Here is a 144179-nt window from a genome sequence, read left to right as displayed (position 1 = left end):
ACGTGGCTGTGGCTGTGCAATTTTTTTTAATCAACGTATTTGCAGTATTTTAGAAGCCACAAAAAATAAGTATCATATTTTTTGTCCATTTCTAGTATTGAGCGTGTGCCTTCGATGACCCACGACTTTGATTAGCCTGGGTGGTTGTTTCTAACCTTAGAAGCCGGCAAGTGACGAGGGAGAAGAGAGTGAGCGCGACTCAAACCAGCCTGTTCTCAATCGGCTGCTTTCGGGCTGAAAGAAAACTAGTTTCGGTCCGCATATTGTGTCCTGCGTAGTTGGGCACTTGTATGTCAAGTGCAAATGAAAACCTTGACAAGCATAAATACCCTGTTAGTGTTAGCTTTAAGTCATCTGCTAACACACCAAAAATAGAAAGCAAATTATGTTCTATGAACCAAATGCCGCGGTGAATTTAAACCGGACGCAGGCTGCAACTATTGTTTGGAATTTGACATTGGAAGCGATCGCCAAACCTGTGGGTCCTTATAGCCGCGTCCCACTAGAGCAACAGACAGCAACAAACGACAGCGACGCACGACAACGAGCGACAGACGACACCGACCGAGAGCCTGTTTGTCGGAGTCCGCCGTCCCACTTGGCGGACACGACGCAGAACACTAAGACAAGGAAACCTGTTTTCTAGTGGGACTGTAGTTGTCAACAAAACACTTCAAAATACACAGACAAACTGAGTCTGGCATTTTTCGTGTTTTGCTCTTTGAGCATAAAGCGCGCCGACAAACACCGTGAAAGTGGAGCCGATTACTTTATTTCTTGATTAAAGATTCCGCTTCTCTTCATTTGCCGTTCGCGACTTTCCACAAGCAGTCATGACAATCGACATCAAACTTTTTCTGAACTAGAATACCCGAATAGTTCCTTTCTTGGGTCGTTCGAGAAATTCTAGGTCAGCGCCACGGAATTTTACGCCGATTTTGAGGATGTTTGTAACTTCACATCCGAATGATCGAGGGCAGCCGTTATTTGGAGGACAGTACGGCATCTCGATTATCACAAAACGTGATAACAAGTCTCTCTCAGCCGGAATGGTTTGCTGCGGAACGTCGTGTCCCACTTCGTGGTGAGCGGTCTTACTTTGGTCAGTCCTTGAACATGAGTGTATCCATCCTGATGCAGGAGCGTAGACCTCAGCGTCTTAAAGCACCACCTTGCACACCAAGCTCTCGCGAGCAAAACCAGCCACAGAAATTTCCCTTTCGCAACACGACCGCCCTGCGCCAGCAAGCAAGCCGCGCCCGCGACCACTACGAGCAATCGAGAACCGGAACTGCAGAAACAAGGAGTGGCTGCCAAGCGCTTCTCTGAAGGTCGAGCGGCGGAGCGGGCCACGGGAAAAACGGGAGGAAGGGAAGAAGGGTGGGAAGGGATGGAAGGCACAAGCGGGCGGGGAGGATAAGTTTGTCTTTGAGGCATGTTTCTCAGTGGGACCGCTTGCTGCACTTCAAGTCTAACGGCAGACAAGAACTCGTCCGTCGTCGATCGTTTGTCGGCAATTGTCGGCGATTGTCGCGGGTGTTGGTTGTAGCAGTGGGACAGCATCGGCGACACGAAACATTGTGGTGTCGTCGGACAAAAATCGGTGTTTGTCGCTCTAGTGGGACGAGGCTATTAGCAAATCTCAAATTGTTTTGCTGCCATACAAATCCTAATATTGACCGGTAGATGAAGGACGATTTGGGTCAGGCACATCAGAAGCCCCAAGACCTCGCTTCTCATTTGTGTGTAGGCAAAACGTTGTCACCGAAATATTGCCCGGCCGTAGACTGGGAAACAGATCTAATTTTATTCTGTTAGTCGATAATGAACTTCCGTTAGTCGATAATGAACGGTAACGGTCCCAGATCTATTCAACAGCCAAGAGAAATCTCGCTCTCACCCATGACCAAAATAGTACCCCCGGGGTTAATTCTGGCAACCGACAAGTTGACCTCAAGTTAGCTAGCTCGTCTGCACTCCCAATAAAGCCCGGTATGTACAAAAATCAAATAAAAAGCGAGTGTCAGACGCTATTATTTTTAGGCGCGGATGGCTCCAGTACATGAGGTAAATCTTGACGCGAAAGAAATCAAGTGAGCTGGAGAACACTTCCTCCGCCCATAGAATTACATGGGGCAAACGTCTGTCAACATGGTATCCAGCTTAGCGTGTAGGAGGAATCAAGATGCTTCCCTTCCTAACAACACTCGGACATGCTAAGCATGTTTGTCTTCCACAATGTCCTTGACCTTCATTTTACTGTACCACAAGACCCTGTAGAAGAAAGCTGGTGATCCCAAATCGGATCTAGATTTTCATACCATGTAAGCAAACTTACCTCTAGGGCTCACGCCTGATTTTTTTACGTCTGCTGCCGCTGCAGAAGTGGACGCCACCCCCCTGGCAACAGGGAGCAATTTGGTGCTGATAGAAGAGAGTAAAAATGTGTTAAACTCAGATTCGAGATCAACTGTGCGTGTTCTTGGCAGTCAGTAATGTAGAATATTACCGTCAGTGTTCAATCTGGCCCTTAAGGAAGGCCAGATACTTGAATAGGTGCCATGTTGGCACGGGAACATCATCGCAGCCAGCACCGCTCCGGCCACTTTGTTTCTTCGAATCTCTCGCACACTTGGCCCTCATGGCCCGCCAAGCCTGACAGCAGGCATTAGAGTCGCTGCCTGAAGTGAAAGAAGTAAATGTGGCAAGAATAGTTAAGGTGTCACTTATGAAGACAAGTTTTAGAACAGAAATCAAGATCGAACTGAATTTCTTATATAACTTCAAATAAAAAAGCCAATACGTGCAACAGGCATGCATCAGGTTCGCTTGCCAGTATTCAGCCAAAACTTTACAAACCTTCTTCAACTTTTTGAAATGTAGGATTCACACTTGTTATGTTCTACCAGTTTGAACTCTTCATTACATATCACTCGATCAATAATCGCTTCCCCTTTCGTACCATAATTTTGGCACACGGTTATGCGAGGTATGCAAACGAGGTGCGAGCAGTAGGTTGTGGGTGGGTGTGCGCTGCCCCCTCGGAAATCTTATACAATCTTGTGCGCAACAAAGACGAGGACGAAAGCAGAGGGGAGGACACAACAAAGCGCACACTTTTGTCTTTCTCTGCTTTTGTCCTCGTCTTTGTTGAGCACAAGATTGTACAAGATGTCAAACCAACTTGCCCAAACAACCACTCCCCTCGAAAATGTTTGGTCACAGATAGCCGCAGGGAGGCCGCATCAGTGGCGCCGAGGCAAACCGCCAGCACAAAGAATCAGATCCCCAGTCGGCGGGTTGAAATCCTAGCTGAGGAGCCCGCAATCTGACCGAGGTTTATTGGAGAGAAGGCGCCGTGTAACCGAGATTTCAGTTTCACTTCCAAGGAATTCCAGTTGGTGTAAATTAATCGCTGAGGTATGCGATTGCCTTCCTTGGTTTGGCATGCAAAACAATCCAAAATTTTCTTTGCGAACGGCAGGGAAGTCTATTGGCAGTCCCGCCTCTGGCGTGAACCAAAACAAACCTTTGATAACACTTTGGCGGTTTGCGAGCTTCGAGTGGGACGGCCCAGACGCGTGCAGCTGCGCATGAACGCGAGCGTGCACGCGCAGCGGAAGCTTGGCAGAAGGCAACGAGCGCGCGAGGAAAGCAGGACATTCAGAAAGACGCCCTAGGTCGAGGCGCAAATTATATAGTTCTGTTAAGAAGTCAAACTCACCCAAAGCGATTCCAATTGCTTTCCAGGAATTCTCGCGCTTTGCCGTGTCCCTGTATTCCATTCTGCTGGCATTCCGCAACCACGGATGCCGCTCACTCAACTTCCTAAATTATAGCTTCTTCCGAGCAAGGAGCCACCGGAGGAGTCGCCATGTTGTCAACAGAGAACAGACTCACCATCGGCATACAACGCGAGCGGCTGCGCGCACCCCGACTCGTGATTGGTCTGTTGTTCCTGTCGTTCCCGAGAGCGAGGAGAAAGTTGAGGTCCGTTCCACTGCTTGCATTGCGAACGAACACGAACGAAGCGACCGTTTGGTGCCACGAAGTAGAGGGGCTTAGAGCGATAAACCGGGGTTCCGGTCTGCACTCGAAAGTGAACCCCATAAGGAGGCTGCCATTTTGGTTTTGGCCATGTGACTACTCGTCACATGGCCAAACCAAATACGTGATGTCATAGGAAAGATGGCAGCGCCCATGCAGTAGCTGGCCCCAGCTGGGCCGGAGCTTGTCAAATTCTTTGTTGGTTGTCGTTCGTCTCGACGAGTTGATTTCAGACGCGGAAGCCTTCATATGAGGCCGGTCAAAAGCGACTTCAGAGTTCAGCGTGCTGTCTGACGTAGGTATAACGTGAAAACACGGAGGAACGGTGTGCATTCCGCTGGTGACCGACGGGGGTATTGCCACGGAAGAATCTGCCCTATGTTGCTCGGACCTCTGATTGAATCGGATACCGCTAGGATAAAATTTAAGGCGACGTTTCTGTGCTTTGGTTGACCATCGGAATTTTCGAGGTCTGCGGTGTACCGTGTGCAATATATTTGGACACACAGTTTAGCGACTGAAAATGCGTAAGTCGTGCCTGGCACTGGGCAATCGTGGTGCCGCTTAGTTCAAATGACCGAAGGCTCACTTTGGTTGTGCGGCGCGCCGGAGAGCTGCCTTGAAGCTGGTAGTTGCCGTGCCGTGCTAAATGATGCTGTGCTGCTTCCCAAATTGTTCCGGCGTAGACGTGCACTTTCACGGAGCACAGGTGTGCGGCGTACCGAAGAGCTGCTTTCAAGCTGGTAGTTGCTGTGCCATGCTTTAAAGGGTAACTGCAAAGAAAAAAAGTGTTTTTTTTAAATAGCCTAATTGGGGCAAGCATGTCAAAAAACAATTTTTCCGCGAGAAAAAACCTTTTTACAGCAATATTTATTGCGTGAGACTCATTTTAGTTTGCGGCTATTTCGTCCGTTTTAAATCGCGCGCCACGAAGTTGTGATTACGTGACGTCAATCCCAATAGGTTCTCATTGGCTAAGAGTTTGATTGACAGCTTAGATCTTGGTTGTTAAACCTTTGTTATATGTTGCAATTTCCTTTTGAGCGGCATATGTTTACATTTAAAGAATAACCCATGTGATGAGAGCTATTATTCTTTACAAAAGGTTTACAAGACGGGCACTTTCGTTTGGATTCATACAAACAAAAGCTTCGCCATTCTTTCATGGCCGCCGAAGTCTCTGCTCCCGCCTGTCTTGCCTACCTCGACCAATCGTTTCTCCGAAGTGATCAGTGTTTCGTGCTGACCCAGGTGCTTGAGTGAGACTTCTTGAAGTGAAGTAGTGGGTGTTTAGCAGCTGTCGCAGGTGTTAGTGATAGGAAGCGACGCGGGGTTTTGGCTTTCATAGCGAGGTTCTTTCGTTTTCCTCTTTGCTTGCTTAGCGTGCTTTTTTTGTGTTTGTTTTACTTGTTTGCGCGTGCAAATGCTGACTTTTCGGAGATGTCAGATGCGTGACCCCGACAGTGAGCCTTCCACAGCCATGTCGCCCCGAAAGGAATGCTATTTGGCTGGAGGCAGTCGGGCGTTCGCGTAGCAACAAACGTGTCCAGTTACGTTCTCGTCATATCGGTCCGGAGGCCATCGAGATTCGCACCGGGTGCACCTAACGTCCACAACTAGACACACAAAATAAAAAAAGCACCATGTTCACTACGTAAAAAGTGGTCTCAGTTCATGCATCTGTGCATCTGTAGACAGGTACGAAATCTTGCCCAAATTTATTCACACCGCACGACGAGCGCAACGCGTCGCTGTGCAAACGCAGTCCAACAACACGAAGCATAAAAACGGCAGATTTAGTAGAACAATACGGCGTCCATTGTTCAATTAAAACGACGTAATTTATTTGAAAACGCCCGCAGCTTTTTACTCACGGTATGCGTCCGGAATCTTCCACATTTTGTAACAGAACGAAGGAAGATTTACTTTTAAAAACGCTCGCTGCGTCCTCTCGGGCCAGTTTTACTGGATCAGCTGACGACAACGGGACTGGACACTTGGTACGGACTGGACACTTGGTACGTCAACCCCGCATAACACACATAGCACCGCATTACACACACCACGAACGTTTCAGCTCTGTCGCATCGCCGTGTTGCACCAGACAGAACGAGATCGCCGAAACCAACGCAGCGCTGTCGTGAACCTTGGCTTGTGGTTGCGCACTCGTGGATTCTGTGACTCCCTTCGCTTTCAAAGCGCGCACGACGATTACGAACGATACTTTCCGTCTTCCGGGAACATCACTGGGGCACTTCTCCGGTCACGTCTTCGCTACATGTGCTCGCAAACCGCGTCAAACCAAAACAATACCGCGGCCTGGCGTAGTTGCCAGATCTTGCCGGAAGTCGAGGCGCTGCGTCGTTCAACTCCGCAACGCAAGGAGAGTGAGGGGCGGGGCGTACTCCTCTTCCGCGGGGGTCGAAAGAGCGGGAGTTTCAAATGTGGAGAGGTTCTGACTCTACTAAATTACGTCCTGTGGCGTAAATATTGATAAAAAAAATCATATTTTTCGCGGAACATTTGTTTTGTGACATCCTTTTCCCAATTAGGCTGTTTAAAAAAAAACTTTTTTTTCTTTGCAGTGATGCTGTGCTGCTTCCCAAATTGTTCCGGCGTAAACGTGCACTTTCACGGAGCACAAGTACGAGGGGGGACCCAAAAGAAACCGAACTAATTCTTTTTTAAGCAGAGCTTTTGCAGTACCGCGTTTTCCCGCCAGGAGTTGATAGAGCGAACATTGCTGAGTCATTAGGCCTAATTCCGTCCTCGAAGAAGGTTAGGACTAGTTGCGGCGGGTTTATAGTGACAAGTGTTTCGTGTGGGCGTCGTTTTAGCAATGTCTGATTTCCGTGAACAGCGTGCGGCGGTTAAATTCTGTTTTTTGCTCGGAAAAAGTGGAACAGAAACTATTGAACTGTTAAAAACGGCATACAAGGACGATTCCATGCGGAAAACTCAAGTGTTTGAGTGGTTTTCCCGTTTCAAGAATGGCGACATGTCAATTGATGACAAACCTCGTTCCGGTCGTCCTTCCACGGCACGAACATATGAAAACGTTGAAAACATTCGTGCAATCATCAACGAAGATCGACGACGGACCATTGACGAAATTGTGGAGCTGTCGGGAGTGAGTTGGAGTTCATTGCAGCGAATTCTGACAGAAGATTTGGGAATGAAAAGGGTGGCTGCCAAATTCGTGCCACGACTGCTGACTGGTGAACAAAAGCAAGGTCGCGTGGAAGCATGCTGTGCTTTGAAAGAAGAGTCCCGAAGTGACCCAAACTTTTTTTCAAAAGTTATTACAGGTGACGAAACTTGGTGCTATGGTTACGATCCTGAATCCAAGCAACAATGAAGCCAGTGGAAGACTTCAGGTTCGCGTCGCCCCATGAAAGCTCGTCAGGTGAAATCAAACGTCAAAACAATGCTAATTAGTTTTTCCGATGTGAAAGGAGTCGTCCATTCAGAGTTTGTTCCGCAGGTTCAGACAGTTAACCAAGCTTTCTACTTGGAGGTTTTGAAAAGATTGCGCAACAGTGTGCGGCGGAAGCGGCCCGATTTGTGGAAGTCGGGTGACTGGTTTTCCATCACGACAACGCCCCGGCTCAAACTGCCTTGTCTGTACGACAATTCTTGACCAAAAATGGTATGACCCCTGTTCCTCACCACCCATACTCACCCGACCTTGCCCCGAGCGACTTTTTTTTTTGTTTCCTAGAATGAAAAGAGAAATGAAAGGAAAGCGTTTTGCTGACGTTGCTGAGGTGAATAAAAAAACGACGGAGGCGCTGTCAAGCATCACAAAAGATGAATTTAAACAATGTTTCGACACATGGATTAAAAGATTAGACAAGTGTATTAGTGCAAGTGGACAGTACTTTGAAGGAGATTGAACGTTTGTACTTGGAATGGGAATAAATAAGGGCAAAAAAATTTAGTTCGGTTTCTTTTGGGTCCCCCCTCGTATTGCAGTTGATATTGATTCCGCTGGTCTGTCGCACCCTTCGTCGACACAAAAGTTTCATCAACACTCGTTACGCGAATTGCAAGCCATATGGACATTTCATTGCGCGTGTTACCTGCCCAGTCCATCCGTTCACGTCGCTTTGCGACCACAGTCTGCAGCGGCTCATTACCAGAAAAGTGGTCCCACATCCATTTTAGTTCAGTTCACCCACGGCGGTCACCAAACCCCAAAGGAGAGAATTTATTCGGACAGAATGCCACTAAAGCAATGGAGCTTCTTTAGTGGTCAGGGTAGTCTCTCTTCTGTCAGTTTTGTTATATTGTCACGGGTGCGCTTTCTCCGTTCTATCTTTTATCAATATTTACTATTCTGCAAAGTCCCAGGCCATGCTCAGCTGTCATCGTTTGTTCTGTTGGAGGTGCTGGGTACTTTACCCATAGCCCTTCTCTCTGTGTGCACCTTGGCGGCTCCTCAGCCGAGTTGCCCGATAACGGGACACAGGTGGCGGACTATCCCGCGTCTTAAAGGGGCACTGACACATCAAAATCATTTTTTTATCATCCGAAACGATTGAAAACGATGCCGGGACATTACCAACCCCAAGATTCTCGGACAGGCGCGCGCCGCCACTACTTACGCCATCTATCGGCCGCCGTTGCGCCGGCGCCCGTAACTCAATGGACCAAAGCGATCTTTTTTTATACAATGAAAACTAATCGCTCAATTGCTTTGCACTTTTGTGTCACGTTTTACTACGTTGTCCTCAACCTGCACGAGACGTTTCGTGGTCGTGGGTTTATATTAAATCTGGCCAAAATGCAATCAAACTTTTACTCATTGGTTCCTATGGCGAACCGCAGAAAAATCATACGTCTTTTCAACATTCAATGCAGACCCTAAGAGAACCACACCATCAATTTAGTTGCATTTTGCTATATATATAGCCAATGTATCTAGCTCCATGGAAACACTTTTTATTTCCAAATTACTTTATTTTAAAGTGGTTCGCTAGGACTTTAAATACCTAAAAGAAGCCGCAGTTGGTGAGGAGACTCGAGGATTCAGTGACGTTGTTGCGTTCCTAAATACATTTTTTAGCAACATATGTAATGTATAACAAAACGGAAACTACACTGAATAATTTCTTAATTGATAAACACGAAGCCTGAATGCAGGTTTTTTGTTCTCATCGCGTAATTAGCTCAAATAAATTATACTTAAAGTGCTGAATATTTAAGGAGTCAAAACGTTTTTTTGATGCGAGCTGTCTTTTACAAAGAGTCAGCATTTCATTTCACCAGCTATTGCACTTCCAAGGATGGTATTAAAAATAACAATGCCAAAATGAGCGGGCGTGGTCCAGAAATTTTGGCAAACGCGACATGAAGAGTACAATTTATGGCGACGTTTAGCACGCTGTTACTTTTAATTAATCAATCTTATGTAGGTTTGCTACGCGTGCGCCCGAAAGCTTTTGAAACGGCCCAGTATCTCTTAAGTCATCACAACCTCAGACGTCTAAATCAGCCAAAAAGGGGGCGTGTCCCACAAATTTGGGCATACGCGCCGTCGATTGTACCATCATTGGCGACACTCAGCAGTCTATAATTAATTATAAGGAATTTCCTCTAGGTCTATGACGCATATGCCCCAGTGCTTTTGAAGCGGCCCAGAATTAATTTAGTTATCGCTCTCCAAAGGTTGCCTCAGACGCCAAAATCAACCAAAAAGGGGGCGTTTCTCACAAATATTGGCATAGGCGCCGCCAATTGTACCATCAATGGCGACACTCAGCAGTCTATAATTAATTATAAGGAATCTCCTCTAGGTCTATGACGCATATGCCCGAGTGCTTTTGAAGCGGCCCAGAATTTATTTAGTTATCGCTCTCCAAAGCTTGCCTCAAATGCCAAAATCAGCCAAAAAGGGGGCGTTTCCCACAAATTTTGGCATACGCGCCACCAATTGTACCATCAATGGCGACATTCAGCAGTCTATAATTAATTATAAGGAATCTCCTCTAGGTCTATGACGCATGTGCCCGAGTGCTTTTGAAGCGGCCCGGAATTTATTTAGTTATCGCTCTCCAAAGGTTGCCTCAGACGCCGAAATCAGCCAAAAAGGGGGCGTTTCCCACAAATTTTGGCATACGCGCCGCCAATTGTACCATCAATGGCGACACTCAGCAGTCTATAATTAATTATAAGGAATCTCCTCTAGGTCTATGACGCATATGCCCGAGTGCTTTTGAAGCGGCCAGAATTTATTTAGTTATCGCTCTCCAAAGGTTGCTTCAAACGCCAAAATCAGCCAAAAAGGGGGCGTTTCCCACAAATTTTGGCATACGCGCCGCCAATTGTACCATCAATGGCGACACTCAGCAGTCTATAATTAATTATAAGGAATCTCCTCTAGGTCTATAATGCATATGCCCGAGTGCTTTTGAAGCGGCCCGGAATTTATTTAGTTATCGGTTGCTTCAGACGCCAAAATCAGCCAAAAAGGGGGCGTGTCCCACAAACTTGGGCATACGCGCCGCCAATTGTACCATCAATGGCGACACTCAGCAGTCTATAATTAATTATAAGGAATCTCCTCTAGGTCTATGACGCATATGCCCGAGTGCTTTTGAAGCGGCCCAGAATTTATTTAGTTATCGCTCTCCAAAGCTTGCCTCAGACGCCAAAATCAGCCAAAAAGGGGGCGATTCCCACAAATTTTGGCATACGCGCCGCCAATTGTACCATCAATGGCGACATTCAGCAGTCTATAATTAATTATAAGGAATCTCCTCTAGGTCTATGACGCATATGCCCGAGTGCTTTTGAAGCGGCCCAGAATTTATTTAGTTATCGCTCTCCAAAGGTTGCTTCAAACGCCAAAATCAGCCAAAAAGGGGGCGTTTCCCACAAATTTTGGCATACGCGCCGCCAATTGTACCATCAATGGCGACACTCAGCAGTCTATAATTAATTATAAGGAATCTCCTCTAGGTCTATAATGCATATGCCCGAGTGCTTTTGAAGCGGCCCGGAATTTATTTAGTTATCGGTTGCTTCAGACGCCAAAATCAGCCAAAAAGGGGGCGTGTCCCACAAACTTGGGCATACGCGCCGCCAATTGTACCATCAATGGCGACACTCAGCAGTCTATAATTAATTATAAGGAATCTCCTCTAGGTCTATGACGCATATGCCCGAGTGCTTTTGAAGCGGCCCAGAATTTATTTAGTTATCGCTCTCCAAAGCTTGCCTCAGACGCCAAAATCAGCCAAAAAGGGGGCGATTCCCACAAATATTGGCATAGGCGCCGCCAATTGTACCATCAATGGCGACACTCAGCAGTCTATAATTAATTATAAGGAATCTCCTCTAGGTCTATGACGCATATGCCCGAGTGCTTTTGAAGCGGCCCAGAATTTATTTAGTTATCGCTCTCCAAAGGTTGCTTCAAACGCCAAAATCAGCCAAAAAGGGGGCGTTTCCCACAAATTTTGGCATACGCGCCGCCAATTGTACCATCAATGGCGACACTCAGCAGTCTATAATTAATTATAAGGAATCTCCTCTAGGTCTATGACGCATATGCCCGAGTGCTTTTGAAGCGGCCCAGAATTTATTTAGTTATCGCTCTCCAAAGGTTGCTTCAAACGCCAAAATCAGCCAAAAAGGGGGCGATTCCCACAAATTTTGGCATACGCGCCGCCAATTGTACCATCAATGGCGACACTCAGCAGTCTATAATTAATTATAAGGAATCTCCTCTAGGTCTATGACGCATATGCCCGAGTGCTTTTGAAGCGGCCCAGAATTTATTTAGTTATCGCTCTCCAAAGGTTGCTTCAAACGCCAAAATCAGCCAAAAAGGGGGCGTTTCCCACAAATTTTGGCATACGCGCCGCCAATTGTACCATCAATGGCGACACTCAGCGGTCTATAATTAATTATAAGGAATCTCCTCTAGGTCTATGACGCATATGCCCGAGTGCTTTTGAAGCGGCCCAGAATTTATTTAGTTATCGCTCTCCAAAGGTTGCTTCAAACGCCAAAATCAGCCAAAAAGGGGGCGTTTCCCACAAATTTTGGCATACGCGCCGCCAATTGTACCATCAATGGCGACACTCAGCAGTCTATAATTAATTATAAGGAATCTCCTCTAGGTCTATGACGCATATGCCCGAGTGCTTTTGAAGCGGCCCAGAATTTATTTAGTTATCGCTCTCCAAAGGTTGCTTCAAACGCCAAAATCAGCCAAAAAGGGGGCGATTCCCACAAATTTTGGCATACGCGCCGCCAATTGTACCATCAATGGCGACATTCAGCAGTCTATAATTAATTATAAGGAATCTCCTCTAGGTCTATGACGCATATGCCCGAGTGCTTTTGAAGCGGCCCAGAATTTATTTAGTTATCGCTCTCCAAAGGTTGCTTCAAACGCCAAAATCAGCCAAAAAGGGGGCGTTTCCCACAAATTTTGGCATACGCGCCGCCAATTGTACCATCAATGGCGACACTCAGCAGTCTATAATTAATTATAAGGAATCTCCTCTAGGTCTATGACGCATATGCCCGAGTGCTTTTGAAGCGGCCCAGAATTTATTTAGTTATCGCTCTCCAAAGCTTGCCTCAGACGCCAAAATCAGCCAAAAAGGGGGCGATTCCCACAAATTTTGGCATACGCGCCGCCAATTGTACCATCAATGGCGACACTCAGCAGTCTATAATTAATTATAAGGAATCTCCTCTAGGTCTATGACGCATATGCCCGAGTGCTTTTGAAGCGGCCCAGAATTTATTTAGTTATCGCTCTCCAAAGGTTGCTTCAAACGCCAAAATCAGCCAAAAAGGGGGCGTTTCCCACAAATTTTGGCATACGCGCCGCCAATTGTACCATCAATGGCGACACTCAGCAGTCTATAATTAATTATAAGGAATCTCCTCTAGGTCTATGACGCATATGCCCGAGTGCTTTTGAAGCGGCCCAGAATTTATTTAGTTATCGCTCTCCAAAGCTTGCCTCAGACGCCAAAATCAGCCAAAAAGGGGGCGATTCCCACAAATTTTGGCATACGCGCCGCCAATTGTACCATCAATGGCGACACTCAGCAGTCTATAATTAATTATAAGGAATCTCCTCTAGGTCTATGACGCATATGCCCGAGTGCTTTTGAAGCGGCCCAGAATTTATTTAGTTATCGCTCTCCAAAGGTTGCTTCAAACGCCAAAATCAGCCAAAAAGGGGGCGATTCCCACAAATTTTGGCATACGCGCCGCCAATTGTACCATCAATGGCGACATTCAGCAGTCTATAATTAATTATAAGGAATCTCCTCTAGGTCTATGACGCATATGCCCGAGTGCTTTTGAAGCGGCCCAGAATTTATTTAGTTATCGCTCTCCAAAGCTTGCCTCAGACGCCAAAATCAGCCAAAAAGGGGGCGATTCCCACAAATTTTGGCATACGCGCCGCCAATTGTACCATCAATGGCGACACTCAGCAGTCTATAATTAATTATAAGGAATCTCCTCTAGGTCTATGACGCATATGCCCGAGTGCTTTTGAAGCGGCCAGAATTTATTTAGTTATCGCTCTCCAAAGGTTGCTTCAAACGCCAAAATCAGCCAAAAAGGGGGCGATTCCCACAAATTTTGGCATACGCGCCGCCAATTGTACCATCAATGGCGACACTCAGCAGTCTATAATTAATTATAAGGAATCTCCTCTAGGTCTATGACGCATATGCCCGAGTGCTTTTGAAGCGGCCCAGAATTTATTTAGTTATCGCTCTCCAAAGCTTGCCTCAGACGCCAAAATCAGCCAAAAAGGGGGCGATTCCCACAAATTTTGGCATACGCGCCGCCAATTGTACCATCAATGGCGACACTCAGCAGTCTATAATTAATTATAAGGAATCTCCTCTAGGTCTATGACGCATATGCCCGAGTGCTTTTGAAGCGGCCAGAATTTATTTAGTTATCGCTCTCCAAAGGTTGCTTCAAACGCCAAAATCAGCCAAAAAGGGGGCGATTCCCACAAATTTTGGCATACGCGCCGCCAATTGTACCATCAATGGCGACACTCAGCAGTCTATAATTAATTATAAGGAATCTCCTCTAGGTCTATGACGCATATGCCCGAGTGCTTTTGAAGCGGCCCAGAATTTATTTAGTTATCGCTCTCCAAAGGTTGCTTCAAACGCCAAAATCAGCCAAAAAGGGGGCGTTTCCCACAAATTTTGGCATACGCGCCGCCAATTGTACCATCAATGGCGACACTCAGCAGTCTATAATTAATTATAAGGAATCTCCTCTAGGTCTATGACGCATATGCCCGAGTGCTTTTGAAGCGGCCCAGAATTTATTTAGTTATCGCTCTCCAAAGGTTGCTTCAAACGCCAAAATCAGCCAAAAAGGGGGCGTTTCCCACAAATTTTGGCATACGCGCCGCCAATTGTACCATCAATGGCGACACTCAGCAGTCTATAATGAATTATAAGGAATCTCCTCTAGGTCTATGACGCATATGCCCGAGTGCTTTTGAAGCGGCCCAGAATTTATTTAGTTATCGCTCTCCAAAGGTTGCTTCAAACGCCAAAATCAGCCAAAAAGGGGGCGTTTCCCACAAATTTTGGCATACGCGCCGCCAATTGTACCATCAATGGCGACACTCAGCAGTCTATAATGAATTATAAGGAATCTCCTCTAGGTCTATGACGCATATGCCCGAGTGCTTTTGAAGCGGCCCAGAATTTATTTAGTTATCGCTCTCCAAATGTTGCTTCAAACGCCAAAATCAGCCAAAAAGGGGGCGTTTCCCACAAATTTTGGCATACGCGCCGCCAATTGTACCATCAATGGCGACACTCAGCAGTCTATAATTAATTATAAGGAATCTCCTCTAGGTCTATGACGCATATGCCCGAGTGCTTTTGAAACAGCCCGGAATTTATTTAGTTATCGCTCTTCAAAGGTTGCCTCAGACGCCAAAATCAGCCAAAAAGGGGGCGTTTCCCACACATTTTGGCATACGCGCCGCCAATTGTACCATCAATGGCGACACTCAGCAGTCTATAATTAATTATAAGGAATCTCCTCTAGGTCTATGACGCATACGCCCGAGTGCTTTTGAAGCGGCCTAGAATTAATTTAGTTATAGCACTCCAAAGGTTGCCTCAGACGCCAAAATCAGCCAAAAAGGGGACGTTTCCCACAAATTTTGGCATACGCGCCGCCAATTGTACCATCAATGGCGACACTCAGCAGTCTATAATTAATTATAAGGAATCTCCTCTAGGTCTATGACGCATATGCCCGAGTGCTTTTGAAGCGGCCCAGAATTTATTTAGTTATCGCTCTCCAAAGGTTGCTTCAAACGCCAAAATCAGCCAAAAAGGGGGCGTTTCCCACAAATTTTGGCATACGCGCCGCCAATTGTACCATAAATGGCGACACTCAGCAGTCTATAATTAATTATAAGGAATCTCCTCTAGGTCTATGACGCATATGCCCGAGTGCTTTTGAAGCGGCCCAGAATTTATTTAGTTATCGCTCTCCAAAGGTTGCTTCAAACGCCAAAATCAGCCAAAAAGGGGGCGTTTCCCACAAATTTTGGCATACGCCCTACTTTAGACAAGCTTAGTAGCACTATTGTGACACAAATAGGCGGCGCACAACCAGTCACTGAGCCAAAAACTTTCTGGTTGTCGCGGGGTAGTCAGCACCGCATAGTGTACGCGCGCTTGTCCTCATGTGACTACCATTATATTGCCGGCGAAAAGCAGTTCTTTTCTTGGTCCTGACATTTCATTGAAAATATGACATAGAATATAGTTGTCCTTCGATGCAAAAGGAACTATTTCCGAAAACGAGAAACAATCTCCAAATACCATTCTAAAGCATGCAATTAAACGGCTTTGATGAAACGGAGTTTTATTCAATGGCGTTCGATGAAATGGCTTCGGTGAGACGGCGTTCGATGAAGTGTCCGGACCCAATCACCAGCATTAGTTTGAAATACGAGTTCATCTAACCTACCTTGTTCAGTGCACGGATAAAACCACCTCATTTGGTTGGTTGCTAATATCAATGACCTAACTTGATTATAAATGCCATCAGTGACGTTCTTGCGGTGGCCCGTGACCTGCTCTTTTGTTTCTGTTTATTATTAGTAATTATTTGTTACAGATGTACAGACTATTTCGGCAGTGTATTTACCTTCCGCTCTATAACGACTTCGGGCCACGAGAGCGCATTCGATAAACAAATACACAAAAGTAGTAATGATGGTCGCGTTGTCAACTCTATCCCTGGCTTAATAATGTATGCAATGCGTAGGAAGAAACGCGTTGATAGCAAGATAAGGGGAGAAGCTTGGAGAATTGTTAAGCGGGCGTTGATTTTCAAAGCCGGAGATCTTGAAGATGCGTGACAGAACGCGGGGGTTTGCGGCAGGAGTATGGAGACGGGGCTTTCGGATTTGGATTACTTCTTAAACTAATCATGGAATGGGGCAGAATCGTCAATGTCGGCGAGGAGCACTTTATTCTGTCTGGAAGACCCGGCTTGCTTTTGTAAGTAAACGACCGTTGAATCAGATAACAGACATACACTGGATTCTCCAGTAGCTTCGAAAAGCCAAGTTACGTTCTCCGCTCAAACCGTGACATTGGACTTTAAAAATATGTGGAACAGAAAAAACGATCAGATAGAAAATCTACACGGACTGAGTGTATCTCCGTTTCACCATAACTTGGTAAACGGCGAAAGCTACGATCTCGGTTGGCCAATTAGAGCAAGGGAGCGACGCACGAGACAGCTCTCCGTGGGAGGATCGTGTGGATCGTGTTTCAATGGTACATAGTCAAGTGCTTTGCTCCGATGCCCCGATTGGCTCACGAGGGTCGTAGCTTTATATCCTGCGTTCGGAGGACTGGCTCTCACAACGGTTGAACGAGCACTTAACGCCTCGCCTTGTCCTGTGCGGAAGGTACTCCGTGATAATGGTTTTGTCCGGTTCGACATTCTGACAATATACAATGACACTTTTGTGAGCTGCTTGGAGATGTCTTCGGGGTAATCCGCGAACTAAGACATACTGCTTTGGTTCAAGATTATGTTCTCTATACCCAGGGATGGACCACACCGGACGCTGCAAGTCGTTCGAACCAATGCAGCGCTGGGAGCGCTTCATTTGGGCTCGTGCTCTGTGTGTCCCCACACTCAGCGCATTTCACGTGTCACACACTCAGAACTGATTTACCTCCGATGACTCGTAGCGTCCGCTGCGGTCCATTTTGAGGTAGAACGGATCGTAACAGATTTCGCTGCTTTGTGTTTGCAAATAATGGATGGCTTAGAGTGGTTCATTGGTAAATCCTGCTTGAGTTCAGCCTGAGCTCGCAAACTCTGGATGCAATAAAACTATGTGGCGTAGAAATAAAAGCTGAAAACGTCGGTATCGTTTTTCTTTTTGTAGTGGTAACTTTTGTTATTGCTTGGGACCGAGTTCGGCCCTGGGAGCTGTTTGCCGCACTGTAAATTTGTCCATTTATTAGTTAGTGCAATGATTTTTATGTAGGTGACAGGCGTTCTTGGGAAGAACATATCAGAAATAGTTCAATGCTATATCCTGAAGACACTGCCAGATTACAACTCACAAATATTGGGTAAAGATGTCAAAGTTGCCTAGTTCGTGTATTTCAAAGCACTGCATTTTGCATGGAGACAAAATAATGCAACATATTAATGGAACACCACGCGATATAGAGTAAAAGATTTTCCTCAAAAAAAAAAAAGAAAAACGAAGTTGTTTTTTTTTAAATTTCACGCTGAAGTTGGGGAACTTGCTTCACATTGAAGCACGTTTGAAGTGTTGTACATATTTTTAGTTATAAACTCGAGTAAAAAAATATTTATAGATAATTTACAGTTCCGGGAAGAATATACGGAAAAAAATTTCAATGTATAACGAGAAAATATAACGAGATATGCACTCGCAAATATCAGATACAAATATCAAAGTTACACGCACGCACACACGCACGAAGGTACACAATAACCTGAAAACCGAATGCAGTGGCTGATGTATGAGTAGTGATCAAACTGTTTCTGCGGTTGACATCATGGGACGTCGCGTTCATGTGGGAGCTATAAAGGTTAGGTGATCAAAAATGCACAATCATGACAATCAGAGCACATTGTATCTCCAACATTTTTTACCCCCCCCGCTCTTTTCTCGCTCAGAAAAAAAAAGAAAAGAAAAAGAAGGGAGATCATTTAATGGTGCGACTTTTGCCGACCGTGCACGCGCGCAAAAGTACTTGTCCATCGCAGAAGTGTTATTTACAAGATAAAGCACACAGGAGAGTGATTGTCGCTTTAGATGTCATTATAATTGGTTTTAGTAGTGAACCCATACAGTAGCCTAACCACATAGTTTTAGCGCAACTACGTAAAAACGATCAGTTCTTTCGTTGACCCGTTCAAGACTGGCAGCTGTTGAAACATTTCAGCAAAGCGAAAACCGGGTATCGGCGCAGATCATAAACTATACGCAAACCCGAGCCCCTGAGACTTCAACAGTGCCTCCGGTATATGTGTGCGTGTGTTCACTTTGATTAGAGAAGTCATTCCAGATATAGTCACGGCAGTCCGGAAAGTCGAAGTGCTTCTGTCGCATTCAAATTAGTGCTCGGAGCCTTTATTCTTGGCTGTAGGTATAGGTTAGGTTAGCTCGCACCTCACGCGTGATTTTAAGAACAAACGATTCCGTCAAAGCATTTTATGCTGCACAGTTTACGCCACCTCAGTTTATCGGATATCAGTGATACATTTCGATAGACTTGAGTAGCTCTTGCTGTGTTACAACTTACAAGCGAAAGTAGAGAATTAAAAAAAAATGATTATCTTCTTCTCCTTCTTTAAAAACCAGCTTTGCGAGAGCACGGTTATGGTCTCATCTCATATGTTGCGCTGAAGTACAGCATGGCGACACCACTGATTCAGATACTTTGGAGTTCCTAGCGCATCGTAAAACCTCGTTGTCATCGGCGGCTTCCTGAACAAGGTCGCTTCATGACAGTAATATATTAAATTGCGCCTACATTGCACTGTTTGCAACAGCAGACTGATATTTCGTTATCGACAAGCAAACTGTACCTGCAAAAATTAAATGTAATACGAAGAGAATGCCCATAGTTTTAGTAATCAGTAATTTGTAATGTGATAAAATTAAATTTTAGCGATTTTTAAGAAAAGAATCACTTGGCAGCCGCGACGGCAGTCCACGCATCATTCTAAAACTGCGCTACTTTGCAGACTGCTTCAATCGCCTGTTCCGGTTGATAAGCGCTACCCTGCAATCGTCGACAGCCTACGATCCTGTGCCTGGCTGGATACGCTCCGTCACTGCTGCTGCCTTCCCCTCGGACGTCTACGATACCAACTGACCGCTGTATGAGGCCGCTGCTGTCGTCTGCACTATAAGAAGAGGATCCTTGCATCGCTCATCACTTGGCAGCCGCGACGGCAGTCCACGCATCATTCTAAAACTGCGCTACTTTGCAGACTGCTTCAATCGCCTGTTCCGGTTGATAAGCGCTACCCCTGCAATCGTCGACAGCCTACGATCCTGTGCCTGGCTGGATACGCTCCGTCACTGCTGCTGCCTTCCCCTCGGACGTCTACGATACCAACTGACCGCTGTATGAGGCCGCTGCTGTCGTCTGCACTATAAGAAGAGGATCCTTGCATCGCTCATCACTTGGCAGCCGCGACGGCAGTCCACGCATCATTCTAAAACTGCGCTACTTTGCAGGTTGGTGTTTTACTATATAATACTACCCGAACATTTAGAAAACTTGCCGTCGCTGCTGCCAATTGTGTTGTTGCTCACGATAAGGTGTAACCGACCCAATGGCGAAGGACCTTACGCGCCTTTTCGCAGAATTGCGGGATGAGATGAGGACCGAGTGGAAATCCTTGAGGGAAACGATAGAGAGGGACTTTCGCAATGAAATTCGTGACCTCCGTTCAGATATACGGGAAGTGAAGTCTAGTATGGATTTTATAAATGCTGAATTTGAGAACATGAAGAAGAAACTTGCAAGCGAAGTCGAGACAGTTTCTGCGTTAAAAAAAGAAAATGATGAGCTTCGAGCGAGGTATCACGCCCTCGAGGGGGATGTGAAAGCAAACCGGATGAGCGTTGTCCAATGCGAACAGCACTCTCGCGCCTACAACCTAGAGATAAAAGGAATGGCAGTTATTGAAAACGAGGATCTTCATGCAACTTTGTGCAAGCTTGGTGAACTAATTGGCGAACCGATTGATAAACAAGATGTTGAAATCTGTCACCGAGTCCGCACACGGGAACTAAACAAGCAAAATATTATCGTGCAGTTCGTGCGAAGAGAGAAACGCGAAAAGGTGCTTGCAAAAGCCAGGAAAAAGCGACTCACGAACAAAGACTTCGGATTATCGACTGACACCGCGGTCTTTGTAAACGAGCATTTGTGCCCGACCTTGAAGAAACTACTTGAAAAGGCCACTGCAAAAAAGCGAGACGCTGGATGGAAATACGTGTGGGTGCGAAACAGCAAGATTTGGGCCCGTAGATCTGAAACCGCAGATATCGTATCGATAGAACACGACGGTGATCTCGACAAGATTTGTTAAGCCAAAATTGTAGGATAAGCGTTTTCCTTTTTATTGTTTTTTTCTGCTAGGTAATGGCAGACAACGATCTGTTTCTTCCGCAAGATATTTGTAACGAAACAAATAAAACAAGTAAACTCTTGAAACTTTTTCACCTGAATGTTAGGTCAGCTAGATCTAAGATAGACGACCTTATGTTTCTTTTTGAGTCATGTAAATGCTCGTTCGATGTCATAATGTTCACGGAAACGTGGTACAGAGATGAAACAGATTTTTTTATTCTCCCCCAGTATAATCATTTTTATCAAAATCGTGTTTCCGGGCGGGGGGGGGGGGGGGGGGGGCGGGGGTGGTGTCGCTATGCTTGTCGCGAGTGATAATTTCGAAAATATTCCTGAATACACATCTGTTACGGATGACTATGAAATACTGTGTATAAAACGGGACTTTTATATTTTTGCTGTTATATATCGTCCGCCCAGCGGGAATGTGGCACGATTTTTGACATTTCTAGATAAACTGCTGTGTCACGCAAACGAAAGCAAATATGTTCTTTTTATTGGTGGCGATCTAAATATTAATTTGTTGGAAACTAGCCCCAACGCGGCCGACTTGTTATTATTGTTAACGGCGAACAATTTTGTTAATGTAATTACTCATCCCACACGCACTACACTTTCTACATCAACATTAATTGATCTTTTTATTACAAACCATGAGAAGGAAAAGATCAAAGCTGGCGTAATAAGCTCGGATATTAGCGACCATCTGCCCATATTTATGCTAGCTGACACAACACGAGAGGTACATAAGCGTGACACAAATTCTATGACTTTCCAAAACATTACACCACTTACACTAGATGCATTTAGGCAGAAATTATTGGCCACTGATTGGACCGATGTACTGAACTCAAAAGACGTGGATAGTGCATACAACGCGTTTTTGGAAAAATTTAAACAGGTTTATTTTTCTTGTTTTCCAAATAAAACTATTAAACTTGCTCGGAAAGGACGAAAGCCTTGGATGACCACTGCACTCCTTAAGAAGACGCGTATAAAATATAAACTTTATAAAACATTTCTTATGACACGTGAGGCAGTGGCATTAGTCAATTTCAAAGAATACAGAAACCAATTAACAGCGGAAATTAGAAAATCTAAAAGAATTTATTATTCTAGTCTGTTTGATGCTGAGTGTCTAAAAAAGGCCGATATATTATGGAAACGTATAAATAGTGTTTTTAATTCGTCTTACAAGCCAGAAAGTTTTGAAAATTTTAAACATAATGGAGAGGTCTTAAGTGCCTCAAACCTGGCAAACGTATTTAACAACCATTTTGTGAATATCGGGAACAACTCTTATTATCATGAAGCGTCACAAAATATTAAGCCTATCTCGGAATCGCTCTTTATGTACCCCACATATGAGACTGAAGTGTGTTCCTCTATTATGTGTCTGAGTAACAGTGGCAGTCGTGATGCGGATGATTTACAAATTAAACCTGTAAAATATGTAGCAGATATTATTGCCCCATATATAACATACATATACAACCTCGCAATATCTTCCGGTATCTTTCCTAAAAAAATGCAAATCGCGAAAATTGTAGCTTTATTCAAATCAGGAAACAAAAATGAGTTAGGAAATTACCGTCCTATATCCATTCTTCCAGTATTCTCAAAAGGGTTAGAAAAGATTATTCACTCCCGCATTATTAATTTCTGTGATAAGCACTCGCTCATTACTGACTGTCAATTTGGATTCCGAAAACATAGATCAACAGAAACAGCCTTATTAGTTCAAAAAGAACATATACTTAGAAATTTCGAAGACAAAATTTTGACGCTTGGGTTGTTTTTAGATTTCAGCAAAGCATTTGATTGCATAAATCATTTAATCCTGCTAGATAAATTATTTTCTTATGGCATTCGCGACCTTCCACTCACACTAATTAAGTCCTATTTACAGCATCGCTCCCAATTTGTGCAAATTAAAAATCAGAGATCAACACCTTTAAATATATTATCAGGAGTTCCCCAGGGAAGTATCCTCGGGCCACTTCTTTTTTTGCTGTATATAAATGACATAGTGAAACTCGATCCAAGTTGCAAATATATTATCTATGCAGACGACACCAGTGTATTTTTTTCAGATTCATCCGAGGAGGGTCTTGTAAATAAAGCAAATGCGTTTCTTATAAAATTAAAAACATGGGCTGAAGTAAATTGTTTAACTATTAATGCCTCAAAAACAAAAGCAATAATATTTCGCCCACGTGGTTCGAGCGATAGATTATACAATCCTCTCAAATTTGGATCCTTGCACATTGAATTTGTAAATAGTGTTAAAACACTTGGAGTTATTTTTTGTGATAATATGCTCTGGACTAACCATATAAGAAAGCTCTGCTCTAAACTGGGTAAATCTGTAGGAATTATGAACAAACATAGACATGTTCTACCGAAAAGCGTAAAAAGGGTTTTATATAACTCATTATTTTATTCCCATTTGTGTTATTGCAATCTCGTCTGGGGAAATACGTCTGATTCAAATTTAAATATGATACATTTATTGCAAAAAAAGGTGATACGAATAATAGCAGATGTTTCTTACATTCATCACACCGAATCATTGTTTCAATTATATAGGATCCTTAACATACAGCAAATTTATAACTACCGTTTAACAATAGCTTACAGAAATGCTACTTACGGCCGTTCCAGTACAATTCTTCAACTATCTGAACTAAAAGAAACAGAGAATCATTACCCGTCTAGACATCACCAACCTTGGAAAATTCCGAAATGCCGGACAAATTATGGAAAACAAACAATACGTTATGCTTTACCCTTTTTGTTGAATGAATATTGTGATCAAAATATAGATGTAGTGAATATGTCAAACAGCAGTATACTCAATTTGTACTTTAATACTTAAGAATGTATTCCTTATGTGCGCACTATATTTGCATTGTTTATTTCTGAACGCATTTTATTTGTTTTTGTGTTCCGTCATAGCTGCTGAGTGGGGGGTCCGGAGCTCGTCAAGCTGCATTTCTGCAGCTTTTTCTCCGGCCTCCCATTCACCACATGTATCTGTGGTGAGAATAAAGTTTGTATTGTATTGTATTGTAATGTAAAACTCTTAGTTTTGGATAATGCTTTTGCCATCTCTCACCTAAAACTCTCAAGAGGGCGACTGTACTAAAGTGATTAACCATTTCGAGAAGAGACATTGAGTTGAGAAAAATTAACGCAATATTGTAATTACGCTCTCAAAATTTGACGGGTGAACTAGCTTGTACTTTAAACTTTTGCTTACGGAAAGGTGGAGTTCTAGTCATCGGTGTGGCCACGTACAATATGACGTCTAAACGCGGCACTGGTCACTATGATCTCAAAACGCAATATAGAAATGCAAGGAACCGAGAAAAAAAAGGCTCTGCTTCGTATTATGGATTTTTGCAGATCTCAATATTTGGAGTTTCCGTCAAATTTCAGAACAAAAACAACAGTTTGACAGCCCCCAGCACTGTTTATTCCAACGCGTGTTGGGGTAAAAGCACCGGACATGCTCAAGTACGCACGCTGGCATGAGTTCCCGTAACGTAAACATTTTTTGTAAGGCTCGCCCCTTCCTCTTCAAGTAGCCAGGGTCACAATACACTCTGCAGTACCGTATTTTCCGGACTATTGTCCGCGGACTATACAAGTTTAAAAGTTGAAAATTCACGCGATGCGGACTATCTACAGGTGCGGACAATACAATGATTTATTTTCTCTAGATACTTTACTGTGACAATCGTGAAAGATTTTATGAGTAACGGACTATACTGATGCTGATTTACGTATGATAAAGCTTCATTGTGAGCTAATACAGTAGGCGTTTGTCAAGGTCTGCTGAGTATGATACTTTTTTACGTTCGGACTAGGTGCTAAGTGCAGGCTTCGCACTGGGTGCCGATTGTGTACCGGGTGCGGACTATCTAAGCAAATACTTTTATTTTTGACGCAAAATATTTCCCTGCGGACTATGCACCGGGTGCGGAGTCCGGAAAATCCGGTAGTTCCTTCGAACTCTAGGGTTCCTGGACGATGGCTCTTGTCTTATGGCCATCCTCACGGGATCCCCATCCTCACAAGGCCTTGGGTCACTGTACAGGGACGGCAGAAGCAGTCAAAATCTCGTAGGAGCCTATAGCAAAACAAAACAAAAATTCAGAGATAAAACCAGGAAGCTAGGCTCTGAAATGCTGCGGAAATAAGAGTTTGGTTTCGGGGCGCTTCCCTGGTATCGCCGGAAAAAAGGGGTCGCTGTGCCTCCCGCCGCAAATCGCCCATTATGCGCTGATCTTGGCTTATCTGGCCCCGAGATGCAGCAACAAAAGGAGTCCCCCCGCCGTCAAGTCAACACTAAGAGAGGAGGAAATGGGAAGTGTAGCGAGGGGAACTTTTTTTTTTTTTGTAAGGAAGAAGTGTTGTTCTGTCCGTCCCTATGTTTATTCTTTCTGTTTTTATTTAACTTTTTTTCTGGTTGAAAAATATTCTGCAGGTCGGTCTTTGAGCGCCGCGTGGTGGGAAGTTCTGAAACTAGCCCGAATGTCCCGGAATCTTGGCCTTGCCTCAAAATTCGAAAATCGGAAATTCAATATTTCTGAATTAAAAAAAAAAAAATTTCCCAATTTCGAATTTGAAGTTCCCGCGTGATCCGCGCCAGTGCAGCCAGTTAAATTTTGCGGTCTCCTGCGACTCGATTTTCTTTGGGACCTCCGCCGTTGCCACAGCAACCCGAAGCGAAGAGGAGGTGAGCAGGCAGGATAGAAGCCGGCGCGGGAAAAAAACCGGTTTGTTCCCTGACTCGCCGATCATCCTCTGCTCGAGCGCCGGCAAGTTTTTCGAGGGAGGATACAAATCCAGGAGGCGACATCACACCGAAATGTGGTTTTTGGTATTTCAAAAAAGAAGGGCCCTAGTGCGTTCGCAATTGCGTTAAAAAACATGTTTTACGATCGCCCTCATTAAATGTTTTAAAAATGTCACCTACAAAGCTTCTAAATTTCCTGATTTTTGACGTCACCGATCAAAAGAAGCAAGAAGGTGAGCGCGGGAAATATTAACACCAAAAATAAAAAGGCGCGCGCGCGTGAAAATTTTTTTTCGCCATGCGGTTTTGTTTGCGTGTCTATGACTATAACTTGCATTGTTTTAGACAATAAAAAATAATACGACCTTTGGGGTGTCAGTGCCCCTTTAAACCCTTGGCAAGCCGTGAGCCAATAACTATTCCAAGCCCAGCAGAAACATATTTCCATATGTTTCTAAATATAAACATATAAACATATTTCCGCTCGCCTTTGCACCTTCAGTTTCTACACAAAAAATTATGTTCAGTTAAGGTCACGTACTGGACCTTTTGAGGACACCCGCATCTCTGACCCTCAATATTAATTAATGGGACATACCAGACTGGCAGACTGGTTGATTTAAGCTGCACTCGTTCCACTTCTCCTGAACATGTGGCGCGTCCGAAAACCAACTCCAGTGATGTGAAAATGTTGTTTATTAATTTCTTCCTTCCAAGGGCCACTGTAGGCATTGCAGAGAGGATACTTAAAGCTACACACGTGGTAACATCAAAGCACACGGACATTAATGAGCACAAACCAGGCCTAGGTACAGAAAATAAATAATACACTAGTAAAAAATAATTATTGCTGCAACTTGTTGGGTGCAAAAACATACACACCCCTGAGCATCTAGTTAAATAGTATGGATGCATTGGTTGTATAGCAGGACACTTCCTATACGTATGACAAACTAGACCCTTTACAGAACCCCATCAAGCAACACAAGTGTCACCATTTTGTTTCTGCGTAAAGCACACGAATGGGCCCCAGTTTACGTCAAATGCTAATGCAGCATTCCAGTCTAATAGGCGCTGAGCCGAGTTCACAGTGATGGCGGACATAACACTCTAGTCGAACAAATGCCCAAAGTATGAAAACCTGGGGTAATTAGAGTAGTAGCTACTGTAATTCGTTTCATCACAATTTGGCAAATGTCAAAGGCTACAGTCTCGTTGAGCCAATTTGCACGTTGGAGAGAGGCACATGACAACATGCCATTCAGAGTGCTCGTCTGCACAGATTGGTCACACACCTTCGCTACGTCTCTCTGATTGGCTCTAGGGGGCTGTGGCGGTTGCCCCCTTCAATTTACAATGATACAAAGTATAGGCAGTCCACACTTTTCAAAAAGTCTATTGAAGAGACCGAAAGGAATGGTCAACATTTTTTAACAAGACTGGTCTTTAGGCAAGGGATGAACACAAATGTGAATTATCTTATCTAGATATTTAAAGCAAGTAAATAATTGACCGACTAATGCAATACACTCTTGATGAAAAAAAGTATTGCTGCAATAAATTTTACAAAAGCGATAAAGGTGCAGTTAACGTATGCATACACCAAAACAGTTGTTCTTATAGCAAGTCGAAAAGCTTTGGAGCAGGTGCCTGCAACGATTTATTCATCCCCACACTCAATAAAACGTCATCCTAGTAGCTGGGAATAAGTGTGCACTTTGCACTCAAGAAAAAAGGAAAAAAAAAAGCGATCGAATGTAGAATCGTCGATTAGCACAAAAGCTTAAAGATCGCAGGAGTTTTCTCGCTAACAGTTGCTATGGTTCTTCGGTGACGCAGGGCTGAAACAACTTCCCCTAGGCCCTAAAGCGACGTATACCTTTCGCTTCGATTCTCAGACAATCCAACGTTCAAGCGAAGCTAGAAAAATGTGAATATTTTATGCCTGAAGTTATATCGTAAAAGTGTTGATAAGTGCAAAACGTAGCGGTCGCAGGAGCTTCCTCGCTAAAAGTTGCTGTGATTCTGCAGTTACCTAGGGCTGAAACAACTTCCCCTAGGCCCTACATCCGACGCATACATTTCGCGTTGATTTTCAGACATTTCAACGTTCAAACAAAGCTAAGAGAATGGGAAAAGTTTATCCCGAATCCGAGCACCGGTACGGCGATACGGCTGATGCTGTCTCACAGGTGTTAATATCCAGATGATCCAGAGCGATTTTGCGCAAAAAGGGTATAAAGTCTCATTCCTTCATATTTTCACATTATACCTGCGTCAGCGAGCACGAAAAAGCACGAAGTCGTCGGAAAGCCGCTGCACATCACGGCTGGCGAGCACCAAACAAATTCGCATCCGCCAGCTCTGGGCGCTGCCATCTTACCTGTGACGTCACGGCTCTTGAAAGGTCACGTGACGAGTAGGAAGACTTGCGTAAAACATGGCGGCAAGCCGGGGGGGGCGGGGGGGGGGCACTTCCGAACTTCCGGTTTATCACTCTAAGCCAACTCCACCTCGTTGGTTTGGCGCTCCGTTGTCATGGCAACTCGTCCTTCCAACCGGTTGCACTCGTTCGTAAGTGTAGCGGTCGCTCCGAACGCAACTGTGTTAACGGGTCTTTACAATTTCTGATCAAGGAACGCCGTTAATTTGCAGACTCTTCAAACAAGCCCTGCAGGGCTGTAAAATTAAACACGCAATAGCATCCATATATCGCCACGCGCGTCGCTGAGCGAGCGCGTAAGTGGACGAATGGTTACCGTGCATGGCTGTCGCGCGGAAGATCCGGGATTGTTTCCAGGCAGCGGAATGTTCTTTTGTTTATTCTTTTTACTTAGCGTTCTCCCAAATTCACGAACTTTCTTGTCCGATGGAGTTACGAATGTTCTACGCGCCAAACGATGTAGGCCAAATGTTCCAGAGACCCGCACGACTACAGACGGTGCTCCCCGCAGCAAAGGGCCGCAGTCAGTCTCGCCCCAACGTTCGATCCGGCGGTTACGCCGCCATCAACGCCCGCGACGTTCTATTGTTACGTTCTGTTTACTTTTTATTTTTAGCACAAGTTCGCACCATTAAACGTTTAGTTTGTTTTCATTTTCGTCACCTCATCAATGGTCCTTCGTGACAATATCACTTCCAGACAAAGCGACTCGTGGAACGAACGAATCGCACCCAGCGATATATTTTAGGCCTATATGAATACATCCCACAGAAGCTGTAATGAATATGTCAGTACAGCTGCGTTGGCACATAACATTTTCCGCCAAGAAGCAACCTGCCAGGCGCGGTTTAAACTAGAGTATGGCAGATTTGCTACCCTTCCGCAAAAATCTACGATGGACGCAATCTGCACCAATTTGGGCCAAGAGTATGCCGACGGTTTCGCCCGACAAGTAAGAAAGGCCTAAACACATGCCCGCCTCAAATTGTTTTTCACGCAGTCGAAATTTTCTGCACATTTGATACCACCGTCACCGCACCGTTATTTCAACCTAGGCTACCTGGTACTAGTTCGAAGGCACATTGCTCGGACACACATGTCGATGAAGCTTCTCACGCGGTGCTGTGGACCCTTCTAGATCAATAAACATCTTGGACCTGTCAACAACCCTTCGGATGAACAGTCGGTACTTGCTCGACGAAAGCTAAACCAGTGTTTCGCACTCATGCCAGTCAGCTGAAGCCATACATCACCCTTGCTGTTCGAAACGAATAACTCTTTGGGGTGAGAGGAGTGTAAAGCGCTAAATGCTGAAGTAGGAAAAGAAGGATGAATACGAGTAAGCCTCGAGTAGTCTGCATGGGACAGGATCGATAAGCGGAAGCTAGAGGATCGAGGTTCTGCCACAATGTATAGTATGCACTTCGAATGCGACTTCTTGTTTCAGGCGCTTCCTCTTAAACCAGGAAAGTTAAAAACCTGAAAAAAAAACAAAAAAAAAATTTTGTACGAGAATGATATGAATAAGACATTGAATTGACCTAATGCTCAACTCGAGTAAAAGTAATGGACATATTCAACCCATTTACTACTTCGAGAATCCCAAAAAATCTATTAGAATAAAAAGCGCACGAACCATGCAGAAAAAGAAGGTTACGGTTACCCTATTGTCGTCCGATGACCTTAAGGCCTTATGCATGCCACCTCCAACCGCCCCCCCCCCCCCCCCCCCTTCCCCACCTTTCTTTTTAGCTTCTGTTATCTCTTCGAAGTTGGGTCGAAGCAAACAACTTTACGTCAACTTTATGTCAAGATGAAAATGCCGCTGGGAAAACATTCCTCGAAGCCAACTTCGTGCCAGACAGTACCATCGCGACCGCACTGGTTTTTAATTGCGCCTCGTTAGCCGCTTGCGCGCTCCTTCTACAAAGAAAGGCCATCTCCGTCGCCTCCGCTGGATCTTTTCTCCCCATATTTCCCCCATTATTGCTGCCGGGTGGCGTAATTTTTCTCTCAAAACAAAGGCCCGACTCCAAATTAAAAGAAAAAGGACTCAAGGACCCACATTCGGATCGTGAGAAGCGTCCCCACTGATTTCGGTCCTATTATTTATCCTAATCAGTGGAGTGGGAGGCGCCTCGACGCCCGAGTCGTCGGTGAGCACGCCGGTTAAAGTGACTCGGTAGAGCTGTGAGCGGCGCCGAAAAACGTGTTTGAACGCGACGGAGTGACACCCATACAACACGTTTCCTTCTTTTAGCCAGGCACCGCCAGAACCATTAATCATAATTAGAGGCAAGCAGAGAGGCCTTGAGCGGTTTCGAGTGCACGCGGACCCAGCTTGCGGATCGCGCGGTGCATTCTGTCGTGTGGCGCCTGGCGGGAACCGCCGAAAGCCAGAGTGGGGGAAAACTTTTGGAACAGAAGTTTGAGGATTCGTGCGATCAAGAGTCAGACCTTGCAGAATTAAGGGAACTGTTCGTGATACTCTTATTTCAGTGATCGCATCGTGAACAACTTCATTTAACTGAAGACACTGAATACCGGAATACCAGGTATTGCGAAAACGTTGTCAATCGCACCCGGCGAATTGCAAAGTAGAAAATCTAAAATATTTAATAGACGTGTTCCCTTTGTGACACATTGTGTTAGATCCAACATTTCTAGTATGGCATTAAATTTAGTATGAAGTGAGCTTCCCAAGCCATGGGACTTGCCATTCTCCCACACCAAATCGGGGAGATTAAAGTCTCCACCCAGAGGAACATATTTCTGAGAGGTCTCAAGGATTATATCTGTTAGTTTTTCTAAAACTTCGCTGCCCTCGTTTGGGGGCGATAAAAAGCACCTACTGAAATATGTTTCCCATTAACAGGCATTTGGAGCTACACTGTTTCTATGTTAACTTCCGGAATGAGTATCGGCGTGGTAGGAATATTCTTATCCACAAGAATAAAAACACCTCCACCATGTAGGTTTAATCTTTTCTGTGTACTATATAATTATCTGGAAACATTTCACTCAAACCACCAGTGGCATCCAACCAAGACTCTGTAGCTAGGACAATCACAGGTTTAACTGTCTGAAGTAAGCCCATGAATTCATTCACCTTATTTTTAATACTACGGCAATTTATAACCATTACTGTTCCAACGTCCAAGTGCCCGTTAGCAGTGTTATTTTTATTTTTTTTTATCTTCCATTTGAAGCGGAAAAGCAAAGTGCGCAGCGTGATTTGCAGAGACAATCTGTATGGTGCCATATTGCAAGAATGATAATATACTTGGGGATTTGGAGATCACGTATGGCTGTTCGACATGCTGACCTCGACACAAAAGAAGTGCGGATATATTTCATCAACCTTGTAAAACAAGTACAGAGTGTGTATTTGAACTGTGAACCTGAACCGGAGTTGACTAGTATAATGGAATCACTCCTCGAAATGCGTGATTTTTAATACGCTGTGCAAAAGAGCTGTACAGCGCTGTTAGAATGGCATGAATGTTGCTGTAACTACCATGCAATAAAGAAAAAACAAGGATCGCTGGCCGATTGGGCTAGCGCACATTGGCTCGGAGCACGTGGAGCGAAAGCTCGCGCTGCAGAACCCAGGGATCCTGGGTTCAATCCCCACCCCTGCCCGTTTCGATCGGGATGAGAACCGTACCGGCGTGTGGTCGTGTATCACTACTGCGTGATGCACGTTTAAGACCCCAGGCTAGCGGTTGTACTGGCTAAATTGGTCATCTACAGCTGGGAGACTCCTCGCCCATTGAGGCAGACCAAGTTCTAGGCTGTATAAACATTCACACAACCCAATAATATGCTTGATGCTAAGCAAACTTCCGTGTTTTTTTTTTATTGTTTTTGCTGTTATTTGGCGACCTCACAAATATTTTTACTCTCAAGGTCAAACATAAAGCTTCTGTAATCAATATATAGTCGGTCCATTCTCAGCTTGAATCGTCAGTTTTGGGTTTTTACGAATTCAACTAGCTTTCTTTTTGTCAACCTCCCCTAAACGGAAGCCAGTACTGAGTCTTTATGCTTGAAAAAGCAAAATTTCACTACGATCGGTCTTCTCTTATTTTCATTGTACGCGCCGATTTGATGCACCCTATCAATGGTTTGGGGATCTAGTTTTATTTTCATTTTGTCGGCGCAAAATTTTACGATAAGGAATCCTGATTCCGCCCACGTTTCTTTATCTTTCAGTCCTAAGAATGCGAGGTTTGATCTGCTTGAGCGGCTTTCTAGATCATTACAACGCTTCTCTAGAACAGAGAGCTCGGTGTCCGCAGCTTCCAGCTTATAATCGTTGTTTTGCGTCACTAGCGGATCGGCCCTAGAAACAGCGAGTTCTTTTTCTAGCGTGCGGACACGTCCTGTCAATTCTGATAATTCTTTTTTGGCATTTGTACGCTCCTCGCAAAGTTCGCTTACGTTCTGTCTCAGTACGTTATACCTTGTCTCAAACTGTTGAACAGTAGTTTGAAGGGTGGTTACTAACACAATCCATTCCGCATTAGTTGGGCTAGGGTTTTCATCGATATCACCGCAAAGCATTAACAGGTCTAGAGAACACTTCAAAGCTGCTCCCCAGGCACGGCATCACTACCAAAATAAAATCATAATTTTTTTTACAGAGTAACAGTCAACCGTACCAACCTGTTTAACAAAGTGGAGCGGCAGGTTAGATGACCTCATTGTGGCAGTGCAGCCGTGCCCAGAAGCCCAATGGAGCGGTGTCGAGTATTTTGTAGGTCAAAGCTCAGTTGATGTTGACGTTCGTGGCGCTTCGTTGCCACGCAGCTTGAGGGATGGAAAATTCGCCCAGACCGTGTCCTCTTCGCCGAAGCCCGCGTCATTTGTATTTATTTGCCATTTTGTTTCGCGGTGGCAGGGACAAAAGGTGTATTAAAACACCTGACTCAGGTCCCGTACCCCACACAGCTTTCAGAGTGGCGCAGCTTTTACAACGAACACACAGCATATATACAAATAAAACACAAGAACATAACAAAGATAACAAGAAATATGTACATTTCTAACGCAATGAAATGTCTGGCACAATTTTTTCACAAGACTTTATACATGCTTGAAAATATAATCCTTTATTCTTTTTTAATGTATTTGCAGATCTTGATTTAGTTGCTATATCAAGAATTTGTGGATGCATATTTAAACGTTGTGTTAATTGATGCTTCAATGTTTGTTTTCCATAATTAGTACGTATTTGGCCTCTATCATATGCCACACGTCTCAAGTTGTATTGGGTGTCTCCTAACGGAAATTGAGTAACAAAGGACTCCGTGTCGCTTTTAAGAGAATTGAAGATTACTTTCGCGAAGTTGAAAAATATAAGCTGTTGGATAGTGAATAAATTATACGTCTTAAAATAAATGAACGTGTGATCACCATAGCACAAGCATGCAATGGACCGAATCGCTTCTTTTTAGAGTACTAATAGTTTTTCAAGGTTGCTTTTGGGCCATTCCATGCCAAAGGAGACGGCGATTTTCGTCATATTTTAGATATGATTGGAAAAAATAATGTTAATAAAGACACGTTTGAACGCAAGGATGGCTAAGTTTGGAGGGCTGAACTAGGTTTATTTTTGCTGACGTCATGCTCCAAAGTGTGGGGAATCGGAGAAAACCTTCTGTATTTCGAAAAATTGCTGAAAAAAAGCTATTCTTACCACATAATTTTAAGTTTGCATTAAATCGAACACTAATATATTCTATCTTAGCGTGAAAGTAAAACACCTTACGCCGCCATTTTGGGTCCAGACAGGCACTCCAAACTTAAGCACATTTTTAAGATGTCTTGATTTTTTTAGTCAACTTAAAATTAAATTTTCACCAAGAAACTTTTTTCACTTATTTTTCTAAACCTTATATGCTAGACTAGGTTGCATTACAATTATAAAAAAAAATATTCGGACCATTTTTAATTAAATGGTGAATACGTCACATTTTTCCAAAACTGCCATATAGAGGGTAAGAAAAAACCATGTGGGCCACGGCGCTTCCATTTTCTGAAATAGCCGAAAGGTTAACCAACCCCTCCGTTCAACATATAAAAGAAATTGGAAAAGTACGTTTCGTTATTTTGGAGAAATTATTTTTTAAATATTAGGCAGCACAACATTGCCTCCAGGTGTCCACCTCGTCGGCGACGCACGCCATCGTCTGGTACGGTCGAGTGAAACACTACACGGGGAACTTAATTTCGTTAATTATATTTGTATAGCTAATGCTAAGAATCTTGACATTATGACATGTCTATTTATAGTAACTAGACAGTGCATTTGTTTTTCTCTAAACAATATTGTGGGTGAACTTGCAAGTTGAATAGCGACAACTCAAAATATTGTTTGGGATACTTTTTATCAAAGCCAAACCAAACCAAAATCGTAGCTCACCGACATTTCTTTTCCTTATGTACATGAATGTAATATATAGTCCAGAAATACTATATATAGATGTCACTCAGATAAGACCTCAACATACCAGAGAGGGCAAGCAACTACTCATATTTAGGGGTTTTCGATAGGAGCACATCACGGAACTTTTTTATATAGGGGGGACATATATTTTACCAGGGGTAAACACGTAACATGCCTCTGTTGTGTCATAACCTTCGAATGGCCGTTGGCCTGAATATCCACTTTTAATGTTCTGCTTCTTCCAATGTTTCACCCTCTGTTTTTCAGTTGCACTATGTATTTGCACCACAATACCTTTCCGTTGAAGACGAAGCCAAATCACAGTTATCGCTCAGCATCGTTGACGATCTCCCGCATCCATTATTTTATTTTTTACAAGCAAACGCAGTATGCCAAACAGTGAAGGTATAATTCTGACGAACCGTCTGCATTCACAAACTCGGTTAGCAGACAACGGCTTTGTCTCACATCACCTGAGCAGATGCAAAGTGGAATCAACGCCTTCAAATTAGCGTGCCAAAAGAATATTATTACTTGGTAGCTAAAATAACACCCACATTCTTCGTGCCGGAAGAGTTTTGCACGCGAATTTAAAGACATCGCAGCAGACGGATCACACCGGTGGCGTTCCAGACGTGCGCAGTGTTCTAGCCTATGACATGAACTGGAAGCTAAGGAAACACTGATATTCTAAATGTAATATAGTATTTCTGGACTATATTTTATATTTATTTATGTAAGAAGAAACAAAATGCCGGTGAGCTGCAAATGTGCTTTGCTTCGGCTTTGATAAAAAGTATCCCAAACAATATTTTGAGTTGTCGATATTGAACTTGCAAGCGCAACCGGACATATAGTTTAGAGCACAAAAAAATATATGCACTCTCTAGTCACTATAAATACATGTCATAATGTCAAGATCCTCAGCTTTAGCTATACAAATATAATTAACGAAATTAAGTACCCCATGCAGTGTTTCACTCGACCGTAGCAGACGACGGCGTGCGTTGCCGACGAGGTGGACGCATGGAGGTGATGCCGTTCTGCATCATATTTAAAGAAATAGTTTCTCCAAAATAACAAAAAGTACTTTTTTAATTTTTTGATATTTTGAAAAGATGGGTTCGGTTAAACTTTTGGCTATTTCAGAAAATGCGAGCACCGTTGCCCATATGGCTTTCTTTACCCTCTATCGGGCAGTTCTTGAGGAAAGTGACATATCGACCATTTAATTAAAAGCTGTCCGAACATTGTTTTACAATTGTAATGCAACCTAGTCGAGTATGAGGTTCATAAGAATAAGTAAAAAAAAGTTTCTTAGTAAAATTCCAATTTCAATTTGACAAAAAAATTGTAAGAAATCATAAATTTGATTTGGTTTGGAGTGCCTGTCTGGACCCAAAATGGCGGCGTAGGGTGTTTTCCTTTCAAGGTAAGATAGAATATATTAGTGCTCGATTGCATGCAAACGCAAAATTATGTGGTAAAAATGGATTTTTTTAGCAAGTTTTTCAAGTACAGGAGGTTTTCTCCGATTCCCCGCGCTTTAGAGCATAACGTCAGCAAAAATAAACATAATTCAGCCCTCAAACTTAGCCATCCTTACTTTCAGATGTGTCTTTATTCCTATTATTTTTTTCAAGCATATCGAAAATATGACGAAAATCGCCGTCTCCTTTGGCATGGAATGACCCTTTTTGATGTCGTTCCCCAAACCAATGAACAGTACTGTAGGTGAGAGTGCACAAGGTGCACTGTATAGTTGGCGCTTAGGCCATGTTGGTACCGCGGATCAAACGCTGATCCGCGATAGTAGCCAAAGCTCGGTGTTTCCTTGCTCGCTCTGATTACGTACGGCGAGCACGGTGGTTCCAACAATTCAGCAGGCAGCGTCAGCAACAGCAGCAGCTGTATAATAAAGTGTAGCGGCAGGTCAGATGACCTCATCGTGGCAGTGCAGCCGTGCCCACCAACGTGACCTGGCCCGCGGCTCAAGGCCAGCCGGTTGCAGGTACAGGCCACACCTGTACGCAAGATTCTTATCCTTCCCCCAGAAATATCAGCCTTTGCCAGCACTATCGACGACAGGTTAATATTTCTTTGTCGTGAAGGACCTCGAGTCCGAAAAGCTATCTCCCTCGTAGCCTCTCGCGCGAGTGTATAATTCCCCGCAGCACCACCATGATTTGTTGGAGGTTCAGCGACTGAAAAAGAACTTGGCCGTATTCCGACGTCGTTAACAGGGCTTATGCGAAAAATGGTTCATTGACATTGGTAAGAAACGTGACGAAGTTATTTCAACGGAAAAATTTGAACAAGCATCACTCACCTCTAAAATGATATCGTAGACGACATGCGGCAGTACTTAAAGGGCGAACCCGGCTTGTTGGTGGGGCAATCAATCACTTCCTCGACGGAGAATATGTGTAATTGAAGTTTCTTTATCTTCTCTCGATTTACTACGCCAAAGAAGTTTTTCACACTTTGTATTTATTTCTAAAACTCCATTGCGATGCGATGCGATGAGTCCGACGCAGCACGGCCATGTTCCACCTTGCTCATAAGGATTGATTTATTCCTTTCCCCTTTCATGCGGAAAACAGTACATAGGACAAACTGGAAGATGTATAAATGACAGATTAAGGGAACATAACAACAACACCCGAACTGCAAACTCAGGACTTTTGGGCATCGACTGCCGTGACTGTGGGTGCACTGCGGACTTCAGAAATAGCACTGTAATTGAAAAGAACCATGATGAATTAACACGTAAGATAATAGAGGAAGCTAACGTCATGAAAACGAGTGACATTTGTGTTAGTAGTTCATGCATAACGCTTACTGAAAAATAATTCTTATATCTTTACTCTCCAAGGTAATGTGTGATAGATAATGCTATTCGTTTTTTCCAGAAGAGAGCGAAGTGATATATAATTTTAATACGGGTAAAAGAAAAAAGAAGGACGAAAATACAAACTGAGTTGTAAGTCAGCGCGACGTGAGTGACCGCTTTTCTGGTGTGCGTGTATTTTTAGTGTGAGTGAATTTACTTTTGCGCTTCTCCTACAATATGAATATCCAACTCGCCCAAGCATCCATTCTAACATGTTTCGGTGCAGTGGCGCTAGCGTCGCATTATCGAAGCGCCCCCTGCTTGGGCGTTTCGATCCTATACCAGTAGCGGCCACTTGCGGAGCCGCGTTAACGGCCTACCAGCCTAGCGGGGCAACGGCTGTATACATATGTACGCCTGGCTCATCCAAACGAGACTTCTTTTAACGTTGACTCCGGAGCGGCTGCGGAGGAGCATTTCACGATTCCTTGAACAGAGAAGATTTTAGTTTATACAGCAATAAGATGTACTTAGTAAACATCACGAATCTAAGCTCATCAACCTGACCAAAAAGTACCCCAATTTCTTACGCAGGTCTGGAGACTCCTCTCTCAACAAGAATCCGCGCGGTTTCCGTTATGGCTTCCTTTCTTTTCAGAATCGGCGGTAAGAACTGTTAGCACCGTTAGTTCGGTAAAGGTGAGAGGCGACATTAACGCTGCTCCCCTTTCCAACACCTCATCGATAAGAAAGCCTAAGTGTTGAACTTTCCCGCTTCACCAAAGAAGTCCATTGGACACGACTACGGCGCCAGCGTTCGGAAAGGAGTCGTGTTCCCATTGATTGGACAGCACACCTGGTCGAACGCTGCGGCCGTTGTCGTGTCCAATCTGTGGCCTACGGTGGTCTCCTTGAGTGGTGCAGCAAAGCACTTAAGGGCGATTCACACACTTACGTCGAGTTCGACCAGCTGCAACTGCAAAGACTTGCGACGTACGGGTTGCTATGGCAACACCTGCGTCGGCTCCAGTCAAACTGTTTTTTACCCCGTTGTGTCGGAGCCGACGCAGCTGTTGCCATAGCAACCCATGCGTCGCAAGCCGTTGCGGTCGCACTCCGTCGGACTCACGCAATTGTGTGAACTAAACCCAAGGACTTCTGATCGAAGAGGTGTTGCCCCTTCCTCGTTTATGACTTTGTAGACAACAACTCAGAGGCGAGAGGTAGAGAGCTGACGCTTCAGCCTCCAATCAGACCGCACGCTCCGTATATATCCCGCACCCTAGCGGAGTATCGTAAAATCAGAGCTGTTTCGCGGGCTGCAGCGGCCGCGCGCCGTCAGAGAACGTGAAGCAGGTTGAAGTGTAGACGTGAGCGTTTTTTGGCGGATGCAGCGTAACCGGCGTGATACAGCCAACTTCAGCCAGCCCTCGCATACGCTCGGCAGACGTCGGATTATAACAGCGCCTTCGCCGATCGGAAACGACATTAACCGCTTCAAAATGTTTATGCCTCTCTTCTTCAATATCTTGGGGGATTAACATTTTTATAACGGTGGAGTGAAACCCAGTTATATGCGTGCCCTAAACTGTACCGTACTTGTTTGCTCGGATATTGTTATTTTATAAACTCTCTTTCTTTTCTCCCTCGCCTTCTGCTTTACGCGGTGCCACGTGTTGTCTAATGCCGATACTGAATATCGACATTTCAAAAGAAAAACGTCGCCGAGAAATTAGATTTAAAATCACTCGAACCCTGGCCGATATAGTATGAACCTTCTTTAATCAGTTTTTTTTATCGTAAAACCCGCCCGATGTGGCGGGATTAAATGAAATATGTTTATTTAACTCGGCTTCGCGATTTGTACTTCATTACTGATAAGAAACGTTTTAAGCAGTCATTGAACTTGTTTCGGTAATGTACGTTGCGTAAGAAATGGTGCATGATAAACAGGTAATATTTTGCGGCAGTAATTATAAAGAAGCATTGAAATCAGTTAGGTAATTAACCAATTTGATTATATTTAGAGAAGTTGGTGATTAACCAATTTGAATATTTTTAGTGAAGTTCCACATCAAGTACATCTACAAGTTCGTATTTACAAGTTCAATTTCAGTACTCTCTACAAGTACACATTTGGAACACTCATTGTGTTCCCAATGTTTCAGTAGACAGTCCTACTAAAAGTATACTTTTAGTTTATTTATTTTTATAAAGGGTAAGGGCCGTGTACAACTATCGTCCCCTCCCCCCCTTCCACCTCTCTAATGACAGAAGGTAGTAAATATTCTGATCATCTTCTCTGTACCGCCCGCAGTAACCTTTGCCACATTATGACAATATCCCGCTCGATAAGCCGCGAGCTTTGCTCCCTCCGTTCTCATGGCTAAACGATGTTAGCGATGTCGCAATCCAAGAAAATGCACTACTTTCGCGAGAGCGGACGTACTTAAAGGGTGACGTAACGCCTGTGGGCTCAGCATGTGCCTCATTCCTAACCAGCTCCTGACAATAGGTGAAAGACAAAGGAGTTGTTTTTGCTTGTTTTGGACGTAGTATTTTGATACCGAACCACGACTTGCGAAAAAGCCAAAATATATCAAAAACAATTCGCATAAATACGTTTTGTTTATAAGTGCGCCCTATTTCGACTTCTTTTATAGTAGTGCACAAAGCTCTCAATATATGCAGCTTCATTGCACCGCCCCCAAGGTACTATTGTGGACACTGTTAGCTATAACACCGCAGCGGCGGCCGTCCCGTACCCCCAGCGCCTCATAGCAGGCGCCGTCCGAAACTCCGCGCATGCGTCGTGTGGCGGACTCCCTCTTCCCGTTTGCGAGCACACCCTCGCTTTGTCGTCTGCTAGGCGCAGAGCAGGCGATGCCACAGTGCTCCTCGTCTGGTACCCTGGCCCTAGCGAACTGGTCTCAAACTGATTTTAAACCGTCGATTTTGATTGGGGGAGATTGCAGAGTCATTGAGGCATTAATCCTGTCTACGTTTTTTTTTTTTTTTTTTGCTTTTTTTTTTTTGCTTTTTTAGGAACAGGATCTCGCGATGCATCTTTCACAATATGCGCTCGCAAACCAGTATGAGCGCAGCAGGTGTGATACAGAAATAGACTTACACTCCGTTTCACCTAAAGTCCGAATGCAGCGAACGCTACAAAACGACATAGCCAATCAAATAGCGGCAAAGGTGCAATGTCACGGAATGCATCACCGGGGGACACAATAAGGTGCAAAAAGTGAGCTTTTGTCGCTTTTGGTTGGCCCTATCGTGTCGTAGCATCCGCTGCGCTTAGACCTAAAGTGAAACGGAGTATAACTGCAAGTTTGTCCCATAAAGAAAAAGAAAAAAAGTAATCTACCGTGATATTACAATTAGTGGCGATGATTATCCTTAGCCAGCGGAGTCAGGGAATCAACCGTGCACACCACTTACGCGGTGGTTTGCTGAACCGTGTTCAGGGAAAATTAGCAAGTGCTGTGGCGTCGTCTGCTCCGTGCCTAGCAGACGACAAAGCAAGGGTGTGCTCGCAGGCGGGAAGAGCGAGTCCGCCACACGGCGCATGCGCGGGGTTTCGGACGGCGCCTGCTATGAGGCGCTGGGGGTACGGGATGGCCGCCGCTGCCGTGTTATAGCAAACAGTGTCCACGATAGTACAGTAGAGGAACAGAGCTACTTTGAAATTTCGCTGGTGAATTTAAAGTAAAGGCAGGGCACTTTTTGTTTGTAAATTTATGCTCATGTTAATCTGAGCCGGCCTTTAGCGTTACAACGTTAAGAGCTCGTAGCATATTTTGGATTGATCCAAATCTTTCAACGAAGCTACGAAATCTGCGAGAGCGGGGTCTCAAGAAAGAACTGCACCTATTGTTCTGCGAACAACTTACATATATATATATTTTTCTAGAAACGTAATAAGATGGACTGCAACATTATAAAGTAGAAAAAGAGAAAAGGACAAGCGGCATCATTACCATAAAGAGCCGAACCTCAAACGTTAAGTGCATCGTCCATAGAAAGTTGCGCAATCAAGAAGTCGTTATCAACACAAGCCTAGCTGCATACGTTCTGGGTGCGCTATCCGAAATGTGAAAGAACAGACCCCAGAGCGTAGCGGAGCCACTTCCGCTAGGCGCCCGTTTTAAGTAGCACATCCACCAGATCACTTACAGGGTTCAGTCACATTAAACTTAGTGGCCGTTTTTCGCCGGCCATTAAGAACGCTAAAATTACTTGGGCCCCATGAAATCCTGCACAAAAACCGTCCGTTCGGACTAATGGCCTACCATCGCTGCGCAGAATGGCGGAATCCCCCGAAGTGATTAGTGCGAAAAAAAAAAAAAAAAAAGCGAACAGAAAAGAAGCATAAGTCATCAACATTCAACTTACGACACATATCCTCTTACGGAAGTTACCCACGGTGCTGCCGGCATCTCGCCTCTCCTCTCAAAGAGCAAACAAATATTCATACATCTTAATTAAAACGAAGCAACAGAAATTCAAGCGTGAATAATCACGAACCGCACCCAGAACGCAGCATCCGAAAGCGAACTTTCGCTGCTTGTATCGGGGAACCCTGGTGGCTTCGTTGCCGAGAGAGAAAAGCTTAATTCGTAAAGACACACAAAACTAAAAACTGGAAAAGGGACCTCGTGGGAGGGAATATGTAACGCGGGCGTCAAAAAAGAAAAATCGGGGCGCGTATAATTATTGAGATATGCAAATGAAGCCGGCCCATGCCGCTTAATGCTAATGAAGGCGATCTACCGTGGCTGCTAATGGAACTGAGTTTTAAAACGATTTGTGGCCACCCCTCCAGCTTCCGACTATCTTGGGTGCCATTTGTTACTATTTAAATTGCGCAAGGCTCTCAGGCTAGCACCGACGGAGGTTAGAGAAAACCAGGAGCTTAAGACTATACTCCCGATGAGATAAACGTTAGACACGTCGGCTGCAGGGGTGCCTTTAAGGACTACCTCAGTCCTTAGTTTACCTGGTTTAGCTACTGGTCGTCACGCTATGAGAAAGTATTTTTTGCTAGAGACAAATGCAATCCCCAGGGGCGCGCTACCGAGGTTAGCAGTCAGCAATCATGTCGCTCGGAGAGCCAAGCAAATGGAGGAGTATCTTAAGAAACTACCTTGGAGAAAGCCACTTGATGTGTTTACTGTTTCATAGAACCCCACGGACATAAAACTCGACCCATGTCGACGAGATGGCCGGTTGGTAGTGTCGTTTTTTGAAATAATGATTCTTAGGGAAACGCCTTCCTTATTGGGTTTCACCGTAAAAAAACACACTTAGATACTGCTTTGAAGTAGCCGCATAGCCACTTTAATATTTGGGAGGTTCAGGAAGATGCAAATTTACTTTGGTTCTGAGTGGAGAGATCATGAAGACCTAGTTTTAAGGGTATCAAATTATTTTTTAATGCCTGCTTCACCTTTTCTTCATCTCTTTGTCTACTTCACTTGCCGATTGGCCAGACGTTGATTGGATGCAAACCGAACTTTACATGAGCTGCGTGATGTTTTTTTTTTAGTATGGAGTGCAGTGAATATTACAGATGCAAGGTCACCATTTTGAGAGGTGCTGATCTAATTTGGTAGCACGTGCAGCGAAAGCAGCAACCGAACCTACGAGCCCGGACTCGTACTCTTGACAACGGTCCACGGTAACTATGGAATTTAGCGCGAAGTCAGTCCGCAGACTTGCCGCAGACCTTTAAAAAAAATATATATATAAGTTTCAATTGAACTTGTCGAAAATTCACTCGATACAGCGTTGAGTTTCAATAAAGACTCTTGACTTTTTTTCTCTATGTGTCATTATTGAGTTTCCAAAGAATATTCGCCACGTTGTTTCAATTAAATGTTTTAGGAAATTAATTTACATAGAATTTCGGTAACCGTGTTTCAATCGAATGTTAATATAATTTTAGTGGTTGTCTCAATAGAATTGCTTTGCCATAGAACATGGAGGAAACGAACACAAGTCTCATAAAGCCCTCACACCGATATAACCACACTCCACTTGACTACTACCAGGGTTCGGCAGAAATACTCAAAAATATATTTGGAGAAACCAGTTCTGGGAATCATTGAAATAGTAGCTAAAATACTGATACCTAAATATGTGTGTAGAAATGTATCGCGATACCTGTCGGAGATACATTTTAAATAAAGTCAAAAAGTTTTTGGAAATACAAATAAAGGAATACATTTTAGGGAGGCAGAAATACAAATACAGAAATACTTATAGTGCAATACATTTTTCACATTTGTTTGAGACGCCATATGAGAGGAAGTGTGATGTTTGAAGTGGAAGCTTTTTATTCCGAAATTATTTTCCCGTAGGCTTGGCATTTCGCCTTAAAGGTAGTGGTTTCGGACGAAGTGGAGCCTACATCGGGCTAAAAAAAAAACAAAAAAAACATTTTATCAAGGACTGACCACTGTTCCTTCCCTGACATCCTGTCTGTCTGACGAGGGATTTGAAAATACTTCGAGCTCTAAATAAACTTTGTGTCACCCTAAATCTTATCAAAACGTCAACACGTCCCTGTCCAATAAGGACGCCCCTGTCAAAATTGATCTCATTACCTCACGGTGGAATGGACTGGTATCCTTTATCTGTAAGCGTAGCTTTGAACATGAAACTTTACCACGCTACTGTATGAAAGGACAGTACGTCCTTTCGTTGTAGGTTACCTCGTTGAAGATTGTGCAGGCAGTGTCATTCGGAATTTTCAAGAATAGTGGACCGCCGGAATCATCTTGAAACACATGTCTTATCTTGTGTTACGGTTGAAAAAACGATACGGTGGCATCCCTGTTGTGAATATCCTTCCTGCCGACCCTCCGCCACCGACGCACGAATCGCAGTCCTCAAGTTTCGTCTAGCATCATCCAAACAGAGGCTTCGTAAATTTCAACCTGATATTGCCGGCAGAGGTGCGAGCAGCGCGCTCGAGACGAGTCGCAGGTGTACAAAGTCGGGGTCGGCACAGCGATGCCAGGTCTAGCCTCCTTCCTGGGTTTCGGATCACTAGAGCAGCGGGTAACGTTGACGCCGGCTGATGACATACCCTTGAGCAGTGCAATATTACGGGCGGAGCCGCAGACGCAATCGAATATCTGTTGACCTTCACGGCGTGTGTCATCCTACTATTTCAATTCAACCACCGCCAGGCACGTGATACACCGCACTGTGACTCGGCTCTGCCGGCTACGTGTACAGTGTACGTTAAGGCAAGAGAGACGTTTATAAGCGGACATTGGGTGCCAGTAAACAATGACTCAAGGAACCCCTCTAAGGACCTGCGGCAGAAGATCCTCTGACTCCACTCCTGGCACACCACCTGATTCGAGTCCTCGATTACGCAACACTTTTGAGAAGAGAGAAGAGGACGCATAGAAAAATAGTTCGGAGAATATGAAGGAACCTTGCTCAGCATAGTAACATTGCCTCAGCATTTCCTTGACCCTAATCCCCTGAGAAGTAAAAAAAACAAAAAAAGCAAATATGAGTTTAGACGTGTAGGGTTTTTTTTCTGTTTCTTTTGGGCGGGGGGGGGGGGGGGGGGGAGAGGGAGGGGGAGTATTTCTCAAGAAATGTAACGAAATACATTTCACCCCGGTTGTATCGCGATAAAAAGAAACATTTTAAATGCAGTTTGATACAGGAATACAGATACTGGTGAAAAAATTTATCATGATACAGAAATACAGATACAAATTGTATTTCTGAAGTAATATTGCGATACATTTAAACCGCGATACTTTGCAACCCTGACTACTACACTGCTTTACGTACCTTAAATATGAAAGGTATTAATATGGCCGGCGACAACCTCACATTTTATTAAGGTTCTCGTATTCTATCCCCTCCTCAGAATTTTGATAAATCATAAAGAGCGTTTTGACGTTCATTGTACTCTCTTCCTTAGTAAAAACAGTCTTACAAGATAGAATCTTTCGGTGCAGTCTGTATATCCAAAAAAGCGATTCCAAACGGAATATGATCGCTTTTCTGAATAGCACCGCTCAGGACAACACAAGTCACGGTAGTTGTTCGCTCTAAAATATTTTATCGTTGTTTATTTGTTTTTTTTATGACATGATTAGTGTTATAGGCTTAAAGGGGTAGGAAAGCGAAATCCCAGCGCTCATTTTCTAGCTGAAATGTGTTACATGTTGCACCCTAACCTCAAAAACACCAGTCTTCCGTTGAAAGGCACAAGAAAACTAATTTTAAAGCTAAATAAACGATATTTTAAGGTGCACCTGGTGAATGCATGCGGAGCCTATTCGGGAGGTGATCTAGCAACGTTGGGGAACATGCTACGTAGTCGTGACATGGCAGATTCCTTCGGAGCAGCGCCGCTCTTTGGAATTTCAACATTTTCCTTCTTAGCTTTCCTCCCAGCTCAACTCACAAATCGCGCATTGTATCCAACGCTCCAAGAAGACGGAAAGGAAGGGCTCCCGTCTTTCTCGGACCCTCGTTCGTGCAACCGGACAGAGCCACTTTCCTCCTCGAAGGTTAGCCCGTCGCTCAAAACTCGGACAAAAGTTGCTTTCCCCACCCCATTGAGCCCTAAGCTGACAGTGTTGTGGAAGCTACGTGCTCCTTGGGCCAGCCACACGCTCGTCACCCCACGGGTACTTTGAACGGCTCGGTTGTAACGCGCTGACGCTATATACCGTATTTACTCGCATATTGGTCGATACGTCGTATAGGTCGACCCCCTAACTTCGGGACCCCCGAAAAAAAAAAAAAGTTGAAAAATATAATACCGGGATTCGCGTATTGGTCGACCCCCCAGTTTTGATGAGGCGATTTTTGAAAAACAGGTCGACCTATACGCGAGTAAATACGGTACCTTTCCAAGAAACACTCGCCCCAGGGGCAGCAAACCGTTTTCAATCCCAGTCACTGGGTCTGAGGCTAGACTCACACCGGCGCCCCTGTTAACCCTAAGCGAGTGGACTGTGATTTCGATTGGCGCAGCCTGCGTAGGCGCAGTTTCAAACATTCCTGGTGGCTGAAGTCTCGCCTTTTCCCGCTGTATTTTGTGTTTCCTGGAGCATGTATTTTCTCGAGGTCATTGAAAAAGCATTGTACCAGATTTAAAGAAAGAAAGAAGCAATAAGATCCTATAAACTATTTTTGTTGGGTCAGCGCGCGACAGAACGAATGCGACTGGAGTGTATAGTTCTAGTTTTTTTTTATTTTAGTTTTTTACGATAAGTTTTGACGGCGCCGCGATTCGCTGCATGTTAAACGACAAAGCGCTTAGCTGTCGAAAATAATTTACAGTACAAAATAGCCGAAAGGCATGCATTTTTCACGCTCACAAATAACGTGTTTACCGATGGACAGGACACGGACATACAATTGAGGAAGTGTTAACATTCGAACAATACATCGTACGTACCACACGACGCAGCGTTAGTTGAAAAAAAAAAATTATTTGAAAAAGATCTCAGGCCGCCGCCATGTTGCTCCTAGGCCGCCGCCATGTTGCTGCTGCTGATGCGGCTGGTGCGACTCTCGCGCCCTCTATCAGCTAGAAATTTTCTGCCACTCTCTTGGACTGTGAAGACCCGCTCAGCGCGGTTCTCTACCTATGTTTTTGCGGTTTTGCATTCGACGTTTTCTCGCCCCTCTGGAAAGCTTTCACTTAATTTTTTTATGCATGCTGCGTACCCTTTCTGCGTTATCGTAAATTGTAGGAAATAATGCTGGTAAATACCCGCCATTCAAGTTTTTCTGCTTTAAATTCACGGGAAACAAAGGAGGTGAATGACGTCGAACGACCCTCGACGAGATTTTGCGAACATTGTTCTCCCTTCCATTATAGTGCAATTAAATGCAAAGGTGCAAGCGAGCTGGACAAGAATGACGAAAATGATCCCTGGAGAAGGGGAACAAGGGGGACAAAGGACAAACATAAATCTCCAAACACAGCTAGGTGACTGGTGCGCGACCGAAAAAATCCGCCTGGTCCGGGTATTGAACCCGGGACCTCTCCATTACAAGTGGAGCGCTCTACCAACTGAGCTAACCAGGGGTTAGACGTCAGTAGAGCAAACGGGTTTTATCAGCTGCCACCAGTCTTACACCAAGAAGGGTGAAGCTTGGAATTTAATGTTATCATTATAGTGCAATTAAATGCAAAGGTGCAAGCGAGCTGGACAAGAATGACGAAAATGATCCCTGGAGAAGGGGAACAAGGGGGACAAAGGACAAACATAAATCTCCAAACACAGCTAGGTGACTGGTGCGCGACCGAAAAAATCCGCCTGGTCCGGGTATTGAACCATTACAAGTGGAGCGCTCTACCAACTGAGCTAACCAGGGGTTAGACGTCAGTAGAGCAAACGGGTTTTATCAGCTGCCACCAGTCTTACACCAAGAAGGGTGAAGCTTGGAATTTAATGTTATCATTATAGTGCAATTAAATGCAAAGGTGCAAGCGAGCTGGACAAGAATGACGAAAATAATCCTTGGAGACGGGGAACAAGGGGGACAAAGGACAATTGCAAGCTTCACCCTTGTTGGTGTAAGACTGGTGGCAGCTGATAAAACCCGTTTGCTCTACTGACGTCTAACCCCTGGTTAGCTCAGTTGGTAGAGCGGTCCACTTGTAATGGAGAGGTCCCGGGTTCAATACCCGGACCAGGCGGATTTTTTTGGTCGCGCACCAGTCTCCTAGCTGTGTTTGGAGATTTGTGTTTGTCCTTTGTCCCTCTTGTTCCCCTTCTCCAGGGATTATTTCCGTCATTGTTCTCCCCCCTCTTACAGGTAATCCGCGTAGAATCCTCAGTCCTTTCCACTAATAGTTGTCCGGGTTGGGGTGGGAAGCGGGTACCCGCGTTCGTTCATTCGCCTTGGTGCGGTTGTGAAAAAAGGAAGCTCTCCCCATACGTGCCCCAAAATAAAGTCATCTCGGATTTTGTCCGATCGTCAAGATGTGACTGTCGTCGACTGTGACTGTGTTATTTAAAATCTTTCTCAAATAATTTTTTTTTTTTTTTTTCAAATAACGCTGCATTGTGCGGTACGTAGGATTCAGAGCCTTTTATACTGGGAGAGTTCGGTGGTCTATTGATCCAGCCGCCAGTCTGGCAGCACTGATCGTACAGTCTGGCAACTGTGCGCATCGGATTCCGAGTCTCGTCGTCCGCCATGATGTGCCCTGTCGTCTCGAGCCGGCAACCGTCTGACTAGCGTGGAGCGAGAGACGTCGGTGAAAACGATTGGTCTGCGCTCCGCGAGACGTTAGAAGAAAACGTAAGGGGTGCGGGGGGGGGGGGGGGCTGTAGTGCCGTTGGGTGCTCGAACAGCACGAAAAAAAAGTTCAGGATGTACCGGTTCCCGCAAAAAACAAAAAAAAAAAAAAACCGTGCAGGGCCTAAGATCCGGGAGGCCAAAACAAGGAGGGCTAAGTGGAAGCCGACTTCGAGTTCTCGATGATGTGAGGTAATATTATAATTAATTTATTTTGTGAGTTAAACGCGTTCTATTTTGACAAAACTGCATGTGCAGCGACTCGACGCGGCAGCGTCAGGTGAGTGTCCGTTGATCACAAAGCCGTTTCCTGCCGCGCAAGACCTGATACTTGCGAGTGACCTAGCTTGCGAGCTCTGAACTGTGTATATACTGTATTTCAGTATAAGTGCGAGCGGAGCCGATCGCTGCAAGCGCCTGCACGTCGCGCTGAATGATGCGTGCACTGTACGAGCGCACGCGCTCCGTCGGCATGTTCACAGCGTGCAGCTCGCTCTCGTAGCTTTCTCTACGCTCGAGGTTTTAGAAGCGGCCTCGAAGCTTCGCTTTGCGGTCTCGCAAACGCTTTTGTTTCACTAGCGATATCTTTATTTTTTTTTTAATACGCGTAGTAAATACTTACTTGGCATGCCTTTTTTTTTAGGTGCACTTCGCAGACAGTGAATTCGAAAGCGGTTTTCGATTCCAAAAAGCTCAAGCACAACGCGATGCCGACGCTGCTTCTTCACAGCAAACCAAAGAATGTCAGAAAAAAAAAAAAAAAGACTGGCAGGTGGAGAAGCATCACGATCGGTCCGCCGTATTCCGCACAACGGTGCACAAACCTTGTGATGTGGTAAACAGTCGGGGAGCGATCCAGACAATCGAGCTTACCCACTGAAAAATGCGCACAAGGCCGCTGAGCTGTGTCGGACGTCGGGCGTTTTTGAGCGATTCCCCATTTACAAATGAGTGCCGTTCGTAAATAGGCGGTTTGTTTGCTAATTTTTACATGAGTAACGCACCCAATCACAAAATGGTTGTTTTCCGACTTTCTCCTCACGGCAACAAAGGCGCAAATGTCAAAACCTACACGCGTATACATCGCACGTCAATGGGGACCCACTTGCCGGGAGGCACATCATGGCGGGAGCGGAACCCGTGGTATTCGCTAAACCTAACAGGCCGTAAGCCCCTCCCATCCGCCGAACTCTCTCAGTATAAAAGACTCTTGTACGATGTATTGTTCGAATGTTAACACTTCCTCAATTGTATATCCGCGTCCTGTCCATCGGTAAACACGTTACTTCTGAGCGTTAAAAATGCATGCCTTTGGGCCCTCTTCTGTTGGAATTTATTTCTGACAGCAAAGCGCTTTGTCCTTTCACATGCGGTGAATCCCGCGGCGCCGTCAAAACGTATCGTAAGAAAAAAAAAAAAAACACAAATAACTAGAACTACACATTCCAGTCGCATTCGTTCTGTCGCACGCGTACCCAACAAAAATAGTTTACAATTTCTTTTTTGCTTTTCTTGTTTTTCCAAATGTGGTACAATGCTTTCTCAATGTCCTCTGGAAAATACATGTACCATGAAACACAAAATATAGCGGGAAACTTGAGAATTTAGCCGCCAGCAGCGTTTGAAACTGCGCCTACGCAGGCTGCGCCTATTAAAATCACAGTCCACTCGGTTAGGGTTGGGGGGGACGCTGGTGAGAGTCTAGCCTCAAACTCAGTGACTGCAGCTCGAAAACGGTTTGTTGCCCCTGGGGTCGAGTGTTTCTTTGGAAAGGTGTATTGACACCACCACAACGCTGGCAACGCCACCAAGGGCAAGGCTGATAACCACGCCAGCCCTGCTATGTCACGACTTCGGGGAATCCTTTCTTTCTGTTTTTGTTTGCGCCGGATATCCCATGACGCATCGCGCTCTCCGTTTGCTTCTCTTGGAGCGCTTGCTCGAGTACCCCGTTCGGAACGAAAAATATATCAAGCCGTTCAAAATACAAACGTGCGATTATTATTTACGGTCATTATCTGCTGTCCTTGACTCATTCCCGAACGAAATTTGAATATTTCAATTTTTGATTCCGTACCCCTTTAATGATGTCACTATAGTCACTGACAAAGTGAGACCGGCATGGCGTGCCTCGCAAACATCCAGCCTTCAGCACGCGCTTTATGCCTTCCACCGTGCTTTGACAGGTCGTGCGCGCTTGATGTGCACTGGACGTTGAAGCCTTTTCGAGAGGGATACTACAGCTTGAGTGGAGATTAGAGTTATTATAGTGCACGCTATATGCCTTTCACCGTGTAAGTGACCTTAGAGTTATTATAATGCACGCTATAGGCTCTCGAAAGTGCCAAAAGTTTTGGATTCAATATCTTGCAAAAATGAATTTAAACAAATCTGTTTATCAACAGCGAAGTGTGTAAACCAGCTGATGTCAACTACCCAATGATAAAAACTCATTTGAATATCTAATGAGGAGACGAAGAAATGTCTGCCTAGTTATAAAACTGAATTGCGTGTCCGCGAGTAAGCTCATATTACCTAATGGCAAAACTGATTTATTTTTCTAATGAGCGATTGTATTTTATTCAATATTGAGCTCTTAATGATGAAACTCATTTGCAGATGTAATAAGTAAATTCAAAATAATTGATATTGAGTTCATGGCCATTAAATCTCGTTTGCATATCTAATGAGAAAATTCAAATGACTAGATATTGAGTTCGTATTGAGCAATCCAATTGCATTCTTAATGAGTAAATTTAAAATATATACTTAGTCCGTAATCATCGAACTCAATTGCCTTCTTAATGAGTAAATTTAAAAAAAATATGTATTCAGTTCATAATAAGAAACCTCAATTTTATTCTTAATGAGTAAATTAGAAAAAAAAAGATATATTTCATTCTTAAGAAACAGACTGAATAATATTCCCAATAAATAAGTTCAAGAGAATATATATTAAGCTCTTAATGATCGAACTCACTTGCATTCTGAATGAGTAGATCCAATAGAATGGACTTTGTGTTTCTTATGATAAAACTCATTATACGGTGAGCTTATATCGAGTTTCAATTGACTATATAGGAATACATTAAAAACTCAATTAAAAGTGATTGACATTTTCATAAGAGACCTGTGGACTTGCCCGTATTGATGCCAAAATCAAGTGATAGGCACATTTCTCTGGTCTGCTGACCTGGTTCTTCTGATTTGTCGGCCGCGTAAATACACCTTGCAGGCACCATGAGCTTTCAGCACGTAGAAATAATAACACTGCTCGGTTTGGGATGTTTGCTGACTTAGGTACAAAACGTGGTAGAACTGTCCGTCAGTTTGGAGTAGCTGTAGCATGACCTCAGTTAAATTTTGCTGGCATCAGTGTGAACTTCGGTCGGAGGTTTTTAATTAAAAAGGCCAATGGAGGAACCTTCTGTAGTATTTATAAATTTTTATATACACGGTAACCGTATGAGCGTATCATTTCTGCAATGCATGCAGTCAAAACCACCCAAAGCTTCCGATAACCAGGCTCAACTATCCAGAATGCTTGTGTTGCATGCATGACACATATTCTGGTTCATAAAAATGATCAAGACAAGTTTTTTTTTTTAATTTCCGGCCAGGGTTGTGGCTAGGAAGTCGCCGCGCAGCGCGACTCTTTGATCCTAACCGTTCTGCTACGTCCCGTTCCCGGAATTATGTTGCCGGAGTTGCAGCGGCGGAAGAAAAAGCAGACCTGCAATCGCAGCTATCTTTACGCTGCATAACCATCTGCGTTAGTACTGGCTTGCCACGATAGTGATAGAGGGTAATTTTTATTTATTTCTCTACTGCTTCCACTTTAACATCATTGTAGATATCGAAATACCTTTAGGCATAACTGTAATCAGAACGCTTTCATGAATCTCCCCAGAAATAAAGCCTAATCTGTCTTAGTTATGTGTGTACATGTTTGTGTATGTGTATTTCAGTGGAAAAACTCGCCGAGAGATAGTGCCCCACAATTTTAAACCCCATTTAACAATACCAAGACTGTTTATGCATAAGTGAAGCACAGAGGAACTTTATATTTATAAAAATATAACAATGGTTTTCTTTTTCTAGCCCCAGACAATGTGGGCATGGTCAAAGCAACCCCAGCCTAACTAAATGAAAGTCTACACTGCCTCGTCAAATGGGTTGTTCATAGTGTTGGGGACTGCATACTAAATGAGTGCAACCTGAGCTATTCTGGGTAGATGCCAGCTCGAGCCGCGAAATCAAGGTAAGCTCAATTTTCATTATTGTCTAAGTAGCAGTCATGTGTCGAGATACAAGCGTCTAATTGTTTATGGCTTGCGTAATAATGTAAGCGACTTGTTTGACCGATGACGGTGTTAATTTTAGAAAACATCGAAGGTAGTCTTTAGCGACTGAAAGTAAAGCTATGAGCAGTAGTAAACTGCTTGGGACAACGTTTGCACCGTACAAGCGAACCCAGGAATAGTGACACCTCCAAATAAAGATTCTGCCCTCTGCCATATTGTATGAGTGTACGTTTTCCGTGCGCAGTTTTTTACTGCGAAAACAAAGAACTCGCGCATGATGCATTTATATTTTTACAGGCATGGTTTCTTACATACAATTCTGTATTAAGCTCGAAGGTTGTAAACCTTTCGTTGTGTTGTTCTGCGTTGACACGGCAGATGCGCTATAGTGATGACCGGTCGTCACAAAACAGGATGAAGTATTTTAAATATAAATTGAGATACGCAGCGGTTTTTAGCAGGGACCCGTGCTTTCTGCTGCGAGCACTCTGAAACTTTTCGCTTAAAAGTTTTAGATTTTAAAAGCGCAACAAAAATTGACCGGTCGTTCCTGAACTGGGAGAAACGACCCTACAAACTACTGAGCTCGTTTGCGTCCACTTTGGAGGTCGAGTAGGAAACGCCCTGCAAAGCACCCGCCTGAACGCCGAAGAGCACGAAAACGATACGAAGCCGATGTGCACTCTCTTTCCTTTTGTTGCGGGTTTACATTTTATAAAAAAAAAAAAAAAAAAAAAAAAAAAAAAAAAACAAGTTTTTTCGCAAATGCTCGAGAATAGTAAGTGCGCACAATGACCTAACGAAGCAGTTGTTGTTGTGGAAGGTGCCAAAAACACAAGAGAAAAAGGAAGTTTTCTTTTTCTCGTTGTTAAAAGTTGTTTAAGGTAAATGGTGGCAATTTTGTCTTTTGAGCAAAAACGAAATACAAAATCCTGATTGTTGTAATAATGGCTTAAAAAGGAGGAAAGACGAAAATATGTCATACTAGCCCACGCAGAGATGATTTAGATAAGACAGACCGTGATGCTATATTTTTTATCTCACCCACCGGAGGTCAGCGCGGTCACAGATTAGACAAGAAGTCCGCGTCAGCGTTTTTCTGCGGCTCGTGTTTAATCGCTGAGTGTTTCAATATCAGTCGAATGCTGACGACGCTCTTGTCTCCAATTAGTGTCACACGTGGACTCCTCCTCCCCCCCCCCCCTTCCCCCTTCCCCTGTTAGTGATCTAGAAAATCAAAATTGTGGTCTTGGAGGTGTTGACCATAATCACACTTCATAACACATGAAGAGCAACAATACAAACCAAAGGAATTATGTTCTTTTCCACGTCATGGTGTGAGAGAAATCGCCGTCGAGTAGAGCTGCTTCCTGGTGTCCCAACTGCGTGCTTTGCAGCAGTAAGATATAGGTAAAAAACGGATCTTCGCGGGGCTCTGTGGAAATTGTGGTCTCTTGTAGTGACAGCACTATTAAGAACACGACTCTGCCTCTCGAAATATGGGTTTTACCGACATGAGGCAGTTTTGTGGACGAGAAAAAATACCGCTCTTCAGCGCTTTGCACTTTTTGATCTATCCATGTATTCATTATTTTGACTGTGCGCGATGGTATGCTGAGAAATGCTCCCTGTGACTGGGATATTCTAAATTAGACAATATGTCTTGCTAAACTTTAAAGTATTATATCAAAAGAACCTCGCTACTCCTCACTATTGGTAGGCGTCTGTGTGCTTCATTGCTTTTCTTTAATTTTGGTGCGATACGTCTCGTTATTTTCTTTTTGGCACGCCACGCAGACAGGTTCTCGCAAACGTATTACAGTTATTAGTTTCTGAAAAAAAAACGCTCTTTTTTCGACCAAACTGCGGTATAGAAAAACAGATAGACAAAGCACCGGAACTCAACTCAAGCTGGGCATGAAGAATAATCAGCAAACACGATTATGCTCTTCTTTGTGCCTAATTTCATTGACATACTCGAACGAATGTCTTTTTGCAAACATACGACAGGGTGGCACTACGGGGAAAGTTTTTCCTGCACGTTCGCAGGAAATGTTTGTCTAACAAAACTGGTGCTGTTCATTACGCTTGTTAGTGTTTATTACTCACGCGATTTTATATATTATGAGTGCGTTGACACGCGTCTCCGAGAGAAGTGGGCCTCAGTCATATGATTGCCCATCGTAATCTTCTTTGAAAGTCTAATTTAGGTTACAGAAATTCCGTCTCAAAGCGCTACTGGAAGGTACTTTGTGTATTCTTTAATCCTACACGTGAGTTTTCCCTGCGCTGCAGGAGACTTTCTTAAAAAAAAAATGTTTTAGTTCCCATTCTGTATTCAACTATCACTTTTGTTCCGTTCTCTTGGCGATCTAAATGTCCACACTCAAAAGAATTATTCTCAACAAGTTAGCCTTCCGGTATAGTTAACGGTGACTGCAGTAATAATAGTTTACAGTGAAGCCGTATAGGTCGGATTTCTGGAGTTTCTTTTTCTGCCGACGTCATCACGAAAAAACAACAACAACAACAAAAAAAAACCTTCAGCGATTGATGCGAAAAATGCGTTTCACGCATAGAACATATAACACGGCATTTATTTCTCTAAAGAACAAACAGAGAACAAGCATCCGAACCCGATAATTGATGCTAAAGCGCTCTTGATAACAAATCAAAGCACATTGCGCTCACCGCGTAGGTTTGCCGGTAAAGATTACTGTTGCGCAAGCTGCCCCGGCGACGGCATCTTGCGACGTGGGGAGTGACGTCACTGGCCTTTCATATATAAAAAAAGTTTGGTACAGTGCATTTACTTTTCATTCGTCAATCATCTGGTAAAGACTCTTTTGGTGTTTACAAACATTAGCTACCGCTTGCGTCCCATGCGACTTCCGGTCGTACCGTCTTTGTAAGCCTGTTGAGCTTGGTTACGTCACCAGTGCTAGAAAGCATAAATACTACACAAGCGACAAGGAACTTTTCCGGAATCTAAATGGAACTGGGGAGGAAGCCTTTCCACTCAACTGCTTACGCGATATAGTGCTATCTCCAAACAAAAATAAAAAAAGCTCGTGTTTCTGTCCCCGACTTAACCCACCAATCCCGTCACCCCTCCCTGCAAGCTGCAAGAATGACTTTTTTTTTTCTTCTCCAGTTTAGAAAGAGGGTAGCAGGTAGGGGTTGTGGGCCTCCAAGCCCCATCACGAAGGAGGCCCTTTGCCCGATTCTTACCGTATGAAAAAGAAAGAAACGCGGTTAGAGAACACCACATTTCGCTGCCCGGTTTTACTTTGGAATAAATATCGGGCTCAGCTTTTCGGTTATTCCGTGTTCCGAGATTTTTCGCTCGATACAATTTTCAAATAGCATGTAGATCGCTGGTATCGTCAGTACAAAAGGGAAATATGCCACACATTTCTTTCGTGCTGTTGTGTCATAAATTAAAATGTTGCGAAATAATCTGCCACAAGTCGGAATGGCGTTGCGCCCTAAATATTGGTCCCTCAGAGCCTCCTTTTCATTAAGCGAAGCAGTTCCTTGAAAAATAAAACTACTCACTCTAAAAAGTGTCTGATCTCCTTGTGAGAAAAAAAAAAAAAAATCGAACATTTCGCGATGCAATCAGCAGCCATTAGAGTCCCAGCCTTTTTTCTTTCTTTCCAGAGCACCGGATTTCGTTTTATTTCAACGGTCGCCCTGATTTCGAAAGAGGTGAGCGATTTCTAATTTGCAGGGAAGCAGAGGTATATGCTGTACTGCCGAAATGCCAAAAAATCAATTACCATAAGTTTAGATAGTGTTGCGTCTGATATACGTACTGATCAGAGCGTAGCTCTATTGCCAGAAAGCAATGTTAAAAAAAAAATGTTCTAACTAACTTTCATAATTACGCGATCCCATAAACCATCTCACAAAACATAATTCCAACTAAGGCCCCAGCATCTTTTACCGAGGACCGCATTTCTTGTTGTTTTGTTTTGTTCGCCCGGACGAGACGGGCGGCGAGAAAAGCTCACCGGAGATAAGCTCACCGGAGAAAAGCTCAACGCAAAACCGGCAGATGCGGAGAAAAACTCACCGGCCTTTGTGCGGATTTGGAGAAAATCTCACCGATTTTTTTTAACTTAGCGGATTCTGCGCCAAACGTGGCAATTCAACACAATTCCCATTTGTCACTTCATTAAAATATGTCATTCTTTTGTAATATTCTCAAAGTTCATTGTACATATTTACATATTCCTCAGAAATTAGTAATCAAACATTCTGTATGTTAATGAGGCCGCAAATATAAAATCAGAACATCGTACACCGGTAAAAAAGGGGTCTCGGACTTTTCGGCGTAGGGCGTTTTGGTGTAGGACGTTTCGGTGCGGACTTTTCGGTGCACGGACTTATCGGTGCACGGACTTTTCGGTGTACGGACTCTTCGGTGCACGGACTTTTTGCTGTGGGACTTTTCGGTGTGCGGACATCTCGGTGCACAGACTTTTCGGTTCACGGAGATTTCGGTGCACGCCAATCAATATCACGAGTTTTATATTTGTTTTCTCTAAAACTAATAAGCACTATTTTAGCTAGAAATGTATTTTTTCGAACTTTATCATTTTCTAGGCTTGGTCGTCCATTTACGGCCACTCACTGATGTACCACCTAGGTGACTTTGTTAGGTGCAGTATCATCCTATGTGAGGATCGGAGACGTTGGGCTTTATGGTTCGTTTGTCGGTGTCTGTTTTCCGACGTACGCACTAGTTGCATCACCATATCTCGGGTAACTTTTAACAGTCTCAAGCTTATTGCTGTTGGGCCCTTCCCCAGAAAGATTACCAATAATAAAGCCCAAACCTTTACAGAAGGCGCCGCTGTATCGACCCAACGCGGAACACGGTGGGATGTGCCTAGTGCGTACGTTGGAAAAGAGACACCAGCAAAACGAAACATACCGTCCAACGTATGCAGCCCTCCCGCAGGATGCTGCTGCGCCTAACAAAGTCACTTAGGTCGTATATGAGTAAGTGACCGTAAATGAATGTCACAGCCCACAAATCAAAAAGTGCGAAAATTTTTGTTTAGCTACAATAGTGCTTTATACGTTTAGATAAAACAAAAAAAAAAACTGAAATACTCGTGATTTTGATTTTCCATGCACCGAAATGTCCGTGCATCGAAATGTCCGTGCACCAAAAAGTCCCACACCGAAAAGTTCGTGCACCGAAATGTCCGTGCACCGAAACGTCCGTCCACCGAAAAGACCGCACCGAACGCCCTACACCGAATTCTCCTACACCGAAATGTCCCGTTCCCGTAAAAAAGGCAACAATTTATCAACAGCTGACAGTGCGCCGTCGGTAGCTCTGTCAGATAAAGAGGTTTGTTCTTTGCGAGCTAACATGAATAGCGGTGTTTGAACCGTTTCAGCTCCAAATATCGTGTAATGCCTAATAGATAATTAGGTGTTTGTTGATGTAATTAGTGTCGGCTACGCTGCTTTTTTTCTGTTGAATTTCACTAACAAACCTTTAGTTGCGAGAACAGCTTCGTCCTGTCGCGTTTGTTGCCTTCACTCCGTCGTCGTCCTTTGAGCGGCTTTCATCATGTATAACGTTTAGCAACTCGCCCTATTCGCTACCTTAGAGAAGACTACTTCTTATATAGACCACGAGTAACAACGGTGCCAGTGGGCAGCTCTGAAAGTCATGGGTGGTTCACCGTAGAAGGGCACTATCACAAAAAGGCAACGTGTGGAAACAACAGCACAAACGGCTAGAAAACGTGCATGTCCGTGGAAGAAAAAAGCCTCGATATCTTACTTCCTGTTTTGCCTTGTTTACAAAGGTTAACAACAGCTTGAAAGATAATTTCAGGCACCACGTTGTTGCTGATGCACTTTCGGATTTTCGGTATTTACAGTTTTGATTTTTAGGTCTTGGGCAGACATTATTAAGTTTTCGAACGTTTTCCTCTTCAAGTTCATAAAGTTTTCAGTTAGGCTTTCGTTGCCTAGAAAGTAAGCCACAGAAAACACTCGCCCGGAATTATTAATTTGGGAGCCATATAGCTTAACACATATTAAGAAAAGGGTCATTTTCTTTTTTTTACAAAGCTGACGAGTTTTAATGATAATAAGTTGATCTATGTTACGTATGATCCAAGAGCTTCCACATAAAAAGAAGAAAACAAAATTGGTGAGTTTTTCACCGCATACCCTCAATGGCTTGTGAGCTTTTCTCCGCGTCCGCCAGTTTGGCGGTGAGCTTTTCTCCGGTGAGCTTTTCTCCGGGAGTCGGACGAGACACCGCCTCAGCAAATCACTCAAAGAAGTAAACGCTCTGGCACCAAGAAACAGCGTCAACGGGCGCTGGGCGCTTTTTGGGTCATGTGATTGTCGTTTTTACAAAATCATAAGTAAAGGACTTTTTCTTTCCAAGTGAGCCAATTTTATGTCAAACAAAACTGGGAAAAAGTGGAATGTTTGAGTATTAGTAAAGCTATGAGCCATCTACCGCGGTCTCCTCCGCAGTGCTTTTTCTCGCATAATATGACCAATTCAAGTTTAAAAACATGAGATCGATGCACCGACAGATATAGTCCAAACTTCAGCAAAAATTAGCTGAGTTTCGGTTTCTGGCTTGTTTCGGGGCGGCTCCCTCTTTGCGATGGGGATAATGCTAATAATTAAACTTGAGGAAGAAAACTAGAAAGCACGGTTGTCCGTCCTTTCTTGTTTTCTTCCGTCCTATACCAACCCGCTCATTCTGTCCTTGCTGATAGCGCTACTCTTGAAGTTAATTAGAGGGGGTCCACTGGCTTGTGGCAGAGGTAGGCGTCGTTGTATTGCATTCCGAGGAGTCTCGACCTTCTTTGTGTTTTGCCGGTTTTTCTTTAGGGAGAATAAAAAATCGGGGAGGGGGGGGGGGGGGGGGGGGGGCTCTAAATTTGCGACTGAGTTGTCGTCGAGCAAAGCTATAGTAAAAAAAAAAGAACCCCGAATTAAAAAAAATATATTAATAAAGAAAATCGGAAGACGCGTAGGGTTTTAGGACATTTAATCGAAAAGTCCTCGAAAAGAGTGGTCGTCGCGTACCGAAACTTTCAATTGCAACAATTGGCCGGTAATTTTAAACAAAAAATCCTAACCGCGACAAAAAAACGTTGCTAACAAAACAAAACAAAAAAAATGTTCGGGGCTGGTGCAGGGGGGAGATAGTGGAAACCCCGAATTTATCGGCTAGGTTACAACTCCAGGCGTGTCCTCCGTCGTGCCATCTAAGCGTCTGTCTTACGAGAGGACAATGAGAAAAGGCTTCATAGTTTGCAAGATTCAATGATTTCAAAGAAAGTATAAATTTTCAAATATTATTGGCGGAAACTTATGATGCATTCAATGAAACGGCGTTCGATGAAATGTCCGGTCCGAGGTGCGGTTGATCTAGTGCGCAACAAAACCTCGGATGCCTCGCTTTAAGAAAATATGATGACTGAAAACTGGCATCGTCTTTCAGGCGCGGTCTTCTTGCGGTTCCGATATAAAAAAAAGGTGCAGGTCGATGCCAAAGTCACGAATCTCGGGAAGAAGCTAATAGGGGAAAATCTCACCGCAAAACCGGCCGATGCGGAGAAAGGCTCGTCCGCCTCTTGATGAATGTGGTGGAAACTCACCTATGATTTCCGTTTTTGGAAATGGAAATCTTTTGGTATATGAATATTAGCAATAATTGTTTCCGTATTTTTTTTTAGTAACTTGTGATTTCTTGTGCGGATGGGTCCTGACACGATTTGGGGGCTCTCTGTGGTCGTTGGCTGCATTGACCAGGTCACTTCGTTATATAACGCAAAGTTGAGGCAATGTCTTCATAGAAAAAATACGTGTCTATCACTGATAATTGTTCCCATCCTGCATAACTGTGAACTTCTGCTTCTTCGTTTGTATTGGTGTCTGCAATATACGAATTTTGCATATATCTCCGTTTGTGTTCCCCACAGGGCCCCCAGAGTAGAGCCGCAAATACGAAATTTAAATGCTTGATCGTATAATTCTTGCGTGGATTTATCTCAGCATATGTCAGTTTTTTTGGTGAGCTTTTCTCCCGAGAGCTTCTCGGTGTTGCGCTGTTCTCCGGCGGAGAAAAGCTCACAGAAATCCGGTGGATGCGGAAAAGAGCTCACTAGACTTTTGATACATGCGGCGAAAAGCTTACCTTTACAAACCGATAAAACCTTATTTCTTCGCAGTTCTCGATATTTTATCTAACTCTGTTAGATGAAATATCATCGCGGTTTCTGGCCACGATCTTTTTTCTCTTGCATCCAAAGGATAAATAGATTGTCACGAATGACAACTGATGAGGCGGTGAATAACTTTAGAAACTAGACGTTTAATCGGGTGAACGAAATAGAAGGTTAACATCACAGACGTCGATGTCGGCGAAACAGCAGGATCGAAACTGACTGCGGCTCGCCACGCGGAGCCCCTTATGTACACGCGTGGTCTTCTGGAGCGATCGGCGTAGAAGGTTCGGCGGTAGACCCAGCTAACCTCGAATAATCAACAAGGTTCTAGAACTTACCAGAACGAGACATTACACAAACACAAAAAAAAGTGTGTCCGTAGCCAGGCATCAAACCTCGGCCATCTGCGTGAAAGGCAAGCACGGTAACGGTTAGGCAACGGGCGCGCCGCCTAACCGACCAGCTGCGCACGCGGCAATATTATGTTCCGTTTTTATTTTGCTTCGTAGTAAACAACGACCTCTTTCATTGATGTGGCCTAAGATGGACCTGATACTTTCTGGGAGGTCAGGAGTCGTCGAGTGCCGAGACGAAGGCCCACATTGTTGGTGTTCGTAGTACTCAACTTTAAGGCAATGTCCTGTCGCCATGTAAATAATAACAAAAAAAAAAAGAAAAAAGGAACGAGTTCCCCACTTTCTTAGTTGTTCGCATTCTGCAAGACAGTGGATTCATCTGCCTCTTCCCCATTTTTCTCAGAAAGCAAGCTATTCTTCTGGGACTGAACAAGAACACTTGGTTTTACAACTACACGAACACGCAAAAAGCGCAGCATGAGCGGTGAGCAAAGTGCGGACGTGAGTTTTAAATATAAATACCGCAGTGCGAACAATGCCGAGAATATTGAATTTTAGATGTTGAATAAATTATTTCTTAAATGAGCTTTTCTCCGCATCTGTTGGTATTGCGGTGAGCATTTCACCAGCGAGCTTCTCTCCGGTGAGGTTTTCTCCGCCGCCCCTTCTGCAGTGAGGTTTTCTTCACCGTCTAACAGTAACATACAGCCGACCAAGGGCTCATCGCAGACAAGACGTGCAGTCGACGAACACCATAATGAAAGGAGTGCGGGTTCTTGTCTAATACATTCGCCCCAATTTCATAAAATACTGAATCAAGAATGTGTTGGTTTGGGTCAAACAAAGAATCTGCAGCGCGAGACTTTCACAACTTCCAGATCGAAACGTGTGACGCGCTACTACCAAAACGTTTGTTCCGTTTTTTGCTTCACTAAAGACATTTTCGCAATGTTTATTTTATTACGGTAGAAATCAGCCTCCACAAGTCCATTCGCAACTCCATCGCGCTATAGGTGGCGGGGAGGTAGTTCCATGATGGCGGAAGAGACGGGGATAGATTCTCCAGGATTTCCCGTGCCCCTGCTTGCTAAGGTTGTTAAATTTCACTAAAAATGAGTTATTTTTTTTACAAACGCGAAGTGGTCAGGACATCATCATATTACTAGGTGACGGGGATGTTCTATACGCGTTAGCAAACCGAGCATGCTGATATTCAAAAGTTGCGGAAACCTCAACTTGCGAAACTTTGTGGCGGGCAAACGCGTTTTAGGCACCGGCAACGTCACGGTTCGTGGCAGAATATTTTTGAGGGTGACGAAGGTATCGTGTTGGCGCTTTCCCTGGCCATTAGTGCTCTAAAAAGAGCCACGCACGGTGACATTCAAGCTTCGGAAGAGCAGCGTTTACAGTATTGATGTCTTCGTGTCACAGGCTCGCAGCTCGCTGCTCACCGTCTCGGTTTTTGGTGTATTGCAGCACGTGATCAAACAGCTCTATGGTTATAGATAGGAAGTTTGTAACCGCAGGCTACCGTGCTGTGTAGCATTACAACCGGAAGCTTGCGCTACGCCTTTGAAGCACAATTTTTAGCGCGCGCCAGGAGCGTTGCCGTGCTCACGGTAGCCTGGGGTAACGCTACGCTAAAACTGCCGATTCCCATGATGGGCATGTTTAGGGGTTTTATTCATTACTCCATCAAGAATAAATATTTTAATATACCGTGTTTTTCTTTGTTTTGTTTTTTTACCGTGGTATTTGCAACGTTGCGGCCGCTCTCGCCAAAACTGCCCGTTCTAAGCTTTTGTCACGAGCGACCGGTAACACAGACGCGCTTAAATGCTTCGGGAATTTTTTTATTTGCTTCGTAATTACTTAAAAGCAAGTAAGCGTATGTTATCTCTTAAACATGCTTGGAATATATGGTCATGTTCCTTGTAACGGCCTTAAAACGCGAACCCATTCCCGATGTCTATTGCTTGACATAGCGCGCCCAGTTTTCTCCTACTTAGGGCAAAGAATAGACTTTTCGTAGACCATGCGCTAGAGCTCTACATTACTAGTGCGAGAGTTTGCCTTCACGTTGACCACAGATCGAGCTGGCGGTCATGCACAAGACGAGAAATCCGCAGCGTATGCTATATACAAAGAGTCCCGAATGAAATTAGACATCCCGGTCTTTCGTGCCACGATGTTGCAAGACGGAGCGCAAGAATTCCTATTTTAACGCGTCACTTTTTTTTCGTTAAAACGGTTTCACGCATCAAACGCACCGAGGCCGTCAGCCCCTGCAACCATTTTCGCGCTGCCGCCGCCGCTGCCGTCCCCGTTCCTCTGGTTCTCCGCTCGTCCGAGGGAGGGCGAGCGGCGCGCTGGAGTTGCGAATATGCGAGCGAATGTCGAAATTAAAACAAAATCGACGAACTTACGTATGTTTCTTCCGCATTTAAAATATTTAAACATTCTAAATGTATCTCTGCAGAATATTTGAAATCGCCAAATCAAATCACCTCTCCTACTTCGAACAGAAAACAGTGGTAAGACAGTATCGACCCTTTGACGGTTCGGTAGCTTTTGTCTGCCTGCATTTGGTAACTTCAGGACTCATGCAATGACCCCTTGAAGCGTGAAATCTTTCACCCCCATTTTCGTGACCCAAAACGCCAACAAAGAACGGAACATCCTCCCAATGACACGCTCTGGCAATTGAAAACTAATCACACACCCACCCACAAAATATCGTCGCCGCCGAATAAAAAAGGAAAAAACAAGAAACCTTTCACTTGCATTTGTGCGACCCCAAAACATTAACAAAGAACAGGACATCCTCCGAAGGACGCGCTCGGGCGATGGACAACCTCCAGCTCACTATCGCGATAACCCGCAAAAATATCTTCGCGCAGCAAAAAAAAAAGAGAAAAAAAGCTTTGAGAGGCACTCTTCCTCAAAATCAAAGTCCGGGGTGCTAAAACACATTGCGCAATTTCAAGAGGTAGTACTAGCGACAGGCTCATAGGTGGCGCCAGCTGAGAGCTGTATTTCTGCCATTGTGATGGGCTATACACTTAATTAAATTTTACCAGAATGAGAATCTCTGGCAAAACGATCTTGTAAAAGATATATTCAAAAAGTCTTGCTCTTCAGTATTGGGGTGCCTGAATTTGTGTTTAGGCCCTGGTTTATTTTTAAATTTTCATGAAGAACGGAACAAAAAAAGAGCCTTTACAGACAAGTTTAAGTTGGCGTAAATCAATTTTAACATTTAAATCGGGAAATGTAGAGCAAAAATATTACTCAGTTTTTTATCATCTTTCTAATAAAGCCATTCCCATTTCAATCCGCTTAATGGATGCTGAGAAAAAAATATCAAAAAGTGGCATTTGGGATCGCATAGGGCTTGGGAGCTGCGATATCCTCTTAACGAGGGCCTTCGGCTGTACAATATTCCATATTGGAGAAGGCAAGTTAGTTTACAAATATGCTCGAAACCTTTTTACAGATCCCGCATTTCTTTGTTCTTTCGGCGTTCACCTGGAGCATTGGTAGTTAAACGTTTCATCTACGTTTCAAGCAGGGGTGTTAAGGTGGCCTTTGCTCATTCCTTCTATAACCCTGAAGTTTTCTAGGACGTCAAAGACTGACACACCACCTGGTGGCGTTTGCCATGAAAATGGTCGATAGTGCAGTGGGCAATCGTTGCATTTGATACCACAGCTTCGCTCTCCAATCACCTTCACAACGTAGATTCAAGCCCCAACATGTTTTTTTTTTTTTCCCTTTTCTTTTTTTAACGAAAGCAGAATACTTTTTCTGAGAAAAACGTTTTAATATTGTTTTATATATGTTCTTCGTCGGTTTGGGCTATAATTAGCCAAGGTTTCCACATTTGTTCAGTAGAAGAAGGCAGGACATAAAACATATTTTAACTTTATTAGGACCCTTGGGTCTCGGAGTCTTACATGCCAAACAAAAGGAGGATATCTACTGCATCCCAGCGAAACTCTTGTGACTCTTTTAAAGCCGAGCAGCGGCCAAATTTCGAATTTCCCTTATTTGATCTAAATTTTATTCAACGCTACAATTAACACATATGAATTGGGAACATGAAAATGCCAGTCACAAAAAAATTTTCAGCAGATATGGAATTTCGAAGTAGGCTTCAAGAGCGAAACTTACATCATGACGTCAAAAGTTGTAAAGGAGAGGCCGTGCAGCCTGTTCCAGCGGGTTACAAAAAATTTGCCAGTGTAAAATTAATGCCGGGAATACGCACGCAAGAAAAAACAATAAACAAAGCGCAGTACAATGTGCTTTTTACCCAGTCTCTGAGATTTGCAAGTCATACAACATGTGACGTCACCCGACAGAAGAGAGCGGTAACATTTGAATGCTTCTCTTGGCGTGCCCTTTCTTTGCTGTGTTCTTAATGGCAGTCTTTTTTTTTACCAATTACAGATAATAGGGAGTTTTAGTAGACCGTCTTTCCCCCTCCGCTAGCTCTCCGCTATGAAGAAACCGCCACTGCACCTGCGCGCCGATAGCCTCGGCTATAGAGTTCCGGGTAGCGGAGGGGTTTAGCGGAAGGGGAAACACGGTCTAGTAAAACTCGCCAATAAAGGATCCTCCGGGAAGAGTAAAGGCTCGATATTACGAAAGCATCTTTCTTGTTTTTTTCTTTTTTTGTGGTAGCTCAAACAATTGCAGGAGTGTTTTTTTTTTTACGCGTGAAACCAAAACCTCATCTAGTTGGAACCTTCCCCGCAATAAGACATTGTTAGCAGGGCTGCTACCAAATTGTTTTTTAGAGCGCAACTCTAACCGCTCATTTACACTGGAAGCGGATCCGCGTTCGCAAATAAAGATCCAGTACAATTGCACGCGCACTCGATGGCATCAAGTGCGCGTGCAATTGAACTGGATCTTTATACAACCGCGTTCGCAACCGCTTTGCGAACGCAGATCTGCTTCCAGTGTGAATAAGCGGTTAGGCGGCCGTTTCTGGCTTGAGCGGCGTCGCCGTCGCCGTCGCCGTCGGCGTAACCGCGCGGTGCATTATGGGACGCGTGATGTCACTGGGGACACCACTAATGTCGTCATCAGTGACGATGACGGTAACGAAGACGTCATCATGATAACGTAACGTGACGTCACTGTTGACATCACACGTGACGTCTCTGGTAATGTCGCTGATGACGTCATTGTCATTGTCACGTGACCCTCATGAGGTCACGTGACCCCGGTGACGTCACGGTTACGCCGGTGGCAACGGCGACGACGACGCCGCTCGGAGGGAGGAGTAGCAGGAAGGATGAGGAGGTGAGGAGGAGCGAGGAGGGGTATACCCTCCCCACAGTACCCTTACCCTCTCCTCCACAAGAGCTGCGCTCTAATTCGGCGTTACAGGGAGTTGTAAACGGCCCCTCATTTTTTTCCTTCATATTTCTTTACTTTTACAGGTGTTCTCTCGAGATTTTAATTAAATTCCCTGACCCTCACCCAGAAACGGCTAATGACAACAAAACGCAGTACAGTGATGTCTTGGTAAAATGCACACCTCCGTTCTCCACAAAAAATCGTCCATAATGTGAGCAGTCCATAATAACGAGACAAAAATGCACCAGTTTGTCCCCGGAAATGGTGTCCACATAGCGGGGTAATCATATTAACGGGGTCTGTATTAACGGGACATTACTGTATATTATAAATAGACACCATTCACGATGTAAAATAGTTTATTTAAATTAGATAAAGCAACTACCTCACTCTTGAAGATGTTTAGAATACAGCGTAGACCAGGGCTTACTGTTTCAGAGAGTCAATTTCTTCGTCAAAACGATAAGCTTGCAACTGTGTTTCGTTAATGACCCTTTGCTTCTGTTGATGCTCTTTGATTAGAGTGGCCACTCTCTTCTTCCTTTCGGCTTGTGATGCATCCAATCTTACGTGCTTCTGTCTTCGTAGCTCCTCCTTTCATTGGGCGGTGGTGTCTTAAGTTAAGCCGAGACGGCATATCCGTTAAATTCAAGGGCAGTCCCCTTGCGTAAGAGGGGCATTTTTAATATGTATATGTATATATTAAATTGGGAGGGCAGTGGCCCGTTTAAACGGCAGGAGCATAGTCGCTCTTAGGTTATCGCAATTACTTTAGGTATCGTAGAATTTCTGCGCCTTTGTGTTTTGTCTGTCAACTGACATGTTGCAACGCAATGATGCAGTGCTCTCTCGTCTACTGATATTGATAAAAAAAAACATATCTTGTGCTGCGTTGCAAAAATTAAAATTGAATTGTTTAATATGTTTTATAAAGGAAATTAACATGCAAAATAAAACAAGTAAAAGTTTTAAAAGTAAGCATCAGTTTTATTTTTAATAACAGAAGAGATGCTCTCAAAGTGTCTGTTTCAGAATACTAATTTTGGAACCATGTTTTTGCAGCTTACACACAGAAAACATAAAACGTTAGAATTACGTTTAACATGGTGTTTCTTGGGAACTATCATAAAGAACCTCGTGTTGCATAATATCTTTTTTGGTAGCTATTATAAGCAAGCCGTGCGACGAGGAATTACTTCCGTTGTGGAAGCCGTGCGCATTTCAACCCCTGGTGTCCCTTCAGATAACTTCTCACTCAAAAAGAAAAAAAAAATGAGCTAAGAAATAAAGATTTTTGACAACACTGCATATTCATGCAGTCTTTAAGTTATGATGCCATTTGTTATGACGATCTTAAGATAATGATTCAACGTCGTCCCATTACAAAACATCATAAGCCCAACCACACACTATGGCATTTTGCTCGCCTCCCGCTTCAAGCCAAACTTCATAACTACCGCAGCGCTAACGAGGTCTATAATATACTGCCTTTTTGGGCGAAAAGACCGTAAGCATCTAGAGCAAATACCAAGAAAAAAGTGGCGTTCCGAAATTGCGAACACTGTCCTAAAAATACCATTACAACTGTTTTTCGAATGACAGCTGAGCATCTCAAGGCAGGGCAAACAGTTAGGGAAGTTTTGTCCGAGCTGGAGGAGCAGATCCAGGAAGCAACCGTGGAGCGGACGACTGCGGTCCGAAGAAAACTTCCACCCTACATGCAAAGCTCGCGCATTTCGTAGCCAGCCTGAAAATATTAAAGGTTCGTTATTCCCGCCCACAATATATATTTAAAACCCCAACCTCAATAAAAAAATATCCCTCACCGAAAGGAAATCAAATAAGAACCATGACGCTTGCGGCTCTCCGGCCACGAGTCTTTACCGCTGTTTGGGATTTGGTGTGAAGCCCTAACACCGTCTGCGTCTCAATCCACTAAATCTTACTCATTACACATTCGTTCTTCTTACAATATATATATATATATATATATATATATATATATATATATATATATATATATATATATATATATATATATATATATATATATATATATATATTTATATATACATATATATATATATATATTTTTTTTTTTAACGATGATAAATTATTGCTAGGGTTTCGTAGATGTTTCGTGAGCGTGATCAAAAACTCTACGCTCACACCGCCGCACGCGCACGGGTTCCCCGTATAAAGGATTTGAAGTAAATAACCAAAATAAAGCTTTGACGGAGGCGCGTGCACGATGCCACTTGTTTTAGGCTTTTGCTTTAGACCCGTTACTGCTGCAGACGCCGGCACTTTCGGCGCGTGGAGCACAATTCCCTGCTTTCTCCTTGATGCTTGGGCAATTTAGTAATAGGTCTATTTCACTTCTCTCATCCTAATAAAGAGTACGCGTATGAACCTTTCCAGAAAAGGGCTGCTGGCCGGTTTCATTTTCAGTGTTCGTGCGCATCGCGCGTGATTTGCTCGCTTTCCGAAGCGACGCACACGCGCGTGCTGAGCTGTGGAGATCGCACGCTGAGCTGTGGATTTGTAAACATTGGAAAGGTCTATAGTCCAGACTCCCGAAGAGCAACGCGCCTACGAAGAGCAACGGCGGAAACGTCAACGAGAATGTCAGCAGCGGCGGCGGGCGGCACGTGTGTGTGCGTACCTTTCGAAACGTTAACAGCCGATCAGGACAATAATTGTGTTCGTATCTTTGTTCAAAATTGTGTCACGACTGTGCCCTGTGCTAAACAGCTTCCCAGGCTACCCACCTTCACATGATGGAATGGCTCAGAATTTTTTTTTTTTTAACGATGTCTCAAAATCAATAATTTCATAGACAATATTGAACGTCTTTTTTGTATGGTTTCGTTTGTCTCAACTATTTTCCCCTGGATTAGCGCGCCTCCATCTCTCCTTTTGACAAAATAGCATTGGTCGAGTTTAGAGGGACTAGACCCTTTTTAATAACGATGGACACGAATGTCGCTCTTCCCGAGTTAGAGGGACCAAGAAGAAGGTGTTCCTGGGCTCTCTTAACATGCCGATGTCCCTCTAGGTTTTTTTTTTTTTATTTTCCCATTTCCCACTTGGAATGAACTGTCACTCTTAAATTATCGCTGTCCCCTCTAAAATCATGGGGACAGCGCTTTTTTAGGAGGACTAGTTTTAGAGTGTTTTAGTCGGTGTAGGGCAGAGTAGAACGCACCGGACGTCGGGAAAGGGATACATTAGGCTTGCGACCATGCATAACCAACCGAGAGCCAAGCCAGTCCAGTAGTGACGGGGGGGGAAGGGGGGTGGGCATCATTTTGTGTGTTCCCCCGGCCGTCCCTACTGGACTGGGGAGGGGGGGGGGGGGGGGGGCACCTACTAGGGCGGGTGGTGATTCCACCTGACTTGAACGTGGCCTTAATAAATATTGCGCAAGAACATTACTTATTTTCAAGATTATTAGGGGGAAAACAAAATTTACCCCACTTATTTAAGCTCTTTATTTTCTTTTGTTTTACTGTTCCTTTTTCAATATATATAATGCAGTGGACTTTTCTCAAGTAACGAGCACCGTCTGGGGGTTTGTCTGCAAACTAAAAATGAAAGGCAGTCCAACACGCCTCCGCGAGTCAGAACACATGGTCATCGTTCCATTTTATCGGTTTTGATTGCATTTTGCGCCATACTACCAACACACCAAGATGTAACGTCCCCTCCCGCCCCCCCCCCCCCCCCCCAGACACGCACACAACAAAAAAAGATAATATACGGGCAAATGTTGGTGATGGCAATGTTGGTTGAAATGGACGGTACCCTCCGAAAATGACGATGGCGAGAATCAAGGCCAGGGGAAAGGATTTTCTGATCCGCATATTTTTACTGAAAAATGAATCAATTTTAAATGGTGCTTTAGAGTGTCAAAAACTTTGTAGCGTACGCATGCTTGAATTGGTCACAATTAGCCCCAGTTGGTTTTAGGCAGCGTTAAAGCACTCGGCATGAATAATACCATATTCAAATAAGCAGGGCGGACAATTAAAGAAGCGTTCCCCTCTTTTGTTTATGCGCACATCCGAGAAAATTAATACATTTTAAGATTTAGCGATATAACCTAACTAAACTCTAAACGCGCCGCATTGCGGTTAATGATGCCGTTTCTTTTTCTTACAAAAGTAAAATCTAATGGGTTTATTACAGTTGATCGAACGCCATTTCATTGAAGACCTATATAGAAATTGGTCAAGTTTTATCGAACCTCGGTTTGGAGAACATGGAGTTTTAGTATAGAGAAAAGACGTTAATGCAAAAAATCATGAGCCGTTCCACTCTGTGAACGGGGATGACCAGCGACGCTGTTTAGCACACCGACACAGACGTGACACAGAATTTACCGTATGATCCATAAAGTCGTCCAATTGAGCTGCATGGTACTTGCGTCGTTTTGATGCGTTCTCCGCCCCGCGACGTTTGTCTTCTTGTCTGGTTTGCCGCATGCGCTTGGCGTTTTGTGCTCGATCATCATCGCGGTGGTGTTGGCAGCCCGCCGCCGGCGCTGACATTCTAAGTGCCGCTCCCGCCGTCGCTCTTCGTAGGCCCATAGCTCTTCGGAAGTCCGGATTATACGCGGCCTTCCGACTATGAACATAAAAGAGAGGTGAAATAGGCCCATTGCTAAATTAGCCAAGCATCAAGGAGAACGCAGGGAATGGTGTTTCACGCGTGGCACGGGCAGCATCTGCAGCAGTGACTGTTAAAACAAATGGCAGCTTGCACGCGCGCTCGTCAATGCTATATTTTGGTTATTTACTTCGAACCTTTTATACAGGGAAAGCGTGCGCGTGACGCGGTGCGAGCGTTGAGTTTGTGGTCACGCACGTTAACAATCCATGGAGCCCTAGCCATAAACAGCTTCGCTGTAAAGGGGACGCCGTTTACAAAAGGCTAGCGCTTGATACACTGTATCGTGTTTACCCGAGGCATTGGGCCCTCGCCCTGTCTCTCTCTCCGCAAACCAGGCGGGGAGAAGAAAGTTTTGCGTCGCCCAATCCCGAATTGTGTTTTTATAGAAACCAATTCACTAAAAGGAGGCTCGTTGCAATATTCCTTCGACAGGGTTTTCCTTTAAAGGAAGTCTATAAACGGTGGACTCTAAAACGGCCTTTGCTAAAACAAGCTTCGGTAAAATGGATGCCTCCGAGATTTAATAGGCACCATATCTGCAATAAAAACAGTTGAAGACTGGGCACATTTTTTCCACAATACGACAACAGACTTTTATGAACTCGATAGCACCACTATTGATACAAATAAACCGAACAGGGAAAAGAGAGGGAACTGCAATAATTTTTCATAAATTTAAATAAAAAATATTAAAAATTGAAGTCAGTACTTGTTTGTGAAGATTTGTGCCCGATGTAAACAGCGTGTGTTGTAGGCTGTTTTCTTTTTTTCTTTAAGCAGAGGAAGGATGCGTTTTTTAGGAATTAACGTTCCCACTAAATTCAAGTCAAATAAAATGAAAAACACTCCGCTAATAAAATATTTTATGACGAGTTGTCCAGGTGGCTATCTAAAGGACCGTTAAGCGAAATGTTCTTGTATTACTCCCGTAAGACGACCAAGCCTGTCCTACACTTTAAAGAAAAAAAGAAAACAAGTATAAATATATATATATTAAAAGATGAAAAGGGTGTATTTATAAATATAGCTCACGTACCCATTAAATGACATTGCCAACTTCGGAGATGCTTAGAAACAAACCAAAGACAAACTTCAGGACTTTTTTTTTGCTTCTTAGATTAACTTTATACAGCGCAGTTTTTTAAACCACCATTTTGTAGTCGTCAGGAGGTTTGGGGCCCCGAACTGGCTCAAAAGGCGAAGATATGACCCCACTTGATATTCTTTGGCTTGAGGCTGGCTATTGTAGCCATAAATTTCCAGATAAAAGTGTCAAAGGTAGGCTTCTCGACTGGGTTGTCCGGCCTCTTCTGGTCTAAATTTGCGAGAAATATCACGAAAGGCTTCAGTTCCGGTTGGTCGGTATTGACCTGGGGACTTTAGACCTAAATTTCGAAACCAGTACTAAATTTGGTTCTGTCTGGCACTATGCCAATAATGTCTGGCACTATCACAATAATGTCTCGCGTCTTGGACAGTAAAACAATCAACCAACGAAACGCCATTTAAAGGAAAGAACCGTTCACAGGGAATAACCAACGTCGTGGGGCAGAGCTCTTATTAAGCCCAAAATAGGTCCCTGGGATTGTTAAACGTGCGCCCATTTAGGCGGTTCTCCGGCATGATGCCTGTAATAGTTGCATTGAATGTATCCTTTCTGTTGTCAAGGTGCGTAGTTTACGCCTGCGAGTGGGAAATAAGTACGGGCCTTGACACCCTAGCATGGAGCGCTTTCGGGACGCTTGAAGTCGACGCGGTGGATTCTTCACATTATTTATCCCCCGTTTATCCCCTTAACAAATTTTAAATGCATGTTGCGTAGTACTAGAAATTCAGCTTCGGCATGTGCGCTTACTTGCAATTGAATTCGATTTGTGAATTCTGAAACCTATTGGTTCTTTACACACGGGCCAAATTACAGCCAACATTACTAACCTTCTCTTCGTCTTACCCAGATGCCGAGCAACTGAGGGTTGAGTTGATGAGCCTTCACAAAGTCTATTGCTGGGAAGAAGGACGCAGTAAAATCTAAACTGGCAATAAACTGCCCTCTTGTGGTTATGATGAAGTGAAGTGAACGTTATGAGCGGAAACAAAAACTGAAGTTCAGTTATGGTGTTGCCCATGCACCACTGCTGCAAAGCGCCTATTGGAAAGTTACTTTTTTAGACATCCTTCTTCTGACAAACATATCAAAGCTTGTTAAATTTATGTAAGTTGTAAATGAATACAAGTTGTTTCACCCTTCCACGTGTATGCGTTCATTTAGCACATTCATATAACTTCCATAGCAGCACACTTCCCCGGCTCGTACCTGGGCCAGTTTGACTCAAGCTTGGGCCAGGCTTGAGCCAAGTTGGCTCTACCTTGCGACATTCTCGCGTAAGCCTGGGCCAAGGGAGTGCGCTACTTGGCTTTTTTTCTTTAGTTGATGGCATCGATGAACAGTATACAGTGTACCTTGCTTTATCAAGTAGTAATTTATCCTCTTAATGATCCCCTCATTCTATTAAGCTTTCTACGGATTTTATCTTTCACTGTAAAAAGGAACGAAGGAGATAGACACATATATGAGCAATCTCTCGTCGTTTCGCGGCGATAGCCTGTGGGAGCCGAGGGCAAAAGACGAGGCAGAGGACACCTGGGCCCCTAAACTCGTCAAACACAAAGTAGGGGCCGAAGTTAACGGAGCGCACCGATTGGCCTATCACGACAATGACTTCGCGCTTTTTTCCCCGACGTCCAATCAGCGCGCTCTGCGAACTTTCGGCTACAACTTTGTGTTTGACGAGTTTAGGGCCCCTGACAGGCGGTTGGCGAGAAGTCACGAGCTGGCGCGAGACAGTGCGGGCTGAGCGAGGCTGAAGCTGGACTAGAACGTCGGAGCCGAGCTACCTGGCCTGGCCCATGGCGAACCCCGGAGCGGTCCACCAGCGACGTTCGAAGTCCGGACCGGTGGAAACGGCGAGCCCTGGCCATATGACTTGGGCTACGACGATACCAAAGTGGTTCCGCAGCGAGATTTGGGCAGTGATATCCCGGGACAGCCAGCCTACGCAGCGCTGGCGTGGGAAAGGCGATCCGCAGGCTTGGACACGGACTCCGACTGTGAGCTCTGATGGACGGGCGACAACAAGGGTCGGCGTGCCTGGACCGCCGGCTCTCGACGACGGGCCACCGGGAGGTACAGTAAACCCATTCGCTGTCTTTTCGTTGTGTTATGTCACTCCCTGGGTAACGGGCGGAACGCATACCGATCGGGCGGCGATTATTAGTACAGGGATCTCCGTAAAGAAGCCCACAAGCCTCTAGATACACTTGGAAAGAAGTAAAACTTTCATCGGCCTGACATCACAATCATACGCGTTTCTACTGCTTGCCGCCTATAAAACCCGCCAAAACCCTCCGTCTATTACGTGAACGTCCATACACAGGCAATCAAGCAGCGCAATAGCAAAGACAGACAGTCTGATGTGTTTCTGTGTGTCCTTTGTCTCCTTTTGCGTTCACATAACAAAAGAGAGAGACAGAAAACGGGGTCAGCCATTGCAGTGTGCGTGCGAGGGAAACGAGGGAAAACGAACTACCGCAACATAAACAAAGGCGTTTTAGTATACAAGTTTTCAACTTATCATTTAACCGCTTCATCAACTTTCCGATGCAGCCTTTCACTCTACTCACGTTTAAGGCGGATGCTGGCAATCGGAAAACATGTCATGCGTATTTCCGGGTACGAAAATATTCCTGTTTCATTTCCACAATGGCCGAATGCAAAAAAAAGGCAACGCGGATTTGATCGCCTTCCGACGCCGGCCGGGATGGCCACGAAAGTGATGACGGTCATTTGCAAAATGGGCCACAATTTCGGTAAGTGGACGAGAATGTAAAGCGGGCAGCCTAGCGCTTCCGCTCTTGCGACACCAATAAGAAACAGCGGCACATTAGAGAGCGACACATCTCGCTGGACCCCGATGAGACTTTTTTTGTGTCTGTTTGCTGTGATTGCGATTCATATTTCACGGTTGACTTTTAAACGACAAAATGTCAGTATATGTAAAGGCGTTGATGAGTGCGTGGCATATTTTTAAGGGGAATTGAGGAGTTCCAAAAGCTTGTTGATAGTTTCTTTTTTTTTCTGATATACAATCTACAAGGGCTGTTGGTTTTTACTAACGATAATAAAAGTTTGTAGCTAAAAATGTGTTTTTTGTTGTTTTTTTAAATCGCCGCTGCAAGTATATAATTTCGATGTGTTTTTAATATATTTTGTGATCGAGTGCGACTATGAGACAGCAGAGAAAAGATTTTGAAATTGGTAGGTTAACACCAGATATACCGGTTATATATAGTAAAATAATGTATACAACGTAATTTTAATTGCTTTGTAAACACACCAAAACCCCCTTAATTAAAAAACAAAAAACTTTTAACACTTGGTGGCCCTTTAAGTTGGGCGATGCGACCCACTGGCGTAGCAGTGTCGCAGGCTGCTATAAAATTTAATTTGTTAGCTCCTTTTCAAAGAACCAGCAGTTCTGTAGCAAAAAAAAAAGAACTGATAGGCGGCATGACATCTATAATATAAACTTTCGCGCGGGAAAAAGGGGGCATCGGTGTCTCTTTAGCCGTCAACGAACGTTCCCCCCCATGTTGTTGCCATCCACACTACAATTCACGCATTATACCGTGGAGAATCTACAGTGTAGGCTTGTTGGAATTGACGCAGAACTAAGTATTTGGCTGCGTCTACCATATAAGACATTAAGCACTTTAGAAAACGTATTTTAGAAGCTTACATCGTCTTTTTGACGCAAACTCGGTAGGGCCCTTTGCATCTGCAGGTGCTATTTCGTACGTCACCTAAACGACGTTTCTGCGAAAAAGAACACAAGGAAGTTGCAGTGTCCTGCCATAAGTAAGTTCAGTAAAAGTTTAGTTAAGATCAACCTTGTAAGCCGTACGATGGCCGAGGATCATGACAGGGAACTTCTCGAACCAATCTCCTGCTTGGGTTAATGCTTTAAGCTATGTCTTCATTGTCAGTGAAGCCGGTCTTCTTTGCCGTTTGAAACTGGATTTTATGTTGTAGTGCGCACGAGTAATATTTTAAAAAGACGTAGAAGTTTATAAAATACATCCAATTCAAACCTTTGCCCTCTGTTGGTAATATTGTGTCCGGTGCCTTAAAGCGGGTCACCCACAAAGACATAAAATATTTAGTAACCGATTCAGCCGTCATGTTTTGTAGAGTCGTAGCTTCCAGCCAACGGGTGAATTCGTTGACACAGGTCGGGATGTACAGAAATTCAAGCAGTTGAGGTAGTGGTCCGACAACATCAATTTTGCACGAACAAACCCTGCACCGGTGGCTTGAACAGTGAACCTAGAGCAATTGTGTGTCGCTGAAATTTGGCTCTTCGGAAGATTCTTGCCCCCTCAAAAACCTCTATATTCAATTTCGGCCCCACAGACCTCGATATAACAATGCGTTGGGTTGCACGAATACCTAAATTTGCCAGAGAATGAAGCGAATAAAGAATCAGACGACGAAATTCTGGACTAAAAAATCGTCTTTGGCTGCCGGTGGATATGTCGCATGTTGCAACGTCGCTGGATCTAAGAATGTGTCTTCAAAATTAAATTCTGTGGCTACAGTGCGTAGGAGTTGAAGCTCTTTATCAGAATGTTACGTATCTGTGAGGCGGAAAACCTTGATGAGGTTCAAGAGATTTGTATTCAGTACGTGGACGCTGGCGCGTGATAGGGCGTCAGCCGTCGTGTTGTGCGTCCCTTTAATATATTAATCGCCTGTAGTGAATTATGTTATAAAACACGCACGTGGTAAATAACCAGCTCCTCGCGGTATTAAAGCGAATGTCAGTGGTTTGTTATCGGTTAACCCCTGAAAAATGTGACCCTCGGGGAAGTAATAAAAATGTTTGATGGCTACAAAAATCGCCACGAACTACTATCATAAAGTCACGCACTTCTGCTTGGTTGGTCGTTACTTTTGAGAAAAGAATGATAGGGATTGCCTGTAGTTTTAACTTGTTGCTGCAGGACGGCTCCCATTTCTTCTTCAGATGCAGGATTCATGATACGTGTGGGGGCGTTTAGCGCCGGATGGTTTAGCAACTATTGTAGATATCGGATATAATTTTCACAAAGGTAAGGATCCGTCGTTCGTTCAGACGATTTTTGGCTTTTGACTGTATTTGGTGGATGACATCTGAGTAAGCGGCTCTATTCTTGTGGCCCATCTATTTATTCATTTATTTATTTCAATACCCTCAGTGCCCTCGGGAATTACAGGCAATGCGGACATACAATATTCACTTTGTCAAAAATTGAAACAAACAAGACAACTTGTTTTATAAAGTTTAGTTCGGCGTAACCTTAGCGCAAGCGAGTAGTTAGTGCTTTTCTAAATAAAAAAAATGATGAAATGGTTATTAATTATGCGGGAAGGTGCTTCGATTAGATGACGTTCTAGGGACGGAAGAGTCGATGTAAGCTGAAGTTTCACATTGAGGTATACCAACTTTAAGACACTGATGGATGCAGGGAGGAATGAAAGAGGAGCTAATTAATAGTTCGTGTTTCAGATAAGTTTTGGAAAAATAAATTTTCCGAAGGAGGCATAAACGAGTAGTTTTACGGCGTATGGATAGACGAGGCAAAGATAGGGTGGTTTTCATAGATGAAACACTTGTGGTGTGATGATAGTTACAGGCTGCGAAACGTGCAGCGCGATTTTCGCATTACTCCAATGGTTGTTACAAGCGTTGAGTGAACGGGATCCAACATTGCTTCGGCATATTCCAGCTTTGAACGAATTAAAGTCTTGTACAGAATAAGTTTTCATGACATAGGTGTTAAAGAAAAGGTTTTTTTGTTTAATATGTCACCATCGAATTAGTGTTACTGATTCTATGATCAGAATGAGTTTTCCAAGATTGGCTAGAAGTGACGTGAACACCAAAAGACTTCTATAAGGTTACAGATGTGAGCTGAGTTTTGCAAATTGAGTGTGGTGATGTTGACGTGTTCGACGAGACACCATTACAGTTTTAGATTTGTTAGTATTGAGAGTCGTTTGAAAATAAGTTATATCATTCCAAAACCGCGCATATATCAACCTGAAGAAGTTCTGCATTGGAGTCATTAGTAAATTCACGATATATTACACAGTCAATTACGAATATGCTAATTTGGGATGATACACACACTGGTAAGTAATTAATATATAGATAAGAAACAAAAGGGATCCCAAAACGGACCCCTAGGAAACACCGGAGGTAACAGGATTGAGGCAAGAATTTTATTCATTTTTAGTAACAGACTGTGATCGATTAGTTAAAAAAAATTATTCCATGACAAAACTTTAAAATCTAACTGAAGTTTATCATGCTTAAAATAAAAATGACTCCATCTCCACGTGGTGAATGATGTTGACTAGGGCGAAGCTCTGGTGGTGCTGATGATTCTGATTTTGTTCATAGGTAGTGCTGATGATGCTGATTTTGTTCATAGGCAGTGCTGATGGTGCTGCGGCTCTGATGGTGCTGAGCCACAGCATGCGGAGCTTTTCGTTCGTTGTCATCTATGTCGGAAAGAGAATGTGTGGCATGGAACGTGGTTATTTACGCATTTGAGCATTTGACCGCAGCGCCCACTCGTCTATAAACGTTGAGCCAAAGCATGCAAAGTTAAACGCGATTATATACGCATTTGACCGCAGCGCTTTCATTTGTATAGATGTTGAGCGGCTACATGCAACGTTTCATCCATGACATCTTCAGCTCTTGAGTGATTCCCACACCTCAAAGCCCCCTACTCGTCCCGCCGTCGTGGCCGAGTGGTTAAGGCGATGGACTATAAATCCCTTGGGGTCTCCCTGCACAGGTTCGAATCCTGTCGATGCGAAAATTTTTTTTTAATTTTTTTAAGAAGACAGATGGAATGGCAATCAATGTGAGCACGGGCGCCGGACGGACGAAGCTAAATCCCCAAGGAGCTTTGCCCCTAAAACAATAGTTTGTGAGATAATTTGCCAAAGGCTATGCAAAATTTGAAAAAGACGCAATCAATCTAAGATTCAGAGTCAAGGGTCGAGAAAATATCATTAATGAAAGTAAAAAAAAAAATTTGAGTTTCGCAGGACAGCTATTTTTGAAAATCATGTTACAAGGGTGGAAAAATAATTAGAATCTAAGAAACTAACTAGATTACAATAAATAATGTGCTCTAGAACATTACAGGGCATGCTGGTTATTAGAGTTAGTCGATAATTTTGAGGGCTATATGGTTGTTACCTGATTTATGAAGCGGAACCGCGTTTTCCATTTTCCAATCGTTTGGTAAAGTGTCAAGGTCAAGTGACTGTTCAACCATTTTTTGAAGAAAAACTGAAACGTAATTTTTTGTAGCCTTACGAAATTTAGAGCTTATGTTATCAATACCACACGACGATGACTATTTTGCATCATGATTACCTTAAAAATGCCGTCATGTTAAAAAAAAAATCATGCAGATCGATTGAATGGAAGTCGTAAACAGGAAAGTCAGATTCAACGTTAGAAAAAAAACGCTTTCGCATAAATACAATTTAGAACAGATGCACAGTCATTGCTTCGAATATCTACACCATTATACCTATCACTGAGATAACAGTATTTTTGGGGCCATTCACAACATTCAATAACTGCTTGGTGCTATTAGATCGTAGAAACGGTAGGGTTACATCTATGAAAATTATTTTGACCTCTTTCACAGCTGTGTTATAAGTATCCGCAGCTTCTTTGTAAGCTCCCCAACGAGCAGCGGGAGCAGATGGTTTTGAAGCGCGGAAAAAGCGTTTTTCATGCTAGAAAGACGTCTCAGTGCGACATTAAACCAAGGATTTTGGAATTTAGAATCAAAACACGTACACGGAATGAATAAAGTAGTTAGGGAGTTTATTTTATTTTCATACACGTTCCTATAAGTTTAAGCCAGACGCTCGGAAAAAAGAAAAAGCAGGAACACATTCAGGAAACAGCTAACTCGTTATTCCTTGCCTCGAAACGTGCCCTATTATAATCATGGATTTGCTCAGTAGTTCTATTTGAGACACCTAGTAGAGTATGCAAGTTGAATTTTAGAATGTAATGATAGCTAATTCTTGGTAAGAAGGCTAGGGAAGGGGCAAGGCTAGAGTCAGTAGAGACAATTGAATCCAAAAAAGTAGATGTAGTATCGGTGATCCGAGTTACTTTGCTCAAAGGTTGTGAAAAAAAACATTAAAAACAGAGATCAAGAAAATCTCAGTAAACAAGCGAATTGCAAGTGGCTGTTTGAAAAGCACCAGACCAATAAATAAAGCCTAGGTTGAAGTCACCCTGCATTAAAATGGGCGCAACAGGAAACCTAGGCAAAATTGTATTTAAAGCATTATGTAACCTGGAGCAGAAGTCTGCAGTCGCAATGGGAGGACGATAGCACGCGCAAACATCAACGTTTCTGTGGGCATACCACAGACGTTCGCATACCAGTTCTAGTGAGGTAACAACATCTATACGATAGCATTGAAGGTTTTTTTTCTTCTTTGATTAAAACCACGCCACCACGTCTATTACTCCTATCTGAGGAATAAAACCTATACGTCTCAGCACCATAAAAAAATTCACAGTCGCACACCGCACTCGAAACTATATTTTAGTTAAAACAACATCAGTAGATAACGTGACAGTAACTGATGGGAGTTCATCGAAATTCCCTATAACATTTCATATATTTGCAAAAAAGCTGTCAGGAGACTAGGTGCTACTTTATCAATCGTTTTATTCTTCAGAGTTTCAGGCTTATCGTGGATATGTCTGGCTAGCTATGTAGTAGCCTCATAATATTGGCAAGTTTCATAGTTGAAAATGAATTGTTGATTACCTAGGACCTTTCTGAAAAATTTAATTTGTATGAGAATTTTCTTGTCTAATAAACACATATGAATCAAAAAGATGTATAAGAACAATATAAAACTTATAAGAATCATATAAGAAGTTTTTGAGAATTTTCTTATAGGTGTCTTATATGGTTCTTTTATATTCTTATATATATTATATAGTTCTTATATAGTTCCCATGTGGTTCTTATATGAGTCTTATAGGTATATATATATATATATATATATCTTGTGTGATTTATATGTGTGTATTGGACACAAGAAATTTCTCACACAAATGAATTTCTTAGTAGGGGATAAAACAGCTTGTCAACACAAAGTCTGTAAAAACTTCCTTGGGTACGACTAAAGTCTACAAACTTCCTTCTTGCAAGATACACGTTTTTTTCGTGTAATCCTTACCAACGGAAAAGCTCGTATCTTTTATGTTGTTGCTTGACCACAGCAGAGCTTCTTTGTGTCTACAGAAGGTTAACTTAACAATAGTAAGCAATTTCTTATCTGGGTTAAACTTGCTAATCCGATGAGCCCTCTCAACTGCTTAGGGGTCAATCATTGCGAAAAAAAGCGGCGAAAGAAGTTCATCAGGCCTTGATATTCTCAAAGTTGCGTAATGTTCTACAGCGTGAGGAAGTGGAGGATCACCTTTACTTTCTTCGGCGGCGGTTTCACATTGTTACCATCAAGGTAGAATTACAAGAAAGTAAATTCTGAAACATCGAATAAGGAAGACTTAATCACGATGGCATTGTCTTGTAAGCGTGTGGAAAGGAGACAAAGGTGTTGAAGATAAAACCGGAGAACCGTTCCGCTCGAGCCCTTTCAATAGTCTGCCCTCGTCGTCCCGTGTCCCGGACGCTTCTTCCTCTTCCGCTTCCTCTTCTTTCTCCAACACATTTTCGCCCGACGGCGAGAAATTGGCGATGCAAGGTCCGTTGAACTTTCGAGCGAATGCAGGCGTTGAATGGAGACCTGATTGCTTGCCAGACGGATGTCGCATGCTCATGTTATCCAGTCTTTGGCTGGAAACGTCGTGGTGGCTCAGCCGAGTTTCCAGATTAGGGCAATGTCTGGTCGTCGTCTGTAATGACGACTTCTACTCCTTGTATTCTTGAAACTTCCCCGCAAGGACCTCGGTGGGCTGATGCAAGAAAACATATTCACATTTCCACCACTTCCGTAGTAGGGTTATGAGTCGATGACGGTACAGCACTCTTCGTCTCAATTCTCGGGCTGTTGATGTTGGTACCGCCCCTATCAACTTTGGTGGGATACGAACCGCTTCCTTGACTATTAAGAGATAAGATGGTCTTAGTGCTTACAACTCATCGGGGTCCGTGCTCATGTGCTTCTAAGGTCTACAGCTTAAGGCCGCTTCAAGCTCTTCAAATTTGAGGCTGGTGTGTCCGAGTGTTTTCGTCAGGGCGTCCGTGGTCTTCCTCATGAATTTTTCCACCGACTTCTCCACCAGGGGGCGTTTCTACGTTGAATGTCCATTGAACCCAAACTCCGCTGGACTAGTCTTGAACTTCTGAACTGGAAAGCATGCAGAAGCGCTCGTAGCAGTAATGGAAGGTGCGGGCGTTGTCTATACTGTCGACGGTATTCCTCGCCTCGAAACATAGCGTCGGAGCGCCACAAGAAAGTTTGCGGTCGACCTACCGGAGACTAGTTCTAAATGGGTTGCTTATGTTACTGTGCAGAAGAAAAGAGCAACGTAGGCTTTTGTTTTGTGATTTCGCTCACATGTACATGGGGCCACAAAAGTCCACTCCGATAACGCCGAATGGGCCAGTTTCTATTATGCGTTCTCGTGGCAGCGGCGGAATTGGTGTGGTTGCAGTCTTTAGCATTTTTCAAAGACGAAGAAGGCAGGTGTTGATGGCCCCCTTGGTGTGGGTTTAGAAAGAGTTATATACGTAAACACAGGGGACGGGACAACACATGAAAGATGTGTTGTCCCGTCCCCTGTCTTTACGTCTATAACTCTTTCTAAACCTACATCTTTACCAACGCGCTCACTAACCAGTGCCCCCTTGATATTCTTGCATCATTTCATAATCCAAAATCGTTTGCGTAATTCGGTGAGTATACTTTGATCACCCACGTGCAGAAGCCGAGTGTGTCTATACACAATACGCAGGTCAGTGTATCTATGGCGTCCTGGAAGCAAAATCTTAATGTCCTAATATTCACGGAGCTCTTGCAAGCGGTCGCCAACTTGTATAACATCGTTGCGTGCAAGAAACGTGGAAAATCGGCTTACATTTGAGGAGCTAGGCACTTGCGTTTCTTTGTTGAGAGCTACAACTTCGATTGGAAATCTTTCATTTTGTACTCTTCGGACCTAAAAAGTTTCAGCTTGAAAAAATGTCATCAGCTGTTAGTGATCCGGGCTTAAAACCTTGATGCAATGATGCATTTGTTAGAAACCGTTGAATCTATGCGGTCATTCAAATAACCCTTTTGATATTGCTGTACTTCTCCAAGTTCATTAATGGCGAATTCGCAGGTGTGCCTCTGGCGTGTGGTACTGCCACGAAATTGACTAAGATTAACTTGTTTTGTTCAGGCATGTCTTCTTCGTGTGAAACATTTACAACTGAGAGTCGCGTTGGCCAATTCACATTAGGCAGCGCAAGCCAATTCGGACCGGCCCACCATGTGCTATTGTGCAATAGAACAGGGGCCTAGACTCACCTTGTGAATACATCTACTGGATTGTCTTCGCTGCCACTCAGTTGTGTCATCACAAATCCAACTCAGGGCGACCTTTTAATCTGTCCAGAAATATAATTGTGGATTATTAAAACATAGAATGTATTGTATATAGCTGTGAAGTCTTACACCAATTAGGCATTCGAGTACTTCTAATCTAGGTAAAGTTACAGGTCTTACCGGCGCCACTCTAATTTGGCGACTAGAAAGCGTGTTTCGAATTAATCCAGCGACGAAGAAACTCTAATGTATACTGCTGATCCATATGTTCGGGGACTCGCATCGGTGAATTCATGGCCCGGGATGGCGCGGGTAGCACGTATAGAGGAATTCTTAGTGATGAAAGATGAATTTGTTCCGTGAACCAGGAATATCATTTAGTTTTCTTGTTTCCATGGGCGTTTTCATCCCAGAGTCGTTGTTGTATTTACACAGTTTGAAAATGCACTCTTGCGCTGATTGCGAAGGTTCCAAGTCCCCGAGGGGATCATACAACCTCGAAAATGGATGAAGCATCCAGCGCTTTGTGGTTAGCGTCGATGTCAGATAAGTAGAAACGTTCTGCGTACTCCGAATCACACCTTCTATTTTCGTCTCCCATGAGACACCTAGTACCTACACCGTGCCGCTTTTTGTTGCAGTGGGTGTCGGCACCGATCTCTGAGAAATTCTGAACTAGGTTTTCATTTTCGGAGCTTCATGCCTGGAATCAAGAGGATTGCATTTGCTCCGTGATAGGAAATTAACGCATCGGATTCAGTCGGGCTCCCAAAAATGAGATCGTCGATGTAGTAGGAATCTTAGAGGCGAACTGAAATTTCCGGGAGTTCGTCGTCCAGGAATTTAAAGTGATGTTTCAGCGTGGCTGCTAGCAAAACGGGATGCTGATGATGCTCCGAAGGGTACTCCGGTCATTCGCCAAGCAAACAAAGTTTGTAATTGGTTGATTGTATTTTGGAAGGTGCTCAAGCCACAGAAAACGAAGCGCGTTCCGGTCGTGTTGACGAATGCTGATTTGGAAGTACGCGAGGCACGTAGCCGGGGGGGGGGGGGGGGGGGATAGAGCCCGGGTCCCCCCCCCCGAAATCTTCCATTTTGGTGGGACCTCCACTCCCCCCTTCCCCTCAAACAGCATTTTGTCATGGGTGCCCCCCCCCCCGAAACAAAATCCTGGCTACGTGCCTGAAGTACGCCTTCTGTATGTCTGCTGTGCTGATGACCGGAGCGCTGCAGAACGTTTAAAGTATACGAAGTATATCTGTATTGATCTTGGGACCCTTGTCGTGAACACTGGTTAACGAGATTTCCCCGGTGGCATTCTAATATGCATCGAACACGATGCGGACATTCGTGCTAACTAAACTTGTTAAACTGTGGCATGACGTGGTTCATAATATATGTTTTCTGACTTAGGGTGTGATTGGCAAACATGTTCTGCGTGACCGTCTTAAAATAATACCCGATTGCGTTGTCGTACTCCAGAAGTGTTTTTCCGGGTCACCAGTTTGTAGAAAACACGTCAAGCAACTCCGATGTCTCGGATGGAACGTCTTTTATCACGCGCGCTCGCGACCACCTCAGCGCTTGGTGCCGCGAGCTAAAAGAGAAAACAAAAAACAACAAAGTGTCTAGCACGGGGCCCCTACAGGGCTCCCCCCCTAGCAACATGGAGCAAAGTGTGTCACCCATGGGGCAGAGTCAGATGTTCCATGAGACACGCTTAGTGACGGGTGGCGAACTTGTAGGCGCGTGGGAGTTTCCTTGTTGTATGATCGTAGCCGGTGTTGACGATGACCCCGCTGCAAACATGCACGCTGATCGAAATCTTTGTTGCACATTTGACTGGTAGTATCCATGTACTGGTTGTGCGTTGTTCATCAGGATTGTTATTATGTGAGATGCGTGATATTCACTACCATAAACTAGTGATTGATTTTTACCTTCTACCACGACATCCAAAATGCATATATATGGTTAAAGTGGTTACATCTTTTTTTTTTTTCCTTTTTGTCTTTCACAGCTTGCTAAGATCCAACAGTAAAAACGTAGCTGAGCGCGTTAACATTGTAATCCTCCTGGCAGTTTGGTTTATTTTAGTTGTTTAGGGGTAAACAAAAGTGCCAGATATTGTTGTAACACATAGACGAGTGACGCACAGGCAGACAGAGCGATGTTTTCCGTAGAAGACACAACTCAATAACTTTGCTCTATGGGAAACAGAGAATTAATTGCTTGCAATTGGTTGCAGAATAGTTATTTATTTACAACGAATGTTACTGCAAAAAGTAATTGAAGCCTTAAACAAATTTACAGTAAAATGCAATTGCTTACAAGTAATCAGTTACTTGTAACTCGTTACGAACAAGTCTGCTCAGAAGCTACGGTTGACGACAGTGGTCAGACACCTTCGCGAAAGTTCGTCATCGGGAGGTGATATTCCGGCGTACAAGCTCTTGCTTGAGTTGAGAAAACCATACTTTGGGGTCCGGAGTCCGAAACGCAGGAAGCTGTAAGGTAAGTGAGACCAATTTTTTAATCAGCAGTGATGTCTCTTCGTCCTGCTGGTGGTCTGAGTAAGTATCAACATAGCGATCTGGTGAGAAAACACACGGTGAAGACGGCAATGGAACCAAGTGAAGACTTCAAAAACAGAAGTCAAGTCACCGAAGCGGGCGCTTTCGCTTTGTCAGTGGCATGAAATTTGGAGGAAGTGAATGCTTGATGCGTCCCAGTTGATCCCGTCCGGGTCATCATATGAGGTGCACGACCACACAGCCGTTTTATTCACGTAAGCATATCTGGCTCTGGCAGAATATGATATAAATTTGATGCCCGAGCTCACTCTCTCTAGGGAGGCCTCGCATTCCTCCTTCTGCTTGCTGTGTCCCTATACGTTATATTCCGCAATTTACTAAGTAGTATATTACGGATACGGTTCGCCTGTTCTATGGGAAGGAATCAGTATACGCCGTGCGTTCGTCTTTTCCTTGCGCGCCTCGTGCGTTTGTTTACCCTCAAACTGGCACATAGGCTTTTGTTTACCCCCTACTCCAGCCAATGGCGCCGCGCGCTTGGCTGCCTCGTCATCGCGCGTTCGTTGCGCATTGTCTACGTTCCCTTCTTTTATTGGCGTGTTCCTCGTTGCGTCCCGATTTGCCAAAAAGCGCATTTCAGAACACATTCTCGCTGTATAGGCATTGATTGCAGTGGCAGTGGAAAGGTTAAATTGACGATCGTGTTTGTTTTTGGTTTCAAATTCTAAAATAGGCCAGATATGTACTTTATAATAAAGTACAGCCCGATGCGACGAAGAGTGGCGAAAAAAAATTGATTTTTGTAGTTTTCTTGGCCATGATGCTTCAACATGTGTCTTTGTTAGAGAAATAATCTGAATATGCTCTTCACGCTAAAATTCCTGTCAGATTTTGGTGCCACTGCGTTTTTTTAACAGCCGTAATCCGGCATTTAAACTATCTGACACACAAGAGTAGAAATATTTTGAATATAAAAGAAAAGATTCGGAAAGAGGAACGCCTCGAACCAGCTCATCCAAGATGACAAGGCCGTAGGGCTGGATTTTTTAACTAACCGAGTAAGGCCAGCACGGACAGAGGTTGCACATGAGTTCTGCGAGGGCATTCGGCCTGGGCTTGTGTCCAGTCAGTTGGAAGACGAGTTCCAGCCGAACGCTGACGTCATCGTTCAGCTTGTGCTCATGTCCAGTCAGTTAGGAGCCGAGTTCCAGCCAAACGCTGACGTCATTGTTCGGCTTGGGCTCGTGTCCAGTTAGTTAGGAGACGAGTTCCAGCCGAACCCTGACGTCATTGTTCGGCTTCGGCTCGTGTCGTCAGTTGGAAGACGAGTTCCAGCCGAACGTTGGCGTCGACGTTCGGCTTGGGCTCGTGTCCAGTCAGTTAGGAGACGAGCTCCAGCCGAAGGCTGACGTCATCGTTTGGCTTGGGCTCGTGTCCAGTCAGTTAGGAGGCGAGTTCCAGCCGAACGCTGACGTCAATGCTCGGCTTGGGCTCGCGTCCAGTAAAGTAGAAAACGAATTCCAGCCGAACGCTGACGTCATTATGCGGCTTGGGGTGGTGTCCAGTCAGTTGGAGAACGAGTTCCAGCCAAACGCTGACGTCATCGTTCGGCTTGGGCTCGTCTCCAGTCAGTTAGGAGACGAGTTCCAGCCGAACGCTGACGTCATTATTCGGCTTGGGCTCGTTTCCAGCCAGTTGGACGACGAGTTGCAGCCAAACGCGGACGTCATCGTTCGGCTTGGGCTCGTATCCAATCAGCTAGAAGACGAGATCCAGCCGAATGCTGACGTCATCATTCCGCTTGGGCTCGTTCCAGTCAGCTAGGAGACGAGCTCCAGCCGAACGCTAACGTCATTGTTCGGCTTGGGCTCGTGTCCAGTCAGTTGGGAGACGAGTTCCAGCCGAACACGGACGTCACTGTTCGGCTTGAGCTCGTGTCCAGTCAGTTAGGAAGCGAGTTCCTGCCTATCGCTGACGTCATCGTTCGGCTTGGGCTCGTGTCCAGTCACTCAAGATAAGAGTTTCAGCCGAATTCTGACGTCATCGTTCGACTTGGGCTCGTGTCCAGTCATTTAGGAGACGAGTTCCAGCCGAACGCTGACGTCTTTGTTGGGCTTGGGCTCGTGTCTGTGGGTTAGGATAAGAATTTCAGCCGAACGCTGACGTTATTGTTCGGCTTACACGCATGTCCTGTCAGTTTGGTGACGAGTTTCAGCAAACACTGACGCGACACTCCTGTCCAAAATGCGTCCCGCGCTGGTCTCTAGTTGGCGTAGAAACTCTAGCACGACGGCATGTTATATATAAAAAAATATAGGCCTATAGCTTTTCATAAAGTCCCAGGAGAGTACTGTTTACAAGTAACGACAGCCAATACCAATGACGGAACACATTCTGCTGGAACAAAAAAACGCCGTCATTCAGTTCAATCTTTTGTTGTAACCGCCATTCGCTTCTTAAATACTGTAACAGTCACCCAGTCCGTGCTTCAAGGAATCTCGCTACTTGTAACTACGTTACTTTTGTCGTTACTTTAAAGTTTTTTTTTTTTTAAATAATATATCATTGAACGCGTACAATCTAGCTATTCCTTGCACTTTTCAAATCGTCTGTTCCGACATTTGAATGTCAAGTTGGCTTTTTCGCAAACTTGTGAACACGTTTATTCTCGCGAGCGACAGCCGGAATATAGCCATGTGTAGATTTGATAAAAAAAAAAAAAGAGTTATCTTTACGCACGCGATTGTACTTTGCAACTGAACACTTGGATCATAGACACTTCAAACGCTATCTATGTTGCGGTTTTTCTTTTTTTCTGTGCAAACGCTTTTAGTCGGTTGTATCAATTGTGGAACAATACACGCAGAGGGTACTGCGCATATTTCTTATTTTGAATGTTTCGTGTTCGCCATCAAACGAGGGAAACAGAAGCAACTGATGCTAGGCTACAATATAAACTAAAAATCATACTTTGTAATGTTACGCAGTAAAACTTGGTGACATGTGTTTTCTAGTTTTTCCTTAATGTATTTGTTTTCTAGAGAAGTAACTGAAAAGTAACGTCGTTACCTTTTAAAAGTAACTGTAACTGTAACGATTTACTCTTTTGTTGCGGAAACTGTAACGGTAACTTCGCTACTTTTTCTGAAAGTAACTGTAACTGTAATGAATTACTTTTTAAAAGTAACTTACCCAAGACTGCACTTATCTAGGAACTTTAGCTTTCATGTTTAGACAGCGGCTCTGGCAAGCGAAATTGAATATTTATGGGTCGCGTTTCGGGCTGCGCGTCATTGCGCTTTTTCGCGTTGCTTGCGGACGATATGCTGGGAGAATTTCATTAGTGGATAGACATCGTATTAAGAACAGCGCCCAGGCAGTGATGATGCCTTGTACTACTTTTTATTTCACAAGACATCAGTTGGAAGTCAGCTCTCTTTGCCATTCATTTATTTATATTTATTTACACAGTGCCTAAATCTCCACGAGGGCATTGGTGCAGGGGGCTTATATTAAAACAAAAACAAATTGTCAGTTATAACAAGCATGGGAAAGAAAGACTAACAGTTCATGAAGAAAGTGCAATAAGACAATACCAAATATAAAACAAACTAAACATAAATAAACAGACTGCAGCACATCAGTATTAGAGCGTGTACAATAGACCCATTTCGAAGGTAAGGCGTGCCGATTATTAAAATGTTGGAACCACTGATCTCTATACTATAGGGGGCTGGATGGCGCTTAGCTGCTCTCCAAGCCTGGCGCAAGTAGCCACGAGAAGTCAGATGCTTGTCCCGGAAGTCGGGCGTGCGCTGATCTTCCTAGTACATTCAGTCGATATATTGGTACATGCACTTTTGTGCCTTTGATTGTGCTTTAATACTCATATTCTTGACTAAATCTCGAGAATAAGGCATTTCAACGTGCGACATACGCACAATTGATAAACTAGGATCTTAAAATTGTTACATCGAATTGCTTCCCAGGAGACTTCCCGGGTCCGCATGCAGTGTTGCTCCTCAACAAGCAGGATCTCTTGGAATGACAAGAAAAACCCCAGCGCCCTGAACGCTCTTCGAACCAGCACTCGGGAGAGTTGAAATGCCTGTCAAGCGCTCACTTTTGAGGCCAGCCGCTTACTTCCGGTGGATTCATACCTGTCTGCTGAATGAGCCATTCAGCTCTCTGTAGTAGAGACTAGTGGTCGTAACCACTGGAAAACATGAGAACAACTGACATCGTGGAACGTGCGAGCCATTTCATAAGATAGAGAACGTCGGAGCGGGGTCAAGGCAAATAACCGACGACACAATCAAACAGCGTCAAAAGTGGAACGTCTCTGCGCTCATCGCCTTTTTCTGTGGTTGTGTTTTGCCTTCTAATCCAACCAAACGCATAAAGTCTGCCGCGACGTTGATGTTTCAGTCCGCCATAGCTCAGGAATTCCACAGTTGCCAACAGAGGGCAGCCTTTAGAAAAGTGTCTATAACGTAGAAGAATACATTTCAATCGGAGCCTTAGTTGCCATGTGCTGTGAAAGAAAATTCGAATTACTAATCTATTTAAAAAAAAATTGAAACATTTTAATTGCACACGTAATATATACAGGGTGAAACAAGGAGACGGCAGGCTCTTTAAATCGACCGGAGAATTCGGTTTCTTAACCTATCGCGCTACGACTTTGTGCAGCGTTGCCCACAGATGGTGCATTCTTTTTGTAAAATTTTCGAAGAGCAAACTTACCTGAGGAAAAAGTAAAGAAAGAAAAAGGCTTAGCTCCCATGGAAACGCAGCGACGCCACCGGTCTGCAAACAACGCCGCCCGGCTCGCACGGGAGACAAGAGGTGGCGCAACAAACACCGCCAACGAACGAGCATACGGCGCCGAGAGCAGGCCTTTTTAGCAGACGATCTTTTCGACTCAAAAGCGGCGCGCGTTCCGCAGGCGGCGAAAGACGCAGAAACAAAAAAGACAGGCGCGGTAACAGCAAGGAGCTGCAGTTCTTTGTCTGCTAAAGGGCCGGCTCTCGGCGTCGTCTGCTCGTTCGGTGGCGGCAGTTGGCGTCGCGACCGCTTGCGCCATCTCTTGTCTCCCGTGCGAAACGGCGCCGTGTTGTTTGCAGACCGGTGGCGTCGTTGCGTTTCCATAGGAGCTAAGCCTTTTTCTTTCTTTACTTTTTCCTCAGGTAAGTTCGTTCTTTGCAAATTTTACGAAAAAAATGCACCATCCGTGGGCAACGCTGCAGAAAGTCGTAGCGCGATAGGTTAAGAAACCGAATTTTCCGGTCGATTTAAAGAGCCTGCCGTCTCTTTGTTTCACCCTGTATTTTTTTGAGGATTCTGCACTCTCGAGGAAAGGCAATAAGGATTGTGAAAATAGTTATCGTCACTTCTCTCTACTTAGTAAGTATTTCTAAGAAGTGTTATTTCAATATATCTTCTCCCCAAATCCAATGGCCGCCACACCAGTTATTTTTTTTATATTTGTTACGATCGAGCAAAATTCGTAATTATTTGTTACAAAACAAGTGGCTTCATTTTGCACGGGTTCGAGCTTTGATGTTATATTCAAATAGTATGGGTTCCATGCTGAACGCGCACACTCTAAGATTGGCCTAACATTTGTGACGTGTAATAGCTATATATTATTAGCTGGGGTCTTTTTGAAATTCGTTTTGAGAAAATCTGAAACTCGGTTCGCTTTACTTGCTATTGTAAAATAAACTCCTAAATAGTTTACATCTGCAACTTCCTGGAGGACAACACAAATCAGCTGGAATCTCAATTGAAATGGCTTTCTCTCTGGTTAATCTAACATAATTGCATTTATTGATATTTATGAAGATTTCCCATTTGTCAGACCAAGTTACGGCTCTTTTGAGGTGTGACTGCAGTACAAATGAATCATCCTCGTTTTTAACTTGCTCATAAATAACACAATGATCAGCGTGTAAACCCGTACTGCTGATTAAATGTTGAGCTTTCTCGTTGACATATATTAAAACGTGAAGTAGCCCAAGTACAGTTCCTTGGAGGATAACGGAAGTTACACTAGCATACGGAAAATTTTGACCGCCAATGACTGCACATTGTAAACAATTGAATACATAATTATTAATCCATTGAAGAAGTTATTCGGGAGGTCTAGGAACGAGAGTTCGTGCATTAAAAGTGAGTGAAATACATGACGGCATATTTTTTAGAAGTCTAGAAGCAAGCAGTCAACCTGAACATTTTTATCGAGTGAAAGTGAAAGATCATGTAAACATTCCAATAGCTTCGTGGTGCACGATAAACCAGACTAAAAACCGTGCTGGAACTTGTAAAAGAACTGATTAGACTCGAGGTGGCTAATCATATTTATATATATAATATACGCTCTAGTAATTTGGAAGAAACACAAGATAGGTGGTTAGTCATGCATTTAGAAACCTGGCTTTATTTCTTGGGGATTTCTACTTATGAATAAGCACAACATTTGCACTTTTTCATTCCGATGGCAGCCTGCTAGAAAATATTAATTTGTTGAAAATAATAGCTAGCAAAGTGAACTTGCAGCAGCACACATCTTTAGGACATGATTTGGTATGCCTTCAAGCCCCGTGGCTAAATGAGATATAAGCTTAAAAGGTTCTTTATCTATGCCGTCATTTTCAGTAACAAACTCTAGCGTTGCATCAAGATTACTCTCGAAATATTGTAGTGCAACAAATTCAAATGATGACCGCAAAACAGTAGGAAAACTATTATTGAAGCAATAAACCTTCATAAAATTATCAGAAATCAGTTCATCGTTTTTAAGAATTAAGTCTCACGTCATGAGGTGTTATTGACGATAACGTATCAGAAAGACACAAACGGGGATCTAATGAACCGAGCGGCCTAAATGTCAAATGTCTCAGATATGATGTACTTACAAATTCTCACAGCAAAATGTATTCACCTTGGCCTCGGATTTCGCCCAAGATTCACACTCTACGTCAACCAGACCATAAATGATAAGGTTGTTTCGGCGGGATTGACTCCCAAATTTGTTCTGCCTTGTAGCGGCTATTCCAAGTTGCATATCGAGGGACAGATTCGCCGTTTTTTGTTCAACATCTTCTCTCAAGGATTTGAACGATGACATCCTGCTTTTAATGCAAGTTAGTCGTGACGAGAAAGCTTCGAGGTTACGTACGAATGATGTTTGCTTTTCCCTAGTATGGTTCAATTCATGCAACATTGATTTGTGTCCCTTGGTTCATAGTAAGAAATATTTGCATTGCCTCAACTAGCTGTTTTTCCTGTGCATAAGTGAGCGGGCCTGAGTTCGGTTCCACATACCCTGTCACTAACAGTCTTTGTTTATTTACAATAGCCACAGCTGGACTGCCTAAAAAATATCAATCAGACAAAAAAAAATAACTATGGTTTACGCAAAGAGACAGGTCCCTGTGCCGGTGAACCATAATGTCTGTTGTGACCCACAAGCTTATAATGGTATGGCGAACCAACCTGCAGAAAGAGGGAGAGTGAGCGCCCCGCCGACGTGCCGGCACATGAACCCGAAGGCGGATGGTGAAGCAGCCGCTGATAAACGGGATTTGCTATGTACACAACATCAACCTTGGGGTCACGTAAAGCTCCAGTGACGTCACCTCTCTACGTCACGCATTTCGCCGCTGAGAGCCACGCAACCTTCCCTTTCTTCACGTTTTATTGGTTGGTAGTCATTTGGGTTCGTCGATTCTCAAGCTCAACGCTCCGCGAGCGGGCAGGCTGGGCCGCCCCGAAGCGGCGTTTACGGGTGGGTTAACTGGGTTAAAATTCTCGTAATAAGCAGCCGCAGACTGCCGCCGCGAAGCGGTGTAAGCGCAGCTGGGGGGGGGGGGGGGGGGGGGGGATTAACACGCGCCCGCATTATAACGAACACAAATTCCTGACGCAGAGAAATGACGGAACCCCCCAGTTGAAGCTGTGCAAATAGCAACTCTGCTGATGCAGTCCCATTGCATGCCTTGAAACAGTGTTGCCTCTTGTAACTTCATAAGATTCAGCTACGGAGAGATGAAAAAACAGAGCGCAATGGCTGAGCATTTGCCATCGCTAGCGGAAGCATCTTCAGTGAAACTTGACGTGTAAACCATGTCTTGTTGGACGACTATCAGTCACAGTATACCTGCAGAAACAGGGAGAGTGAGCGTTCCGCCGACACGTCGGCACCGACACTTCTTCTTTACCCTTCATCACCTCTCGTGCTCTGTTTTTAATGATTTCATCTTACAAACTAGCTGAACTCTCCACTTTACAGTGAATAGTCATTTTAAGAACAAAAGATAACAAGAACAAAAAAGCTACAACAGAAACGTGGATATCGTTTAGATAAAACAGCGCGAGTTGAATGTTTCTTTCGTTTATTTAATGTTTTTTCAGGCGCTATGTTACAGCGCGTGAAAAGGTCTTATACACCCTTGTAAACGACCGTAGTTTGTGTACGATCCAATGCTACAGTGGAACTCAGTACTTGATGCAAGCATTAGATAATCGCGTCTAAAGGTCTGTCCAAACAGGACACTACACAAATCGTCAGGCGACACAACTCCGACAAACCGTTCGGCGCTCCCCTTCCTGCCGTTTATTTATTTATTTATTTATTCTTGCCGGGAGTAAAGCTTTTATCGTCAAGTCTCCCCCGTGCCCTCTACGGCGGCCTTGATCTGCTCATCACGTGGTTCCGGAGAGCCAATCACACGCTCTATTTTGTGTCCATCAATCGCTCAACGCCTGCGCCGTTTTCCAAGTCCCGAAAACGGCAAAGGGAATAACACGAAGGTGTCATTCCCTGTCCCTGAGGGAAGCCAAACGCACGCCTCGACGCAGGAATTTCCCCACATCAACCTGAAGCCGAACCTCGTTGGCCTTCCAGCCTAGGCGAAGGCGGTATCGAAGTCAACGAGCCGCTGGAGAAAACCAGTGGCAGATGGCGTGTGACTTTGAATCTCACGAGCACCGACGTCAAAGAAACGTGGAGGTAGCGAGGAGAGAAGTTGTGATGTTGGCGTGCCCACAAAAAATCGTCAACAGACATTACTACCGGAAAACTCCTCAAAATTAAAGCGTCCGGCTCAATTTCGACGATTTGTGCAGGAGCCGTGTTGCCTGACGATATTTCTAGTGTCCCGTTTGGATAGGCCTTTACGGGTTCGCTCGCGTTCCCTGTACAAGAAAAACACACCTATAGCCAACAGAGAGCCCACGGTTACAGCCTGTCTCGTTTTAACTTGGCAAAGGGTGAACGATAGGCTTCCCATCGCGTGACGACGGCTTCGATATGCGCGGCGTACGCGACCGCAACGCGCAGATTTTGGAGCATGACGCAGCGAAAAGCCTGATACTTCATCGCAGGAAAAATACATTTCGGTGATACATAGTCACTCTCCGATTGGCCCACCAGTGCCGTAGCTTCTGCCGTGCTGTCATGTTATGCGATCACGGCTTCCTGGCCTACTCGGTACTTCTTGCTCTAGGCTAAGCGGCGCCACCAGAGTAAAAGCTCCGATTTCAACAATGAATCCGCCACTCGCAGGCATACCCAATATTTCTCGCTTCAGTCGCCACGTAGCGTCAAACGCAACCAGTATTACAGGTTGCCTATAGCTCAAACTCAGATGAGGCTGTATGACTTGATCGTATTGCGTGCAGTGCCCTGTACGATGTCTCAGAAGCTAAGCGAAAATAAATACAAATTTCTGTAAGTAGGTGATTTTAAATGATGTATTGTGCCCGTTAACGAAAATAGGTAACAAATTGTCGTTATTCCTTAGTCGTCAAAAATTAACGGATTAGTAAGATTCGTAACTCTCCTCAAAGTGAACGAAATAACGTTACCGTCGTTTGCAAGAACTAAGGAACGTTACTTTTGCGTTACTTCAGATTTTAGTACAATATTTGGCAACGACAAGCTTGTAATACTAACTTTGATAACGACGAATCTCTTACAGAACTATTTTACAATGTCTATTATTTTCATTAAATTTGTAGATTATATTTCTTCTCTAAATTTTAAAAAGATCGAGGTTTTTTTTTTTTTTTTTTTTTTTTTTCCGAGTGACCGAGTGATTTTTATGCGCGAGCACGAAGCACAGAGGCACACGGGTCGCCTCAGTCACTTGTTTAATCCGGTGAGCATCAGGGCGGGAAAGAATGATCAGCAAAAACGCGCGCCGTCACATTCGGCTTTTTAACCGATCACCGTTGTGTCATCGCACGAAGGAGCTTTCATGTAAATCGAGCTTGGCCGAAAGAGTAGCACCATCAGCGGCGAAGAATAGTCGTATTCTAAACTTCGGTTTACCCTAAGTCCAGATGGAGCCGACGTTACAAACTGATGGGACCAATCAGACAGCCTCAAAGGCGCATCATCGTGGTGCTAGTAATGTTGCTGTACGTGTTTTATCATCGCTCAACCAGTGTCATAAAAAGGAAACATCTTTTGACTAGTGCTTTCGATGCTAAAAGTGTTTCGTCACGGCGCTCATTTTCATTGTGCGTTTGTCAGCACCGACCCCACCGATGCGGAGAGGAAGTTCGTCTGCTTCTCTCGCAGGAGAAATTCGAAGATGCCAGAACGCCGAGCTCTGATTGGCTCTGAATGAAGGATAGTGGGTAGACCTCAAAACAGGCTGCCTTCAGGTCTACCATTATCCTTCAGGAACAGCCAATCAGAACTCGGCGTACTGATGCCACCACAATTCCCCTGCAAAAGAACCAGAGGATGTGTCGCGCTCCTGTATTGCTGTGTGTGATTGGTTTAGACGTTGATAGTAGCAACACAAAGACGATGTAATGTGCGGCGCTTTTTGGAATGAATGAATGAATAAATATATTTCAATGGCGTAAGAGCCAGATTTGGCCAAAGGGCGGTTTTTGGTTAGCTTCATCTGGTCCTTCGGACCTTTTCATCGATTATCACCCGGACGAAAAATCCTGAATCAGTGAGTTGTGTACGCATGCGCAGCGTCCAATATGGCGCAAAGCAGATCAACATCGCATGCTCAGAAGACGTTCCACAGCCCAGCAGACAAAGATGTCAGCACGCAGAAGGCAATTTTCGCAAAGGTCTATTGGCGCCGAGATCTTTCGGAGGTGCCGTCCAAGAAGGTTATATTAAAACATGTAGAGTGGAGGTGGCGCCCCGTAGCTGACGCCGGAAAGACCGACCGTTGCCATCTTACTCAGGGCAAAAAACGGATTGACGCGATCTGCGGCGTACTACACTCTAAGAAAAAATGGAGGAAAAAAGTAGCAACGGCGCGTCTTCCTCCCTTCTACTGACGCGCCCCCAACCGGACACGAGAAAAGGGGAGGAACGAAACGTTTTCCTCCTTCTCCAGGCAGACGGGAGAAAGCTTTCGCCCTCCCGACTCATCTTCTTTCGGTTTCGTTTTTCGAGCAGGTCGCGCACGTTGTTTAATAAATAGCTGTTGAGTTGATTGAGCTTCAGTGGCAGTGAAGGCCGCCTGTAATTCCGTCTTCTAGTCTAAACGTGCAGAACATTTCGGTTGCATTGACGCTTTTATCACTAATTTTATCAAACGAGCAAACGAAGCCGCTAGAAACAGCGAAGTTGCGGAGCAGTGCCAGCGGTGCCACGTACACTGGGGGATGGCCGTCTCCAGATTGCGGGACTCGCGCGCGCGGCGAACCGACGGAACTGCAGTGCTACAGTCGCTACAGTAGCGAAACCACGGGGAACTGTTTCGACGTTTTCGACGTTATGGAAACCGCAGGAACTGCGTCCAAGACAGGCAGGTTTTGCTGCCGGCTGCCTGGGTGCCTTCCCCCCTGAGTTCGGTTCTCTTTTCCGATGCCGAGTGCAACCGGCGTTCAACGTGGTTCTGTATTCGTGCGTGTCAGCAACATAGCTGCAACATCGTGATGGCAGTGTTGTGGGTTGTGAACAGAAGACTGGAATTATCGCCGATGTGACCGTGTGTTCGCGTATCAGTGGTGTAACAACAAGATGAGATCGTAAACTGTCGGGCATTGATGTCGTTGGTCGGGCCGTGATGAGGGGGCGGGGTGTCGCAGGTTGACATTCCGCTTTACATTAAAAAGTTTAATACCACTTGAGGGATTACGTGCAATCGATCAACGTGCGGATAGTCATGTTGGAACGCTGGTCTGAACAGTAGAAGCTCCTAGCGCTATCGTGCAATGGCCAATATGACTGTCGGAATTGTCTCGTCCCCGAGAGCGATTGCGCTCTGAAGCAAGGACTGAACAGTACGAAATCGTGACGGAAAGTACGTATATTTACAGTATGGAATTTCGGCATTAAAAAAACAATAGAAGGTAAAATCGAAAAAAAAAAGCTGCCCTTTATTTTGCTGTTTAAATATACTACGGTTCCTGGAGAAACTGCCTTCCAAGTGGCGCGCTGGGATGAGCGCTAGACGTTTTTGAGCTCGCCACGGCGTAGCTCCGTACACTGAACACCTGCCGCAAGTCGCCGCTTTGACTGCATTCAAGTTGATCAAAAAGCGATTTCTCAGCATGTGAAGCATCACTTCCAGCTGAGTGAATATCCGCTCTACAGAGATTAATTCAAGACGGCAATTGCAGCTTTGCGCGAACAGCACAAATAGAAAAACCAATAGAAATACAGGCTACGACGTGCCGTGTGGGGAAACAAACTCGTGGCTTCGAATCGCATTAGGGCGGCTTGATTTATTAGCTTTCAAATAATTACGGCAGATCAAGCGTTTACTTTTAATAAGAGATTCATCCCTTGAGCCATTTAAAATACGTTCAGAGGTATGACATTGCTGGGAAAAAATCAACATGCTGGGAATATTTTTTATTGCTTAGGGGGTCACCGAAAAGTTCCGTACGTTCAAAACGACCAGTATAAAAGACGGAAACGCAGAGCACGGGTGTAGTGTTCGGGTTAGTGTGGTGTTCCGTTGAAAAAAAAAAAAGAAAAGTGTGGTGTTCCGTTGTATAGATATTTGTGTGTGTGCCGTGTATGTGCTCAATGTATGTTCACCTAATGCTTGTAATAAGTGTAATGTGTGTGTATAGTAGAGGATCCCCAAGCGGAGGAGAGCGGCTCTGAAGCGCAGTAGTGGCCTAACAAGAATAAATTATTTTTTGTAGAACATGAATTGGGCGGTACCAAGCGCCACCTAGCCTAGCTGCTTGCAATTACTCTGCTTGACCCCGCCATCTGGTGGCTAGCGATTTAACCTTTCACGCTACGCGATAAACAGCGGCTTGGAGTTTGTTCTTTCGAGAGCGGCTTTTGGTTTCGCGGATTGAGTTTGCCCTTCTCTGTGATGTGCGGTTGACGATGGAATTGTGACTCGAGGAACACCAAAGGTAAGACTCAAAGTGCGCGAAGTAACTGGGTATCGGTTGTCTCCGTTTAACATCGCAGTGCTGTCGACGAGAAGACTGAGTAACTGCTTTCGAAACGCCAGTCTCTGTACCTGTGGGGGGAATCTGGCTTCGGAAATAAACACAGTTTGCGGAAAGCTGGTGTGACGCTTTTATTTGCTGCTGCTCTCGTCCCGTACAAGAGACGTAGCGTCCTGGTTAAGCCTTATTGGGCTCGATTTGCTCGATTCGGGGCCGCCATATTGAGATGCAAGCGACGGAGGAACGTTGCTCCCCTGCTTCAGGGACGAACGTTTCTCCCTTTCTAAAGGAACATAGGTTACAAGACCGTTCCTCCCCTAAGGGAGGACTATCCATACCCTTTTTTCTAAGAGTGTACGACTGATGTGATCCTTGCCTTGCATTGTTGTGATGTGCGGCGTTCCATCGAAGGAAAGTCTTTGTGTAACAACTGCAGCCGTTCCTGAAGGCGACGGTGGGATCCTGCGTCGCTTTTGGCTGCGTAAATTGCGTGAAAATGGCAGGAATCACTTTTCATTAGTAAGTATGCAGCAACTACGTTGCAACCAATCTCGTTCGCTCGCTATAGCTTGCTACTGCATGCGAGAACGTTTACGGGAAAAAGCTTGATGATTATGTGCATTCGAACGGCAAAATACAGAAATAAGGTGTCCAAAAGACTGCACTCAACAAGCTGCGTGGGAGCGTGCTTTTCGGCGGGGGCCCATGGTTGGTCGCCTAAGAATACTGACGTTCTGTGTTCGGTATACTTGAAAGAGGTCTGCTTTGACACAAGCAGTCAAACGAGACGACTTTGACCGGGTACCATTCCAACTGTGTTTCCCGCATTTCCAGCCTATCTGCGGAAAGCAGAGAGTATCGTAGCCATTGTGAACCCGTATGTTATATTTTAGTTAATTGCATCTTAAACTCGAGATGGTGCGCTTATAACAGTCGGGAATCTGCAAAACAATTATAAACGACTTTATTTGCGATAGCTTGATGTCTTTCGAATTCCTCAAGGTTGACGAAAATAACCCCTGGAGAAGGGGAACAAAACGGACAGAAGGACAAACACAGATCCTGAAGGTGACAGTATCGGTGATAGTTCATGTGCATGCATTTTCGCGATGGCTGTGTTCATAACGAAAAGATTAAATATGCTGCATACAACTGACTAACAAGCGTTTGTGGAGCAAAAGTAGTTTGAATTTAACCATTTGAGTGTTTGAGAACAGTTTCGTTAGAAAATGCATAATTTTCCCACATATTTTGCCTCTCAGCAGCCCGCCGGGGAGCAATGGGTGTTTCAACCCAAAAGAAAAATCCATCAATGTAACCCTGTTTGGCAGTCAATGTTTTCTACTGAACCGCTGACTGTGCCTGACTGTACGTCAAGCATGTGTGATTGGCCAACATGTTACTCTGACCGACAGTCAAACTCCAGTCAGACTCCACTTGTCGGCTTTCTGATAGTTTCCTGGTGGCAGTCGGCCGCCGCGAAATGCCATCAAGATGTCTTGGTGGCGATTCTGATTGTACATCGATTCTCTCTGACTGTACGCCAAAAAGTTTTGACGTGCAGACAGACGTACGGTCAAAGGACGTAAAGTTCGTTCGGAAACCACTATTTCGCCAAATATATGAATACGAAAAATAATATATGCACAAGTAAACGATTTCGGGACGTGAGCCCATAAAACACCTGATGTTAGAGATATGACACGCAGCCGACCGACAACTTTGATCAGAAGCCCGCCAAAACTAGGGATGCCGCAAACTTTTTTCGAATCGAAGTTTCGATGATCGATTCAAGCGGTTCGAAAGGTTCGAAAGATTTCGATTTTTCGAATTGTCTATGTCGTAAAATTCGACGGAGGTCGAATTTTCGAACTTGTTAAGCTAAGAAGTTCGACGCTTTTCGAACCGTCGAACTTATTACGCTAAAAAATTCGATCTTTTTCGAACTTTCGAATTTATTGCGCTGCAAGGTTCGATGCTTGTCGAACTTTCGAACTTGACTAACCAAAAATTCGATGAATTTTGAACTTTCGAACTTATTTATCAAAAGAAATCGAAAAGTTTCGAACTTTCGATTTCTGAAAAGTCAGAAGTTCGACGAACTTCGAACTTTTAGGTTCGTCGAACTTCGAAAGACCGGCGGACGGTTTCATTTGATTTCAAGTAGTGGGGTACGTTCGTAATTTTTTTTTCTCGATCTTTTACACGCGGTGTTTCGTTCCTTACGAAAGACAATGTCGTTTATTTCAATGTTCTGGCATGCTTAGGTTTAAAGAAATAAATCCCCGAAGGGGCGAGGAAGGACGACGGGTTTTCAACGATTATCGTTTGTGCCAGATTTGAAGCACGCTGCAGCCGGAGCTATTCATGGTATATAAGTTATACTTTTTTAAGAATGCTCTATGTATAGCCTAGGTAAGTGCCGTCTTAAAGGGCAACTCCGCTTCTTTTCCAGTAGTGCAAAACGATACAGTTCTCTTTGTTTTCATCTACAAAACCCCCATGGCAAATATTACGACGGAATTCCGCCTAGAAGTTCATTAAAATCGCTGCCAAAGTTTGACAAGCACGAATCCGCTGGTTTTGGATGAGACGTGCGGGCCAGACAACACTGCCCGGCTGCATTTCCGCTTCCTCCAAATTCCTTCTCCCGGCACATCCGCGACGTCATCAAGCATGTACAGCTTCTTTTTTTTTTTTATTTTGTTTCCTTTCTTTGGGAGAGCACGGGTGGCGCCAGCGCCGTGAAAGACGTGAGTAGCGCTAGGGTGGCTAGAGCCACCATAGTAGCGCGCTCGGCCGGCCCGGCGCTCGACTATTGATACTACTGATAAGCCGATCGCCTCGTTGAGCGCGGCTTGTGCTACATCGCATACTTTTGAACACCAAGTAAAAGGAGGAGAGGGAAGCTGCTTTTGTAAGAATTTTGAGTGACAGGTTAATCTTCTATAATCTTCGGGGGGGAGAATAGCGACGCCTGGTGCTAATCCAGGAGGCACAGAGGAGGATCCTGATAAGAGGGGAGCTCCTTCGTCCCCTTGTATATCACGTGGGTGTACATGCTTAGTGATGCCGAATATACAATGTTGTCCGGCTTTGCCACCGTTTCGGTTTCGGTTTGCGATCATGGATAGAGTAAAATTACACGAAAAATATTTTATTTTTCGCGAAACAAAGGATTGGGGATTGCTTTTGAGTGCTTCAAAAAGCAAAATCGGCCACTATCTCAACATTTTTGAAATTAAACGGAGTTGCCCTTTAAGATGTGATTATTGTTATTCAACGTGAGTTTCGAAGAAATGTCCAAACATTTATCTGCATGCAATTATGACCTAAACTTGATATTTATTTTCGTCTAAGTCGTTTGAGGTATCGCATTTAAATTAACACCACAGACAGTACATATCATTGCCATCTGCAGAATACAAAATAATATATTTATTGTTTTTTCACGTTAAGGAATAAATTAACTCATGGGAGAAGATTTCTAGTAGTGTTCAAGTTCAGCACGTCATTAAAAGAAAACTTTTTTTTTTTCGCTTCACGTTCCCGGGACGTGTTTCTTTTAGCCTGTACACATTTTGGTAAAAGAAACTTGTTTCGAAGTTCTGAACCTCTGAATATGCAAGAATAGAACACTTCCGACGAATTCTTGATAGTTTTTTTTTCTCCTGCTTTTTATTCCCGCAATCATTCTTTTTTTTTTTTTCTTTTGTTACTATCGGCACAGGTGTTTAGGTCGAAAAGACAGCTTTGAACTTCCGAACCACTAAGCATGTGCCGAGCAGTGCCTTTTGACAACGAGCTTCTAACAATGACCATCTACGCAACCTTTCATGCAGTGAAGAGCGACATTAGTTATACATATGCATAAATAATTTCAGATTAAAATAAGCTCGACCACGCCCTCTTTCCCCGTATTGTTTTCTTTAACAGTCCGAAATACCTGCAAGGGAGAGAAGGAGGCTGAAGCCCCCCCCCCCTTTTCCCCCCGTTTTTCCTCTTCCGACGCCACTTGTATGGTAGAACGCTCCTCGACCTCGAGTTGTGTCGGCTTTTGTGCTTTTTGCGAGGCGTTTCCTCCGTCCCAGAAAATCAACCTCCAGGACAATTATAAACTTCACCGGATTGGATTACTACCAGCGTTCAAGGGGTGGCGAGCTAGTTTGCCAGGTCGCTTCAAGGTTTTTCTGAGCCTCAACCTCCTGCTCGCCCCTGGCCGTTTCGTACTGGATGAGTCTCGTAAAACAGCGTGTTCGTGCAATCACTACTGCGTGATGCAGGTTAAAGGCCCCCCCCCCCCCCCCCCCCCCCGGGGGCTGGCGGTCACAATTCTGCACTGGCAAATATTCTAGCACGTCCGGGACACTCGTCGTCTCATTTAATTGCCTGACCAATTTCGCAGAATCTAGATATCACGCCCTAACTTTTCTAAACTTGATTTTGTGAAATCCAGTGAGTCGTGAAAACGTTCTTTAAAACTGAAACTGTGGAAAAACTTGAAAATCGGACTTCGAACTTTGAAAACATGGATTAGAAAAAAAATTCAAAATCTTCGAAGATTTTTTTTTGTTTTGTTTTTGAATTTAGCGTTAAAAGAGAATCGAAACCTTCGACCTTTTCGAACTTTATGCAAAAAGAAATAAAAATTCGAAGCGTTCGAAGTTTTCGAATTTTTTTTACAAAGAATTTCGAAATCTTCGAATTTATCAAACCTGAAGTAAAAAAAATATTCGAAATATTCGAATTCGAAATTTTAGAAACCGTGAAAGCTTCGAACTTTTCGATTTCGAAACTCCGCTGTGGACAAAAGTTACGAATTTTTCGAAATCGAACCTCGGTCGGAACCAACGAGGTAGAGGGCCCTAGAGTGATAAACTAGTATACCGTTCATCAGGCAAAAGTGACCCCCGATTGGCCGCCGCCATGTTGTACAATTTTGACCACTAGACACGTGACCAGGCCAAATCTATGACGTAACCAGACCAAATCTCTGGCGTGAACGAAAAGATGGCAGCGCCCAGTGCGTGTCGGAAGCGTTGTGGGCGTTGATCAGAGTGTGTGGATTTCGTGAGCGGAATTCGGTTTTTGAGGGTTTTGTGTGCTCTCCCGCGTAGGAATAACGTGAAGTACGAGGGAATGAGGCTTTTCTTTTTTATTTGATTCAGAGTAAGCCAGATTCGGTCCCGTGCTTCTCGTACGGGCTCGGATCACTACCTCGGCCATCGCTCGGTCGTTCGAGTTTAATTAAAATATCCGCAATCGTTAACCACGGGAGCTCCTCGATAATCGCTGAGTCGAAGGATACGTCGAACCCATCCGGAACGCGGAGTCTAAAGGTATGTAGGACGTAACCAGAACGCGGAGTTCTAACGGTACGGCGGACGTGCCCGGGCAATTTTCTTAGCTCGACCGTCAAGATTCGCATTTGAAGCAGCGAGAGAAGTGTTGAAATCTCCGAACTGCTCGGTGCTGAGCTAACTACGGACCACTTCACTGTGTGATCCGTAGTGACGTAAAAAAGACCGACGGCGGTCACTCCGGGGGGACGGCGGCTCCCGGCCGCTTGCCGGGTGCCTTCTGTGAAGGGGCCACAGTCGTGTAAGCAGTACTGTACCAGCTTCTCTTATAGTTATGTTGTTCTCAAGCAGCTTCCCGATCACTAAACCCCGCAAACGCGTGCCGAAACTTCAAAAGGTGTCTGCCAACCTGGAAAGCCTTGAACTCCCAGGGAATTTCGGATCATCTGGGAAAGTCAGGGAATCATTCAAAAAGTGGGCTAAATAAGGGAAGACGACTAGTGAAAGCGGCATGGCGGTTGCTCGTCGGCACGGCCATGCTGAATGACATTGCCGAAATGTCATCCTTCGACTCAAAAACTCAAGGAATTTGATCAAAATAGTCAGGGGAAAACTTGGAAAAGTCGGGGAATTTGAAATCAGTAGTTTGTTAGGCACAATGTTTGATTTTCTTGGCACTCCACACGTTTTTACACACGACAGGCACACGCCCGTGTATCACACGGCAGCCAGGCCAAGCGGCTGCCAGCCACTTGTGCAAGGTCGATAAGACGCAAGCGTGGAACGCTTTCGGACTGCTGTAAATACACCAGCAGGAGCGTCCGGCCGCAGTCCGACTGCCCACGCTAGGACACCCGACACAGACTCCGCGTCCTGGGTACGTCTGACGTATCTTTAGATTTTGCATCCTAGGTACGTCAGACCTATCTTTAGACACAGCGCCTGATAATAGTAGTGAATAGGGTCACGTTCAGTGCGCAAGCCACTTTATTACACTCGGAGAGCGGAATTCCATTCCCGTTGCGCAGGTAGTTCCCGAGCTAGGCATGCACTTGAAGACTATGTTTCACTCTTTCATAAAGCAAGCTTTGCGGGACCCCTCCGCCCTTGTGCACCCATTCGCAGGTCGTGTCGCCTTTCCTCACGTAACTCCCGCAGGTTCAGTGAGTTGCCGAGCCACTGCAGCCCTGGCGTTGCTCGGTACATACAAGAGGCGGCTCACGTCGGTCGTCCAGCAGCGTACTGGAGGGACGCAAAGCTAGCAGCCTCCTTGGTGCACGCAAGACGAGGCTGAGCAGAGCTCTAAGCTCTTCTGACGCACATGTGCACTCCAATGAGACCGGTGTCGCACCCCGATTCCTAGAGATGTGGTCGCACTGGCAGTCTTGTTGGTCCCTGGGGGCCGTCGAGAAGTGCCAGAAAGCAAAATTCCATCCTTCTTGCGCAGGTAGTTCCCCAGCTAGTCACTTCCTTGACGACGTCGCACCCTCTCTGGAAGCAAGCTTCGGGATGCTCTTGTGCACCCATTTGCAGGTCGTGTCGCCTTTGCTCACGTAACTCCCGCAGGTCCAGCGAGTTGCCGAGCCGCTGTAGCCCCGGCGTCGCTGGTCGTGCATCCTGGTCCTGGTCGTGCATCAACCACCGCTGCCCATTTCCGCTGAGTGCTTGGGTGTGGTAGCTTGACGTGCTTTCGCAGAAAGCTGTATGCCTTTGCCGAGTAAAAATGGAGCGTGAGGGCAAACTTGCGCACATCCTCTGTACATGCGTTTTTGTTGCGCCTGACTCTTTTTAAGACGAGGTTGCGCATTGTGTTGGTGAATGCATTGTCAAGTATGTCAACTGCTGGCTTAGGAAGTCGTGTCCTCAGTTCGCGGAGCAGCGTGTTCAGCTTCCTAATCCTGGCCGTCTTCCGATTGATCTTCTTCTTTGCCTGTTTCAACAGTTTCCTCGCCTTCTGCAGCTTTTGCCTACTCGTGGCCAGGACCCTGTGCAGTCGTGGTGACACAGCTGCGTACGAGTGGTCACCGAAGGAAGTGTTGCGTCGCTTGAACACAGCTTCAGGGGGAGTCTCTGACGTTGTAGCCTGAGAGGGGGAAGTAACAAGCCCCAGTTTTCAGGTACTTCGGGCGACTAGTTGCACAATTTGCAGAGGTGTGTCTCTTGTATCTGAAAGTGGTGGTCAATGAATCACTAGAAAAGTGGCATCTTTGGGATCAAGTTGATAGGTTCGAGTAAAACATTCAGGTTCTTTGCAACACTTTCAACCACCACCATTATAATAATTCCATGGCATGCTGTATGCTTTTTACAATCATTCAGTCATAAGTGGGTTACGTGTTTTCAATATATACTGATATACATAAAAATATGACCTCCAAACGATTTTTCTTGAAATCTGCAAAAACCGAAAGAACCCGAATTAAGCTTGCTTTGAAGAGAAATTGCACTTTCCACGGCAGGGAACCTTGATAAACGTCTGTACTTTTGTTGAACCACAACACCGACCGCACTGAACTGTCTGCGAGGCTGCTCTTTTTCTTTGGAAATTATTTTATGTACTCCATTTAGCAATGAGCAGTGCATATCATGTTGTGTCTCCTAGAAACGCCACAGATATGCATTTGCTTTTACCACATAACTACCGTGACACTCAGAGTTTTAGTCGATATCAAAAAAAGACACTGATAAGCTCAAAATTCGAGAGAAAAAATAAGCACCAAAAAATCACCCCCATTTAAAAAAAAATAAAACTACGAGAGCACCTCAGCTTTCTTTCATGATGTGAGAATGCGTGGGCATTACCTTTGGCCGAGTTATATTGACGTCAATGAGCAAGGTTGACCCAATGAATAGCACACTAGTTTTGCGATCATGAGAGCCTAGGTTCGAAACCGGGCAGGGGATAATTTATTTCTAGGTTTATTTTTTGTTCGATCACGTGATTAATAATTAAGTCACATGACGAAAATGATAACGTGAGCACAGCTGTTTGTTTTTCTCTTATTTTCTTTTTCCTTAGATTGCATCGCATTGGTCACGGCATTTGGACACAACTTTTGGTTACAGCTTTTGGCTGCACCCTTTGATCACGGCTCTTCTTTTGCTCACTGAGCCAGGTAATACTCACAAATTAAAAAACACCCAAAACATGGAACCCTATTCATAAGCCAGAACTCCCAGCACCCCCTTTTTGTGGGTCAGTGTCAGTTCTGGCCAACGCATAAAAGGTGTGGTCACATATCACACTGCACAGTATAACCTGCCAAGAATGCATGCCCTGGCACACAGTCTTGTGGAATACAGGCAGTCTTGAATGTCACCGCTCGTTGTTCTGCTGACAGGTCTCACCCTCCAGAGAGGCAGCCTGGATCGACGACTGAACAGCGAACCCCAGGAGAGGCCCAAGCTGCTGCTGGTTCTGGAAGCAATGTAAAGCTGGTTACTTCCCCCTCTCAGGCTACGACGTCAGAGACTCCCCCTGAAGCTGTGTTCAAGCGACGCAACACTTCCTTCGGTGACCACTCGTACGCAGCTGTGTCACCACGACTGCACAGGGTCCTGGCCACGAGTAGGCAAAAGCTGCAGAAGGCGAGGAAACTGTTGAAACAGGCAAAGAAGAAGATCAATCGGAAGACGGCCAGGATTAGGAAGCTGAACACGCTGCTCCGCGAACTGAGGACACGACTTCCTAAGCCAGCAGTTGACATACTTGACAATGCATTCACCAACACAATGCGCAACCTCGTCTTAAAAAGAGCCAGGCGCAACAAAAACGCATGTACAGAGGATGTGCGCAAGTTTGCCCTCACGCTCCATTTTTACTCGGCAAAGGCATACAGCTTTCTGCGAAAGCACGTCAAGCTACCACACCCAAGCACTCAGCGGAAATGGGCAGCGGTGGTTGATGCACGACCAGGACCAGGATGCACGACCAGCGACGCCGGGGCTACAGCGGCTCGGCAACTCGCTGGACCTGCGGGAGTTACGTGAGCAAAGGCGACACGACCTGCAAATGGGTGCACAAGAGCATCCCGAAGCTTGCTTCCAGAGAGGGTGCGACGTCGTCAAGGAAGTGACTAGCTGGGGAACTACCTGCGCAAGAAGGATGGAATTTTGCTTTCTGGCACTCCTCGACGGCCCCCAGGGACCGACAAGACTGCCAGTGCGACCACATCTCTAGGAATCGGGGTGCGACACCGGTCTCATTGGAGTGCACATGTGCGTCAGAAGAGGTTGGAGCTCTGCTCAGCCTCGTCTTGCGTGCACCAAGGAGGCTGCTAGCTTTGCGTCCCTCCAGTACGCTGCTGGACGACCGACGTGAGCCGCCTCTTGTATGTACCGAGCGACGCCAGGGCTGCAGTAGTTTGGCAACTCACTGAACCTGCGGGAGTTACGTGAGGAAAGGCGACACGACCTGCGAATGGGTGCACAAGGGCGGAGGGGTCCCGCAAAGCTTGCTTTATGAAAGAGTGAAACATAGTCTTCAAGTGCATGCCTAGCTCGGGAACTACCTGCGCAACGGGAATGGAATTCCGCTCTCCGAGTGTAATAAAGTGACTTGCGCACTGAACGTGACCCTATTCACTACTATTATCAGGCGCTGTGTCTAAAGATAGGTCTGACGTACCTAGGATGCAAAATCTAAAGATACGTCAGACGTACCCAGGACGCGGAGTCTGTGTCGGGTGTCCCAGCGTGGGCAGTCGGACTGCGGCCGGACGCTCCCGCTGGTGTATTTACAGCAGTCCGAAAGCGTTCCACGCTTGCGTCTTATCGACCTTGCACAAGTGGCTGGCAGCCGCTTGGCCTGGCTGCCGTGTGATACACGGGCGTGTGCCTGTCGTGTGTAAAAACGCGTGGAGTGCCAAGAAAATCAAACATTGTGCCTAACAAACTACTGATTTCAAATTCCCCGACTTTTTCAAATTTTCCCCTGACTATTTTGATCAAATTCCTTGAGTTTTTGAGTCGAAGGATGACATTTCGGCAATGTCATTCAGCATGGCCGTGCCGACGAGCAACCGCCATGCCGCTTTCACTAGTCGTCTTCCCTTATTTAGCCCACTTTTGAATGATTCCCTGACTTTCCCAGATGATCCGAAATTCCCTGGGAGTTCAAGGCTTTCCAGGTTGGCAGACACCTTTTGAAATTTCGGCACGCGTTTGCGGGGTTTAGTGATCGGGAAGCTGCTTGAGAACAACATAACTATAAGAGAAGCTGGTACAGTACTGCTTACACGACTGTCGCCCCTTCACAGAAGGCACCCGGCAGGCGGCCGGGAGCCGCCGTCCCTCGGAGTGACCGCCGTCGGTCTTTTTCACGTCACTACGGATCACACAGTGAAGTGGTCCGTAGTTAGCTCAGCACCGAGCAGTTCGGAGATTTCAACACTTCACTCGCTGCTTCAAATGCGAATCTTGACGGTCGAGCTAAGAAAATTGCCCGGGCACGTCCGCCGTACCGTTAGAACTCCGCGTTCTCGTTACGTCCTACATACCTTTAGACTCCGCGTTCCGGATGGGTTCGACGTATCCTTAGACACAGCGATTATCGAGGAGCTCCCGTGGTTAACTATTGCGGATATTTTAATTAAACTCGAACGACCGAGCGATGTCCGAGGTAGTGATCCGGGCCCGTACGAGAAGCACGGGACCGAATCTGGCTTACTCTGAATTAAATAAAAAAGAAAAGCCTCATTCCCTCGTACTTCACGTTATTCCTACGCGGGGAGCATACAAAAGCCTGAAAAACCGAATTCCGCACACGAAATCCACACACTCCGATCAACGCCCCCAACGCTTCCGACACGCACTGGGCGCTGCCATCTTTTCGTTGACGCCAGAGATTTGGTCTGGTTACGTCATAGATTTGGCCTGGTCACGTGTCTAGTGGTCAAAATTGTACAACATGGCGGCGGTCAATTGGGGGTCACTTTCAGCTGCCAGTTTATCACTCTAATGCCCTATACCTCGTTGGTCGGAACGAAAATATCAAAATTTTTCGAAATCGAACCTCAGTTCGCTTCGCAAATATCGAAACCTTTCGAAATCGAACCTAGGGTGGTTCGCGGCATCCCTAGCCAAAACGCCGAACACGCCACTTTGCTTCGCCCATAGAGGCTTCGCCGAGCTTTCAAGAACGATCGCTCTCAACTCGTTTTGTTTGCCCGCTTGCTCCAACCTGTCGATCCTGCCCGGGCTCTACAATGTCTTATGTTTTAGTAGAATTTCTACTCGACAAGACCCAGCCTGTTGTGAGTTCCGACGATGTAAGGGACTTTAGCGGTGTAGTTGAAGACGACAAGGTGTACCAGGTCTACTGGGCCGGAGACGCGCGAACAAAAGGATCGTTCTACGAAGCGAAAGTACTCTACATGGCAGGTGAGTAGAACTGAAGTACGGCGAGTGATGCACGAGTGCTTTGCATAACATGCTGAAGGCTCAACTGCGTTTGCAGCCGAAGCATCTCGTATAAAACAAATAATCAAATCGCGTTTCCAAGGCGATGGGATAGCATAGTGGTTAAGGTGTCCGATTTGTACGCAAGTGATCGCGGGTTAGATCCGCGGTGGTCCTGCTTTTTTTTTTTTCTTTTTTTTTTCTCGAACATTTTGTTTTATCAAGGCATTTGGCGATATTTATGAGTGCGTATAGCTTTACTCTTATATAAATGCTGCCCTTGTTGATGAATTCTCCTTGGCAGTGGCAGTCAGACGTCATCTGATGGACCGTCAGATGACGTCTGATGGTCCATCACGTACCACCAAGGCTGGCAGTCAGTGTCACAAATTACGTGTCTTGATGGAATTTTCAATAGGGAAATTATTTAGTTAATTTACTGTGTTGCGCTCATCGTTGTGAGTGTTATATCTATAAATTCTCAAAGTAAATAACTACGCTAGAAAAAAAAAAACAAAAAAAACGTGAACTCATGTTTACAACCATATTTAAAAAAAAAATCTTTTGGTTTTTCCACTGGGCCTAGGTGCTTCCGTAATAGGTCGGAGGTAACGCCAAGGTTATATTAATATATCCGACAAAAAGGAATCCAACGTCTCCTAGCGGCCTTCAAGGCTTTTTTGAAAAAAAAAAGGTAACTGCCACGCGCGTCGGCGAGCAAGCGCGCGCGTGGCCGAGTGGTTACCGTGCTTGATTTTCGTGCGGTAGGTGCAGGTACGATTCCCAGTCAGCGGGCTGTCCTTTTATTTATTCTTTCAATTTGGCTTTCTCGTAGGTTCGAGATAATTTTCGTCTTATCAAGTTCCGAATATTCTACGCACCGAAAGTTCTACGCCGAACGATCCAGAAACCCACGAGGGTACATAAGAGGCACCGCAAGGAGAGTGGGGTCAGTTTCGCCTCATTGTTCGATTCTGCTGTTATGCCGACTTCGCGCGACGTTCTGTTATTATCTTTTGTACCCTTTCATATTTGGCAAAAGTTCGCAACATTAAACGTTTATTTCTTCCTGTTTATTTATTGTTCTTTTGGTCACCACCCTTGACATCTTCGGGGAGGTGCGGGGTACTCCATTCTATGCCCGTTAATCGTACCCCTCCAAGGACATCCCGGCCAAGCGACGTGCTCAGCCCCGGAAGGCTACCCTTCGCCAAAGACGCCGGAGTCCAATGAAACCGTCGTACCAGAGGTCAGTCCCCTAAATTGGGTCTGCTGCCGGACAAGACGACGATGGCCAACCAGTCGCAAGCCCCCGCCGCTTCTCCTGTCATCTACATGCCCGTCGCACCGCGGACGGCTGCCCCCTTCCACGGTGAACCCTACAAAGACATCAAAGGCTGGATTGACCAGTATGAACGCGTTGCCCGCCACAATGGCTGGACCGACGAGCAGCGCCTGCACAACGTCTATTTTTCCCTCGAGGGGTCCGCCAAGCACTGGTACGAGAACCATGAGTCTTCTTTGTCGTCATGGGACATTTTCAAGACCGATCTGAAGGCTACATTCGTCAACCACCACCGCCGAGAGAGAGCCGAGGACCTACTACGAACCAGGACCCAGGGCTCCAGCGAGAGCGTCACCGGCTTCGTGTAGGACGTTCTGCGCCTGAGCGTCCTATTTTCATGCGCGGGGTGAGAGACGACATCTTCGGAGGCCTCGTCCACAACCCGCCGGCAACCGTCGCCGCCTTCGTCACCGAGGCGACAAGATCGAGCGCGCCCTCCAAGCGAGCGCTTCGCACTACCAGCGGCATCCAAGCGTCACTGCAACCGCGCTGCTTAGTGGCGAAAACGCTCCTGGTACGGACATCCGCGAAATTATCCGGAAGGTAGTCCGGGAGGAATTGCGAAGGTTGCTGCCAACCACCAGCCGTCCGCGAACCCTTTCCATCGCCGAGGCTGTCCCAGAAGAAGTGCATCGGGCGCTCCAACCAGAGGTTCCCGCTACCACGGTGGCACCGGAGGCACTGACGTTGAGCTACGCAGCCATGGCCCGACGACCGCCGCAAGCTCCCCGCCAAGCCACGGCGCCACCCCGAAGAGACGCCCCAACGCCGCAGTACCCGCAACTACAGGAAGATCAGGCGCACGTTCACCCAGAACGACCTGCGCCGAGGAAGACAGACGTCACTAGGACGGCCGACGGACGCCCGCTGTGTTTCCACTGCGGGGAAGCTGACCATGTGAAACGCCGATGCCCATACCGACGACTTGGGCTGCGGGGATTCCACCCAAGCGACCCGCGCCCCCGGTATGGTGAACGCCCTCGCGAGATCGACGATTACTTGCAACGACCTCAGTCGCCTGAGCCTGCTTCCCGCCGAGAGTTCCGGTCGCCTTCGCCACGACGTCCAGCTTCACCGATGCACCGACCCCGACATGAAGGCCTGTCGCCCCTCGCTCCACGCCGGGGGAACTAGGCACGGCAATCCCTGGAGGTGGAGTTGCCAAAGACGAGCGACGCCAAGATCCTCCACGAACGCCGGAGGGGCCCCACTCGAATGCAACGAGAGACCGAAACGACGCTCCTGCAACGGTGTCCAACTACTTAAACGTCGTCATCGACCTCCACGACGCATAAGCACTCGTAGATACCGAAGCAGACTACTCTGTCTTGAATGGGTGGCTCTCCCGCCACCTTCAAAACGTCATGACGCCGTGGGTGCAGCTCAAGTACGAACCGCCGGAGGGCACCTCATCACACCAGTCGGAAGATGCACTGCTCGCGTCGAGATCCACGGTGAGACGTCCCTGAAGTTCGTCGTTCTGCAAGACTGTTCGAGGGACGTTATCCTTGAAATAGACTTTCTCTGCGAGTATGGCGCCATCATCGACCTCGCGGCAAATCAGTTGACGCTGCGAAAGCGTGTCCCGCCGCCGGCGGAGACAAACGCGACGTCGACCGCTGTCCGAGTTATCGCCGACCATGTGAACCTACCGCCGCGGTCGAGTGTTTTCGTCACCGTCATAACCGATGCAGCCATGCACGGTGAAGCTCTTCTGGAAGGCAGCGTCCAACTGCTCCTCGAAAAAGGAATTGATGTCGCACAAGGCGTAACGGATATCCAAGAAGGACGTACAACTGTCTTTGTGACCAACTTTCGAGAGGAGCCGCAGCACCTAGCGAAGGGTACCACCGTGGGCCAGGTCGAGGAGCTTTAGGCGCCAGCCGTGTTCACCGCAATCTCCGAGGAAACCTCGTCGCCACAGCAGAAGAGAACGACACCGCCGCCGCTCGACATCGACCCCGAGCTCCCAGCTCCGAAGCGCCGGCAACTGGTTGATCTCCTCGCCGAATGCAGCGACTGTTTTGCCACCACATCGAAAGTTCGCCAAACACCAATGGCGAAACATCGCATTATTACCGACGACGACGCACTCCCTGTCCACCAGACAACGTATCGAGTCTCCTTAGAGGAAAGGAACGTTATTCAAGATCATGTCGAGGAGATGCTCGACTCCGACATCATTCAACCTTCAAGAAGTCCATGGGCGTCCCCGGTCGTACTTGTAAAGAAGAAAGACGGGACCCTGCGGTTCTGTGTGGACTATCGTCGACTGAGCGCTGTGACGAAGAAGGACGTCTATCCGCTCCCCCGCATCGACGATAGGTTAGACCGATTTCGCCCCTCCCGATATTTTACGTCGATGGACCTGAACAGTGGTTACTGGCAGATTGAAGTCGACGAACGTGACCGGGAGAAAACTGCCTTTGTCACTCCCGACGGACTGTACGAATTCAAAGTGATGCCGTTCAGACTTTGTACAGCACCAGCCACCTTCCAGCGCGTCATGGACACCGTGCTGGCAGGTCTGAAATGGCAGAGCTGCGTCGTGTACCTGGACGATGGCATGGTATTCTCACGAGATTTCGACGAGCACCTGAGACGACTTCAAGCCATGCTTCAAGCCTTCAAGACCGCCGCCCTGTCACTCAAGCAAACAAAGTGTCGGTTCGCCTATGGAGAACTAAATTTTGTTGGCCACGTCGTGAACAACAAAGGCGTTCTACCTGACCCCGAGAAGACCCGCGCCGTAGCTGCATTTACGCCGCCGGCTGAGAAGAAGTCCGTGAGAAGATTTCTCGGCCTCTGTGCCTACTACAGGCGTTTTGTTCAAGACTTCGCCAAGCTGTCCGCACCGCTGACACACCTTACGAAGGACGCCGTAAAGTTTCAGTGGACAGAAGAACGCCAGAAGTCATTCGACGAGCTCAAACGAAGACTCCAGACGCCTCCGATTCTTGGCCATTTCGACCAGTTTGCTGAAACCGACATCCACACCGACGTTAATAACACCGGACTAGGTGCGGTACTAGTCCAAATGCTGGACGGCGCAGAGCGAGTCATGGCATACGCAAGTCGGACGCTGTCTAACGCGGAGACCAACTATTCAACTACTGAAAAGGAGTGCTTCGCTGTCGACCGGGCAGTGACGAAGTTTCGCCCATATTTGTATGGAACTCCTTTTCGCGTGGTCACAGACCACCACTCGCTCTGCTAGCTGGCGAATCTGAAGGATCCCTCCGGACGCCTCGCCCGGTGGAGCCTACGACTGCAGGAGTTCGACATGACCGTGGTGTACAAGTCCGGCCGGAAACACAATGACGCCGACTGGCTGTCAAGGGCCCCAGTTGAGGCCGCACCTTACTGCACCAAAGAGGACGACGATGAGTGTTTCCTCGGCTCTCTGGATGTCAGCGACATGGGAGCACTCCAACGAGACGACCCTGAGCTGCGAGCACTCATCGAGCACCTAGAGGGACAAGGAAGCGCCATTCCCCGCAGTTTTGTACGAACACTACCAACCTTCTCTCTCCGATGAGGTGTGCTCTACAAGGGGAACTTCCGCAACAACAACACGGCGTGGCTGTTGGTGGTCCCTTCCAGTCTTCGAGAAGAAATTTTTCAAGGCTGCCACGATGACGCGACGGCGGGGCACCTTGGCTAGAGCAGAACTCTTGCCAGGATACGCGAAAAGTACTACTGGCCCGAGCTCGCGAAGACAGTGCACCACTACACCCGATCTTGCCACGAGTATCGACGACGAAAAAAAACACCAATGAGACCGGCAGGACTTCTTGTGCCGATTGCACCGCCATCTGCCCCGTTCCAGCAAATCGGAATGGACTTACCTGGGCCACTCCCACCATCGACGCAAGGAAACCGATGGATAATCGTCGCAACCGATTATCTCACACGGTACGCCGAGACAAAAGCCCTTCCACCAGGAACGGCTGTTGAAGTCACCAAGTTTTTTTATCGAGTCCAATGTCCTCCGGCACGGCGCCCCCGAAGTCTTGATCTCAGACCGTGGATCCTCGTTCATTGCCCAGCTGACACAAGAAGTCCTTCGCCTCAGTCACACCAGCCATCATCGCACCACGGCGTACCACCCGCAGACCAACGGGCTGACGGAAAGACTCAACAAGACCATCGCCGACATGATCTCCATGTACGTCGACGTGGAGCATAAGACATGGGACGAGGTGTTGCCGTACGTCACATTTCCCTACAACACGGCCGTGCAACAGACCATCGGGGTTTCTCTCTTTCAACTGGTTCATGGTCGCAAAGTAACGACAATGCTAGACGCAATGTTACCCCACGAACCGGCTGTCGACGGAAGCGACGATGCCCAATTGATTACCCAACGGGCAAATGAAGTCCGTGAGCTCGCCAGACTCCGGATAAAAGCCCAACAACGTGTCGACACTGGCCGCTACAACCTTCGTCGTCGGGACGTCCAATTCCAGCCCGGAGACAGGGTGTGGGTGTGGACACCGATTCGCCGCCCCGGTCTCGGCGAGAAACTCCTGAAACGCTACTTCGGACCCTACAAAGTGCTTCGTCGACTCGGGGATCTGAAATACGAGGTGGTGCCCGGCGGAACACGGACTTCGTCACGCCGCCCACCACGACGGGAAGTCGTCCACGTGATGCGACTCAAGCCGTACTACGATCGATAGGACTGAGAATTGTGTTTTGCAATACGCTCGGAAGGATTGTGCTGCATAAGTCTACGTAGTTTGCCACTATTTTTGTTTTGCTCTTTTTCTTTCCCGGCACGTCGCTTCGAGACGGTGCGCTTTTAAAGGGGGGAGTAATGCCACACACGTCGGCGGGCAAGCGCGCGCCTGGCCGAGTGGTTACCGCGCTTGACTTTCGCGCGGTAGGTGTAGGTTCGATTCCAGTCAGCGGACTGTCCTTTTATTCATTCTTCCAATTTGACTTTCTCGTAAGTTCGAGAGCATTCTCGTCTGATCTAGTTCCGAATATTCTACGCACCGAAAGTTCTTCGCCGAACGACCCAGGAACCCACGAGGGTACAGAAGAGGCTCCGCGAGGCGAGCGGGGTCAGTCTCGCCGCAGCGTTCGACTCTGCTGTTTCGCCGACTTCGACGCACGCGAAGCTCTGTTATTATCTTTTGTACCCTTTAATTTTTAGCACAAGTTCGCCACATTAAACGTTTATTTGTTCCTGTTTATTTATTGTTCTTTTGGTCACCACCCGTGACAAAAGGTCGGAGGTAACTCCAACGTTATAGTAACAAATCCGACAAAAAGGAATCCAAGATCTCCTAGCGGTCTTAGAGGCTTTTAAAACAAAACAAAAATATGTTTATTTTTTTTACCTTGTAATTAGCCGTGCCAAAAGTAACAGAGCATATGTGCCTCTTTGAGTGCCGCCTCTTTTCTGCACTGAGTAAGATGGCCGCCGACCGGTTAACCTGGCTTCACCCGGTTGCGTGGGAGAGTGTGGGAGACCTCCACTCCAGAATTCTTATATAACCTCCTTGGCGCCCTCTCACGGTTTCCGTTCATGATGCCACAACCACATTTTGCGTCGCCGTGACGTCATGAGTTGTATATTCTTGACTGCGTACTATCAGTTGCGAACCACGAGCTCGATGGTTTGCTTGATTGATTGATTGATTGATTGGGGTTTATTGGCACAAAGGCACCTTAGGCCATAGAGCGCCAAACATTGTACTATTGCAGGAAAAGGTTTAAAAGGAGGAAAAGAGCTTTAGTAGCTGATGAACAAATAAAACGATGAGCATGACACGGTGAGTATAATTATGTAAGTGATAATATAAAAATTAAGGCTTAAACTACAGTTGGTGTAAAAGGCCGAGGTATTTTAGGAAATTAAAAACGTGAGTATGGTTAATGAAAGGTTTGTCTCCAAGCAACAAAGCAATGTGTAAAGGGAGGTGGGCTCTATAAAAATGGGAGAAGTGAAATCGGCGATTACTGTCATATGCAGGACATTCAAGGAGGATGTGCACCACGCTTAGGGGTTCTGTACAGTGCTCACACATTGGTGGATCCTCCACACGAAGCAAATACCCATGCGTGAGATGCGTGTGGCCAATTCTTAACCGGCACAGGATTACCTCGAAGAAGCGTTCCCGGTGCCGGGCACTCGCCCATTCCTGTAAAATAGGCTTTACAGAATAGAGTTTGTTGTTGACTTCACTGTTCCATTCTAGTTGCCATTTATATCTGATGTGCTTCTTTAGGGCTGCACGGTAGTCTCGGTACGGTAGGTTTTCAATATCCACATTTCTTTCACTACATTTGTTTGCAGCACGGTCAGCCTCTTCATTTCCGGGAATTCCTACGTGGCTTGGAACCCAGCAGAAGACTATTTGAATATTGTTTTCCAATGCAGTACAGACTTTGAACAGTAAATCAGTAACAAGGGGATTTTTCGTTGCTTCAAGTGATTCGAGTGCTCTTAGGGCACTGAGGGAGTCAGTGTAAACTATGGAGCATGGAAGTCTATTTTTTGTGCTGTGATTTGTGGCGAGAAGTAAACCATAAAGCTCTGCCGTTAAAATTGTCGCGTTGCTATTAATTCTCCGCACACATTCATATGAAGGCCCGATTGCGGAGCAACCGACCGAGGAGTTACCTTTTGTGCCATCAGTGTAAAAGCTGATGTAGTTGTTATACTTCTCTTGCAGTTGAAAGAATTCTTGCCTTAACACTTCATGGGGGGTGTCTTTCTTATTGTATTGGTGTTGTGAGGTTCTTTGTGGTTAATAATCGACAAGATACAATGTCCTTCGTTTTTCTTAAAACATGTATTTACAAAATAAATCAAAGAGTTCATATGGTTATACTAAAAGAAAAAAAAAAGGAAAACGTAGTAGAAAAAAAATTGAAGCAAGGAAAACGCAACTGTCACCATGTCTTTGAGTCACCATGCGCAGCAGCGGGTCTTGCGTCTGGAGCTGACGTTGTCGGCCGACGGTTGTGGCTGGAAGTCAGGAGCGGGTGTGGTTGGCTTCCGTCGGCGGCCCCAAGAGTCACTGCACCAAGTGCTCGCGCAGTAGGAAGCCGGGGGCAGCGTAGGTTTCTATGCGCTGCCCTCGCTGGAACAGGCTGCTGGTCAGCAGTGGGAGGCCGCCGATTGCCCTGGCCGATGGTGTCGTTCCGCTCTCTGCACGTTCTCTTGGGCCAGTCCCTTGCACGCCCTCCGTGCACGCCCTACCAATCTTTCCTCTTCGTCATCTTCCTTTTTCCCTCTGGCCCGATCCATGGGTTGACTTGTACTTCTTCTTTTCCGCATTGAGTCACATCATCACAAGGAGCCCCCCTTTAAGTTTTTTTTTTAGTACGAAAAGAAATTACATGCACAAAAAAAAAACCAAGACCATGATGATGTGCGCAAGTTCATTGCAGCCTAATGAGATAACCCGCACCCACATTCTTTCTTCTTTAAATGTACTCCACGCGAAACGAGTACTCTTGAGGCATCAGACCCCAGCGTAACACTCAGCTGTTAAATTGTTTCGCCTTGTTTTGATATTGTAAAGGATGGTGGGTCGCCTGAACAACAAAATGCGTTCCATACCAATACACACGAAACTTCTCTATTACCCAGACCATGACCGAGGAATGTTATTGTCCTCATACCGACCTCGCACTTCATGGGTTTACTGTAATACCGGCTTGTCGCATTCTCTAAAAAAAAACTGCTTTAACGCCTCCACATGTTCTCAAATTTCCTTGCAAATACGCTCCCAAAAATGCATAACCCGAGGTATATTACTAGAAACAAATTCTAACGATAAATTATTACAGTTCATTCTACTTTGCAGTCCTCCCAATCGTAATGAATTAATCGTAATGATGAATCATTTGAATCCACTACGGTTCTTCTAACGCTTGGTGATAATGCCCACCATCGTACCAAAGCACTTCATACGCGACGAAGAATTTCCTGGCAGTTCTCGATCACAGTGCCTTCCGGACCAGTTCGTCGAACATCTCCTTCATAAGCTCCAGGTGCATCTTGTCTGTGCCGTCGCGTATCCTGCGCTCCTCCTCCTCTATGTCTAGCCTTCTGACCTTGACCGCCATCTCTGCTTCAAACTTGGCCCTCTCAAAGGCCAGCTGCTCTTCGTCGAGCTTGAGCCTTCGCTCCTCAAGGTGCAGTTCTTTCTCCTGGATCATTTGTTTTCGGTCCACTTGCCTTTCAAGGAACTCCTGCCGTCCATCCTGACACTTCCTCTTGGCCTTTCCATTTCCGTGCTCTATTGTGTCCTCTCCGGGCGAGACTGAAGGGTCGGCTCCTGCCAGGCTGTAGCCCTTGATGAACTCGGTCGGGATGCTGTCGTGAGGATCTAACATCGGCACGGGGTAGTTATGGGTCGGGCCCAGTGGCGAAACCACCGTTTGGGCCTCAGGGTCCCTCTTTTTGAGGCGCGGCCTCGGGTAGAGTACTCTGCGGGGCTTGGGGTACACCGGCTTCTTCATCTCGAAGACCTGCTGCAGCAGCTTCTCCTTCTCCAGGTACTGCTCGTGAGTGGTTGACCTGCTTTTCAAGCGCTCCTTGGCATCGGTGTCACCCCACTGCGAGAGCCGCAGGTCCCCCGGTTCCCTGGCACTCCCACCGTTACTAAGTTGGTTTAGCCTACTCGGCATACTACCGTCGACGACAGCGACGTATTCACTTTCCGCGTCAGGCACCTCCTTCAGGGTTTGTTCGGTCGAGTCTTTCGCTCCATGAATATTTCCCACAATGACGTCATACAGAGGATGGTCCATACACTTGACAGTTACCTGTCCCGTTAGGAACGGCGACGCAAGGCGAATGTTTGCCTCTGGCAATATCAGACACGTCCCGTCCACTAAAAATACGGGACTGACTTTGCCAGTAAAATCTTCAGATGCGACCAGTTCCCGGCGCACTATCACGGTGTTACTCCCGGTGTCTCTCAACACCTTTACTGCTTTGCCGTTCAAAATCCCATCTGTGATTGGCATAACTTCCGACAGAATTGGTCTCGCCTTTTCAGTCATATTCATGGTGGGCGTTCTGAAGGCGTTTCTTGTGATTTTCTTCCTTCCCCGTGAGAACGCGTCCGTCTTACCAACAGGATACTCATCGGGTTTTACGAAACATGAAACTTCTGTCTTTCCGTTCTTTCCTTGCCGACATGATCTGGACTCGTGGCCTGACCTCTGACACACTAGACAGAATACGCGTGTTTCTGGCTTTGATCGGCAATCTGCTGCCTTGTGGCCCAACTTACCACACAAGAAACATTTTATCTTTAGAGCGGGTTTGCTGCCATGCACATCTTCCTTCAGGGAATCTAAGGCTTCCTTGGCCTCCTTCCTGAAATTGGCCAGATTAGGCTGGCCTCGCGCCTCCAGGAAGTGGTCCGCCATTTCAACCAGCGCCGAGATGGTCTTACAGCTTCTTTCCTTTAAGAAGACCGCGAGCCTCGGATGACAATTCCGAAGAAATTGCTCCCCAATCATCTGGTCACGAACCCCTTCATACGTTTTTGGGCATTCGTTCATACTGACCCAGCGGTCGAAGAACCCCTCTAGTCTCGCAGCAAACTGACTCCCTGTCTCTCCGTCCAACGGCTTGCTCTCTCTAAATTTCTCGCGGTACCCTTCTGCCGTGTACCGAAACCGCTGGAGCAAAGCCTTCTTCACCTTATCATAATTCAGAGAGTCTTCAGGTGACATATTACCTATGACCTCCAGAGCTGGGCCAACCAGGCACATGCTTAGAGCAGTCGCCCACTTCTCTTGCGGCCAATCTTGCCCCTGAGCTACCCGCTCAAATCTCCTCAAATACGAGTCGAGATCGTCCCTTTTGTCATCGAAGGGAGGCATAATCTTGTGAGGACTAGGAGATAGCGATATAGATGCGCGACGTGACCCTTCACTGCCATCTGTTCGTCCTATCTCGCTTGCGCTAGCCTCTGCAAGACGAATCTTTAATTCGATAATGCGTTGCTCACTTTCTGCCTTGAGGCGCTGTGCTTCCCTCTCAGCAACCCTCTCTTCTCGTTGGCGTGCTCGCTCCTCGTCCACCCAAGACCTCAACTCCGCTCCTGCCAGTCCCAACTCAGCGCCCAAAGACATTAACTCTTTTACCTCCATTTTGATTAATTATTGTTACGTAGAAAAATGAAGGAACAGAATATCTTGTCCTGTCGCGGACGCCAGTTAATTGTTGTGAGGTTCTTTGTGGTTAATAATCGACAAGATACAATGTCCTTCGTTTTTCTTAAAACATGTATTTACAAAAGAAATCAAAGAGTTCATATGGTTATACTAAAAGAAAAAAAAAAGGAAAATTTAGTAGAAAAAAAATTGAAGCAAGGAAAACGCAACTGTCACCATGTCTTTGAGTCACCATGCGCAGCAGCGGGTCTTGCGTCTGGAGCTGTCGTTGTCGGCCGACGTTGTGGCTGGAAGTCAGGAGCGGGTGCGGTTGGCTTCCGTCGGCGGTCCCAAGAGTCACCGCACCAAGTGCCCGCGCAGTAGGAAGCCGGGGGCAGCGTAGGTTTCTATGCGCTGCTCTCGCTGGAACAGGCTGCTGGTCAGCAGTAGGAGGCCGCCGATTGCCCTGGCCGATGGTGTCGTTCCGCTCTCTGCACGTTCTTTTCGGCCAGCCTCTTGCACGCCCTCCGTGCACGCCCTACCAATCTTTCCTCTTCGTCATCTTCCTTTTTCCCTCTGAGCCGATCCATGGGTTGACTTGTACTTCTTCTTTTCCGCATTGAGTCACATCATCACAATTGGGTCAAAGACAGGTCTACAACAGGCAAACATTGCCATGGAGCTATTGTTCTTAAAACCGAAGCAACAGGTAGGTTGATGTCAAGACCTGCTGAGACGGCTTCTGATTTATTTCTCATTGAAAAAGGAGGAATGATTGAGGGTTTATTTAGGAAAGTTCTTTCGAAACGTGATTGTTCTAAAACTCCCCGACATGGATGTTGCAGTACCGAACGGATTCCAAGTGCGTACATGAAGCCTAAAGAAAATCACCTTTTCTCAAGAGATAGCTCATTGGCTTCAGCATAAAGGCTCAACACCGGGGATGTGCGAAAAGCACCAGTGGCGAGTCGTAGTCCTTTATGGTGAACAGGATCTAACATCTTTAATGTTGATGCTCTTGCCGATCCATATACTTCCATAATCAAGTCGGGATCGTACAAGTGAGCGGTAGATTCTCAATAGACATAAGCGATCAGAACCCCATGACTTGTGAGAAAGGACCTTCAGGACGTTCAGTTCTTTATGGCATTTTCTCTTTAGATCAATTATATGGAAGCTGAAGGACAATTTGCTATCAAAGGTAAGGCCAAGAAATTTCTGCATTGCTTTGTTCTGGATGGAAACGTCATACATGGTCAAGGCGGGCTGAGGGGCAGGTCCACGTTTTCGAGAAAAGAGGACACAAGATGTTTTCTCGGTAGAAAACGTAAGCCCGTTATTATTTGCCCACTTTACCATATTGTTAATTGTTAACTGAACTCTGCGTTCACAAATAGAAAAATTGCAAGATGACACAAAAATTTGAAGGTCGTCGACATACAAGGAATATTGGACTGAACGGGGAATTACTTGCGAAATATAATTTATTTTTATTAGAAACAGAGTAGCACTGAGGACACCACCTTGGGGTACGCCATTTTTTTGCACGAATTCTCTAGAAAGAGTAGTTCCCAACTTGACATGAAATGTGCGTCTTTCTAAATAGTCCTGAATAGCACCCAGTATTCGACCACGAATGCCAAAGTTATATAGATAATTTATAATGCCATATCTCCAAGTTGTGTCATATGCTTTTTCTAAATCAAAAAACACTGACAAACAAAACTGTCTATTTACAAAGGCCTCACGTACAGTCGTTTCAAGCCTAACAAGATGGTTAAGAGTAGACCTAGAGGAACGGCCACCACATTGATACTTTGCAAGCAAGTTTTTTCTTACAAGGACATGTTAGCCTTCGGTTGATCATATATTCCAGGGTTTTTCCCAAACAACTTGTTAAGGAGGTAGAGGGGTAATTTCCAGGTTTTAATAAAGGAATTATGTTGGCTACCTTCCACTGAAGTGGAAAACATCCTTCCCTCCAGATTCGGTTAAAAAGGTATAGAATTAATTCTAGTGTAGAAAGGTGAAGATGTTTCAGCATTTTATAATGAATGCCATCAGGACCAGCAGCTGAAAGTTTAGTATGTTTCAATACCAGCTGGAGTTCATGCAATGTGAAAAGTAAATTGTAATGTTCCCTCTCACCTCCAGACGTTTTAACAATTTGTCGCTCCGCTTGGAGCTTATGTCGTTGGAATACAGCTGGGTAATGTAGAGAGCTGGAGATCAATTGAAAGTGCTCCCCCAGAATATCGGCCTGCTCCTCCAAATTTGCAGGGCAGTACCCATTTCTGGTCAAAAGAGGGACAGAGAAAGCACGATAGTTGCCATTCAGTTTATGGATTCTGTCCCACATTTCTTTGGATGTTATGGTACTGTTAATTGAGGAGACATACTTCTGAAAACTCTGACGTTTGGATCGTCTGTGGATAAATCTAGCTTGGGCTTTCATCTTCTTAAATTCAATTACATTACTTGAAGTAGGATAACGTCTAAGTTTACCCCACGCTCGGTTTTGGTTCGTCTTTGCCTCGCGGCAATCCTGATTCCACCAGGGTTTCGGGCGCCTGGAGAGGCGCGTGGATGTTATAGGTATGTTGCGCATGGCCGCGGCAAGGATATGTTGCGTGAGTAGTTCGTTTAGCTCGTCAACTGAGAGCTGGTCAAATGATGAGCAAGCTAGGAGTGAGGACTGGGTAAAACCATCCCAATTAGCTTTGTCGAACTTCCACCGTGGTTCTCTTAATGATAGTGTCGGAGGCGGGAGGCAACGCTCAAGGACAACTGGAAAGTGATCGCTCCCGTTCGGGTTCTGTATTACCCACCATGTAAAGAGAGGGAATAAGCTGGGATCAGCTATCGCAAGATCAATACATGTAAAAGTGTTTGACGAAAAGTTATAGTGAGTGGGTTCTTTTTTATTCATCAAGCATAAATCTGATGAGAGCAGGAATCGTTCCATTATTACTCCCCACGTGTCCCGTCTGTTACTTCCCCACAAGGGATTGTGGGCATTTAGGTCACCAAGGATAAGAAATGGATGTGGAAGTTGTCTAACAAGGGCTTCAAGTTCTTCATATTTCAATGAATAATTAGGAGGTATATATAATGAACATATAGTTATAGCACGATCAGTTAAAACTTTTGCAGCAACTGCTTCCAGTTTGGTGTCCAGGCACACCTCAACACAAGGAGTTGATCCTTGGACTATTATAGCAACGCCACCAGAAGCGTGTGAACCATATAGCCTATCCTTCCGGAATAGCTGGAAACGCTTTATTAGGTTTGAGTGGCTTCCTTTTAGATACGTTTCCTGAAGGCAAAGAGCTATAGGGTTGTGTTCCTCCAACAAATTGTAGACATCATCATAGTTACAAAGTAGTCCTCGACAATTCCACTGTATGATGCTCATAAGATTAGCCAAGCTAATAATGGCTCTTGGCTATTTTAGCTGCATGAAGAAGTCAAACATAATTTGTTGTGGTTGTGTAGGAATATGAAAAGCCCTGCTCTTTAGGGTATTATCAAGGTGGAGTGACCGGCTTTTTCGCTTTTTGCTTTGGGGTCTGAACCTCCATCTCCTCGAGGTCTGTGTCAGGGGCAGAAAGTTCTTCACGGTCTGCCATTGCTTCTGTATTCAATGTTATCTTACTAGCAAGCCTGTCAGCAGACCCCGAAAAGTCAGTGCTTTTGGGGGGGCAGACCCCGGCCTTTGCCTAACACTTTAGGGCGAGTGGTCGACGTGCTAGGCCGAACTATTGATCCGTCCATCTGGTTGGGTTCTACAGATATTGCAGGCGCTGCACGTGGGATGTGCTGTTTCCGTGGTGAGGAAGTCCTCCTCTGAGAGGAGGAGCGGGGGGCTCGTCTTTCTTGGGAGGACGACCTGCGAGGAGTGGGCGATGGAGTTACACCCATCGCCTCTGTTGCACCCGAGCCTTTGGCATGACTGGGTGCTTTAGCTGCTGTCGCAGCCGAGAGGGAATGCCCAGGAAGAGAAAGCTTCAACCTGGGCGTCGAGGACTGGAGTGGTTTTCCAGGGTTCCCAAGGGACACCTGGGTCGCCACTGATACCTTAGGCGGTGCAGGTCCCCTGCTGGACGCCGCCTCGGCATAAGAGCCTCTCTGAAAAGCGGAGAGGCGACGCTTTGCATCATGATAGGATATGTTTTCTTTGACCTTAAGTGCGAGAATTTCTTTTTCCTTTTTAAATTGGTCGCATGCTCTCGGATAGGCTGGGTGGTTGCCATTGCAATTTGCACATTTGTAATCTGCGTTGCAGTCGTCGGCGGTGTGCTCGGTGCCGCTACACCTGGCGCATGTCTCGCGACCGCGGCAAGTGCGCGAACCATGTCCGTACCGCTGGCAACGAAAGCAGCGAAGAGGATTTGGGACATAGGGCCGCACCTTACAGTTGATGTAACTGGCCTTAACAGAAGGTGGCAAAATATTCCTTTCGAAAGTCAATACAACGTGCTTGGTGGGCTGTTCCTTGCCGTCCCTTCGGATATTAATGCGTTTTGCAGCCACAACCCCTTGGGATTGAAGGCCCTCCAGAATTTCATTCTCAGGACTGTCCATTAGGTCATCCTGTGAGATCACACCGCGTACAGTGTTCAGTGTACGATGGGCGGACACGGTGACCTTGATATCTTGGATGGTTTCAAGGTTGACTAAGGCCGTAGCTTGGTATTTTTCATTCACTTGTACGAGGAGATCGCCTGAAAAGAACTTTTTTGCTTCAAATTTCACTCCCAAGATGCCTTGAAGCACCTTCGCAACTATGAATGGAGAAAGCTTAGAGAGTGGTTTGGAGTTTTCTTCTGAGTGCAAGACGAAGAATTTTGTAAAGTGGTCACTTGAGTCATTTATACTAAGGAAATTGGACAGAGCTTCGGTGCGGACCCTTTTCAGGGACCGATCGGAAGTTTTGTTGTGCTTGGAACCCATAGAAATGGGAAAAGAAGTTCAGTGCCCGGGTGCACCGCCCACCACGGAGCCCAACAAGGGGGTAGGTAATGTGCCATAGCTAAGAAAGGCTTGGCTGACACAATTACTCTACCAGTGCTGCCCGGGCACTATACCCTAGTGTGGTTGCAGGGATGGGTCGTGTTTCCACTCAAGGTTGGCCCTTGCCGCCTAAGGTGGTGAAAAAGGAAGGAAGAGAGTGCAGAAGAAAAGAGAAAGAGGTGGGAGGAAAAGTGAAAGAAGGAAGAATAGGGTAGAAGAGGCGACTGACTGAATCATCCTGGTCGGGCCAAGCCAGGACACCCGTCTACGAGAAGCAGGAGTCGAAGCGGTGTATTGCCTCGCCCGGGGGGCCCCGAAGGGTCCAAACATACCCCGGGCTCAGCTCAACCACCAGGGTCCCCTTTTCCCCGGACACGGGTAAAGCCACGCACAGCCAGGCGTGGATGGGTAAACCCACATAGCTCGGGGTTCGCGGTGGCGCCACTCACCAAGCACCTACCAAGGCAGGTGCCCCCTGCGTGCGGGTATGGTGGCCTACGTGGCTGGGGTCCGTGGTGACGCTACTCACCAAGCACCTAGCACCTAAGGTGCAGGCGCCCCCTGCGGGGCTCGGGGTCCGTGGAGACGCCACTCTCCAAACACCTGCTTTCAGAGGTGCCCCCTGCGTGGTCGATGGTTTGCGTAAAAATCATATTCGACTCTCGGAGTAATCGCATTCCTAAACCAACATCGGCGCAGTTTACGCTCTATTGTTATACTGATATCCATCGAGGAAAAAAAATAATACAAATAAAGCCATCACAGTGAGCGTCTGGCCACTCGGCAACGAATTTCCACAACAACGACGACGCTTCTGGTCGCGACCAAGAGCGTTGCTAGGGTCGCAATTCGCCATTTTTTTTTCGAGCATAGCTGAGTCGTACCTAGGGCTTCAGCAATGATTGACTATAAGATTATCTACTCACACCAGCGGTAAGTTAGCGGCGCCCAGAGTCCGCACTTGCAAATTTCTATAGACCTTTCGAGCGCTTATTCCCCAAACTAAAAGTGCCTAGTCACTAGGCTATGGACGCATGAGCAACGTCTAATATTCCACAGAAGAGAGCTACTCCGCCTGCCCAGAACGCATTCCACAACCCAGAGACCGAGACCCAGAGCGAAAAAGGCGATTATTTGAGAAGTGTATAGACGGGTGTCGCTTAGCGCGGGGCGTCTGCATCTTTATGGTAATACGGGGGACACATGAGGCGATAAAAACAGTATTCGTAGCAGCCGGTGCTCGGATCTGGTCTGTACAGATAAAGCTGCCCAGTGCGCCTGTAGAGCGCCTGACGGCAAGCGGCGCCCGCGCTCAGCTCTCGTGCGTTCCATGCTTAAGGCGGTAGTAAACTTCGAGAAGGATAAAGTTTTTCTTTTTTAAATTTGAACCAGAACATCCACCTACGGGGAGAGCGCCTTTAGAGCGCGCGACACTAGAGCGCCGATGTTAGAGCGCGCGACACGAGGGTGTTGCGACAGTAGCGCGCTTGACATTAGAGCGCACAACACGAGAGCGCATGACCAGTTGAGCGCGCGACACGAGAGCGCACCCCAGTTGAGCGAACACCGCAAAATGTGTAATGTACCCGCGGCTCCAGAGAGAGAACAAAATTGTGCGACGCATCGGATCGGAACATTGGTGATTAAATATGCCTTTAAGAAACAAATAAAAATAAGACTGGTATGACTCTTTCTGATCAATTGTTTACTGACATCGGTGAGAAAAGGTGGCAGGGGAGTGGGTGGGGCATATTGGCACATGGGATGTCTGCAGTTGAGTAGAGCAGCGTGTCCAAGATATCTTCACAGTGCTGCAGTGCGCCTCTCGGATATACTATGAATACTTTTCTTTTTGGTATATTTCGTCTATTCTTGACAGGCATTTGGTCTCCGATCTATATGATGTCTATTTACGCGTCCCGCACGTATTTTTAAATAATATTGTGACCAGGCACGTAGCCAGAATTTTGATTCGGGGGTGGGGAAGGAGGTGGGGGAGGCACGGCCGTGATAAAATGCTGTATGAGGATTAGGGGGGAGGGCAGAGGAGGCCCCACCAAAATGGAAGATGTTTTTGTGAAGGGGGGGGGGGGGGGGAGAGGGCCGGGCCCCACGGGCTACCCCCCCCCCCCTCCCCCACGGCTACGTGCATGATTTTGATGGACATGACCGTAATGAGAAAACCTCACCGCCAAAAAAACTATCAGTAAAAAACTCATTAAAGGAATGCTCAGCGCAATTTTGTCAGATGCACAGCTTTCCAACCTTTTGACAGATACACGAAAAAGCTCCCCTTAAATTTTGTGAAATATATTTAATTTTTTTTTTCCGAAATCCGAATACGTTCACTCGTCGGGTACGGTGACGACGCCACCTTTTGTTGTTGTTGTGCATGTCTTAAAGATAAGTCTACAAAAGAAGACTTGTCTATCGCTTTGTCCGCTGTTTGCATTCTACAGAACCGTAGCTTTTACACCTTTGTCTTAGAAAGTAGTTAAATCTTCTAGTGCCGAAGAAGAGTGCCGTGATTAAGAGATATTCGAATGTCAACGATTTCAGAAATATATGAATCCAAGGAAAAAGCGAAGCACGAACAGAAATAAAAGTTCCAACATAAGCTCTTTAGCCACATATAGACACCGAACATTTACACAAGGATAGTGCCGCAGGTAGTAAATTTAAAGGATCGATTGAAGGATTCGTAGGTCAGCTTTATTTTGCTGAATGCCGCGCCGTAAATCCCCGTCAATTTCACATAAAACACCCAAAGTCAGAACAAGTGGTCGGTCGGGTTGGGCCACTCGCGCTGGACTGGTTGTGCACCCTCCTGACGTGCGCTCTAATAACACGCGAGCTACTGGGCGCGTTAAGTTAGTGAGCTCCAGACTCCGGACATCTGCGCTCGAGCGCGCGGGTTCGGAGCGTAGCTTAACGGCGCACTTTGTTACCGAGGCGAGATCTGACGCCTATTATTTTAACGTTTCCGGTTCCTGTGTTTTGGCCCGCGCTTAAACATGGCTCCCGTCTCGTCGAAGCGTGGAAAAAGTGTTTGTTCGACGACGACTTCGATGAAACAAGTGCGCTGAGACGGCGGCAGCAGCAAGAGCTTGTATTTGTGCTGCACGCTGTTGGTGCGGCGATTAAAGGTACGCCGAACGCCCCCTTAATTCCCAAAAGCCTTAAAGAATGACGGCTCAATGGCCGAATTCATTGGCTCGCCTGATCGTGAAATTGCGGTAACATACATGAAGAACTTCGACAAGCATTTGAAGGATGTATGCATACCTTTCTACATCAGCACCATGCTTTTTTTATTTTTCCACGATGACGGAACGATTGCACGAGCTGCCAAGCGATCGCCGTCGAAGTATCCACGCATCCAAGCAAGCGCGACTTGCGCGTCCGAGGGAGTCCCTAAGGGCTTCGGCGCAAGCACGAACGACGCCGAGAGCTCCGAGCACTGTATGGCAGCGCAGAACGAGCAGCTCCTACCCACGACCGGGCCTACCTTGGTGCCGTTCCTGGCTAGGCCGGAGCCTTTGGGCCGCGGGGTTCAGTTGGTGCGGTCGTGGACGGCGAGGTTTGGCGAGGCGAGCGCGGTGGCATCCTCGGAACGTTCGGAAGCGAACTCGCTTGCCAAGGATTGCGCACACCCGACGCCTCTGGTCCAGAGTACGCGTCCCGGCGGCTCGGCCCGGAGCCCAAACGCTTGGGGTTTTGATGTTTCTTCCGTCTCGTGCGAGACCACCGCCTGAAACCACCTCGAGTAACCACGAGACTGGCCGCGAGAGCGGAAACGTCGTCATCACACCGTTAACCGACCTGTTCGAGCTCTCGCGCACCAAATCCGACGATGGAGCTCGCGGAGCGCACTCCGCCACCGTGCACCGGAAGTGAGACGACGTCGTTTAGTTTAGCTCGAGTGCACTCCGACCGCTGAAAGCGCGCTCGAGCGCGTTAACTTAACGCGCCCACTGTCGCTGCGCTCTCGTGTCGCGCGCTCTAACGTTAGTGCGCTCTCGTGTCGCGCGCTCTAACGTCGCTGTGCTGTCGTGTCGCGCGCTCTAACGTCGCTGCGCTCTTGTGTCGCGCGCTCTTACGTCGCTGCGCTCTCGTGTCGCGCGCTCTAACGTTGCTGCGCTCTCGTGTGGCGCGCGCTAACGGCGCTGCGCTCTCGTGTCGAGCGCGCTAACGTCGCTGCGTTCTCGTGTCGCGCGCGCTAACATCGCTGCGCTCTCGCGTCGCGCTATAACGTCGCTCCGCTCTCGTGTCGCGCGCTCTAGTGTCGCTGCGCTCTCGCGTCGCGCGCTGTAACGTCGCTGTGCTCTCGCGTCGCGCGCACTAACGTCGCTGCGCTCTCGTGTCGAGCGCGCTAACGTCGCTGCGTTCTCGTGTCGCGCGCGTTAACATCACTGCGCTCTCGGGTCGCGCGCTTTAACGTCGCTGCGCTCTCGTGTCGCGCGCACTAGTGTCGCTACGCTCTCATGTCGCGCGCTGTAACGTCGCTGCGCTCTCGTGTCGCGCGCTCTAACGTCGCTGGGCTCTCGTGTCGCGCGCTCTAACATCGCTGCGCTCTCGTGTTGCGCGCTCTAACGTCTTTGCGCTCTCGTGTCGCGCGCTCTAACGTCTCTGCGCTCTCGTGTCGCGCGCGCTAACGTCGCTGCGCTCTCGTGTCGCGCGCGCTACCGTCGCTGCGCTCTCGTGTCACGCGCGCTAACGTCGCGGCGCTCTCGTGTGTTCCGCTCTAACGTCGCTGCGCTCTCGTGTCGCGCGCCCTAACGTCGCTGCGCTCTCGTGTCGCGCGCTCTAGCGTCGCTAAGCTCTCGTGTCGCCCGCTCTAGCGTCGCTGCGCTCTCGTGTCGCGCGCTCTAACGTCGCTGCGCTCTCCTGTCGCGCGCTATAACGTCGCTGCACTCTCGTGTCGCGTGCTCTAACGTCGCTGCGCTCTCGTGTCGCGCGCTCTAACGTCGCTGCGCTCTCGTGTCGCGCGCCCTAACGTCGCTGCGCTCTCGTGTCGCGCGCCCTAACATCGCCGCGCTCTCGTGTCGCGCACTCTAGCGTCACCGCGCTCTCGTGGCGCGCGCTCTAGCGTCGCTAAGCTCTCGTGTCGCCCGCTCTAGCGTCGCTGCGCTCTCGTGTCGCGCGCTCTAACGTCGCTGCGCTCTCGTGTCGCGCGCGCTAATGTCGATGCGCTCTCGTGTCGCGCGCGCTAACGTCGCTGCACTCTCGTGTCGCGTGCTCTAACGTCGCTGCACTCTCGTGTCGCGTGCTCTAACGTCGCTGCGCTCTCGTGTCGCGCGCTCTAACGTCGCTGCGCTCTCGTGTCGCGCGCGCTAATGTCGATGCGCTCTCGTGTCGCGCGCGCTAACGTCGCTGCGCTCTCGTGTAGCGCGCTCTAACGTCACTGCGCTCTCGTGTCACGCGGTCTAACGTCGCTGCGCTCTCGTTTCGCGCGCTCTAGCGGCGCTGCGCCCTCGTGTCGCGTTCTCTAACGTCGCTGCGCTCTAACTTCGGTGCGCTCTCGTGTCGCGCGCTCTAAAGTCGCTGCGCTTTTGTGCCGCGCGCTCTAACGTCGCTGCCCTCTCGTGGCGCGCGCTCTAACGTCGCTGCGTTCTCGTGTCGCGCGCTCCAACGTCGCTGCGCTCTCGCGTAGCGCGCTCTATCGTCGCTGCGCTCACGTGTCGCGCGCTCTAACGTCGCAGCGCTCTCGTGTAGCGCGCTCGAACGTCGCTGCGCCCTCGTGTCGCGCGCGCTAACGTAGCTGCGATCACCTGTCGCCCGCGCCAACGTCGCTTCGCTCTCGTGTCGCGCGCGCTAACGTCACTGCGCTCTCATGTCGCGCGCTCTGATGTCGCCGCGCTCTAGTGTCGCGCGCTCTAACGTCGCTGCACTCTCGTTTCGCGCGCTCTCGTTTCGCGCGCTCTAACGTCCCTGCGCTTTCGTGTCGAGCGCTCTAGCGTCACTGCGCTCTCGTGAAGCGCGCTCTTACGTCGCTGCGCTCTCGTGTCGCGCGCTCTAAGTTGCTGCGCTCTCGTGTCGCGCGATTTAACATCGCTGCGTTCTCGAGTGGCGCGCGCTAATGTCGCAGCGTTCTCGTGTCGCGCGATTTAAGGTCGCTGCGCTCTCGTGTCGCGCGCTCTAGTGTCGCTATGCTCTCGTGTCGCGCGCTGTAACGTCGCTGCGCTCTCGTGTCGCGCGCTCTAACGTCGCTGCGCTCTCGTGTCGCGCGCTCTAACGTCGCTGCGCTCTCGTGTCGCGCGCCCTAACGTCGCTGGGCTCTCGTGTCGCGCGCTCTAACGTCGCTGCGCGCTCGTGTTCCGCGCTCTAACGTCTTCGCGCTCTCGTGTCGCACGCTCTAACGTCGCTGCGCTCTCGTGTCGCCCGCTCTAACGTCGCTGCCCTCTCGTGTCGCGCGCTCTAACGTCGCTGCGCTCTCGTGTCGCGCGCCCTGATGTCGCCGCGCTCTCGTGTCGCGCGCTCGAGCGTCGCCGCGCTCTCGTGTCGCGCGCCCTAGCGTCGCCGCGCTCTCGTGTCGCGCGCTTTAGCGTCGCTGCGCTCTCGTGTCACGCGCTCTAGCGTCGCTGCGCTCTCGTGTCGCGCGCTGTAACGTCGCTGCGCTCTCGTGTCGCACGCTCTAATGTCCCTGCCCTCTCGTGTTGAGCGCTCTAACGTCGCTGTGCTGTCGTGTCGCGCGCTCTAACGTCGCTGACCTCTCGTGTCGCGCGCTCTTACGTCACTGCGCTCTCGTGTCGCGCGCTCTAACGTTGCTCCGCTCTCGTGTGGCGCGCCCTAACGGCGCTGCGCTCTCGTGTCGAGCGCGCTAACGTCGCTGCGTTCTCGTGTCGCGCGCGCTAACATCGCTGCGCTCTCGCGTCGCGCGCTTTAACGTCGCTGCGCTCTCGTGTCGCGCGCTCTAGTGTCGCTACGCATCATTTCGCGCGCTGTAACGTCGCTGCGCTCTCGTGTCGCGCGCTCTAACGTCGCTGGGCTCTCGTGTCGCGCGCTCTAATGTCGCTGCGCTCTCGTGTTGCGCGCTCGAACGTCTTTGCGCTCTCGTGTCGCGCGCTCTAACGTCTCTGCGCTCTCGTGTCGCGCGCGCTAACGTCGCTGCGCTCTCGTGTCGCGCGCGCTAACGTCGCTGCGCTCTCGTGTCACGCGCGCTAACGTCGCGGCGCTCTCATGTCTTCCGCTCTAACGTCGCTGTGCTCTCGTGTCGCACGCCCTAACGTCGCTGCGCTCTCGTGTCGCGCACTCTAGCGTCGCCGCGCTCTCGTGTCGCGCGCTCTAGCGTCGCTAAGCTCTCGTGTCGCCCGCTCTAGCGTCGCTGCGCTCTCGTGTCGCGTGCTCTAACGTCGCTGCGCTCTCGTGTCGCGCGCTCTAACGTCGCTGCGCTCTTGTGTACTGCGCTCTAACGTCGCTGACCTCTCGTGTCGCGCGCTCTAACGTCGCTGAACTCTCGTGTCGCGCGCGCTAATGTCGATGCGCTCTCGTGTCGCGCGCGCTAACGTCGCTGCGCTCTCGTGTCGCGCGCTCTAACGTCACTGCGCTCTCGTATCACGCGGTCTAACGTCGCTGCGCTCTCGTTTCGCGCGCTCTAGCGGCGCTGCGCCCTCGTGTCGCGTTCTCTAACGTCCTTGCGCTGTAACTTCGGTGCGCTCTCGTGTCGCGCGCTCTAAAGTCGCTGCGCTTTTGTGCCGCGCGCTCTAACGTCGCTGCCCTCTCGTGGCGCGCGCTCTAACGTCGCTGCGTTCTCGTGTCGCGCGCTCTAACGTCGCTGCGCTCTCGCGTAGCGCGCTCTAACGTCGCTGCGCTCTCGTGTAGCGCGCTGTAACGTCGCTGCGCCCTCGTGACGCGCGCGCTAACGTAGCTGGGCTCACGTGTCGCGCGCGCTAACGTCGCTGCGCTCTCGTGTCGCGCGCGCTAACGTCACTGCGCTCTCATGTCGCGCGCTCTGATGTCACCGCGCTCTCGTGTCGCGCGCTCTAACATCGCTGCGCTCTCGTTTCGCGCGGTCTAACGTCCCTGCGCTCTCGGGTCGAGCGCTCTAGCGTCGCTGCGCTCTCGTGATGCGCGCTCTTACGTCGCTGCGCTCTCGTGTCACGCGCTCTAACGTTGCTGCGTTCTCGTGTCGCGCGATTTAACATCACTGCGCTCTCGTGTGGCGCGCGCTAACGTCGCAGCGCTCTCGTGTCGCGTGATTTAACGTCGCTGCCCTCTCGTGTCGCGCGCTCTAGTGTCGCTACGCTCTCGTGTCGCGCGCTGTAACGTCGCAGCGCTCTCGTGTCGCGCGCTCTAACGTCGCTGCGCTTTCGTGTCGCGCGCTCTGACGTCGCTGCGCTCTCGTGTCGCGCGCCCTAACGTCGCTGGGCTCTCGTGTCGCGCGCTCTAACGTCGCTGCGCTCTCGTGTTGCGCGCTCTAACGCCTTTGCGCTCTCGTGATGCGCGCTCTTACGTCGCTGCGCTCTCGTGTCACGCGCTCTAACGTTGCTGCGTTCTCGTGTCGCGCGATTTAACATCACTGCGCTCTCGTGTGGCGCGCGCTAACGTCGCAGCGCTCTCGTGTCGCGCGATTTAACGTCGCTGCCCTCTCGTGTCGCGCGCTCTAGTGTCGCTACGCTCTCGTGTCGCGCGCTGTAACGTCGCAGCGCTCTCGTGTCGCGCGCTCTAACGTCGCTGCGCTCTCGTGTCGCGCGCTCTGACGTCGCTGCGCTCTCGTGTCGCGCGCCCTAACGTCGCTGGGCTCTCGTGTCGCGCGCTCTAACGTCGCTGCGCTCTCGTGTTGCGCGCTCTAACGTCTTTGCGCTCTCGTGTCGCACGCTCTAACGTCTCTGCGCTCTCGTGTCGCGCGCGAACGTCGTTCCGCTCTCGTTTCGCGCGCGCTAACGTTGCTGCGCTCTCGTGTCGCCCGCTCTAACGTCGCTGCCCTCTCGTGTCGCGCGCTCTAACGTCGCTGCGCTCTCGTGTCGCGCGCCCTAACGTCGCCGCGCTCTCGTGTCGCGCGCTCAAGCGTCGCCGCGCTCTCGTGTCGCCCGCTCTAGCGTCGCTGCGCTCTCGTGTCGCGCGCTCTAGCGTCGCTGCGCTCTCGTGTCGCGCGCTCTAACGTCGCTGCGCTCTCGTGTCGCACGCTCTAACGTCCCTGCGCTCTCGTGTCGAGCGCTCTAACGTCGCTGCGCTCTTGTGTCGCGCGCTCTTACGTCGCTGCGCTCTCGTGTCGCGCGCTTCAACGTTAGTGCGCTCTCGTGTCGCGCGCTCTAACGTCGCTGTGCTGTCGTGTCGCGCGCTCTAACGTCGCTGCGCTCTTGTGTCGCGCGCTCTTACGTCGCTCCGCTCTGGTGTCGCGCGCTCTAACGTTGCTGCGCTCTCGTGTGGCGCGCCTAACGGCGCTGCGCTCTCGCGTCGAGCGCGCTAACGTCGCTGCGTTCTCGTTCGCGCGCGCTAACATCACTGCGCTCTCGCGTCGCGCGCTTTAACGTCGCTGCGCTCTCGTGTCGCGCGCTCTAGTGTCGCTACGCTCTCGTGTCGCCCGTTGTAACGTCGCTGCGCTCTCGTATCGCGAGCACTAACGTCGCTGCGCTCTCGTGTCGAGCGCGCTAAAGTCGCTGCGTTCTCGTGTCGCGCGCGCTAACATCACTGCGATCTCGCGTCGCGCGCTTTAACGTCGCTGCGCTCTCGTGTCGCGCGCTCTAGTGTCGCTACGCTCTCATGTCGCGCGCTGTTACGCAGCTGCGCTCTCGTGTCGCGCGCTCTAACGTCGCTGGGCTCTCGTGTCGCGCGCTCTAACAGCGCTGCGCTCTCGTGTTGCACGCTCTAACGTCTTTGCGCTCTCGTGTCGCGCGCTCTAACATCTCTGCGCTCTCGTGTCGCGCGCGCTAACGTCGCTGCGCTCTCGTGTCACGCGCGCTAACGTCGCTGCGCTCTCGTGTCACGCGCGCTAACGTCACGGCGCTCTCGTGTCTTCCGGTCTAACGTCGCTGCGCTCTCGTGTCGCGCGCCCTAACGTCGCTGCGCTCTCGTGTCGCGCGCCCTAACATCGCCGCGCTCTCGTGTGGCGCGCTCTAGCGTCGCTAAGCTCTCGTGTCGCCCGCTCTAGCGTCGCTGCGCTCTCGTGTCGCGCGCTCTAACGTCGCTGCACTCTCCTGTCGCGCGCTATAACGTCGCTGCGCTCTTGTGTCCTGCGCTCTAACGTCGCTTAGCTCTCGTGTCGCGCGCTCTAACGTAACTGCGCTCTCGTGTCGCGCGCGCTAATTTCGATGCGCTCTCGTGTCGCGCGCTCTAACGTCACTGCGCTCTCGTGTCACGCGGTCTAAAGTCGCTGCGCTCTCGTTTCGCGCGCTGTAGCGGCGCTGCGCCCTCGTGTCGCGTTCTCTAACGTCGCTGCGCTCTAACTTCGGTGCGCTCTTGTGTCGCGCGCTCTAAAGTCGCTGCGCTTTCGTGCCGCGAGCTCTAACGTCGCTGCCCTCTCGTGGCGCGCGCTCTAACGTCAATGCGTTCTCGTGTCGCGCGCTCTAACGTCGCTGCGCTCTCGTGTCCCGCGCTCTAACGTCGCTGCGCTCTCGCGTAGCGCGCTCTAACGTCGCTCCGCTCTCGTGTCGCGCGCTCTAACGTCGCTGCGCTCTCGTGTAGCGCGCTCTAACGTCGCTGCGCTCACGTGTCGCGCGCGCTAACGTCGCTGCGCTCTCGTGTCGCGCGCGCTAACGTCCCTGCGCTCTCATGTCGCGTGCTCTGATGTCACCGCGCTCTCGTGTCGCGCGCTCTAACGTCGCTCCGCTCTCGTGTCGCGCGCTCTAACGTCGCTGCGCTCTCGTGTCGCGCGCCCTAACGTAGCTGCGCTCACGTGTCGCGCGCGCTAACGTCGCTGCGCTCTCGTGTCGCGCGCACTAACGTCACTGCGCTCTCATGTCGCGCGCTCTAACGTCGCTGCATTCTCGTTTCGCGCGCTCTAACGTCGCTGCGCTCTCGTGTCGCGCGCCCTAACGTAGCTGCGCTCACGTGTCGCGCGCGCTAACGTCGCTGCGCTCTCGTGTCGCGCGCGATAACGTCACTGCGCTCTCATGTCGCGCGCTCTGATGTCACCGCGCTCTCGTGTCGCGCGCTCTAATTTCGCTCCGCTCTCGTGTCGCGCGCTCTAACGTCGCTGCGCTCTCGTGTCGCGCGCCCTAACGTAGCTGCGCTCACGTGTCGCGCGGGCTAACGTCACTGCGCTCTCATGTCGCGCGCTCTGATGTCACCGCGCTCTCGTGTCGCGCGCTCTAACGTCGCTGCGTTCTCGTTTCGCGCGCTCTAACGTCCCTGCGCTCTCGTGTCCAGCGCTCTAGCGTCGCTGCGCTCTCGTGATGCGCGCTTTTACGTCGCTGCGCTCTCGTGTCGCGCGATTTAACATCGCTGCGCTCTCGTGTGGCGCGCGCTACCGTCGCAGCGCTCTCGTGTCGCGCGATTTAACGTGGCTGCGCTCTCGCGTCGCGCGCTCTAGTGTCGCTACGCTCCCGTGTCGCGCGGTGTAACGTCGCTGCGCTCTCGTGTCGCGCGCTCTAACGTCGCTGCGCTCTCGTGTTGCGCGCTCTAACGTCTTTGCGCTCTCGTGTCGCGCGCTTCAACTTATCTGATCTCTCGTGTCGCGCGCGCTAACGTCGTTGCGCTCTCGTTTCGCGCGCGCTAACGTCGTTGCGCTCTCGTTTCGCGCGCGCTAACGTCGCTGCGCTCTCGTGTCGCCCGCTCTAACGTCGCTGCGCTCTTTTGTCGCGCGCCCTAACGTCGCCGCGCTCTTGTGTCGCGCGCTCTAGCGTCGCCGCGCTCTCGTGTCGCCAGGCTCTCGTGTCGCGCGCTCTGGCGTCGCTGCGCTCTCGTGTCGCGCGCTCTAGCGTCGCTGCGCTCTCGTGTCACGCGCTCTAACGTCGCTGCGCTCTCGTGTCGAGCGCTCTAGCGTCGCTGCGCTCTCGTGTCGCGCGCTCTAGCGTCGCTGCCCTCTCGTGTCGCGCGCTCTAACGTCGCTGCGCTCTCGTGTCGCGCGCTCTAGCGTCGCTGCGCTCTCGTGTCGCGCGCTCTAGCGTCGCTGCGCTCTCGTGTCGCGCGCTCTAACGTCGCTACGCTCTCGTGTCGCGCGCTCTTACGTCGCTGCGCTCTCGTGTCGCGCGCTCTAACGTTGCTGCGCTCTCGTGTGGCGCGCGCTAACGTCGCTGCGCTCTCGTGTCGCGCGCGCTAACTTCGCTGCGTTCTCGTGTTGTGCGTGCTATCGCCGCTGCGGTCTCGTGTCGCGCGCTTTAACGTCGATGCGCTCTCGTGTCGCGCGCGCTAAAGTCGCTGCGCTCTATTGTCACCCGCTCTAATGTCGCTGCGCTCTCGTGTGGTTGCTCTAACGTCGCTGCGCTCTCGTGTCGCGCGACCCTAACGTCGCCGCGCTCTCGTGTCGCGCGCTCTAGCGTCACCGCGCTCTCGTGTCACGCGCTCTAGCGTCGCTGCGCTCTCGTGTCGCGCGCTCTAGCGTCGCTGCGCTTTCGTGTCGCGCGCTCTAACGTCGCTGCGCTCTCTTTTCGCGCGCTCTAACGTCGCTGCGCTCTCGTGTCGCCCGCCCTAACGTCACTGCGCTCTCGTGTCGCGCCGTCTAACGTCGTCGCGCTCTCGTGTCGCGCGCTCTAGCGTCGCCGCGCTCTCGTGTAGCGTGCTCTAGCGTCGCTGCGCTCTCGTGTCGCGCGCTCTAGCGTCCCTGCGCTCTCGTGGCGAGCACTCTAGCGTGGCTGCGCTCTGGTGTCGCGCGCTCTTACGTCGCTGCGCTCTCGTGTGGCGCGCGTTAACGTCGCTGCGCTCTCGTGTCGCGCGCGCTAACGTCGCTGCGTTCTCGTGTCGGGCGTGCTAACGTCGCTGCGGTCTCGTGTCGCGCGCTTTAACGTAGCTGCGCTCACGTGTCGCGCGGGCTAACGTCACTGCGCTCTCATGTCGCGCGCTCTGATGTCACCGCGCTCTCGTGTCGCGCGCTCTAACGTCGCTGCGTTCTCGTTTCGCGCGCTCTAACGTCCCTGCGCTCTCGTGTCCAGCGCTCTAGCGTCGCTGCGCTCTCGTGATGCGCGCTTTTACGTCGCTGCGCTCTCGTGTCGCGCGATTTAACATCGCTGCGCTCTCGTGTGGCGCGCGCTACCGTCGCAGCGCTCTCGTGTCGCGCGATTTAACGTGGCTGCGCTCTCGCGTCGCGCGCTCTAGTGTCGCTACGCTCCCGTGTCGCGCGGTGTAACGTCGCTGCGCTCTCGTGTCGCGCGCTCTAACGTCGCTGCGCTCTCGTGTTGCGCGCTCTAACGTCTTTGCGCTCTCGTGTCGCGCGCTTCAACTTATCTGATCTCTCGTGTCGCGCGCGCTAACGTCGTTGCGCTCTCGTTTCGCGCGCGCTAACGTCGTTGCGCTCTCGTTTCGCGCGCGCTAACGTCACTGCGCTCTCGTGTCGCCCGCTCTAACGTCGCTGCGCTCTTTTGTCGCGCGCCCTAACGTCGCCGCGCTCTTGTGTCGCGCGCTCTAGCGTCGCCGCGCTCTCGTGTCGCCAGGCTCTCGTGTCGCGCGCTCTGGCGTCGCTGCGCTCTCGTGTCGCGCGCTCTAGCGTCGCTGCGCTCTCGTGTCACGCGCTCTAACGTCGCTGCGCTCTCGTGTCGAGCGCTCTAGCGTCGCTGCGCTCTCGTGTCGCGCGCTCTAGCGTCGCTGCGCTCTCGTGTCGCGCGCTCTAACGTCGCTGCGCTCTCGTGTCGCGCGCTCTAGCGTCGCTGCGCTCTCGTGTCGCGCGCTCTAGCGTCGCTGCGCTCTCGTGTCGCGCGCTCTAACGTCGCTACGCTCTCGTGTCGCGCGCTCTGACGTCGCTGCGCTCTCGTGTCGCGCGCTCTAACGTTGCTGCGCTCTCGTGTGGCGCGCGCTAACGTCGCTGCGCTCTCGTGTCGCGCGCGCTAACTTCGCTGCGTTCTCGTGTTGTGCGTGCTATCGCCGCTGCGGTCTCGTGTCGCGCGCTTTAACGTCGATGCGCTCTCGTGTCGCGCGCGCTAAAGTCGCTGCGCTCTATTGTCACCCGCTCTAATGTCGCTGCGCTCTCGTGTGGTTGCTCTAACGTCGCTGCGCTCTCGTGTCGCGCGACCCTAACGTCGCCGCGCTCTCGTGTCGCGCGCTCTAGCGTCACCGCGCTCTCGTGTCACGCGCTCTAGCGTCGCTGCGCTCTCGTGTCGCGCGCTCTAGCGTCGCTGCGCTTTCGTGTCGCGCGCTCTAACGTCGCTGCGCTCTCTTTTCGCGCGCTCTAACGTCGCTGCGCTCTCGTGTCGCCCGCCCTAACGTCACTGCGCTCTCGTGTCGCGCCGTCTAACGTCGTCGCGCTCTCGTGTCGCGCGCTCTAGCGTCGCCGCGCTCTCGTGTAGCGTGCTCTAGCGTCGCTGCGCTCTCGTGTCGCGCGCTCTAGCGTCCCTGCGCTCTCGTGGCGAGCACTCTAGCGTGGCTGCGCTCTGGTGTCGCGCGCTCTTACGTCGCTGCGCTCTCGTGTGGCGCGCGCTAACGTCGCTGCGCTCTCGTGTCGCGCGCGCTAACGTCGCTGCGTTCTCGTGTCGGGCGTGCTAACGTCGCTGCGGTCTCGTGTCGCGCGCTTTAACGTCGCTGCGCTATCGTGTCGCGCGCTCTAACGTCGCAGCGCTCTCGTGTGGCGCGCTCTAAAGTCGCTGGGCTCTCGTCTCGCGCGCTCTAACGTCGCTGCGCTCTCGTGTTGCGCGCTCTAACGTCTTTGCGCTCTCGTGTCTCGTTCTCTAACGTCGCTGCGCTCTCGTGTCGCGCACGCTAAGGTCGCTGCGCTCTTTTGTCACCCGCTCTAACGTCGCTGCGCTCTCGCGTCGCGCGTTCTAGCGTCGCGCGCTCTCGTGTCACGCGCTCTAAAGTCGCTGCGCTCTCGTTTCGCGCGCTCTAACGTTCCTGCGCTCTCGTGTCGAGCGCTCTAACGTCGCTGCGCTGTCGTGTCGCGCGCTCTTACGTCGCTGCACTCTCGTGTCGCGCGCTCTAACGTTGCTGCGCTCTCGTTTGGCGCGCGCTAACGTCGCTGCGCTCTCGTGTGACGCGTTAACGTCGCTGCTTTCTCGTGTGGCGCACGCTAACGTCGCTGCGCTCTCGTGTCGCGCGCTTTAACGTCGCTGCGCTCTCGTGTCGCGCGCTCTAGTGTCACTACGCTCTCGTGTCGCGCGCTGTAACGTCGCTGCGCTCTCGTGTCCCGCGCTCTAACGTCGCTGCGCTCTCGTGTCGCGCGCTCTAACGTCGCTGCGCTCTCGTGTTGCGCGCTCTAACGTCGCTGGGCTCTCGTGTCGCGCGCTTTAACGTCGCTGCGCTCTCGTGTTGCGCGCTCTAACGTCTTTGCGCTCTCGTGTTGCGCGCTCTAACGTCTCTGCGCTCTCGAGTCGCTCGCGCTAACGTCGCTGCGCTCTCGTGTCGCGCGCGCTAACGTCGCTGCGCTCTCGTGCCGCCCGCTCTAACGTCGCTGCGCTCTCGTGTCGCGCGCTCTAACGTCGCTACGCTCTCGTGTCGCGCGCCCTAACGTCGCCGCGGTCTCGTGTCACGCGCTCTAGAGTCGCCGCGCTCTCGTGTCGCGCGCTCTAGCGTCGCTGTGCTCTTGTGTCGCGCGCTCTAGCGTCGCTGCGCTCTCGTGTCGCGCGCTCTAACGTCGCTGCGCTCTTGTGTCGCGCGCTATAACCTCGCTGCGCTCTTGTGTCGTTTTTTCTAACGTCGCTGCGTTCTCGTGTCGCGCGCTCTAACGTCGCTGCGCTCTCGTGTCGCGCGCGCTAACGTCGATGCGCTCTCGTGTCGCGCGCGCTAACGTCGCTGCGCTCTCGTGTCGCGCACTCTAACGTCGCTGCGCTCTCGTGTCGCGCGCTCTAGCGTCGCTGCGCTCTCGTGTC

The 144179-nt window shown here is 47.2% G+C and overlaps 2 protein-coding genes, 1 non-coding gene and 1 pseudogene across 3 annotated transcripts; 2 read left to right on the top strand and 2 right to left on the bottom strand.

Annotated features, from left to right (window-relative positions):
* Positions 1-19929: 19929 nt before the first annotated feature.
* Positions 19930-20562, top strand: LOC121837992 (the record flags this gene model as incomplete). Its single annotated transcript, XM_042293940.1, has 1 exon — positions 19930-20562. A coding segment is annotated over exon 1 (633 nt), but the record flags the coding sequence as incomplete, so codon positions are not given.
* An 11434-nt stretch (positions 20563-31996) lies between these two features.
* On the bottom strand, positions 31997-121055 carry LOC121837989 (annotated as a pseudogene).
* Trnay-aua lies at positions 79346-79428 on the top strand. The gene has a single exon. It is a non-coding gene; the product is annotated as a tRNA-Tyr (tRNA).
* Positions 121045-122544, bottom strand: LOC121837988. Its single transcript, XM_042293936.1, has 2 exons — positions 122406-122544; positions 121045-122123 (listed from the first exon to the last, which is right to left on the bottom strand). Exons 1-2 carry the CDS (start codon positions 122542-122544, stop codon positions 121105-121107), a joined length of 1158 nt encoding a protein of 385 aa, XP_042149870.1. The 3' UTR covers positions 121045-121104.
* Between the last annotated feature and the right edge of the window lie 21635 nt (positions 122545-144179).

The sequence above is a fragment of the Ixodes scapularis genome, unplaced genomic scaffold (assembly GCF_016920785.2).
Source record: "Ixodes scapularis isolate PalLabHiFi unplaced genomic scaffold, ASM1692078v2 PGA_scaffold0__279_contigs__length_252992795, whole genome shotgun sequence".
NCBI classification, from domain to species: domain Eukaryota; kingdom Metazoa; phylum Arthropoda; class Arachnida; order Ixodida; family Ixodidae; genus Ixodes; species Ixodes scapularis.
Note: the sequence above shows the minus strand (reverse complement) of the source record. Positions and strands in the feature narration are given on the sequence as shown.

Coding starts and splice junctions, on each gene's coding strand:
- LOC121837988 (XM_042293936.1), bottom strand. CDS start 122,544: ATGGCGGACCACTTCCTGGAGGCGCGAGGCCAGCCTAATCTGGCCAAT. Junction 122,124..122,405: donor GATAAAATGTTTCTTGTGTG/GTAAGTTGGGCC, acceptor TGCCAATCACAG/ATGGGATTTTGAACGGCAAA.